The sequence below is a fragment of the Leuciscus leuciscus genome, assembly GCF_965113295.1.
Source record: "Leuciscus leuciscus genome assembly, chromosome: 5".
Taxonomy (NCBI): Eukaryota; Metazoa; Chordata; class Actinopteri; order Cypriniformes; family Leuciscidae; genus Leuciscus; species Leuciscus leuciscus.
In genome coordinates this window covers 24,908,099-25,022,250 of record NC_138729.1, presented here as the reverse complement: position 1 = coordinate 25,022,250, position 114,152 = coordinate 24,908,099, and the positions used below count along the sequence as shown (strand labels likewise).

Sequence of the window (114,152 nt, the reverse complement as noted above, 5' to 3'; positions counted from 1 at the left end):
ACACACTTTAAAAACTGTACTTTGCAAAAATGTCAAATAAAAAGTTGTTTTTAATCATTTGAAATCATTGTTTTTTAACGTTTTGTCATTCTTTAAAGAAGTGCACTTATTTTGCATTGACTAACGTACTGAAGTACACATAAAGTACTTGATTAGAACTGGAACTCTTATGTGTTATTGTCAGGAGTATGTTAGTTTCTTTGTATTTTGGTTTGGTTCTGTTCCTGATACTTTTTTGTTTCTATACACACAAAAAAAAAATGGTTCTTCAGCGGTTCTTTGCGGTGGTTAAGGTGCTATATAGCACCACTACCATTTAAAGAACCTGTTAAGCCCAGTTTGGTTCTTCAGCGGTTCTTTAGCGGTTCTTTGGGGTGGTTAAGGTGCTATATGGCACCTCTTATGTTTCTACATAGCACCATTTGACAAAGGTAGGTGCTATATGGCACTTAAAGTGGTTCCCCTATGATTACAAGCCAATGAACCACTTTTAGTGCTATTTAGCACCATTTTTGTTTAGAGTGTATGGTTACTGATAATGTTAAGCACCTGTCTCTAGTCCTTGTGTATTTAAGCCCATGATTTTCCTTAGTCCCTTGTTGAGTGTTAATGTCATTTTATAACATGTAGTGCTTTGTTTTTCTCAGTACCAATCATCAACCTGAATTCACCCAAATGGAATTAAAACATCAAGGAAACAAATGGCAAGTTACGAAAAATGTATATAAATATGTAAAGGGAAACCCGTTTAATTGGCTGTAAGTAAAATTAAACGGGTCATATGATGGTTCTAAAAAGAACATTATTTTGTGTATTTGTTTTAATGCAATGTGTTTACGTGGTTTTAGGTTAAAAAAATTAAATAATAATTTAACACATACCGTACATTATTGTTGCTCCTCTATGCCCTGCCTTTCTGAAACGTGTCGATTTTTACGAAGCTCATCGTTCTGAAAAGCGCATGTGCTCTGATCGGCCAGCGATCCAGTGCATTGTGATTGGAATCCTGCACCTGAAATCCGAATACCTTACGCGTGTGACGGAAATGTCACGCCCCTTACCAAATTTGGAACATCAGCTCCCAAAGCAAAAATGACAGGTGACTGTCGGTGCTACCTTACCAATTTCAGCCGGAAAATGCAATGACCAAGCTGATCGATTAAAGGTATAGTGGAGGATTTTCTTTTTCAGGGTGGATCATCAAGACTATTGGTTCTCCTAATTGTCAATCATTCTGGTGATATGTTTACGTAAGGCCGTCGTACGTGCTCGTCCTTTCTGCGCATGCGCACTTTCAGGTGTATATGTGTGGTGAGCTAGGGTTTCAGCCATTCATTGAAGCTCGCCGTTCTCACCGGGTTTTTTCAAAATGTCTGAGGGTCGCAAGAGAAAAAGTGTCTACGAATTGTATGACAAGAAGAGAAAGGCCTTTGAAGAAAGAAACAAGACCAGTGTTTTTGGGAGAATATTTCACACGCTGGCGTACGCTAAAAGCATTGGGCTTCCCACTGATGCCTCAGTCGCGAAGTTTCTACTCGACAGGTAAAGTTTGGCATGCTATTTGGAGAAATCCATTTAAAATCACTGCTAGTAAAAGTTAATGTAAGCTAGCGTTTAATAGGCGTTCCCTCTCGGGAGCAGGTAGAGTGTTGCGCATGTGCATTTTTTCAAAAAGTGGAGAGAGCGGTTCTTTTCTAAAATTCAGGAAAATCCTCCGCTATACCTTTAACTTTGCCAGCACAACTGGACCAGAACATATAAGATTGGTAAGGTTTTATTTCATTGGGGGACATAATTACTGATTATAATGACTTTTATACGCATCGCGCCGCGCTACGGAGGGGAGAACATATAAACATAAAACCATGTCTGCATTTGTGATCGTAGAAACAGCAAACAAGCGCTACACTATACTGCTCAAAACTCACATTTGAATAGTTAGAAGCAAATTCTTAAAATATGAAAACATACTTACTGTGTCTGTAAGAAGCGCCAGACTGTACAAGATGGAATTGCCCCACTTTTTAGAATCAGCCTTTGCGCACGGCCGGCCTTGTGCTCTCGCAGGTTCTGGAAACATTCCTCTGAAAAATGTGCAGCACACAGTCAAATATTTTGATTGTACTGTTCTGGAACAGTGTTGTAAATAAAGCTTAACTGCTGTTTTATAATTGTGTCCTCTTTTGGAAGGCCAAACAAAGTAGTCTGGCTTTCGCAACGCAAAACACAGCTTCTCCACGACATGGCGGCGCCGGCAGCAATAATAATACTACAGAGAGAATAAAAGGTACGCCTTCTTTCTTTGCGTATACACTTTATATACGTTTGGGCAGTGTTATGAAACTCTGCCCCCACACACTGATGTAGATTTGTGGGGGCGTGTTTAAATGAAGCCTTAACTTTTACAAAGAATATATCTTTGGGTTTGAGACTTTGAGCCTTGTAACTGTGCAGATTGTATACATGCACAAACAGCTACATAACACACACAAAAAAAGGAAAACAAGAAATCGCATCATATGACCCCTTTAAAACCAAATTGTCATTGACAGCTAAATTTATTTTAGTACATACATTTAGTACAATACATTTTTAATAGTTTTATAATAGTAATGCTCTGGCACCATCTAGCTGTCAGAAAAACTATAACACACAGCCGAATTGGCTTTCTACATGTGCGATTTACTAACGAAATTACAGCATAGCCCCTTTCACACAGCGCTTTGAACCCGGCAAATTGCCGGCAAATTGCCAGAGCGCCTTCTGTGTGAACGCAAACTCGACCCGGGATTTATGCCGGGATCGATGCCGGGTCGGGACCTAGTAACATTGCCGTGTTCAGTCCCGGAACGCGCGCTGTGTGAACAAAAGCCAGAAAAAAATGCACAAGCGTGGTTTCTCGAGAGAGAGATCGCAGCTCATAAGCAAACTTAAGACGCTGCTGAGATTACAAGTCACATCGATGTCACGTGTCTTTACGGCATTTTTACGGGTTGTGTGTGAACGCACTCTCTGATTCCGGAAAATCACTGGCAGTGTGAATGAACCAAAATCAAACGACCCCGGGTCAAATCCCGGGTCACTTTATCCGTGTTTTTTCCGGAATCTCTGTGTGAAAGGGGCTCATGATAAATAAAAAAAGGCATGGTTGTTTCAACCAAATATGTCAAATATGGTAAAAGGCAGCCCATTTTGACCCAAATCTGGGTTGAAAAAAAACAACAACCTTTTTCAGAGTTGACATCGTGGAGGCATTTAGCATGAGGTCAAGAATGTCTACAAGGATGGCTGCTCAGGTCAATGTGCAGCCTGTCAACCACTGGAAAGGCAGCTGCTGGAAGGCAGACACACAGAGAAAATGTACCTGCTGATACTGTGAAGGACTACTATCATTGCAACATGGCTATACCTTTCCTAGACCATGTCATCTTGGAGTTTGAATCCAGATTTAGTCCTCTATCTGTAACCGCATCCAGGCCATCTGATTTTGGGGCGAGAGGTAGGTGGCATTTCTGAGCTTTGGGCGTTCCATCAGCTTATCATGGTTTGCAAGTAGTTTAATCAGGGGCGAGAAGTTTTCAGGATTGCCAGCAGAATGCTGCTTTTTAGATGTACCTCTTAAGTGCAATGCACTGGCGACCACATAGTACACTCTCTGCTACAGACTGGGGTATGTGCCTGTTTTGTTTGATATTTGCTTACTGTCCATATAAGGACCGAGATTTGGGTCTGAGGTTTTTCAACTGACTGGAGAAACGACTCAGCATTTTCGACTGCAGCTAAGTGATATGCTCATGTTGAATAGCGGATTTTTACCATGTTTTTCTTGTGCCACTTTGTGAATGGAGCATTGACTAACACTCCTATCTGCTTTCTCTCTTTGGCATCGACAAACCGGGCACAGGCACAGCACACACAGAAGGCTTGGAACTGTACAGCAAGGAATTGTGTTGGAAAAATGAAGTGTTTAGAAGGCTTCTTGTGGTTCCTGAGTAAATGGTATTTCTGACCATCAGAAATCTTATGCACACACTCTGAGATTTCTTCAACTGATTTAGCGGCCTGAATGAAAAATCCTAGATCATTAAACATCTCTTTCTCCTGACCTTCCATGACAGGGTGTGGGTCCTCCTGATCTTCCCTGAGCTGTTGCATTTCACCTTGATCTTCCCTGAGCTGTTGTGAATCATCTGTAAATATATGCATTGGTCAGTGATGTTGTGTGGAGTGCATTCAACTATTTCATTATCTGAAATACGCTTGTATATTATTTGGCATGGATAACCAAAACTTCCCCACAAAAAGTTCCCCACAAAAAGTTCCCCACAAATTCACATGACAGACCTATTAAGCTAACATTTTTTTAAAAGTGTTTTTGTTTCATGTTGAGAAACTTGAGTTTTGAAGAAGTCAGCAATTTAAATTAACATTTGTAGGATCATTAACTTATAATTTGTCAGCTTTATTTTTTTGGCCTACACTACACACACACACACACACACACACACACACACACACACACACACACACACACACACACACACACACACACACACACACACACACAAGTGAATGGAGCGCCGACACAGGAGTACATGCATCACACATATGCAGGGTAAAAACCTTCTGAATCAGTCACTGTAGCTAGCTAGTTCCACTGGACGGATAATGGTCAGAATTTACTGTGTTCTTCCTTGACCCATGCTACACCCCTTTTGGGGAAAAAAATCTCGTCTTGAGAAAAGTCTTGTAGTTTTTGCGTAATCCTGACAGAGACAGACACACGCGAGTGAAAACATTAGCTACCTTCTGCTACTGTGGCGTTGACGACTGTTAGCTAGCACAAAGCCAGCGTTAGTTATCTCAACGGTTAGGTTAGGAAGTAAATATAACAACCTTAACCTGTTTTGCAGTTTTTTTGAACATATGTTCAACATTCTGCGGCAATGCCTGCTTTCTCTTCCGTCTCTCCTTTTTGCCCCATACTAACTATTTGGATGTACCGCCTGACATAAAAACAGTCAAAAATGTATTTAAATACTTTGAAATGTTATTTAACAACTGAAACGTGTTTAAACACATTGTTCATGACTTAAAAATATGCATTACATCAGTTTAGAAAAATATATTTTTTAAGCTTTATTTGTCAATGACCTAAACACTCCAATTTCATTCATGACATATGTACATCCAAGTTCACTCAACTGCAAACTCATGACATCATATACATCCTCACACTATCAGTGAATCGGCACATAATAAACTCATTGCACAGAATTAATAAATAAAGGATAACATGAAACGCTTAAAATAATACCACATATACTCTGTACTTCATCTCAGCATCACCAGCATCAACAGTCTTTCTTTTAACTCGATTAGAACAATGATGGTATGCACTTTGTACATTTCATACCTGTAAAGGATGATATAATGAATACACATTCCCAAGCAATACTTCTTCACCGTTGCCGTACCGTGGATGAAGCGTATTGCGAGAACTCTCTCTACAACGGCATGCAATCACTTGAACATGCATGTATAACCAATCTCTCTCTCTCACACACACACACCTCCAGCTACAATAATGTATCGTATTAATTTGAAACAATAACTTAGTATAGAACCCAAAATATTTGTAACAAGCATTTTGATTAAAACAATAATGATTATAATCACAGGTTTATTAAAAAACCTTGCCTTCACGGCTGCAGCAGTGTTATCTCCCCGCTCCCGCAGGAGCTCAGTTCCTCTGGATAACCTTCTCCACTGCCGCAGCAGTCCCTTCTGCTCCCATTTGCTCCCAGAGGAGTACAGTTTCTCTGGCTAACCTTGCCTTCACTGCCGCAGCAATGTTATATCCCTGCTCCCACAGGAGCTTAGTTCTCTAGCAAAATTTCCTCCACTGCCGCAGCAGTGATGTCCCCACTGCCCCCACAGGAGCTCAGTTTCTCTGGCAAATTTTCTCCATTGCCACAGCAGTGATATTCCCTCACGTTTGGTTCCCCTGCTGCAGCAGTCGTCTCCTCCACTCCCGTAGGAGCCTCGTTTCTCCTTTCAACATACATCTACTGCCGCAGCAGTGCTAACTCCTCCACTTCCGCAGGAGCTCAGTTTCTCTGTATAACCCTGACTTCACTGCCGCAGCAGCATTATCTCTCTTGCTCCGGCAAGAGCACACCTATGTGCAACCTTCCACAGCTGACTACCAGCGAGGCTCACCCTTCTGATGCCACAACAATCAAACTCTCATCTGATGACGCAAGAAGCCCTCCCGATCCAGTGACTAACCCCCTCCCTACGATTGGCACACCTTCAGCTTCATGATCTGCAAGTTTTTGGGGATTATCAACATCATTTTCTGACTGATGTCCCACATTAGTTTGCACCTTTTTGGGGGGAGTACTCTGGGTTTGGCCCTCTCCTCGGACAGCACGCCAGATACGCATACCATTTATTCTATCTGACTTATTTGTAAGTGTGAACTCGTGAAACTCAGGGCTGCAAAGAGGAAGTGGTGCGAACTGAAAGATCCCACTGACTGAGTTTGTATCAGTCACTGTCTGCAAATGTCTCCACTACTAAAGCAACATACCTTCCCTCTCTTCTTTGTCCTCATCCTCCCTCTCCTTCTTCAACTCTAACAGCTGATGACTTTGCAACATTCTTCATAAATAAAGCGACAACCATCAGCAGCCAATTCTTCACACCACAAACTGACAAACACATATTAACAGCAGGCACACACACTTCCCCTCCTTCTCTCTGCGCTTGGAGACAAATGTCTCTATAACTAGGTTAGGTCCTTCAGGGTGTCGTGGAGGGGTGAGGTCGCAACATCTAGCTATGGGGTGCCTCAGGGCTCAGAGCTTGAAAGAAAGACCATCACCTTCCACTCAACCTTGCCAAGACAGAAATGGCTTCTCCATTCAGCTAGGTTCGTCAACCATAACTCCTTCCAGGAAGCCAGGAACCTTGGATTTATGATTGATGATCAAGTCAAGTCACCTTTATTTATATAGCGCTTTTTACAATACAGATTGTATCAAAGCAGCTTCACATTGATAACATGAAAATAATACAGCAAAGTTTGTTTCTAGAAGAAAATTGCATCATCGTCCACCCATAATAAGGCAGATCAATAATATTGTTGAATATTAAATGTCCCCAACTAAGCAAGCCAAAAGCCAAGGCAACAGTGGCAAGGAACCAAAACTCCATCAGGTGACAGAATGGAGAAAAAAACCTTGGGAGAACCCAGGCTCAGTCGGGGGCCAGTTCTCCTCTGGCCAACGAGCGAACTGTGTATGATTATGATCCAGGCAGCGTTACAGGTCAGAAGTCAGATTGGTCGTGTTGATGAGGCCTTCACAGGGCTGATGAGGCTGGCACTTCAGGATGCGTCATGGTTAGGTCCAGGTGCAGATCCACCTTCTGATCTGGATACGGCCGAGGTCCACCTCACTTCAGGAAACGGAGAGTCTTGTTGACACTTCAGGACTGCATTGCCGTTGTGTCCAGGCGCTGGTCCTTCTTCAGATCTGGATACGGCCTGGATCCGACGGACTGCGGTAAACCTCGGTATAAACAGAGAGACTAATATTAGCGTAGACGCCATTCTTCTTATGATGTAACGAGTACATCAGGATTTATGGGAAGTGTTCCCGGTTCCGGCTGGCCTAATCTATGCAGCCTAATATGGAATTATAGAAGTCTATAATATGTGTATGCTAGGTCAAAAAGATGTGTTTTTAGTCTAGCTTTGAACTGACAGAGTGTGTCTGCTTCCCGGACAATGTTAGGAAGATTGTTCCAAAGTTTTGGTGCTAAATAGGAAAAGGATCTACCGCCAGCAGTCGATTTTGATATTCTAGGTATTATTAACTGGCCGGAATTTTGAGATCGCAATAGACGTGAAGGACTATAATTGTCACAGTGTCTGGTTTGTGTTTCCCCGGGTGTCCACTAGAGGTCTCTTTCCCTTCCTGTCACCATTCACTCTGGAACCGCAATTCCCATAATCCTTTGTCTGTTCTCATCACTCATCATTGCATGCAGCTGTTTCCCATTACATTGTTTGGTTTCTGTGTATAAATACCCGGTCTGTTTTAGTCCTTGTCACGGAGTCATTGTTAATAGTCACTACACCTCTGGTCTGTGTTCTTGCCTGTTTCTTGTTTTGTGTATTTGTATTTTGGATTGCTATCATGGATTTTGAACCTTGCCTGGATGACTACGAGATGGATTACACTTTATTAAACAACTACTGCCATACTGCATTTGGATCTACGTACTTTCCTGTGTGTCCCCGTGACAGAATGACTCCGTCACCATATAGATCCAGCAGTATGAGTTTTCGTGATTTTTCCTCAATCACAAAGAGGGAGAGGAAACAGCGGAATGGGAATCATCAAGCTGAAGAGGAGGAGCCACACATGACGTTAAATGAGTGTTATGCTTTGTGTGCTCATATCAGGGAGGAGAGTGCTGCGCTCCCGGTTAATTCCGGGGAGAGAACAGCACCCAGTCACTCGCGGACAAGGAGGAGGAAGAGGAAGACTTCCCGTCTCCCCCTAATGGCCCGGAGGCCGTCCCCTCCGAGCAGCCCGCAGTCGTCCCGGAGGCCGTCCCCTCCGAGCAGCCCGCAGTCGTCCCGGAGGCCGTCCCCTCCGAGCAGCCCGCTGTCGTCCCGGAGGCCGTCCCCTCCGAGCAGCCCGCTGTCGTCCCGGAGGCCGTCCCCTCCGAGCAGCCCGCTGTCATCCCTGAGATCGTCTCGGAGCCGCCCACCTTCAGTCCTGCCACGGCCAAGAGAGTGGTCTTCCTTTTTTAATGCAGTATGGCAGTAGTTGTTTAATAAAGTGTAATCCATCTCGTAGTCATCCAGGCAAGGTTCAAAATCCATGATAGCAATCCAAAATACAAATACAAGAAACAGGCAAGAACGCAGACCAGAGGTGTAGTGACTATTAACAATGACTCCGTGACAAGGACTAAAACAGACCGGGTATTTATACACAGAAACCAAACAATGTAATGGGAAACAGCTGCATGCAATGATGAGTGATGAGAACAGACAAAGGATTATGGGAATTGCGGTTCCAGAGTGAATGGTGACAGGAAGGGAAAGAGACCTCTAGTGGACACCCGGGGAAACACAAACCAGACACTGTGACAATAATGCGTTAAGAGCTCGCTCAAGTACTGCAGAGCTAAACCATTTAGTGCTTTGTAAGTAATCAGCAATATTTTAACATTTATACTATGTTTAATAGGGAGCCAGTGCAGTGTTGACAGAACTGGGCTAATATGGTCATTCTTCTTAGTTCTGGTAAGAACTCGAGCTGCTGCGTTTTGGACCAGCTGTAGTTTATTTATTAAGCGTGCAGGGCAATCACCCAGTAGAGTATTACAATAATCTAGCCTTGAGGTCATGAACGTATGAACTAACTGTTCCGCATTTGTCAATGAGAGCATATGACATAATTTAGATATATTTTTAAGATGGAAAAATGCGGTTTTACAGATACAAGACACGTGACTTTCAAATGAAAGATTGGTATCAAAGAGCACACCCAGGTTCCTAACCGACGACGAAGATTTAACAGAGCAACCATCAAGTGTTAGACAGTATTCTAGGTTATTACGTGAGGACGTTTTTTTTGTCCAATAATTAGAATCTCTGTTTTTTCAGAATTAAGTAGTAAGAAATTACTAGTCATCCAATTTTTTATATCAGCTATGCATTCCGTTAATTTTGTGAATTGGTAAGTTTCATCTGGGCGTGAAGAAATATAGAGCTGAGTATCATCAGCATAACAGTGAAAACTAATGCCATGCTTCCTAATGATATCTCCTAAGGGAAGCATGTACAGAGTAAACAGCAACGGTCCAAGTACTGAGCCTTGTGGTACGCCATACTGAACTTGTGAACGATAAGACATCTCTTTATTTACTGCTACAAACTGATAACGGTCAGATAAGTATGATTTAAACCATGCTAGTGCAATTCCACTAATGCCAACATAATTTTCGAGTCTATTTAAAAGAATGTTATGGTCGATAGTGTCAAATGTAGCACTAAGATCGAGTAACACTAATACTAGACACAACCACGATCGGATGATAAGAGCAAATCATTTGTAACTCTAATGAGAGCTGTCTCGGTACTATGGTACGGTCTAAATCCTGACGGGAAATCCTTGCAGATACCATTTCTTTCTAAAAAGAAGCATAGTTGTGAGGATACTGCCTTTTCTAGTATCTTTGACAGAAAAGCAGATTCGAGATCGGCCTATAATTAACTAATTCTGTAGGATCAAGTTGCGTTTTTTTAACAAGCGGTTTAATCATAGCCAGCTTAAAAGTTTTCGGTACATATCCTATTGACAAAGATGAATTAATGATATTAAGAAGAGGATCTGTGACCTCTGGAAGCATCTCTTTCAGTAGCTTAGTCGGTATAGGGTCTAACATACATGTTGTCGATTTAGATGATTTAACGAGTTTAGTAAATTCTTCCTCTCCTATAGCAACGAATGAATCAAATTTTTCACCAAGGACACTACAATTCACTGCCTGATGCGATACTGTAGTAGACGGTTGCATAGTTATAATTTTCTCCCTGATATTATCAGTCTTGTTAGTAAAGAAGTTCATAAAGTCATTACTGCTGTGTTGTTTAGAAACGTCTGGGGTTGGGGATTTATTTTTCGTTAATTTAGCCACTATTTCAAATAAACACCTAGGGTTTTGTTTATTTTCTTCTAATAGGTTTGAAAAATAAGCAGATCTAGCAGCTTTTAAAGCCTCTCTATATGCAACCGAGCTCTCTTTCCATGAAATGCAGTTAAACTTCATGGACCACATTGCTAGAAATGCCTGGCTCTGCAGATTTGCCTTTATGCAACATTAGGAAGATCAGGCCCTTCCAAAAGATGTTTAACTGTTAGTAAAAAACATTCCTAAAATAATGTTTCTGGAATGGTCTTATAATGTTTATATAGTTTATATGTATAAATACATTCTCATAACGTTGAGAAATGTTCTTAGAACAATTGATAATGTTGAGTGAAAATGTTCTAATAACAATGTTCATGGAACGTCCTTGTGATGTTTTTTGTACTTGACTGATGTTCTCATAATATTGAGGAAACGTTCTTAGAACAACATTCCCAGATAACAAAAATATGTTCTTAGAATGTTTTGCTAACATTCCCATTAATTTGTGAAAACGTTATTTCTGAATGTTTTCTGAACGTTCAAACATTTTTGTAAATTATTTTTTTTGTATATTAAGTATTAAGAACGTTTTTTTCTTTGTTTATGTGAAGTTAGAGGAACATTCAATTCTATCATTTTGGAAATGTTATGAAAATGTTATTTCTTAATGTTTTCTAGACGTTCACATCATGAACGGTTGGCCCATCCATCACCGGGGTCACACACAAACACTTGAGTATTGCTAATTTCAGAGGTGGGAGTAAGTCACTAAATGCAAGTCTCAAGTCAAGTCCAAGTCTTAACATTGCAAGTCAAAGTCAAGTCAAGTCATTCTGTTGTAAGGGTCAAGTCAAGTCAAGTCAAGTCAAGTCATACTCTTTGTCAAGTCAAGTCAAGTCAAGTCGCAACTTAGTCATCAAGTCAGTCCAAGTCACACACAGGCTCGTTTTACACATTTTTTAACTCTGGGACTTTTATTACTTATTTAGACACAGAGGGCTGATGGGTTACAAAAATAAATAAATTAACTTGTGTGTAATAAATAAAATATCGTTAAGCACTTTAAATGCTCTAAAATAAAAATAAATTAAATAAACACAAGTAAACAAGAATTAATAAAACTTTTCCCATCTTGTGCTAGCCCTACATATAGTTATTTTGCTGTGATGTCCCCTATGAAAGTGTAAACTAAACAAAAAAACATTCAAAATTTAAATTTAATCCAACAATTAGGCCAACTTGAACATGCTTAAAAAGAACTAAGAACATATATCTGGGAATTTCATATTATTGTAAGTTTTTCAGACAGTAGAATGTGCTGATGTTCCCTTCTCAGGAGGAGTCAGAACTACAGCTGTTAAACTGGATCATTTCTATCTATGAATACCCTGATGTATCTGTGTAAACATGGAGTGAACATTGTCACATGCCCCCATCTCAACATATAGTAATAATACCTATAAGTGTCCAGGGATGCAAACACATGTATGGTCAAAAAAGAAAGAGGTTATCGAAGCCCTCGCCCACGGCAAATTTCCAGATACTTACATAATTGTGATGAATTTAATCCTTTTTAAGTTATTATTTTGCAGTGTAAGATTACAGTTAACACCTTTAAATATTACATAAATGTATTATGTATTTTTATTAAACTTAATGAGTGTATAAATCAGCAGCAAAAAGTAATTCTTGAAAAAATCTGCACAGTAATTTTATAAAAACTAAACATGTTAATAAAAACAAATTACTATTAGTACTCTTATAAAATTCAATCAGGCAATCATACATTTCACAATTTTATATTTATATATTAATGTCAAGAATTCAGAAGTGTATATATATTTTTATAGCCTACACTACACAGAAATAATATACCATTAAATTATGCTTATTTTAAATGTATTGAGCAGGCTAGGTATAAAAAAAATATAGGCTTTTAATAATCTTTCAGTGCGCAAAACCATGATAATATGAAACGCTTCAAAACAGAGCGCACAAAGCATAGCGGGTGCAGAATGATGTGCTCAAAGCAACATGGAGTCTCAGTGTGCAGCGCTGCACTGCACAAGTGCGCATTTAAAAGTTCACGGCACAAAGCGAAGAAATGTCGAGCGCACAAATCCTAGTCTATATCTGTCCAACAGTTTATTGATCATTTGTTTCACAGTTTTAAATTCCAGTTATTGTGCGTTTGACGCCGATTCATAGTCCTTGTGATGTGTGTGATCTAACAAGCACACGGTAGTGAGTCGTTTAAAAACAGCAACAAACTCCAACAAAATAAAGTCATTTTATGCAAATCCACAGCCTTTTATCTACAGATCATGCATTATAATGTGAATATATCATATTGGAGAGAGTTTTACCGTGCATCCAACCGGAAGAGGTGCGCACGCTGTTCGAATACTGAATGGAGAATGATTGACAGCCGCAGAGGAGGGAAAACGAGTTTCCGAAAAAAAAAGAAAAAAAATCACAATAATTGAAAAAAATTTGTCCGAGTCAAGTCTAAAGTCACAAGGAGCAAGTCTAAAGTCAAGTCGAGTCTTTTCAGAGATCTAGTCAAGTAAGTCTCAAGTCCAGAAAATTGCGACTCGAGTCTGACTCGAGTCAAGTCATGTGACTCGAGTCTCCCACCTCTGGCTAATTTACCTTTGCTGCAGTGTTTGAACTGTGGTGGAAACTGTTGTACCTGGAGGAAATCACAGAGAACCTGCTAACTCATGGCTCAGCCGGGACTCGAACCTAAAGCAAAAAGAGCAAAGGACAGCCGCCAGACTAAAGACCACCCAAAACGCAGAGATTTGGCCGGCTGGCGTTTTGAGAATAATCCTGGAGAATAAACCCATTTGGTGAGGATTTCTAGCGTTATAGGTTGTCTGGTGTCAGGGCGGTAGGGCTGGGATCATTGGATCCCTTTGATCAGGAGGGAGGTTTGTAAATTATTTATCTCTGGGGAGGGGGCACTGTAAATCAAATTGTGGAAAAATTGGAGGCCGCTTAGGTAGCCTTTGATGGACCCGACTTGGAGGCCCTTAACGCTGTTGAGATGGGAGATGAACGAGGTGATTGAAAGAAGAGAAAAATCAGGGAACTGCATGTTATATGCAAAGTGGAATCCTTTGAAACATCTCCATGCGGTCACATAGGATTGGATGGTTCTGGGGGAATCTGCTTGGAGGATGGTGTCGAGCGATGTGTCGAGTAGGGGTTTTAACGGATGAGTTACGTGAATATTAATTCTGAATAGTGAGGTACTGGAGAGGAGACATCACTGCTGCGGCAGTAGAGAAAATTTGCCAGAGAATAGAGCTCTTGCGGGAGCAGAATGGACTGCTGTGACTGAAGAAGGTTAACCAGAGGAACGGAGCCTCCTGCGGGAGTGGGGAGATAACTCTGCTGTGGCTGTGAAGGCAAAGTTAGCCAGAGACGGAGCTCCTGTGGGAGCGGAGTAGTGTTGAGCTTGTAGGTTTGGAGGTTTAGAGTTTAGAGGGCGACCTTGCAGGATAATGCGCATCTGAAGTTTAAGTGGCCGAGCAAAGATAGCAGTTCACGTTTAGGACAGTTTAAAATGTCTGGGAAGGTGGGTGAGACCAGAAATATCCTTTGATTTCTCTTTATGCAGTGCGGCCTGAATATTAACTGTATCCAAGTTAATGCCCAGAATTGAATGGATGTGGCTATAACCATGGTTTATCCTGGGAGATTGGAATCCAAAGCTCAGCAGAAACCGTGCGGGGCTGAGAGATCGATTGATACATTTAAATTTTTTTATTTTGAGTGAGAAGCCCAAACAGTTTATAACCTGCATAATTATATTCACCTCTGACGCATCGATTTGATACTGTAGTTGTTGTTTGATTATCAATCAATGAATTCCCCCGATCAAATTGAGAGGCATGACTGTGCTCGTGATTCAATTACTGAAGCGATGCGAAGTTCAACCAGGGACAGAAAACGAGAAGGTTTTGAGCTGAGCACTCTCAGACTTGACCCGGCAGAGGTTGAGAGTGTGGGGTGGCCGGGACTGAATCTGTGGCGCGGCTCACTGAGGGCGGTGGCCTGACGCTGGAGGAAGGCCCGCTCCTTTGCGTGAAGTGGGCGGGATTGCCCGAGATGCGAGCATGGTGCTCGGGGCCTTATTGTCCATTTCCATAGACAGTATATAAACTGGACACAGCGACCCCATAGGTTTCAACGGAGAAAAGTGAAGTCAATTAGAAGCTCTCACTTCCTGATGGTCGAGCGTACTGCGCAGACTCAAACTGAGCTTGACGACGTAGTGACGTGAGCAACCCGTCTGTCTTCTAGTAGCTGTGCCCAGCGAAATCTGAATCATTCCCTTCCGAAACTTGCAGAGATGGAGAGTGTGAGTAGGAGGTGTCCATGAGCTAGGAGCAGGAGCAACTTTTGCTAAGTATTCTGATTAATTACTTTGTCATTTTGCCTCCACGTCCCCCCGATTGCGCGCGAGCTTCTCCTCCTGTCTATACTGTAATTTCTCTACTGTGCGACAGAGAGTCGCGTGGTTATGACGCAATTGTTAGCCTATTTTTACAAAAACTGCATCTACGGGGCCGTAACGTAAGCTACAAGGTAATGGAGCCTTTTATACATTTTCGTGTTTCTTTAGAAATAAATAATGGACAAATGGAGTCTTGAAACGCCTCAGATGTAAAGTTATTCGCTGTCAAAGTGACGCCAAAATGAATGGGAGTCAATGGCATGCTAACAGCAGGTGATGGTCCGTTAATCAATGGCGGCGCCCAGGGAAGCTTCAATATTTTATGAAACCCTGCCCCCCTGTCCATTTCTCTTTGGCAGGAATCATTGAAGGGTTCAATTATCTGAACGTGCTCCTCCCGAACTTTAATAAAACATAATTTAAAAATGTGCACTTTGCTAGACTAACTGGGACTTGCCACAGCACTTACTCTTTTACTCACTCTTTTGCTGATTTGATTGCTTCTATTGTTCTCGTTTGTAAGTCATGTAAGTTAAATGTAAAAATCTTTCTACCAGCCAGATCAATCAGCTTACTGAGGCAGGAACATTATTAAGTCCTGTCAATTTAGTCTAAACTATTCACTTAAAATGTATTTGTGAAACAATGTTTTCAATAGTAACAATCTTGAAAGCTTTATTGAGTTTTGTGATGTTTTAGTGATTCCTGTGGAACTATTGCTTATCATAAATGTAGCATCATATGCATTTTTATTCAGAATCTCAGAATACAAGAACTACTCTAAAAGAAGTCAGAAGATGTAATTCGTAGATAAAAAGCTTTATTTAACACTTCTTTGTGGACAATGAAAATAAAATCATACATTAAATTATAAAAAGACTGTACATATGACACATTGTTCAGTGGTCTTATGAAAATATTTTTGTGAAAAAACAACAACAATCTTTAAAGCTATTTACAACCAAGTGCTCAGATTAAAAATAATAATAATAATTTAATCATCTTAGGCATTAGGAAATGTTTGGAATATTTTGATATTTTAAGATCTATTTATTTTTTAAATTGATCTCCAGTGAAGTCTATGAAGTCATTTAAAGGATGTTGGTGCTGATGGTGTTGATGTCAGGATGTTCTTCAGTGGCACAGTGACAGTTGTAGTGTGTGGCACAGACTGTTGGCTCCTGTAAAACAGAAACAATTCATTTAGCTTAATTTACTTTTATTTTCTCATGAATTAATTCATTTAGTTAATTGCCATGTGTCTCCCTCTGCCAGAGGAATTTGTGTCTTTGTATTGAATATAAGAAGGATAAGTAAATAAACTTAAAGCAGATATTCTCACCTCTTTTCAAGAGCCTTTATGATATTTTTAGTAAATTTTGACTCCGGATTCATGCATTTCTGTCCTGCACCATTCTTCAGAGTGACACTGTGAAATGACAAAAGCGATGAGCTGAATCTTACTCAGGAGACTTTGTGGAGTTGATGAACATTTAAATAAATGAATGCATACAAATGTAGGCTATGCTTACATAATCTCATGTTTGCGACAAGATGGACTTGGAGGGATGATCTCAACCTTCTCGATGTTCTTCACTAAAACCATGTTTGCACCTTTGTCTGCACAGAAGCACCTGCCCTTTGAAGACCTTTCCTGCCCTGGAAAAGAAATTTCATTACAGTGTATTAGCTGCAGAACATCACCATAATCAAAGATACAAGATATGCTGAATGATTTTGATCTATAACTCTCAGAGATCAAACTCACCTTTCACTCCTACAGCAATCAGGCAGGCAAGAAGAACAAAAGCTGCAATAGTCTTCATTGTCTTGTTCTTGATGAACTGTGCTTGTCTGGGTCAGTGAGATTATGACTGAAGGCATTCAGAGCTCATTTAAATACTCTAGGACCAGGGGTTTCCCCTCAGTTTTTGTTCTCGTTTTTTTTTTTTTTCTTCTTTTTTTTCACTATTCAGCTTCCTCCCCTTTTTCTCTTTTTATTGTGATTTCTCGGAAGCACCTCCTAAACCATCTTGGGAAAAAAAAGAAGCTTTGATTTAAGGCACTTTTGAGCTTTCCATGAATGAGGAAGTAAATATTGCTTAGACTGAAATATTGATTTTAATTAATTTTGATGTTAATTATGTAATGGTGGGAGTACTATTAGACACTGAAAGTTAGGGCATGGTAATTGACTGATTTTGATGGCTTTTAAAGGTTGTTTTTAAGCACATCACAGTCTCTTATATTGTGTGCACAAATTAAGGTAACAATACAGAGAAAGATAGAAAATGCACAATTAAACTATTTATCAACACAATCTTTTGCAATATACAGTAACTTTTAATGAAGCAAAATATATAATGGAGCAGACTAATGACCCATTGTTTGAAAGAATAAAGGTAAAACACACAGTGGTAGGCAAGAAGCAACCAACATTTTCTATGGATTAAATCTGACTGAATCCTGGTAATCTGGTAGTTAATAACCCTAAGCTTTCTAAAATGTACAAATATTTACCCTCGATGAAAGTGCATCCTCTTTTTGTACAGTGAAATTAATAAATAAATCACAAATTGTGGTTAACACCCACTGGTTTTGCTGGTGTGCTTGTGGATGTTGGAGATATTTTATAAAGGCATTAAGTAACCACAAAATAGGATGTGGGACAAAACGCGTTTTCTGTGGAAGATGGTCAAACATTTTCACAACCTCTTTCAGAAAAGTCCTCGGTGTAAACAATATTTGTCAGACATGATTGTGAAAAGTTGAAGAACATAAATATTGAGGATAAATGTGTTGTTTGTCTGGTACAAGAGTGTTGAAGTAACCTATTTGCGAGGCTCTGAGCCTATTGAGGCGATACAGAGGGTTTGCAGCCCAGTCTCTCTGCAGGGCCTTTAAGATGCTGGGTTGCAATGGGGCCAGTACACCAAGGGGCATAAAGTCTGCCAAGGAGGCAGCTGGGTCACTTCGGTGAGAGTGTCTGACTGTAAAGATCCGAAACACCCGATGATGACCCCAGGAAACATCACTGATGACATCAGTCCAGGTGCAACACATTGTAATGTTTGATAAAAGTGTCCAGTAAAGCTTCTATATTTATTCTATAAGCACTCCTGGATTATTCAAATGACACATGCTTGGTGAGCCAAATATGTTTCAGGATAACTTTACATAAACCAAACCTTCAGCATTTAAGTTTAAAAATGTCTGGCTTATGCCATATACAGTTTAAATATATAGCAAATAACTTTTGTTTTCAGATTTTTTAATATTTGAATAATGAAAATGTTCTAATGATGAAATTAAGTGATTGATCAGAGTTAAAATGTAGAAATACCAAATAGTTTGAGACATAAACAAAATCAGGGCATTACACAAAATTTCTCATTTCACTGGAACATCATCAAGTGTTTTCACTACCTTTTTCTTTATATAGACATTGTGTTGAAGCCATGTTATGTCACAATCATGCTGATGAAAATGAAGGAGAAACTGAAAGTCTTGTGAAATCTGGAAATGGCACTTCGGCTGAATACTTATCTTTGTGAAAATAGAGTGATCATGCATGAACAGTATAATATACAGTTACTTTTTATTTTCATTATACGAGTTACTGTTTGCGCCATAAATACATTCAATGAACTGTATGCAGTTTCTATTAACTAAACCAAGATTTTAAGTAACCAGTCGTGGTCCATATTTTGTGTTGTTATGGAGTTAGTTCTCCTCAAACTCAATTAACACTTGTATTCCTGTCTTTTACTGTTGGAATTGTGGATGTCTGTTCAGAAAACAATCAGAATTTGACTCTCACACAATCAATTGAACTGTCAACCAAAGTTTGTGTTTTATTTGTGATTTATCCGTGCGTATCGTAATTTTCTTTTAAAATTCATGAACTCTTAATCTTTAATCAAAATAACTTCCCTCCCTCTTGCAGCGACATCTCTTCTCTTCTCTGATGATGTGTTTGGCACGAGGGCAGGATCAACCTGTCACTCACATGAGATCACAGCAATAACAATCCACAACCATCCAACCAATTCTTAATGGACAAAATCAAGTCCTGACCCTCCTTTTTTCTTTGTTCAATAAGCCATTTCACTTGGATATAGGTCACAATCTGCTTTTTAAGTCTGACGTCACTTCACTATTTCCATAGTCCAAACACTACCAGATGCCAAAAGCAAACAATGAATGGTGCTAACATTCACTCATGATATGATGTGATACTATCGAAAGATCATGACCCCAATGTTTTTCTCCATACAAAAATCTCTGATGGCCAGACAGATATTCATCTTTTATAAATTGTACACAAGCATCTTCATTATTCTTCATTGAGCAGAATCATTCAGTCTGAATTGGGGTTATTTTGACACCCCTAATAGTCCATAAAAAAATATAGCCATTTTTAAGATTCATAGAATTATAATGTAATTCAGAGGTGTCTCTTTGACTGGGATAATGCTATTTGATTTGTCTGTCAATTATTCAACAACTGTTCAACTCATTCACTAGCAAAATGCCGCTCTGAGAAGTGTCACATTTAATTCCGTGTGGCTTCGTTTTGAACTTTGTTCGAAAAGAAACTGAAAATATTGTGTCAAAAATGTACGTCACTCAATAATAACTCATTGTATATTGAACTACAGTGTGCTGTTGGTTTGAGTATCAGCTTGTGGCTTCATGCCGATAGCTGAATGTGATGTAAACCACAAACCACACAGATCCACCACTTCTTTTTCAATAGAGGTCGGTCACGGTCTCATTACCCCTTTACTTTACATTGCATGTTCTATTTGAAAAGTCTCTATACTGATGAAAACAGTGATTTATTGAAATTTGGAAAGGCTAACATGCACAAATTACATCAATGTGGGGAAAAACTGGTGTAAGACTGGTATAACTACTTGTATAATTTTATTTTAGTAATATATATAAATATTATAGCAATATATAAATATACTGTATAGCAATGCTGGTATGGGTCCTCATCGCCCGCTGTAATGATACACTGAAAATAACAACGAACACATACTTTGTTGTTTATTTGAACAGTACTCACTGTTCACTCTTTTCATCACATTCTGTTTGATGAAATATGAACCGTCGTCATAAATAAGCTATCAAAGAACTAATGATGATCTGTTTGAAGGATAGAGCAGATAATGAGTGACCACCTCCTCTACCGTTTTCAAGAGAGACAAATTGGTGAAATTTTTTTCTTCAATTCGTAATGAGGATTTGCAAAAAGCAACAACAGCCGGAGTGGAAGTTCCCATGTTTATGAGAGGAGCTTTTACAGCTTCCTTTGATCACTATTGGAAGTATCTTTATGTGTAGATTTGGTTTTAATGTGAGTAAAATGGGGAATGTGGCTTTTTCAGTTGATTTATCAAGTCAAGTCAAATTTATTTGTATAATGCTTCTTACATTGTTTCAAATCAGCTTTACAGAAAATCATGATATTAATGTTTATAATATCTTAATATCTTCATGACTTATAGTCGCAATAAGCAGATTAGAGCGAGTCGAAAAATATAGTTTAGTTTTTTTGTAATTGTACAAGCAATCAATCAGTTGAGATATATCATTCTACACAAGTATACACAAGTATGTATGAAAATTAAATTGGACATGCTTATGTCCAACTTAATATAAAGAAAAAAATGTGGCAGTTGACATATATGGTAGTTGAAATATATACAGTATATGTGTGTGTGTGTGTATATATATATATATATATATATATATATATACATATATATATACATATACAGTATATATATCACTTTACATATGTGTATGTGGCCTTGTAAACCCTACATTATAAAATGATACCTATACTGTACATAAACCTTGTAAACCCTATTATGTAGAATTATCTACATTTATTTATTCATGTCAAACTTTTGTTTAATATAACTAATAAATGTCCATTAGATTTCACTGACAAAAGTCTTTCTACCAGCAAGGGCTGGGTTTACCAATAGCATCGTAAGCCTAAATTGATCATAGAGACCATTGGTGGCAATTTGTTCTACGATCAACTAGGCTCACAATGCTTTTGGGAAACGCAGCCCTGATCAGTCATAAACTGCAGCTTATAACTGAGACAGGAACATTAAATCCAGTCAATTTAGCCTTAACTAAATGCACTAAAATGTATTTGTGAAACAATGTTTTCAATAGTAATCTTGAAAGCTTTATTGAATTGTGTGATGTTTTAGTGATTCCTTTGGAACTATTGTTTATCATAAAGCATCATATGCATTTTTATTCAGAATCTCAGAATGCAAGAGCTCTGAAAGAAGTCAGAAGATGTAATTCATAGATGAAAAGCTTTTATTTAACACTTCTTTGAGGACAGTGAAAATAAAATCATACATCAAATTTAAAAAAGGACTGTACATATGACACAGGTCTTATGAAAATATGTTTGTGAAAAAAAATAAAAATAATTAAGGCTTTTTACAACGCAGTGCTCACATAAAAATAATTTAATCAGCTTAGGCATTACTAAATATTTTAAGTTATTTTTTCTAAATTGAATTCCAACTTATTTAGGCAGTGTATGAATACACATGAAGTCTATGAAGTCATTTGAAGGATGTTGGTGCTGATGGTGTTAGGATGTTCTTCAGTGGCACAGACTGCTGGTTCCTGCAAAATCAGAAAAAAAGTTAATTTAATATAATTGTGTTAATTAATTTAGTTAATTGCTATGCGTCTCCCTCTGCCAGATGAGTTTATGTCTGTGTATTGAATATGTAAATGATAAGTAAATAAACTTAAAGCAGATATTCTTACCTCTTTTCAAGAGCCTTTATTATGACATTTTTAGTGAATTTTGACTCAGGATTCATACATTTCTGTCCTGCACCATTCTTCAGAGTGACACTGTGAAACGACAAAAGTGGTGAGCTGAATCTTACTCAGGAGAGTTTGTGGAGTTGATGAAAATTTAAATAAATGAATGCATACAAATGTAGGCTATGCTTACATAATCTCATGTTTGCGACAAGATGGACTTGGAGGGATGATCTCAACCTTCTCGATGTTCTTCACTAAAACCATGTTTGCACCTTTGTCTGCACAGAAGCACCTGCCCTTTGAAGACCTTTCCTGCCCTGGAAAAGAAATTTCATTACAGTGTATTAGCTGCAGAACATCACCATAATCAAAGATACAAGATATGCTGAATAATTTTGATCTATAACTCTCAGAGATCAAACTCACCTTTCACTCCTACAGCAATCAGGCAGGCAAGAAGAACAAAAGCTGCAATAGTCTTCATTGTCTTGTTCTTGATGAACTGTGCTTGTCTGGGTCAGTGAGATTATGACCGAAGGCATTCAGAGCTCATTTAAATACTCTAGGACCAGGGGTTTCCCCTCAGTTTTTGTTCTCGTTTTTTCCCCCACTACTCCAGCTTCCTCTCCTTTTTAGTTGTGATTTCTCAGAAGTGCGTGAAATTTACATAAATGAGGACGTAAATATTGCATAAACAGACTGAAATATTCATTTTAATTATGTTTTGGTGGGAGTAATATTAGACTATTAGAATATAAACACTGCAAGTTCAGGCATGTCAAACATGATAACTGATTTAATTTGATGGCTTTTATTAGCTGTTTTTAAGCACTTCACAATCTCTATATTTAGTGCACAAATTAAGGTATATCAAAACAGTGAAAGATAGAAAATACACTATCACACTAATAAACTATCAACGCAATCTCTTGCAATATAACTTTTAATGAATCAAAACTGTCATGTAATAGAGGGACAGAGAACAGGAATGCAGTCCTGTATGGCACAAAGTTGCTGGCAGGTAAAATGGCAGACTTAAAGGAATAGTTCACCCAAAAATTTTAATTACCCCATGATTTACTCACCTTCAAGTCATCCTAGGTGTATATGACATTCTTATTTCAGACGAATGCAATCAGAGTTCTCTTACGAGAGATACTCTCGTACTGCGTAGAATACGCTAGGGGAAAATCCTTTTCCACGAGAATACTGAAGCCAAAAAAATTATCCTTTAATTTTGTATTAATGTAAAACGCGTTGCGGCAGCATACAGACATAGGCGAGGCAGCTCGCGCGCCTATTGGCTGGTCTGCTGGCAACTGCTTAAGCCTATCGAGCGAGACCTAGAGTGACGTCAGACCCAATGAGGGCGCTTCGCGCCCTCTGCGTCACGTCCCGCCGAGACGGGCGTGGCTTAGGTCTATAAATACCGCTCGCAGGCATTATTTCTCTGATTTTTCATCCTTCAGCGAAGCAACTCACATCGCTGGATCCGAGAAGAAGCCGCGCTGTTGAAGAAGCACCTCAGCGGGACGAGTCGACGAAGCTGCTGGCCGCGCCGCCTTCATCGCCTTCCTGCTGCGCTATCCAGCGCCCATATCCTTTATTGCACTGTGTGTGTGTGTTCGCCGGCGCGACTCACACTGTCTAAAAGAGCTGCGTCTTTTTCAAGATGCCTGCTTGTGGCTCGTGCAAAGCCACACTCAGCGACGGGGACCGCCATGTCATCTGCGCTTCCTGCCTGGGTCAAGAACATGCAGCTCTCGTGCTCGCTGATGGCGGCTGCCATCACTGCGAGCTGTTGCCATTAGCGACTCTGAGGACTCGCTTGGCACTGTTCAACGAGACTGCGCCCACACCTGCTGTTGTGCCGCGCCGTAAAAAGCGCTGCGCTCAGCGAATCCCGGAGCCCTCTCTCAGCCGTCATAGCTCGCCGGTGCGCCCGCCTGCTTCTCCGGTTTCATCAGCTTCACTTCCGGACGGACAGCGGCCGCGGTCTGCCGCCGCTTCTGTCGATGACGCTGATGAGATCGACGCGCTGCTACGAGAGGGGGATTCCTGCTCTCTCATAGCATCAGGCAGTGAGGATTGGGCGAGCTCTGAGGATCCCGCCCCCCCTACCCGTGCTTCTACGGGAAAGAGAGCGAGCATTGAGGCGGAGCTCATGCGCGTGCTCACTCAGGCCACGGCGAGCCTCGGCCTCGAGTGGATTACGCCTGAGCAGCCTGCTCACAACCGGCTGGACGGCTACTTCCTGCCTGGGGAGCGCGTTTCACCTGCATCCAAGCCAGCGCCTTTTCTTCCTGAGCTTCATGAAGAAGTCGCTAAGTCTTGGGGCTCCCCTTTTTCGGCCAGGACACGATCCTCTGTCTCTTTGGCGTTCTCCGCTGTCGACGACGCAAAGAACAGAGGCTACCACTCCCTACCGCCGGTCGAAGAGGCTATTGCAGCGCACTTATGCCCGCCCTCTGCTGGACGGCGTGCTAAGATGGCGCTGCCCTCAAAAGCCTGCCGCACGACGTCAGCCCTGCTCCGCCGCGCTTTCTCCGCCGCCGGGCAGGCCGCGTCAGCGTTGCACACCATGGCCACGCTCCAGATATACCAGGCCGATCTCCTCCGCCAGCTGGACGAGAGAGGACCTGACGCAATCTGCGTGCCGGACTTGAGGAGCGCTACAGACTTCGCTCTTCGCGCCACCAAGTCAGCAGCACAGGCCATTGGACGGAGCATGGCCTCGCTCACCGTGTCTGAGAGACATCTGTGGCTTACGCTCTCTGACATGACTGAGTCAGAACGCACCGCGTTCCTCGACGCGCCGCTTTCCCCTGCCGGCCTCTTCGGAACCTCGGTCAAAGATTTCGCCGATAGGTTCGCTGAGGTGCAGAAAGCGACCCAGGCGACCTCATCCGGCCGCCGCCCCGCCCCGCGTGGCCCGCGGCAGAAGATTGCGTTGAAGCCAGAGGCCCCGAAATCGTCCTAGCACGCCTAGGAAAGCGACGGTGTCCAAGTCCCGCTGCGGCCGGACTTCCACCAAAGCTTGCCGCTCGTCCAGTTCCAGGAAATGTGACTGGTCCAGCGTATTTAGCAGCCAACAAGCCGGTTCCATTACCCGCTTGCCTGCACACAAAAGCCGTTTTTACGGCTACCCAGATAAATCCCTTAAAGAGTGTATTTTCTGGTGTCCCGGCCACGGCCGACGGTGTTTCATGTGTAGAAAAAATGCCCACTACTCAGTGCCCATTCCTACACACAAGCACAGCCCTTCACACAGGGCCCGCGCACATAAAATCGACTCAGATCGATTGCGCTTCAAATGTAGCAAAAGTGCCCACTACCCAGTGCCCACAAACGCTACTTCCCACATGTGTGGTGTATGTGCCCGCTGCTCTGCGCCCACGCCCACACACAGACATGAAACTAGCCCAGCCCTCCTCCTCTCAGCTAAACACTGCGGAGGAGTCGAGCGCGGGCATTCTGCCCGCTGTTATCAGCGCGCCCCCTGCCTCAGATGTCATGAGCGCGACGCTTATGTCACAGCACACAAAAGCCGCTGTATCGCGAGCCGATCAGAGCGTGCTTCGCATCCAGCCCCTAGCTACTCGCGCACCTGCGTGGGAAAAGCTTCCCGGGGTTTCGAGATGGGTGCTGAACATCATAAAAGAAGGCTATTCGCTGCAGTTTCGCCGACGCCCTCGCCGCTTCATGGCGCGCGTCGAGACCACGGTAGAATCGAAAGTAGCTCATCTACTTCGAGACGAGATTTTGAAACTGTTGAGCAAAGGGGCTATAGAACCCCTATCTCAAGCTCAAAGCGAAGGGGGGCTTTACAGCAGATACTTCCTGGTGCCCAAGAAAGACGGGGGTCTCAGACCCATACTAGATCTGCGGCAGCTGAACAGAGCGCTTATGAAGCGCCAGTTCAGGATGCTCACAACCAGAAAAATCCTCGCGCACGTCCGCCAGGGGGACTGGTTTGTGTCAATAGATCTAAAGGACGCGTATTTTCAAATACAGATAGCGTCACGTCACAGGCGATTTTTGAGATTCGCCTTCGAGTGCCAGGCATATCAGTACACAGTCCTGCCTTTCGGCTTGTCCCTGGCACCCCGTACATTTACGAAGTGCATGGACGCAGCGCTCGCACCCCTCAGATTACGGGGCATACGAGTGCTGAACTATCTGGACGACTGGCTGATTCTAGCCCAATCTCACTCAGAGCTCGTAGAGCGCAGGACCATTTTACTCTATCACCTCGAGAATCTCGGTCTCGCAGTGAACTGGGAAAAGAGCTCGCTTTTCCCCAGACAGATTATATCTTTTCTGGGAATAGAGCTGAACTCGCTGCTAATGACAGCACGCCTGTCATCTCAGCGCACACTGGACATTCGGCGCGCAGCCGGCTCGTTCCGCTGCGGCGCGATAGTCCCTCTCAAAGCCTTTCAAAGGATGCTCGGTCTGATGGCCTCAGCATCTTCAGTTCTCCAGTTGGGCCTTCTGCGCATGCGCCCACTGCAGTTCTGGCTCAGAAAGAGAGTACCACGCACAGCGTGGGCCTCCGGTCGGCTTCGCGTCAAGGTCAATCAAGCATGCATTGCAGCTTTGAAACCTTGGGAGGCAAAAGACTGGTACCAATCAGGTGTAAGCCTGGGGACTTCCTCGAGAGTGATGGTGGTGTCCACGGACGCATCCACCTCGGGATGGGGAGCGCTGCTCGAGGGCAGACCGCTTTTTGGCCAATGGTCAAAGCAGGAGAAGCTCTTACATATCAACTGCCTCGAAATGTTGGCAGTGAGCAAAGCGCTCACGCGCTTTTGTCCCCTCATAAAGGGACACCACGTGCTAATACGTTCAGACAACGTCTCAGTGGTGTCCTACATAAATCGCCAGGGCGGCCTCAGGTCCCTGACTCTGTACAGGCTAACCAGGTGCCTCCTGATATGGGCCCGCAGCAACCTGCTCTCGCTGAGAGCAGCGCACGTGCCAGGGCTCCTAAATATAGGACCAGACAGACTGTCCAGGAACCAGGTTCCGACAGGAGAATGGTCTTTGCACCCACAGACAGTCCAGCTGCTGTGGAAGAAATTCGGCAGAGCGGAAGTAGACCTGTTCGCGTCTCAAGAAAACGCTCACTGTCCTGAATTTTTCTCGAAGAGCAAGGACGCGCTGACCCACGAGTGGCCTCGCCGTCCTCTCTACGCTTTTCCCCCCGTCTCCCTCCTGACTCAGGTGGTAGAACGGGTCAGGGAAGAAGGATGCTCAGTGCTGCTTGTAGCCCCACTTTGGATGAGCCAACCTTGGTTCCCAATTGCGATGCAGTTAGCGAGCACCGCCCCGTGGCCAGTGCCTCTGAGGAGGGATCTCCTCTCTCAAGCCAACGGCTCGATTTGGCATCCTCACCCAGAGCTGTGGTCCCTCCATATGTGGGCCATCAACGGGTACCCGCTGACCTCCCACAGGGAGTGTTAAACACTATCACACAGGCCAGAGCTCCGTCTACGCGACGTCTCTATGCCTCAAAATGGTCAGTGTTCTCTAGCTGGTGCACAGCTCGTGGTGTGTCACCCCTGCATTGCGGAGTGACGGAGGTTCTCTCCTTCCTACAGGAGCTGTTGGATAAGGGCAGGTCCCCTTCCACGCTCAAAGTCTATGTAGCGGCCATAGCAGTGTTCTCTTCGACCACGCTCGGCCAGTCTATTGGAAGGAACGATTCAGTCATTCGCTTCCTTCGAGGAGCTAAGAGACTGAATCCTCCCAGACCTCCCACAGTCCCTATATGGGACCTTTCTACGGTACTGGAAGCCATGAAAGGTCATCCATTTGAGCCCTTGCAGGAGATTGATCTTAAACACCTGTCTTTCAAGACGGCGTTTCTTCTGGCTCTCGCTTCAGTGAAGCGCATAGGGGACTTACACGCGCTCTCAGTAAGCGCGACGTGCATGGAATTTGGGCCGAATGACTCTAGAGTTATACTCAAACCTAAGCACGGTTATGTTCCTAAATCCCTCAATACACCGTTCAGAGCACAGGTCATTTCCCTGTCTGCCCTGCCGGTCACTGAAGGAAATATGGACGAAAGCTCCCTTTGCCCAGTCAGGGCGTTAAGAGCTTATGTGTCTCGCTCGTCTGTTTTCAGACAGACGGAGCAGCTCTTTGTTTCGTTCAGCGGGCGTTCTAAGGGACTAGCCGCTTCGAAACAGACCCTATCCAGATGGGTAGTGGACGCAATAGCGCTAGCTTACACAACCAAGGGCATGCAGTGCCCGCTGGGTGTCAAAGCGCACTCCACGAGAAGCATGGCTTCATCGTGGGCATGGTCAAGTGGGATTGCCTTGCAAGATATTTGTATGGCGGCAGGCTGGGCCTCTCCGTCTACATTTATAAGGTTTTACAACCTAGAGGTTCCCGCACTACAGGCCAGACTACTGTCGGTCTAGTATGGCCAAAATCTCATAACTGGCGCTGTCAGTTATGCAGCTATTGAGTATTGCAATCCTTGCTCTATGCTGCTATAAGGAAGATAGTGGCTAACCCCCCTCTCTTCCAGGATTCCCTGTGAGTCCCCTGGGTGATTATGTACTGTATGAACTCCGGGCTGTCGCCCTTGAGTCTATGGTATCAGATCCCAGCACGCACAGCGTTTTACAGTAGGTTCCCCTAGCGTATTCTACGCAGTACGAGAGTATCTCTCGTAAGAGAACGTACTCGGTTACTAACGTAACCTCGGTTCTCTCTAGAGAGAGGAACGAGTACTGCGTATCCTGCCGTGCCTGCACGCGCTCTGGTTGCTTCGAAAAACTATGAAAAACCAGAGAAATAATGCCTGCGAGCGGTATTTATAGACCTAAGCGACGCCCGTCTCGGCGGGACGTGACGCAGAGGGCGCGAAGCGCCCTCATTGGGTCTGACGTCACTCTAGGTCTCGCTCGATAGGCTTAAGCAGTTGCCAGCAGACCAGCCAATAGGCGCGCGAGCTGCCTCGCCTATGTCTGTATGCTGCCGCAACGCGTTTTACATTAATACAAAATTAAAGGATAATTTTTTTGGCTTCAGTATTCTCGTGGAAAAGGATTTTCCCCTAGCGTATTCTACGCAGTACTCGTTCCTCTCTCTAGAGAGAACCGAGGTTACGTTAGTAACCGAGTACGTTTTATGAGTTATAAAAAATGTCCTGGCTCTTACAAGCTTTATAATGGCAGTGAATGGTTGTTCCTGTCCATAAAAGTGCATCAATCCATCATAAACGAACTCCACAAACCTCCAGGGGGTTAATAAAGGGCTTCTGAAGTGAAGCGATGCGTTTGTGTAAGAAAAATATCCATATTTAAAACTTTATAAAGTAAAATAACTAGTAAAACGAGTAAATCATTGGCTAATTTTCAGTTTTGGGTGAACTATCCCTTTAACTGAACAGAGCTCTTTGTATTTCAGATGCTCGATGACTGGAAGAGAGGATAGCATGATGATGGCAAGTAGGCACAAATGAAGAATGAGTCGGGTAAGTTCATACACATGTAGTGAACGACCATGACAAACTGAGGATAGCTCAGTTATAGCCTCTCTCTCTCTCTCTCTCTCTCTCTCTCTCTCTCTCTCTCTCTCTCTCTCTCTCTCTCTCTCTCTCTCTCTCTCTCTCTCTCTCTCTCTCTCTCTCTCTATATATATATATATACACTGAACAAAATTATAAATGCAACACTTTTGTTTTTGCCCCCATTTTTCATGAGCTGAGCTCAAAGATCTAAGACTTTTTCTATGTACACAAAAAGCCTATTTCTCTCAAATAGTGTTCACAAATCTGTCTAAATCTGAGCACTTTTCGTTTGCCGAGATAATCCATCCACCTCACAGGTATGGCATATCAAGATGCTGATTAGACAGCATGATTATTGCACAGGTGTGCCTTAGGCTGGCCACAATAAAAGGCCACTCTAAAATGTGCAGTTTTATCACACAGCACAATGCCACAGATGTCGCAAGTTTTGAGGGAGCGTGCAATTGGCATGCTGACTGCAGGAATGTTCACCAGAGCTGTTGCCGGTGAATTGAATGTTCATTTCTCTATAACATAAGCCATCTCCAAAGGCGTTTCAGAGAATTTGGCAGTATCCAACCGGCCTTGGATGTTCAAAAATTAAGTAAATTTTACTTATTGTTTTATTCAGTGTTGTTCATGTACTTTATTTTTTATTGACATGGCAGATTGTAGCAAAAATGACAGTGCTCTAATAACAGTTGTTAGCTGAATACATTAATAAATAACAATTGACATTGAACACGATGTAGATGTAATGAAGACCAAGTTCCAGTGAAATATCTTCACAATCCCCTATGATGACTTTACGTCCTTCATTATGTGTGTATTCTGAGTGGCAGTTTCTCTCTCCAGATGATGAGGTTATGATACATGACAGCATCTGAAATACACAATTGAGTTTAGAGTTGCATTGTGTCTCTTCCATTTGATTATGTAAAAACAATTATGTTCATGAAGGCCAAAATTAGCAAAAATGGATAGAATGAGCCCTTTACCATGTTAAAAGGAAAAATGTATATAAAGTCATGGTATAGCTTTAATGTTTTTATGTTTAGGCATAAAGTAATAATAAAAAAAATCAAACAATATGGATCATAAATTCCATTTCTCTGTTACTTAGCCTACTTTGTGGAGAAGAGAAGATGAGCATCCAAAACTGAACAGAGCTGCTCACACTATATGTTCTGTTAAACTAAAAGAGAAAAATACATGATTGTTACAATTTTTAAAGTTAAAATAGTCAAAATAACTTAAAAGTCAAATCACTAGCTTCCGGCAGACGGCCCTACGTGTCGACTTACACCAAAAGAGTAATACTTGAGGATGTATGACGTAGGAGTAGCGTAAGCTTCAACGCCTCTCGCGGATCAAACAATTTACTCGTTTTACTAGTTATTTTACTTTATAAAGTTTTAAATATGGATATTTTTCTTACACGAACGCATAGCTTCACTTCAGAAGGCCTTTATTAACCCCCCCACTCATGAGTAGTGACAGGTGTTGCAGGTAAGTATTCTGATGCGAATGAACGAGTGGGTGTCATAGGGTCTGGTGCAGTGTTGCATGAAGCCGGTTTCAGTTGCTACCCAGGTCATTTTGAACAAACTCTGTTTTTTCAGGCTCAAGAAGGTGGATTGGTTTTGAGCGGGTTTCTGGCCATGGCCCAGAGCAGGTTTTATTCTTGGTTAGAGATTGCAAACCAAAACTGGAACAATCAGCTGTGAGCAAAGTGACATTTATCTTATGCAATAAATCCACTCCCCTTATTATATATCACTCACTCATTCTAAATTAAAAGCAGTTTATAGTGGAAATTTTAGAGACAAAATTGCCTGTCTTTTGCTGCTAATTGTTTATCATTAAATGTGAGCTTCTCATCAAGAATCTATTTCAGATACAGGGGAAGTGAAAACTGATGATTGATTCTGTTCCTCTGAAAACAGAAGTTTAGTTCATTTCCTAGTTTGCTGTGATGTCACTAATTTTCATCATCACTGTATTGGTCATTTCATGATCCAAAATGTTAGTTTATTATTATTATTTTAAACATTTTAACAACGTGTGCACATGGTTTTGAACACATTTGTGGTAAATTTGATTGTTTGTTTACATTTGTTTGTACAAATGACATTATAATTATAGATGAATGTCAGTATTAAGGGTGGTTTAGTACTGTGCATGAATGTATTACATTTGGTCTCTAAATGTATATTTGGCTAAAAGAATTCACATCAGCTTTCAAAATTGTGATAAAACAAACTCTTCCTCATTGCCAAGAACAATCATGACACTAAATGACAAGAGATCAGCACATATCCAAAGCTTTGAGCAAAGGCATTTCAAAGAAATGGGAAATCGAAACAGCTGTGCTTGTGAAAGTGAAACTGGGAACTGTGCCCGTGCTATAAACCCCTGAACTTCTGATGGCTATATAAGCAGCTAATCGTCTTCAGTAATAACAGCCTTAGACAATCATCAAAACCTTAAACACAATGAAGACTGCTGCAGTTATTGTTTTTCTGTTCTGTCTGCTTGCTCCAGAAGTACACGGTGAGTGTTGCTTATTAAGACCTAATGGACTATTGATTCTGCAAGGGTATCTCTTCTAAATATTAGTTTGTTATTATGTTCTGCAGCTAAAAAATCCTTAAAAAATAAATAAATTCTCTTCCAGGGCAGAACAAGATTCACAAAGGCAGATGCTTCTGTGCTGGCAAAGGAGTGGATGTGGTTTTAAGGAAGAACATTGAGAAGTTTGAAATCATGCCTTCAAGTCCGTCTTGTGGAAAACAGGAGATTATGTAAGAACAAAAACAATGATTTTACTTTACACATTAATGATCATACTGCTATCTCAAGATTGCATTCAGCTCATCTTTCCTTTTTTTATTTCCAGTGTCACTTTGAAGAGTGCAGAGCGGAAATGCTTAAATCCAGAGTCTAAATTCACCCAGAATTTAATCAGGAGGGTTCTTGAAAAGATGTAAGTGTAAATTTATTTGCTGTGTTGAACAAAAAATGTGCACCAAATTTCTACTTATTAAATTCATAAATTATATAAAAATGTATATAAACATTTCTAAAATAATATATGATGAACTGTTTCTGATCTTTACAGGGCCCAGCAGTCAGAGACGCTCAGTGTGAATCTGGATTAGCTGCTGTTTTACGCCACTGAAGAACATCCTGATACCCATGAAATGCTGTATAACCTCTAGTTGACAGTTACTGCATTTGAGAACATACATCTGTATAAACATAGTGAAGTATAAAGTAGTGTAAATATTTGCTTGTTAATTTATGCAACTGAGTGTGTAGTAATTTACTAAAAGGTTTTAATTCTTATCCAAGTTAATTTTTTTATGTCATTGTTTCATGTTCATCTTTTGTGCAGTGCTATACAATCCACTTGTTTAATTATCTTATTTTCCCTCTGTGTTCACTGTTACCAAATAAAATAAAAAGATCCCTAAATGATTGGGCTCTGTTAATTCAAAAACTGAATTACACACTGTGCAGGTCAATATAGGGTCAAATTATTTAGCATATTTTGCATACAGAACAATGATGCATTTTCCAATATATTATCAAGGGAAGAAAGTATTCGCTAATTTAGTTTTTAAAGCACAAATTTGAACATAAAAGGAGATTATACTGCCCCACTAGGGTATGATGAACCTGGCTGGGCCAAGAAGCCTCCTGAGTGGAAGCCTCTGTCATAACTGTCAGTTTTTATAGAATATGCAAGACATTTTTTTTATCATATGTAACAAAGGTTTAAGGCTCAAGGAAGAAGAAGGTGGGAACCGGCGAACAATAAACATGACTTTAATAAAAAAAATAAACACAATTAACAAAACGAAAGTAAATCGGCAGTCGTCCGTGAAGTCACGGACGACTGCCTCACAAACATAAACAAAACACAACGTAAGGTGCAGGCCTGGTCCTCTTCCGTCTTGCAGTGTTGTCATTCCTCCTTTTATCCTTCCGGTTCTCCTTCCGTGAGACTCATTCCCACAACACTCTGCCCCGCTCTGCTTGCCACATACCCCCATCACCCCTCCAAGGCTGGTGGTACGCCAGCACCACCAGCACCAGAGTGAAAGTCCCATTGTGGGACCTGGCCTTAGTTCTTGAGTTCTTGACAGGCCCTTAAGAACTAAGGCCAGGTCCCACTAGAGCCACTAGAGTCAGCGCCTGTTGTGTGCCGGAGAAAGCATGCGGAAGCGAGGATCTATTAGCAGGGTTTTAATGAAGAAACACGTAGTACAAATAAAAAAGAACACGAAGGACAAAGAAACAAAACCACGAGAAGGACCGAACTAGAAGCACCCCTACATGTACAACAACTGACAAGGTAACCAGTGAAACACAAGGGCTATAAATACACAGAGACAAACAAGCTTAACTAAGTAACAAGGGGGCGTGGTTAATAAGAAACACCTGGGGAGACTAATAAACAAGAAAGACTACAAAGGACTACAAAACATGGCACAGAACAGGAAATAACAAAAGTGCACACCAGACAAGGGAAACACAGGACAGGAATCATGACAGCGCCTGTCAAGCTTATGACTCTAAAGATGTTTTTTTACTCATGGTTATTACTTTTCTAAAGATAATTGGGGATTTGCAGGCTCTATCGGTCTCGCCATCCTGCTTAAACTTTGCATCCTCCAAGGCTTTGGCAAGGGGCACCCCCTTGTAACATGTATGTGATGCGGCAGGCTTGTCCTCTCCACACATATTTAACAGATTTATAGTTTGGATGTTCATGCTACTCCGGGTTTGCATGTCCTTGAGTCAACATACCAAGGTAATGTCTGAGACCTATACAACATTTGTGCGGACACACTACACAACCTCGAGGGGTCCAGACACTTTCTAGTGCGGTGGCGTTCATATTCTCATTCTCATTAGCGTATGATACGCAGCATCGAGTGTAGCTTTTGATAGGGAACATCTTGGGTTACTTGACTCTAACCCTGTTCCCTGAAAAAGCAGGAATGAGATGCTGCTTCCCATTGCCACACTGGTGGGCATGTCTAGAGTCTCTTCAGACAAAGTTGTAACCTGGAAGCGTGTCCGTTTCATGCTATTTATATCCACTCACGAGCTTGCATTCCAATGACGTCATCGTTAGAGGTTACTTAAGCCAAGTTAAAGTTGTGAAGCATGTGTGGCAAACACACCAAGAACTTGGCTTAAGTAACCTCTAACGATGACGTCATTGGAATGCAAGCTCGTGAGAGGATATAAATAGTATGAAACGGACACACTTCCAGGTTACAACTTTGTCTGAAGAGACTCTAGACATGCCCACCAGTGTGGTTATGGTCACATGGTGTGTGCCATGGCCCTATACCCATCTCAGGACTCCGCTGTGACTCCACTGTGCTCCATATGCCCCAGGAGCCTACGGAGAAAAGAGATGTTATGCACAGGGGAGAGGCTGGGAATGAGGAAGCATAGCATCACTCACTGCAAAACTGTACCCAGTATGCTCCAGAGATTGAAATAGGGTACCGCTGCCAGTTGAGCCAGCTGTGGAATAGAAAAGGCTGTTTTCGAAACGAAAACAAAAGATTCTCCACCTGGCCACTATGCGTCGAGTAAGTGCACTTTGTTGGCATCCCACATCTCTGCAAGGTTTAGCCTGAGATGGTGTTCCTGGACCACCAAGTTGGACATTGTCTGGCCGGGGGCCCGCACTATGACTTTTGTCGCCCGGAGGCGAGGTCAGTCGTGCGCAGTTCCTGCATCAACCCTGGCTCAGAACTACCCTTGTGCGGCTCTTTTATGGCTCGTTTCCACTGAGCGGTACGGTATGGTACAGTACGCAATTATTTCCGTTTCCACTGTCAAAAGTTGTGAATGGTACCAAAATGCCGATCCGTACCGTACCACTTTTTAGTACCCTTCCGTTGGGGTACCTAGCACAGTGGTACGGTACTAAAGGTTGGAGCTAGACTCACTGCAGAACGTTGATTGGTTTACAGAGTATCGTCACTTGCGGGGGAATGACAACACAAGAAGCGCAATTTTTTATATACAGTTGAAATATAATACTACTGTTTTTGTGTCACGAAATGTAGTTTTAACAGTTTTTCAGGCGAGAATGTAGTTGTTTAATGCTCAAATCTGTGGTTTATTTATAAAGATTTATGAAAATTTTATCCAGGTTGTGAAATCCAGGCGATCACCGGGCGCTCTGCGCTCATGTACCCTGTCTGGAACAGCCTTTCCTCGGCTAGTTGTTCTCTGACGTTTGCCGCTGACTCTGATGTCTCTGTGGTTGTTAAACATGAGATATAATTCGTGTTGAGTATATCTAACGGGTGATATTTGGTCTCGTGAATCTATAATTTGTTCCCTGGCCAATCGTTTTGGCTGAGGGCTAAGTGAAGTTTCATGACTTTATATATTTAAGCTTTATTTCTTATTGTATAGCTTCTTTTACTTATACTTTTATAATGGCTAATATTGATAAAACTGAAATTTAACAAAAAGAGACTGGGTTGAGTTTTGTCATTTTAAATTTTAATACAGTGAAGATTATCACTGTAATGTTGTTTACTGCAACATCTGTTGTTTAGTACAAATGCACATATTGCCTGGACAATATTAAAATGTTTAATATTTTTTATATTATATTTAAACGAAAAGAGGCAGGGTTGTGTTTTATATTTCGTTTTGTTATAAAGGCTAACGTTACATGCAGTGAATATAATCAATACGCGTTGCCTGAACCACATTTGTGTGGCTGTAATGTTTAAGATTTCTTTAAATGAAAACGAAAAGAGGCAGTGTGGTGTTCTAAAACATATATCGTTTTATTGTTGCCTCATCCCAAGGCGTCATATACTGACGCTTTTGACATTTCGTCTACATCGAACGCACATGGCACCCTTTAGCGTCAATATGAGACGCAGATATGGGCCAGAAGGCCCCTCCTAGCGGTCTAACCCTAACCCTACCCCAGACCTAAACCTACCCATAACCGAACAAAGCTCTGTGCGTGTCATATTGACGCTAAAGGGTGCCATGTGCGTTCGATGTAGATGAAATGTCAAAAGCGTCAGTATATGACGCCCTAGGATGAGAATGCGTTGAAAATATACATACAGAGATAGCCGGAGTAGCAGAGCGAGTTGAGTGACGCTTTGAAGAACGCGCTGTTCCATTTGCAGAATTACGGGACTCGCGTCCTCATGAGTCATTCTCCTGAGTCGGACTTGGCAAGTCCGAACTTTGCGTACTTGCTATTGAGAAACGCCTTATGTCGGCGCTTGGCTTTGTTGTGGCAAAAATAATCATTAAACAATCATCATCACTGCATAAGAGACACCAAGAATCAAATAGTATTTTAAAAGATATTTATTCTCTTGCAAGAGGCTTAGTCACAAAATCACAGCAGCTACCCCGTGACGTGAGCAAGACCTGACACCCAGCCCAGGAAAATCCCTTCTTATAACTTTCCTCTGTAGTTTTCAACTCACCCAGCATGGCCAAATCTAGCTGAACCATTTGTCTTACTGTGTGTGTCTTGCTTACGCCAGGTGCACAAACATACATATATCCTGTTCACATTTCACAATATAGACATGTGACACATTACTTTGCAATATATGTTGAAGATCAATGGAAATCAAATTTTTCCATTACAGCTTCTTGTGACAAACACGACGAGAAGCAAGAACAAGATCTGCTGTATGTCATCCATTGTTGTTTATGTCGCTTTCTTCTTCGCGCGAAAATGACGTCGATCGCTTCTTTCCAGCAGAGGCTACACCACGCCTATCAAGTAAGGGTACTGTTGGCAGTGGAGACGCTAGCCGATTCATGGTTTACCGACCTGAACTGTACCATACTGTACTGTACAGTACCGTACCGCTCAGTGGAAACGAGCCATTAGTGCTTTGGCCTGGTGGACTTGCAGGGTGCCAATGGCATGTAAGGCAAAGGCAGCCTGTTCAGCGGCACTGTAAGCCTTAGCAGCCAGGCCTGCCGTCGTCTTACAGGCCTTGGACGGGAGCTGCGGACGGTTCCTCCAGGTGGTGGATAGTGACCTCTGACCCAGTGCATGCATACCTGTCAACATTTGGGTACCAAAATACGGGAGACCTGTTTTTTTTGTGGGGGTATGGGGGATTATGGGATGTGCTGGATGGCAGAGGCTGGCTAAATACACATAAATGGCGCAGATATTAACATAAATAAATACATAATATTCAATAAAACTACAAAGAAACAAGAATAAGACTTATTCCTGTTTCTTCTTTATTCATTTTTATCGATTGCAATAATTAACTAGATTAATCACAAAAAAAAATCTGATTAATCACGATGAATCGCCATTAAAAACGTTTTTTAATATATTTGTATATAATGTAATAATTTCACAGAATCTCCAAATTAATGCAGAAACAACATAAAGACAGTATATTTTAAATATTTGTCTAATAGGTAGGAAATATACAGAAATTGAATAAAGTTATCTAACAGTTTGCACAGCATACATTTTTTTATTATATATAGTTCTTTAGTCAAGAGCATTGAGTGTTTTTCTCTGTTCCCTTTGTTCTTGTGTAACTTAACTGACAGAAAGCTTTAGTGGCTGCTGTCTCTTTAAAACCTGCCACTGCTGAGAGGATGACGGATCTCACACGCGCCTCATTCTCTCACAACTCTTCACATTCAGTTAAGACTGCTCTGTCTGCTCTTATAAGGATACTCGACAAAACAGACATTTTGGCATAATTGCGTGTGTTAGTGTACGTTCAACTTCAAGCCGAAAGATAACTCGATTCTGGCGCTCAATTTGTCTTGGCTTGAATTGTTTAAAAGCATTTGCATGAATAAGAGCACATCATATAATGTAACGCCAGGCAAAGGATGGCAGAAAAACGTCTCGGTTACTAACGTAACCTTGGTTCCCTGAGATGAGGGAACAAGTATTGCGCAAGTTAGCTTAAGCTATGGGAAAACTCATTTTCTCGAGAATATTGAAGCCAAATCTTTAAAACGCAGTGCAGCTGCACAGCATACACAGATGAACGGCGAGAGCGGTCATTGGCTGTGCTGTGGCAACTGCACGAACCTATGGCGAGGCGGCTCAGACGCGCAAACCAATCAGGGCACTTCGCGCCCTGGCACGTCAGAGCCCGCCAGAATGGGCGTGGCCTACGGCTGCAAAAGCGCCCATTCTCCGCCTAGGACCTCAGGTTTAATCGACTGAAGCGATCCCCTGATCAAAGCACAAAAGCACGGTGGGTTACGCAATAGGCCTACTCGTTCCCTCATCTCAGGGAACCGAGGTTACGTTAGTAACCAAGACGTTCCCTTTCGAGAGGTCTCTCGTATTGCATAAGTTAGCTTACGCTATGGGAACCCCCTTCAAAACGCTGTGCGTGCTTAACTACGCTCCATACGGTAACCCGGGGCAAGATGCCTGAGGCTGTGAAAGAGTAAAGTATGAACCCAATAAGCCAGTCAGTGACGGGCTTCATATAGGGAAAAACAAGGAATGGGCCTAATGAGGGCCAAACTCTTATAATGTATACAATATATATATATATATATATATATATATATATGAGAACCGTAGTTCGAGTTAAAACATGACCGGATATGTATCGGGCCCAAGTTTTAGGGGGTTTGTGCTTACACATTTTATATTGAAAGTACCCTTGACTGAAAAGCGGGAACTTGCAGGTTACAAAACCTGATAAATGTGGACGGCGAGGCCCAGCCGGCCGCCGCACAGATATCTTCAATGGGTATTCCACTTGACCAAGCCCAAGACGAGGCCATGCCTCTCGTGGAATGAGCTCTGATGCCTAAGACTCATAAGCCAGCGCTATTAAGGGTGTAACGATACACGTATTCGTATTGAACCGATTTGTTGGACCATTTTTCCTGCCGGGGCGACCAAAATTTTGTTAGCAGTCTCGCTGGCACGACCGACACGACGCTGCCCAACATCAAATGGCAAACGTATTAACGTAATGAAAGCAGAACGAAACTGCGCTACTCATTATTTTGTGCTTCACGGACCGTTTATCAGTTTGGACCAATGCAGCGTGAGCCGATCTTGATCAAGCGACACTGTTAATACACAGCGCTACGAGAACCAGTAAAGAAAGCATTTTTAATTCGCCATTGAAGTAATAACATCGCTGCGAGATCTAGTAAGAAATATTCAAATTTCTCCGTTATTAAAGGATCAAACAGCGCTGACGTGGAAACCTGGAGAAACACTGTGCCATGAATAAACTAGTTATAGGCTTTAAGTCCACAGATCAGCAACATTCACCATGGATTTACTGTAGCAACACTAACTGTAGGCCTAACTATGGAAGTTTGGCAGGAATATTACAATGCTTTCAAGGGATACTTTACCGTTTTTTCATATTAAACTATGTTATTCCCTTAACTAAGACGAGTTGATACATACCTCTCACGTCTCAGTGCGTGCACTAAATCCCTCTGTCTTGCGGCGAAACTTTGTTAGCCCAGTTCATTTAATATGGGCCAAGCAGAGAAGCTACCAAACACCTCCACGTTTTCCCTATTTAAATACAGTTACTCGCGAAGTGTAACTCGACCTAGAACGGTGACACAAAACAAAACGTTGCGCTTTTCTAAGCGTGTAAAATGGATAACTATTTTGTATGGCGGAATACCATAGCAAGTGCTTGTAAGCACTTCGACTTGGCGCAGTAATATCTTCACTCGTGGAAAAATCCTCTCACCGGCCCCCGCTCCCTCTAGTGAAGATATTACTGCGCCAAGTCGAAGTGCTTACAAGCACTTGCTATGGTATTCCGCCATACAAAATAGTTATCCATTTTACACGCTTAGAAAAGCGCAACGTTTTGTTTTGTGTCACCGTCCTAGGTCGAGTTACACTTCGCGAGTAACTGTATTTAAATAGGGAAAACGTGGAGGTGTTTGGTAGCTTCTCTGCTTGGCCCATATTAAATGAACTGGGCTAACAAAGTTTCGCCGCAAGACAGAGGGATTTAGTGCACGCACTGAGACGAGAGAGGTATGTATCAACTCGTCTTAGTTAAGGGAATAACATAGTTTAATATGAAAAAACGGTAAAGTATCCCTTTCAAGTACGTCGGTTTTATTTCGACATTATGAATAAAATTGCTGCCCTCAAATGTTAATCTGAAATAAAATAAACCTTTGTTTATAACTACTACAATGTTAGGCTACATTTCCTTTTTTATAGGGAGCTGTTTTTGTTTTATATGCTCCTAAGAAGAGTCAAGTATAGCTCCATCATTGCTCAAAGTAAAAAATTATCATACTTTATGATGTTAGTTTTAATAAATAACTAAACAAAACAAAAAAATCAAGGAAATTTCTGGCATTTCTTTCTTTTTGCAGTATCGAAAACGTACCGAACCGTGACATCAGTGTATCGTATTGAACCGAACCGTGAATTTTGTGAACCGTTACACCCCTAAGCGCTATAGCATCAACTATCCAGTGCGATAATCTCTGCTTTGAGACGGCGAGCCCCTTGGTGCGACCGCCAAAGCACACGAAAAGCTGTTCTGACTGTCTGAATGAGGCAGAACGCTCTAGATAAACTCTGAGAGCCCTGACGGGACAGAGTAAATTCGCGTCTCTTTCGTCTTCTGGTGAGGAAAGAGCTGCTAGGGAAATAACCTGTGCTCTGAATGGAGTCGATAGCACTTTAGGAATATAACCATGCCTTGGCTTAAGGACGGCTCTGGAGTCGTTAGGCCCAAACTCAAGGCAGGACGCGCTCGCTGACAGCGCGTGTAATGGCCCACTCTTTTTACTGAAGCTAGCGCCAGTAAAGAGCGGTTTTGAGCGAGAGGTGATTCAGGTCTGCAGACTGAAGCGGCTCAAACGGGGCTCCCTTCAATGCTTCCAGGACCATGGAGAGGTCCCAGATAGGCACAGAGGGGGGTTGCAGAGGGTTCAGCCTCCTTGCCCCTTTAAGGAAGCGGACGACGAGGTTGTTTCTTCCTAGTGATTGTCCGCGTCCATGAGCTCTTGTAAAAAGGCTTCGCAAGAGTAGGGGTCCAGGCTCCGTGCTGCGCACCAGTCAGAGAACACCCCCCATTTCTGAGCATAGAGGTGCCTAGTTGAGGGCGCTCTTGCTTCAGTGATGGTTTTCAGCATCATATCCGGGAGACACCCGAGTACCCGTAGAGGGGCCTTACATGAAGGGCCCACAAGTCGGGACGGGGATGCCAGATTTTCCCGTTTAACTGCGTGAGGAGATCTCTCCTCAGCGGAATTGGCAATGGGGCTGTTTTCAGCAGTTGTGTCAACTCGGAGAACCATAACTGGGTCTTCCAGAGAGGGGCTATTAGTAGCACTGCACACTTGCTTTCCCTGATCCGTTCGATGACCTGTGGTAGCATCTTGACAGGAGGAAATGCATATAGCGGATGGCTCGGCCATTCGTGGGCAAGTGCGTCCCTGTTCTTTGAGAAAAATGTTCGGCAATGAGCGTTGAGGCGAAGAGGTCGAACTCTGCCTTGCCGAAGATGCTCCATATTAGCTGAACCGTCTGAGGGTGGAGAGACCATTCCCCTGGGGGAACCTTGTCTCTGGACAGCATATCCGCACCCTCGTTCAGAATGCCTGGCACATGCGCTGGATATATAGCGCAGGATATACAGCGCGCCGGATGGCACAGCAGAACAGCGAGCTGAAGGCGGCGTCCAGTTGAAAAACCAGGAAAGCCGCCGTCCTCAGAACTGCAAGGCAGGTGGCTTGTTCCGCTGAAGGCTTTTCGACAGCAGCGAGAAGACTTCTTATCCAGAGATCAGCGGAGTGGTGAGTTTGCTGAAGGAGATCAAATCTGAGGTCCTAGGCGGAGAATGGTCGCTTTTGTAGCCGTAGGCCACGCCCATTCTGGGGGGGGTCTGACGTGCCAGGGCGCGAAGTGCCCTGATTGGTTCGCCATAGGTTCGTGCAGTTGCCGCAGCACAGCCAATGACCGCTCTCGCCGTTCATCTGTGTATGCTGTGCAGCTGCACTGCGTTTTAAAGATTTGGCTTCAATATTCTCGAGATTTCCCATAGCGTAAGCTAACTTACTCAATACGAGAGACCTATCGAAAGGGAAACAGATGCTGCATTTATTGCGTTAAATATTTACCACTCAGTATTCTCTTTCCATTTCTACCAGTGCATCTTATTCAACTTCTCGCGTCTACTACCTGCGCAGATATCGGCGGCGCAACTGGCTTGTAGGTTGCCAGGTTAAGCTCACAAATGGCTTGAAATTTGTATGATTTGTTGATTGTGTGCATGAGTAGGATGCGTTTCATACAAGATCTGGCAACTGGACAACTTTGGAATAATATATTGATGTGATTATTCATATAACAAGGTTTGGGCCATACAAATTACGGGAGTTTCACGGGAGAAATAACTAAACGGGAGGGGGGCGGAGATGGGTGTGAAATACTCCCAGGGAAAACGGGAGTGTTGACAGGTATGAATGCATGACGTATAGACAAATGTGGAAGCGCAGAGGATAGAGCAAAACAAAACACTAGTCACGAATTAGAAGTCTAAAAGGAGAATTTTAAAAAAGAAATAAAGAAGAAGAGAAGAGGAGCTTGAGTTTGTTGAACCTACCTATTTGTTTGAACCGCAAGAGGTGTCTGCTCTCACCTAAGCTTATGCTACTCCTACAACTATGTCATATGTCGGGTCAGAGGTCACTCTTTAGCCGGAAACATACTTGTCCATTACCGGAAGCCAGTGGTTATAGTTTATAAAGTTATAAATATTGATATTTTTCTTACAAAAATGCATCGCTTCGCTTCAGAAGGCCTTTATTAACTCTCTGGAGCTGTATAGATTACTTTTATGACAGATGGATGCACTTTTTCAAAATCTCAGGTACTATTCACTTCATTATAAAGCTTGGAAGAGCCAGAATATTTTTTTTTTCTATAACTCCGACTGTGTTTGGCTGAACATACACACTTAGGTTGGCTTAAGGGTGAGTACATTTTTGGGTGATCTAACCCTTTAATCTTCAGCAGGGAAGTGAATCCACCATCTCTCACGAGAAGTGAATTCCTTGTGATTGGCTGTTTGCCGCACGTGTCACACTTTCAGGTGCACATACTTCAAATTTAATCGTAATCTTTGGATTAAACCTGAGTTGACAGAGAATGCTTATACCAAGCGTTGTGAGCCTGTGGAACCTGATTAAAACTAGGCTGGAGTAGGAGTGTTATTACTCCTACACACACAGAGACAGAGGCCATGCACAGTATATAACATATGGCATAACTAATATTTGTCCAGGAACCACAAACAAAGATCATTAACTCAGACAAAAATGATGAAACCTTGATAAGATTTTATTTGAACATTTTCTCTTGACAATAAACAGAAACAGAAGAACATGTGATAACATTTTTTTAATAAATTAAACTACTCATAACTTATTGTATACAAATAAAATATATATAAAATATTGTATAAAATATTTTAATGTAAAAATAATCAATACAGCTTTTTAATGACTGTTTAATAAAAATCCACACTGGCCACAACCTTCACACATGAAAATGCAGTTGAACCACTTCACACTTTTTGCTGAGGACTCCTAAAAAGAATAAACATAAATAAACATTATTCCATATTATATCATCATATTTAACACACACACACACACACACACACACACACACACACACACACACACACACACACACACACACACACACACACACACACACACACACACACACACACACACACACACACACACACACACACAGACACACACACACACACACACACACACACACACACACACACACACACACACACACACACACACACACACACACACACACACACACACACACACACACACACATATATATATATATATATATATATATCCTTTTTTCATTTTTAACATATGAAAGATGTTTAGCTCAAATTTTCAGTATCAATTGTAATGTCACTGATAAGACTCACCTGGTCTTATTTGCAATCCTCTCAATGATATTCTTGGTAAACAATGACCCTGGGTTTAAGCATCTTCGCCCTGCACCGTTCTTCAGCAAGACACTGTTTAGACACAGTCAAGTTATTTTAAGTGAATATTGATAAAGCTATATTCAATTATGATAAAAAAAAAAAATCGCCTATATATATCTTATGAACAGATAGATGAATAATCTATAGATAGATAAATAATCAATATACTTACACAACTTCCAGATGTCCACAAGATGGACTAACAGGGTGAATTTCCACCTTCTCTATCAGCTTTGGCTTCACCATTTTTACACCAGGACCCCGACATAAACATCTTTGGATTCCAAGCCCAGGCTGCCCTAGAGGATGATAGAAATAAATGATGAAAATTATTAGTCTGAAACAACAAAGTAACAGATTGTGTTGAGTTAGTAAAATATTAAAATAAGCAAAAATAATATTACCTTCGATAGCAACAATAGCCAAACTGATAAAAAAAAGTAGAGCGGCCACAGTCTTCATTGTTCAGTCTCTTGATGGTCTTCACCTTAAACCGCTTAGCTGACCAAATGTTAGTAAATGAGTTGACTTGCTTCATTTTATACAAGTCTAAGACATTCTGGGATTTCCCTTTTTGATGCTTTAGCACATGGAATCTTACTGAGTTCCAGTTACACTTCCTGTATCTCATAAGATAGGATCTTATTAGAAAGGATGTACCCAGTTTCTGGGAAATTAACAGTAACAACATTGCAGATGATATTGCAGATGATGTTAATTGCACTATGATGATATTGCACTTAAGTGTTTTAAGTGTTGTGTCATCATGTTTACATATATCACAGTTCAGTTTCATCAGATATAAGATATAATAGTAGGTGGAGGGGGGGGAAGTAAAACAGTTTTGTGATTTAAAAGTCATTCTTTAAACTCATATTGTGCATCATTGCTTTGTCTTCACTCTGTGTGTGTGTGTGTGTGTGTGTGTGTGTGTGTGTGTGTGTGTGTGTGTGTGTGTGTGTGTGTGTGTGTGTGTGTGTGTGTGTGTGTGTGTGTGTGTGTGTGTGTGTGTGTGTGTGTGTGTGTGTGTGTGTGTGTGTGTGTGTTTATGCACACACACACACACATTAGAAATATTGTAAAGACAAACCAATAATGCACAATATGAGTTTATCAAAGAATGACTTTGTTTATCTTATTATAAGTGAAATATTTCAGTTTATGTCTAAATCACACAACTGTCTTACTTGCTTTACTATTTTTAAATCTTACATCTGATAACTGCTCAACATATTTTATTTATATATGAACTATTCTTATAATACAAAACTGTAACATCTGATATAAACATGTAATCGGTTTGGTCCTCCTTATTCAATACAACTTCTGTTTTCTCCCCAGTCTAAAATGACACTCTATTAGTACATGACTGGAGTGTCCTTTTGTGCTTTCACTTTCTGATAATAGGTTATTTTCTTATAAACTGCACACTTGAGATTTTCCACGGTCTTTTCTGCAGAGGCTAAATTAAATGTACAGCACTTCACCCATTAAATATATTATATTATTCTGCAGTCAAGTCAAGTCACATTTATTTTGATAGCACTTTATACAATAAAGTATAATATATTTATATATATATATATAAACAGTAAAGTAACAGAATTAATGATGCAAATTCAAATTCTGCTGTAAAGCTGCTGTAACAAGATAATTATTCAGCTCAATTCAGTTCATTTCAATAACTGTCTTCAATAAAACAAGTTCAATTCTGCTATAATCAGCTCCACAAATGACAAATGAAATATTTCATTCTATAGTAGTTACTGAGAGACTGAACAGTCAAAATCCACTGTGATTCATCCTTATCATCAAAACATATAAATTGTTTCATAGTAACACTCTTAAGTAAACATAACATCAAATTATCATTAGAATATTTTTTTTAATGGTTATATCACACACAGGTCTCCTCTGGATTAGAAAGATTTGTAATTAATTAATAAAAAGTTGAAGTTGAAGTGAATAGAGTAATAATTATGGACACAAGCTATATCCAACACTTTATCAAAAAGACACCATGAGTTTTTAAAAGCTTTTAAATCTGTGATATGTTAGTATTCTCAATGGAAACGAGTAGAGGCCTGGACCCAGAAACAGTATTCGTTACACCATGACTTAACAGAATGGGAAGTAAAGACCATTGGAAGAAAAGACTATCACAACTTCCGTTTCATTTAGACTTTAAAACTAAACTGGCTGTCTAATTTGGAACAGCTATAGACAGTCTTTAAGAAAGGGTAAGATTTTGGGCAGAAGCCCTATTATTTTCATTCATCTTCATTATACTTCACTGAGCAGAATCATTCAATCTGAATTCAGTTTTTTGCTATCATGACATTCCTTCAGTCCATTAAAAATTCTGGGCCTGTTTATGATTCATAGAACAATAATGTAATTCAGATGTATCTTTTTGACAGGGATGATGTTATTGGATTTGTCTCTCTGTCACGATTAACAGCTGAAGTGCCCTTGAAACTGACCCCAGGCCACACCATCTCGGCTTACATTACCCATAACCCACTGCTCAGACTAATCATCAGCTGTTCCTCATAGCCTTGTTAACTCTGTGTATATAAGCCTGGTTCACTCTGCCATTAACTGTGTGGTTTTGTTAGCTGTTTACACTGCATCTCTGAGCATTCTCCCTAGTTTAATTGTCTCTTGGTTCTTGCCTGTTTCTTGGATTCTCTTTTTGCCTTTGACCCCTGTTTGTTTGTTTGTTTGTTTGGACTGCTTTCTGTGCTTGCTTGTGTTTAGATTATACGATACTGGATTACTCAAATTAAGCTGCATTTGGATCTCAACCTTTGTGTCTTGGAGCAGTTCGTAACACTCTCAATTGTTCAACTAACTTGTCAAAATGCATAAATCAAATGTAATGATTTTTATTTTTTTATTTTTTTTAGGGCACTTCCTCACAGGAGCCTTCTTGTACAAGGTCATCTTACCCTATTATGATCAGATTATGTTTCTGATGTTCAAATTTGTGCTTTAAAAACTAAATTAAAAACTTCCCTTGATAATATATTGGAAGATGCATCATTGTCCTGTACACTAAAAATGTTATATAATTTTGGCCTGCACAGTGGGAAATACAGTTTTTCCCCTAAGAATTAACAGAGTCCATTCATTTAAGAAAATATTTTTTTATTTGGACACAGATGGACAATAAAATAATTAAACGCCATAAGTGGATTATAACAGATGCACTGCACAGAAAATGTACATAAAACAAGAATATACATAAAATAAAATTTGAAAAGAAATAAAACATTTTATAATTACTACATAGTCAGTTGCATAAATTAACAAGCAAATATTTACACTAAACAGCTTATACAGATGTTCTCCAGTCTAATGTCAACTATAGATGTTATACAGCATTTCATGGGTATCAGGATGTTCTTCAGTGCGTAAAACAGCAGCTAATCCAGATTCACACTGAGCGTCTCTGACTGCTGGGCCCTGTAAAGATCAGACACTTTTTATTGAATTTTTATAAAATTAATAATTTCAAAAACTGTTTTTCATTTTTAGTTGAACATACAGCAAAAATAAAAATAAAAATAATTACACTTACATCTTTTCAAGAACCCTCCTGATTAACTTCTGGGTGAATTTAGACTCTGGATTCAAGCATTTCCGCTCTGCACTCTTCAAAGTGACACTGGAAATAAAAAAAAAAAGGAAAGATGAGCTGAATGTGTTTAAGAATGTGTGAATATCCATGCAAAATCATTGTTTTTTGTCCTTACATAATCTCTTGTTTTCCACAAGACGGACTTGGAGGCATGATTTCAAACTTCTCAATGTTCTTCTGTAAAACCACATCCACTCCTTTGCCAGCACAGAAGCATCTGCCTTTGTGAATCTTGTTCTGCCCTGGAAGAGAATTTTTTTTTTTTTTTTTGATTTTTTAGCTGCAGAACATAACAACAAACTAATATTTAGAAGAGATACCCTTGCAGAATCAATAGTACATTAGGTCTTAATAAGCAACACTCACCGTGTACTTCTGGAGCAAGTAGACAGACCAGCAAAACAATAACTGCAGCAGTCTTCATTGTGTTTAAGGTTTTGATGATTGTCTAAGGCTGTTATTACTGAAGACGATTAGCTGCTTATATAGCCATCATAAGTTCAGGGGTTTATAGCACGGGCACAGTTCCCAGTTTCACTTTCACAAGCACAGCTGTTTCGATTTCCCATTTCTTTGAAATGCCTTTGCTCAAAGCTTTTGATATGTGCTGGTCTCTTGTCAATTTAGTGTCATGGTTGTTCTTGGCAATGAGGAAGAGTTTGTTTTATCACAATTTTGAAAGCTGATGTGAATTCTTTCAAATGCTCTTTCAGCACAAGATAAATTTAGAAACCAAATGTAATACATTTCTGTACAAGTACTAAATTCAACCAAAATTATAATACTATTTGTTCAAACAAATGTCAACAATCACATGTGCCACTCCATGTGCATACATTATTCAAATATTTAAAGTGCAATGATAAACAAAGGAACAATGTTGTGATGATGCAAATCAGTTACATCACATCAAACTATAGGACAAGGACCAAACTTATTTTTTCAGAGGACCTCTATACTCACTGCATCTGTATCTGAAATAGAGTCTTAATGAGAAGCTTACACACAAATAAAGATGTTTTGTGAACATGTCAAAACACAAGTTGAATGCTGAATATATAATTAAGACATATGAACCCATTCTGGTCCATATATTTATATGGGTCCTTGATTATTTGTATTCATGATGCATACAAAGCATCACCAATCAACTTATACTGATATATAGGCTACTCCATAAGCCTCGTTGGTTACTAGAAACTTATCACATAAATAGTCTTTTTTGCTCACTGCTGCTCTGCTTTTTAATGGGTTTTCTAAACATGCACTGCAATTATCATGGCAGTTTGAACCTATTTTTTGTTTAAGCTATTTGGTGTGAATTTGTAATAATTTATATCTCATTTGTACTTGATCTCATTTGTAGATCTGCTTTAGGTTTAGGGATGGGGTTTAGGGGTGCATCTTCATGCTTACTATGTTTTCTCATAAGTCAGATATTTTCATATTTATCAATTTGTACATATACATACAAATATAAACATAAACATAGCCATCATGTTAAGACTGTATCTTAAAGTCGGCATGAAACGAAAATTGTGATTGCAAATCCATATTATAAGTTGGCAGTTGGCCAAGTGGTAATCAGCCTCACTTTTCGGAGTCAAATTAGACCAATATAAATTTTTATGTAACACAGTTATTTATTGAACAGATGGAATGCACAGATGAAACAGGTGAGTAATAGTGAAGTCATTTGTGTGTGTGTGTGTGTGTGTGTGTGTGTGTGTGTGTGTGTGTGTGTGTGTTGTTTCTGACTGTGTCTGTTGCAGGAGAAGGTGTGGCCTGCATTCAAGCCAGCAGAGATCCTGATTGGTCTTGTCCTGATTGGTCTAGTCCTGATTGGTCTAGTCTTGGTTCTGGAGAAAAGGACCACCCCAAACACATGGAGGCCGAATGCGTGCCATTTGTTTTGCTCTGTCTTGGATTCCTCTGTGATTGTGTGCACTTTGTAAAACTAGTTTTTGTTCATTCGATTTATAATTATTAGTTTGCTGTTTTGAATTACTTTGGCCTTCAGTTATATTGTGTAAATATTATTTGTAAAAACTCAGTTTAAGGGAAGTAGGGAGTGTGAATCCATTTCTTTTGCATATATTGTTTTGAAGGGAGTGGATTCTGGAATAATCACTTAATGAGTGATTATAGTCAATGTATTAATCAATATTTTTCCTTCTAAATAAATTAGAATGACTTCTCGGCTTATGAGATTTTACTTTGTTATAAAAGTTACCAGTGTGAATACTGAAATGTTGTTTTCATGCATTCTCTAATGTCTGTATTTGATATCTGAATGCAGTAACAGAGCTTGCTTATTTAGCCCAGCTTCCAGAAATGAAATATGAACTTGTTTTGTTTGAGAAAGGTCTCCAACATGTGTTAACATATAATATAGTTATTGGAACCATTAGTTTGAGTGACCGTTGCGTAGCTAAAGTCTTTACTTTACTGTGTTATACTAAACTGTCCTCTCCTTGATAGAAGGAATGTATTATATTGATGTTTTGAGAAAACTCTCCTGTTTATAGTTAGAGCCTGGCCAAATCCAACCTTGAAAAAGCTGTGTCGGTGTGTGTGTTAGTCTTTTTGGTTACAGGTTAAGGAACCACTGGCATTATTGGAGATTGACTGACTGAGTTGGACAGGCTGCCCAGGAACCCGAATCTGCGACCTGGAAGGTCACGACATGCCTAACTTCAGGGTCAAAGGGTCAGCTGCATATATGAGTGCTAATCACTCATATAATCTATGGATATATGCTTCAGTCTATCTGTTTATGTGTGGAAAATTACTGTTTATCTATTTCTTAGCCAATGAGAAACATTCAACCTGAAGCAAGGAAGTAGCTTAGACATTGGTGTTGGGTATAACTGCTGTGATCTTTGTAACTGTAAACAGGGGTCTTGAAGCTGACTTCTGCTGATGAAACTGCAAACTATCTTTATTAAAACTTTTCTTCAATTTATTATAATTCTGACTCCGGGTCTTCATTTATCATACCTGTTTCTGGGTCTTTGAGTGTAAATCCCCTTACAGTTTGTTCTATGTTTTGGGTTAAGGGAGTTAAGGAAGTTGCCTTGTTTTTTTCTTTTGATGTGTTTTCTTTCTTTTAAGGAATTTAGATGGTACTAAATCTAGTTATATTTGTTTGTTATTTTGGCCTTGTCCACTCCTAAATTTAATCTCTTTGTTTCAGGTTTTCACTTTATTAATTTTTTAATACATTTTTTATTTATTTGTTACTTTTTTTTGTGAGTGAGCGCACATTCATTTATGTTACGTCTGGCCCTAGACGGTTGTAACACAAGTGAATAATAAAGTCATTTCGATTAACCAGGTAGCTTGGGATTAAACAATGACCAGTGAATGGAGGAGAATGTACTTTTTGGATGGTCGGAACAGGTAGGTAATTGGAGAGTCTTAGGAAAATATATATAATACAAGGAGATCTCAGGAGTTTAACTGGGAATCCACAGGAGACAACTTCAGGTTAGTAGAGCGGCAAAGTAGATATGGGGTGCGTTTCCAGAAAGCATCTTTAACCAACAATAGTCACAAGTTCCGTCATTATCAGCATAGTTCAACAAGTCTGTGTTTCCCCGAAAACATCATTCCAACGAACATTCGCAAACAGCATCGCAAAGTTGTGTGGTTGGAACGACAGCTCTCGACCTGTGGTTGGAAGCATAGTTTCTTTTTTGCATGACATGGACTCAATAAATCCTTATCTTGAGCCAAATATGCAAGCTGACATTCAGTGCAATCTATAATTTATTTAGAATACATACAAATGTAATTTACGTCTTTTAGTTTGTCAAGAGATTTAAAGTGTCATTTTTGAAGAGTGCGCATGTGCGAACGTGCTCTACTACGCAAGAACGAGCCTATGATTGAATCTGGAAATAAAGCAAAATTGCGAAAAACGAGAAATAGTCCGCAGATGCCATGTCCGTAATTTATAGCAAAACATCTATCGTTAATTCGATCTCAAACAATTTAATTAAAATAAGTTATTACTCCACCACGTGCGTGACGTCATAACCCAACGTGATTGAACGACCACTTTGCGACAATATGGTTTCGGTAAACAGTTGTGACTAGCTAGTTGATTTCTTCAACGATGCATCATACTATGTTAGTGAAGCAGCGAGTTAAGTCGTTTTACGGGAAACACACCCCTGGTAAGTAGTTTGTAATCCACATTGGAGACCAGATGATAAGTGATTGAGAAGTGTGTGCTCTTTACTGTGGTTGATGAGTGAGCTGATGAGGGACAGATGCAGATGATTACAATTCTGGTGAGAGTGATCACTGGGTGTGTGTAAAAGATGAGCCTGGTGACACCGTGACAGTGCGTCCACCTCCACTACAAAAGGTTTGTATGCGGTCTTCCACTTGTCCAGATGAGGTTAAAGGTGCTTCAGAGGTCCAGCTTTGTGAAGACTGTTCGCACCTTGGAGATGTTCTGAAGCAGCTGGGTCGAGGGGAAGGGGAGACCGGAACTTTACCAATCTTGTTGAGAACTGGGTAATCAATGCAAGGCTGCAAGCCTCTATGGTTCTTGGCCACAGATAAAAAATTGGAAGCAGCAGGGGAAGTCAAAGGTTGGAAATAGTCTTGTTGAAGAGCCTCTTCTGTATACACATCCATGGCCTTCTGTTCAGGAATGGAGAGAGGATCAATTTTGCCACCGGGCACTGGTTAACCTGGAATCAGATCGATGGCACAGCCCCATGGTTGGTGAGGTGGTAGTTATGAGGCTTGTTTAGGGTAAGAAACGTCACCAAGAGGGGCATAACAGGATGGTGTATACACTAGGACTTTCGATGGAGGTGGAATTAAGTGAGAGAATTCTGGACAGCCATGAAAATGTTCTCTGTATGTTTCTGATGGATCGATCTCCCACACAGTAACAAACAAGCCTTTGCCGAGCGGCTTTCCGGTCACAAATTTAACCTTGTACTTGATGGTGCTGGGCCTTTTTTGGAGCTTGAGTTAGTAGCAGAGTTCCTCGGAAATTAAATTGCCAGCTGACCCAGAGTTGAGGAGGGTGAAAACTGAAACAAAAATATCAGCAGCAGTGTTACCATGGTGGGACTGGAAACAAATGGTGTTGAATAGGTTCTGTGTGAGCGGCCCTGTAGTTTCCGTAGAGCTTAATATTACCAGTGTTTGAATTGTCTTCTGAGTGGTAGGTCATTTTTGCAGTTTCCTCACGACTGTTGAATATTCCCACATAGTTCCCACAGACTCATTCACAGTGCTGTTATTGTCCTCTTCCTTACAATGGCTTTTGTTGTACCATTGTAATCTTAGTAGTTAGACATTTCTGTTCAACCTTGTTTTGTGCTCTGACAAATTCCCTTACATTGATATATGGACTTAGTTCAATTTGTTCCTTTTTATTGTTCATTTTGTTTGTCTTTTGTTTTTGTTTGGTACAGCAAACCTCAGTTTTGGGATGATGTTACAACCCTAAGTCCAGAAATGTTGGGACATTTTGTAGAATGCAATAAAATCAAGAATCTGTGATTTCTTAATTCTTATTTAACTGACAAGAGTACAAAGATTACAAATTTCAATGTTTTCACTGGCATTTTATGAATTTAGATTTTGATGGCACACTCAAAAGTTGGAACAGAGGCAAAATAAAAGTGAAAAGATTACAGAAATTCCAAGTTAGACTGTTTTGGAAACCGTCCACAATTTGCAGGTGAATTGACTGTTCGCAAAGACCGTCCCTTTAGTCACCGTTGCTATGTCCGACAAGCCATGCCGCTCTCACGCCACACCATGTTCTCACGCAGTGAAAAATGCATCGCGGAGCAAAGAGGACACTGACAACGCGCTGACAGAAAGGACAGACCAGGTTACTTTTGATATAAAACAAAGTCTCAACTTTCAAATTTGGTCATTTTTTTTAAAGAAATTGAAACCATAAATACCGTTTTATGGCTCTTTAATCTGACAGATCGCTGTGGCGCCTCAGTTAAAGCTTCTCGTGAACTGATCATCTTTTCCTTCTAGTTAATTTATAGCATCAAATAAATATGAATGAACATCAGAAGCAATGTTGTTTTAACCACGGAAAGACGTCAGTGCACTCCGTTTTTCAAGTTCAAATCCTCCAACGTTAATCTACTAACTCTCCTGACTGATTTGTCGGACAAAAATGAGGGAAGGCGGATTTTGATTGGTCCGATCGCCTGTCAAGCAAACTCCCTGCGAAGGGTCAATTGGTAATAGGTGAGGGTCTTGTGTTTGGGTATAAAATGAGCATCCAGCAAAGGCTCAGTCTTTGCAAGAAAACGGGTCATGGCTCACCAATTTGTGCCAAATTCGATTCAAAAATTACATTTCTCAATACAAGATTGCAAAGTATTTAGGTCACCATCTACCAAACATAATATTGTTAAAAGATTGAGGGAATCCAGATAAATCTCAGTACATATAGGGCAATGGTAAGACAGGAAACCCCTTTTGAATGTGTGTGACCTTCGAGCCCTCACGCTGCCTGAAAAACCATCATGCTATTGTGTTAGCCACATGTGCTTGAGTACTTTGCATCAAGAAATGCAACTTGAATCTCTGTTACGCAAGGAGAAAGCTATACATCTGTTCAATGCAGAGATGCCGGCGAGTTCTCTGGGCCCGAGCTCATCTCAGATGCTCCAGAACACAGTGGAAATGTGTGCTGTGGTCATAAGTCCACGTTAAAGCATGCTTTTGGGAAAAACGGACAATGAGTTCTCAGTCCCAAAGATGAAAGTGACCATCCAGGCAAGGGTGACACACAATAGCCGCGTTTCCACTGTCGGGCCAGGGCCGGGCCGTGCTAGTGCGTGCCAGGGCCAGTCGCGTTTCCACTGTCACTTCCGGGGCTTGATCGGGGCTTACTCTGGGCCAACGGCCAGGATTTCTGGCCCGTCGAATACCTTGGGCCAGAGCGAGCCAGCTCGGGCTAGAGGAGTGGTTACGAACAGAGGCGGAGTTCACCTGAGTCGGGAGACGGCAGCGCCGGATGATTCTGTCAGCATTAAAGACTTTTAAAATAATTTAACTCGCGTTCCTGTTTGAATGCCTTGTGTTTGTGATGCAAAAGACTATGCGCGCTAACCATTACCATAGTAAACATGGTAAACGCTTGAAGATACGCATAGTAAAAAAACATAGTGAACGCTTGAAGAAATCAGACCAATCATAAAGGCTACCACAATCATGTTTTTATTTTATCTGTCAGTAGCCTCGTCTCTTTATACCGGACTATCATACAATAAAGCAACTTTTTTTTCGGGAGCTTCCTCTGTTTCTCTGACGGAAAATATCTGTATGTGAGTCGAGAGAGTGCTGCTAAAGCTCCTCAGGTCGTATTTTTGGTGGCATATATTTGTAGAAATTATCATTCTTTCTAAATGTGATGTAACTATGTCCTGTAACTACCAGATAAACAGTAACAGACGCGACTGAAGAAGTAAGTGTGTCCTCTTTCTTTTGTGAAATAGACCTAACAGTAATTTATTTCTGAGTGACTAATGTGCAATTTTGACATAAATTAATTCATTATGATCAATGTATCACTTTTTATTGTAAACCTGTGGTAAAACATCGATGCTTGGGTTTTAAATATTCAAGTAAACAACAAAAATGCCAGCAAACGGCCGCTTTTATCATGTTTGTTTTCAACGCTGTTTCAACGCTGTTTCCAGTGATTTCTGATTAGTTTTCTGATAAAACTTCCATTTGTTGGTGAATGGGTTAGTGTGACGTTGTTCCAGAGAGGCGTGTTACGGGCGTGTTTTAGTGAAGCGCTGTGGAGCTTCTGGCCCGGCAGTGGAAACGCAGGCCCGGTGCTATTAGCCCGAGGCTATTAGCCCGGCACGGCCCGTTTAAAGCCCTGGCCCGGCCCTGGCCCGACAGTGGAAACGCGGCTATTGATGTGGAGGCGTATATTGGGATTGTACAGGGACATACTGCCATCAAGATAACATCTTTCCTGGGAAGCAAGACAATGCAAGGCTTCATTCTGCACATGCAACAGCAGAGCATTCTTAGATGCTCTCTACACCGTAGAAGGGATGTGCTTGACTGTCTTGCCTGCAGTCCAGATCTGTCTCTTTTTGAAAATGTATGGGCCATCATGAAAAGGAGAATCAGACAACGACAACCACAGACTGTTGAGTAGCTGTCTTGTATCAGGTGAGATTGAGCAAAAATTCCACTTGCAAAACTGCAACAATTATTATCCCCAATTCCCAAATTATATAAAAAAGGAAAGGTGATGTGATACAGTGGTAAACATGCCTCTATCCCAACTTTTTTGGAGTGTGCTGCAGCCATCAAAATCAAAATAAAGTTTAAAAATGGTTAAATCACAAATTTCTTGATTTTATTGCCTTTTATTAAATGTCCCAACTTATCTGTAAATGGGGTTGTGTATAAATACGACTTTTTATTGTACTTTTACTTATTATTACTACTTTTTTAATAAATCTAAATAAAAAAAAATTTGGAAAATTACTTAATTTTTCTAAATGTTAAAGTAAACAAATATTTGCAAGCAGGGCCGTCTCAAGCATGGGGTGGGGCCAAGTGCTAGTTAGAGAAAGCAGGGTCCCCTTCTGTCTGTTTGCCGAGAGGCCCCCTAAAGCGCGGGGCCCGGTGCGGTCGCACCAGTTGCACCGTCCTAAGGATGGCCCTGTTTCCAAGTATTAAATGATGTGAAAAAAAATGTATTTGCTGCTTTCCTGATCTCCTGTTTACATTTTGCCATTGCGGTCCAAACACATACTATACAAACTGCCTATTCTATCCCTTAACCCTAGCCCTAACCATACCCATCACAGAAAACTTTTAGCATTTTTACATTTTCAAAAAATATCACTCAATATGATTTACAAGCTGTTTTTCTCATGGGGATAAAATGTAAAAAAAATAGAAAAACAAAAAAGCTCACAGGAAAAAGAAAAGATTGACAACATAATCAGTTATTAATATTTCACTGGTTCATGTTTTTGTGCATGAGTTCATAATTTATTTAGCATGATTTGGTTAACCATACGGCAAAAGCAAGCCACTTTTATGAGGATTACAAGCTTTGGAGTTGTTGGAGCCATTGATGTAACTCATGTTCACATCATTGCTCCAACTATAAATGAGGAGACCTGTATCAATAGAAAGGATTCCGTAGCATCAAAACTAATTTGAGATAATCTTGCAAAATGCAAATTCTTCTTCTTTTTTTTTTTAAGTAAATGTTTCAGTGTCTTGATTAAATGATTTTATTATAATTACACACTACATAATTGGTGTCATGCTGCTGTGACTTCACCCTTGTAGGCTCACTCTTAATTGATTCAGAGGTTAAGGCCGGCCATTATGGGTTGACATCATTGTAGTCCTTAGTTTAAAACACTTAAAGGGATAGTTCACTTTGAAATACATTTTTGGTATGTTTTAGCTTACCTCAAGGGCATCCAAGATGTAGGTGTCTTTTTTTCCGCAGTAGTTTCAATTTTGATATTTTTAGGTCAAACCGTTCTTGTCTGTCAGTCATATAATGCAGGTCTATGGTCACTGTCTCAAAGAGCAAGCACAGAGTCCAAATTAAAACAATTCACCGTCGTCCAAATTAAACAATTCCCCATCGTAAGTACACATTGATGGCCTAAGACACGAAACGAGCGGTTTGTGTGAGAAAACGAACAGTATTTATATCGTTTTTACCACTTATACACAGCCATGTCCAAGTGATCTGATCTTACGTGTACGCAGACTGGTGCATAGATACATCTGAAATCATTCAGATGTAACATTTATTTGTCAGGTAAAAAAGTGTCATGCCAATTACACAAGTAAATGATTAAAAGCCAATTCAGAAATAATAAATACATGACATCATTTACTCAAAGATGACTCTAAAAGTAAGCAATGCATTCATGAAAGAGACATACAGTGGTGTGTGAGTGTTTTCCAATGGGAAAACACTCACACAGCACTGTATGGGGGTCGTTCCTGGTAAAGGGTCCCCTCAGACTGCTCTGTCACCTACCCTTAAATACCCAGACCAGAACAAAAGGGTTATACAAATATTGTTTAGAGTTGTTTTGGGTCAATTCATGTACCCCAGGGGGTAACACCTGGTTTCGGGAGATATCTTGAAGAGACATCATCCAAAGAGGAGAACAGGATTCTCCTAAGTTCTCAATCTTTCTCATTAAACCAATAACTGCAATGAAATTAAGACAATTTTACCAATCGCACTGAGACACTTAAAATGATACCAAACATGAAAAGGAAAAACAATAGATTCACAAGATACATCATATGTGATATATAGACATTCTTAGTGAACTTTTGGTGACTTGACTCGCGAGAAGAAGAAGGGAGGAGGGAGAGGGGCATGCAGAGATAAGGAAGGAGAAAAGTTTGGTCTGTCTTTGCTATCTTCTGTCCAGGGAGTGTTTTATGGCTTTATTGAAGGGTGTGTTTTGTCTTAGCAGGAAAATCAGTCCTTACAAATGTCATCTTAAAATAAAGGGTAACACTTTATTTTACAGTGTCCTTGTTACAGATGTTACATGTACTTACCATAGTAATAACAGTAATAAGTAATGAGTAATTGCTTAATATTACTCAGTGAAATATATAATTACGCTGTAACAATGACACCTTAAAATAAAGTGTAACCAAATAAGGTGTAACCAAAATCACCTAATGTATGTCTTAGAAATTGATGAATAATCTATAGATAGATAAATAATCAATATACTTACACAACTTCCAGATGTCCACAAGATGGACTAACAGGGTGAACTTCCACCTTCTCTATCAGCTTTGGCTTCACCATTTTTACACCAGGACCCCGACATAAACATCTTTGGATTCCAGGCCCAGGCTGCCCTAGAGGATGATAGAAATAAATGATGAAAATTATTAGTCTGAAACAACAAAGCAACAGATTGTGTTGAGCAAGTAAAATATTAAAATAAGCAAAAATAATATTACCTTCGATAGCAACAATAGCCAAATTGATAAAAACAAGTAGAGCGGCCACAGTCTTCATTGTTCAGTCTCTTGATGGTCTTCACCTTAAACCACTTAGCTGACCAAATGTTAGTAAATTAGTTGACTTGCTTCATTTGATATTATTCTTAAACATTCTGGGATTTCTCTATTTGATGCTTTAGTGCATGGTATTTAACTGATTTCCAGCTACTTTTCCCATATCTTACCCAGTTTCTGGCAAATTAACAAAAGTGTAGATGATATCTGAATATATGAAAGTTTTCATTGTTTTTTAAAAGTGTTTTAAGTGTTGTGTCATCATGTTTACATATTTCACAAATCATACAATTATCTATGTCAAAGTATACAACAGAAAAGGAAGTAAAACAGTTTTGTGATAAACTTTTTGATAAACTCATATTGTGCATTATTGCTTTGTCTTTACAATTTGGCTTTGTTTCTGTTACAGTTTTTGCCCGTTGCTTGAACACGATTTGCAAAACTTGGCTCATTGTGTCAAAACTCTACACACAAGCAAATAAGACACAACACTGGGAAATATACCATTCACATCTATGTCAAATTGAAACTCTGCTATCAAAACCTAACAATCCTTTGTCAAAATGTCACTCTGATGACAAAATGATACTCACTTGCATCATATGAATACACTTTCAGATCAGCAGCAACACACTAGTCTACTTTATATAAAAAACTGCAGTATTTTGTTTTCAATGTTTTTATTCAGTTCCACAAAGGGCATGTTTTCACAACAACCAAAAAATTAAATACTGAATTCAAAATAATTACATTACAGTAGTATATTTTACAGTACAGTAAATTCAGTTAAATCAAAAATAAAACAAACAATACACTACTGTAAACACAGAAAAACACAATTGTGCGCAAGTGGGCTTTTGGATCCTGCCGTCTGTTGGGGTCTGGCCACAGGATCTCATCAACATCACAAGCAATGTCTTCTCTCGCTAAGCATCGGGGAAAATATCCCCTTGTGAGCCGAATCCATCCCTGGATTGACTTCACCTCAATGTCTCTGCAGGCCTGTTCCATTGCCTGCAGAAGAGGCATACGGGCATGTGGTTGGCGGTCATATACACGCCATCTCCAAGCGGAAAAAAATTCCTCTATAGGATTTAGAAATGGCGAGTAAGGGGGCAAGTACACAACTTCAAATTGATCATGGTTGGTGAACCAGTTCTGGACCAGAGCAGCCTGATGGAAACTAACATTATCCCAGACAACAACAAACCTGGGCTGCTCTGGTCCATCCTGTACAACTGCATCATGAAGTGCATCTAGAAATGTGATTATGTGTTGCGCATGATAGGGACCCAGTTTGGCATGATATTGCAGTAGCCCTCGAAGACTTATGGCAGCACACAATGTGATATTTCCCCCGCGCTGCCCCGGGACGTGCACAATTGCCCTTTGGCCAATTATATTATGTCCCCGTCGTCTGTTTTAGCTAAGGTTGAATCCAGCCTCGTCAATGTAAATACATTCATGCGGCTGGGCAGCTCCATCCATGTCCAAGATTCTCTGTAACAAAAAATACATATTGTGGATGGCTTTACTCAAAGCACACACCTACACTACTACACATACAGAACCGACCCACCCCACCCCACCACACAGGTACCTTTGTAGCTTTCTGAATGTATCTATGTGGTACTAATCCAGTGGTACATATTCATCTGTTACTGGACTGCCCCCATTCTTTATTGTAAATGTAAAGGACTGAAACACTTACCTGTACATATTCATGTCGAAGTTCTTTGACCCTGACACTGTTCCCCTGTACAATTGCTTCATGGTCATATTGTGCTTTACCAAGATGCATCTGATAGTTGTAATGCTTACTCGATTTATGTTGTTGAATACTTGCCTATCTGCAAGTATTTGTTGCTGTAGCTGGTGGAGACGGATTGCATTGTTTGCTCTGACTAGGTTCACTTTGGCAAGTTCCTGCTGTTGGGTGAACAGGCGTTGGCGTCCACCCCCAGTAGGTCTTCTAGCCATTCTGTAGAAAAATGCAACCACAAATTGTTCTCGTTTGCTTCTTTTTTAAAGTACTGTGTATACTGAGCTTTACTGTATTTACCATAAACAGTACTGAAACATGTCAACACGTTATCACGGTATGTTTCACAAAACTACCACTTTTGTTGGAAAAGGAGCATTAGCCACCCTGGAATACAATACTGCCCTACAAAGCAAAAAGGCAGTAACTACGCAGAGTGCAGAACTGAGAAAAATTACTTTAAAGTTATCCTGTCATCCAGCCTAAGTAGTTGTAGGTAGATTATTGGACATGTGGCTGTTTTGTTACTTTATATTAGCTTATTCTTTGTACATATCAATCCTCATATTTAATTTGATATTTTACCCCTATTTTGCAGTTACTGTATTCTTGCTTTGTAAACTTGCTTTGTATTACTTACCAAAAACGTGGCACCATACCAAGGAAAAAGGCAGTAACTACAGATTCTCCAAAAACTATTACCATTTTTCTCCAAAACGACACACATTTGAGATAAGATGTTTTGTCACATAACAAAGGATGCCTTGAATGTCATGAAAATTATAATAACTAATTTTTGACCAAAAATGCAGTTACTGCCTTTTTGTTTTGTAGGGCAGAATACATGTGATACAGTAACGTGATATGGTACAGTACTGTAAATACTCTAGATACAGTCTGAGTAGAGTAGAGAGTTGAAGATATACCCGTTTTCCAGTCGGAATGTCCTTATTATAGATGAAACTGTGAAACGGCTTAGATTAGGATGGACTCTCTGCCCAGCTTCCCTCATAGTCAGGCCATGGTTTATGACATGGTCCACCAAAGTTGCTCTTATGTCATCCGAAATAATGGTCCTGCATGGCCTCTTCGACCACGTCCTCCTCTCTCTCTCTGTCCTCCTCTCTCTCTCTGTCTTCCTCTTCCTCTGCCTCTAGCTCTCCCTGCCTCCATGCTTTCAAAGTTCTCAAAATGGCTTAACTGAGGCCTTTTTGTAGCTGGCTGATTGGTGTTCAGTTTTGTAAGTAAGTATTTTCAGGTGTGTGTCTAAGTCTTTTCAATTAACCAATGTGTGTTGTATTTTGAATAGATGTGTTTTCCCAATGGTACCCTGAGATTTCATTTTTGAACTAAGTGTCTTATGTATGAAATAGTGTGTAGTGTCTAGGAGCAAGTGTGCTTCAGAAAGGAGCAAGTGTGTTACAGAATTGCAACTAAAGTGCAAAGCAGCGCTTTTGTTTAAGGTATGGTTACACTTTGTTTAAGGTATAATAACAACAACTTCAAGTTATGTTACTTTGGTTTAAGCATGTGTCTATAGTGTTCAAGCAATGGGCAAAAACTGTATCATAAGTGGAATATTTATTTGCTTCTGTTTTAAGCATAAATCACATAACTGTCTTATTTCTTTACTATTTTTACATGTTACATCTGATATATATTGTAAATCAAATTGTTTATGTTTAACATTATTTTATTTATATATTAACTACGTCATCTGTTTGGTCCTCATTCATTACAACTTCTTCCTCCTCAGTCTAAAATGACAGTCTAAAATGACATACTCAGTGTCCTTGTATTTGTGTGTGTGCGTGTGTGTGTGTGTGTGTGTGTGTGTGTGTGTGTGTGTGTGTGTGTGTGTGTGTGTGTGTGTGTGTGTGTGTGTGTGTGTGCGTGTGTGTGTGTGTGTGTGTGTGTGTGTGTGTACAGCAGGACAAGATCTTTTCTGCAGAGGTTGCGTTGAATGTACTATTCAGCCATTAAATATTCAGCAGTCAAGTCACATTTATTTTTATAGCGCTTTATACAATAGAAGCAGCAGGGCCGGACTGGGACACAATTTCAGGCCGGGAAATCCGACACCCAGGCCATCCCATGGACCCAAATAAAATTTAGAAACACGGACAACCCTATTTTTTCCTAAATTACATTTATTGGTCTAAATCCTTAGGCTGGCCTGGGGCCGTGTAAAATAATTAAAGGCTTTCTCTTGAACAGTATCCTCGGCTTCCCTTTTCCTTCTCTTCATTTTCCCTAATATCTGTCTGTCTCTCCCTTCCACCAGTATCATCAGCCTCATACACTAAGTAAAGTGGAGTACTAGTGTTATATATGAAGAGTTCAGATGCAAAAGCCTCTAAGTGCCATCTGAAATTTTCTTCTAGAATGATCATTTTTATCAAGCTCGTATATTTAAGTTCAATAATTTCACTTAAATGGCAATGCAAATTACCTATTAATTGTCATTTAAGTGAAATTACTGAACTTAAATATACAAGCTTGATAAAAATGATCATTCTAGAAGAAAATTTCAGATGGCACTAAGAGGCTTTTGCATCGGAACTCTTCATATATATATATATATATGTGTGTGTGTGTGTGTGTGTGTGTGTGTGTGTGTGTGTGTGTGTGTGTGTGTGTGTGTGTGTGTGTGTATGTATGCATGTATAAAGTGTGCGTATTTTTCTTGTACCTGTCTCTTCTTCACCTGTCACTTGTTCTGGCCTCATGTTACAAACAGAACTGGCTCCACCTTGGTGTAAAACAACCACCTTATTGTAATTTGTTTGCCCAGAATCTACATTTATTTTAGTAAAAAATCTAAGTATTATATTTATGACAAAATGTTGTTGTTTTCATCTTAAAATTACTTAAATATCCAACATTTAGCAACACTAGGCTATATTTCATACAATATGTTAAAAATATATATATATTATTTTGCTTCTACATGTCATCTCACTCCCTGGCTGAATGTGTGATCATTGCACCACAGCTAGTGCTAGGTTTACTGTCTCCACCTTCATTTGATAAAAAATAAAAAATAAAAAAAGGAAGGAAAAACGTTTTAAACCTCACAAATGGGCAGACATAATTTTCTAAATTGTCTAATAAAATGTTATTGCATTATTTTTTGTTGATGTCTGCACTATCACTCCAGTCTCCCTGCTCCCAGTAGGCTACCACATAAATGTTAATATTTGTCAGCTAAATTACTAATGTAACTTTACACTAAATAATATTAATCTCCTTTAGCATACAGTATTTTGAGTGACGATAGTAGCCTAATAGGGCCGCTACCGCTTACATTTGCTAGAATTTCAATACTACAGTTTTTGCCCATTGCTTGAACACTATAGACCCATGCTTAGACTAAAGTAACACAACTTGAAGCTTTTGTTTACCATACCTCAAACACATGTAACCATACCTTAAACAAAAGCGCTGCTTTGCACTCTAGTTGCAATTCTGCAACACACTTACTCCTTTATACAACACACTTGGTCCTGCATACTAAATTGTCTCTGATACTACACTCTATTTCATACATAAGACACTTTGTTCAAAAATGAAATCTCAGGATGCCATTTGGAAAACACATGTATACAAAACACATCGGGTTATTGCAACCACTCAAATACACACCTGAAGGCACTTACTTGCAAAACTGAACACCAATCAGCCAGCTACAAAAAGTTAGTTTTTTTGTTACAGAGAATCTTGGCCATGGATGGAGCTGCACAGCCTCATGAATTCATTTTCATTGATGAAGCTGGATTCGACCTGAGCAAAACAAGACGACGGGGTCATAATGTAATTGGCCAAAGGGCAATTGTGCACGTCCCGGGGCAGCGCGGGGGAAATATCACATTGTGTGCCGCCATAAGCCTTCGAGGGCTTCTGCATCATCATGCAAAACTAGGTCCATACAATAGCCAACATATACTCACATTTCTAGATGCTCTCCATAATATAGTTGTACAGAACAGATCAGCCCAGGTTTGTAGTGGTATGGGATAAGGTCAGTTTTGATACCAGATGTCATGTGTCGATGCTTTAAATGAAAGAGGAACCAAGTCGTCTTGCTGGGAATGAACTGTTTTATTAACTGACCTTTTATTGCTACAGCTAAGCTACTCGAGCATAACACAGTCACATGCCTTTTAGCGCTCTCCCAGGCGACCCCATGACGTCACCGTTGCGCGACTCCCACAACCCGTAGCCACACATCACAACATCTCCCCCTTTTCAAAGGTTAAAGCTCCAACAGTTAAACAAGATGTACTCATTGTACTGCACATCAAATAAAGATAAACATGAACATAACAGTCTCTGAGTGGTTGATGTTATACATCAGCATTGCTTATTGTGATCTCAGGCACTTAATTCCTATTTATCCTGTCAATTATCGGATCTTTCCCAAACATAACAATCTATTCCTATGGAACATAACTTAACTTGGGAACATAATGTAGCTTTATTAACTGTCCTTATCACTCAAAACAGAATTACTGAGGAGACAGTGTGAAGATAAGTATCAATAAGTGTTCAAGTGTCTCTATATCTGAGAGGTACTCTGACCTCCCGACCTCTGGATGTCACTTGAACAGTCCTCTGAGGGGACGGCTGGTGTGGTGAACACACCACAGGTGAATCCTTCAGTCTCTGGACAGAAGAAGGGTCACCATGACCAGAAGGAGGGCTGCTGGGCAGCTGCAGCGGAGATCTCTCAGACTGCTGCTGCTGGTCTGGAGGGTCAGCAAGCTCAGGGACTGCCTGCAGATGTCTTCTATTGCGTCGCAGCACTGCACCGTTGTCCGTCTTCACGATGTAAGACCGGGGCTCATTGCACTTGCCAATGACTTTAGCAGACGTTTTCCACCCCTTTTCTCCATCCAGTTTCACTCTAACGGCCTGCCCAGATTGGAGTTCAGGAAGCGGCAGAGCAGAGTGACGGCGGTCATGGAAGAACCGGTAGGCTGATTTAGTCTGAGCATCCTTCTGCTGGATTTGATGTCTGTCCACAGGAGAAGCTTGAAGTTTTCCTTCCAACATAGGAAGTGTAGTCCTAATGTCTCTTCCAGCCATAAGTAAAGCTGGGCTCACCCCCGTAACAGCACTAGGGATGGCTCTGTAGCACATTAGAGCAAGATATGGATCAGGCTGCTTTAGGATGCGCTTAGCCGTCTGCACAGCTCTCTCGACAGCACCATTTGCTTGGGGGTAATGAGGGCTGGTAGTCGTATGCGCAAACCCATAGCTTTGGCAGAAGTCTTGAAACTCACCCGAGGTGAATTGTGTGGCATTGTCGCTCACCAGCTCCAGCGGTATCCCCCATCTTGCAAACATGCCTTTGAGCCTGGTGATGACCTGGTGGCTGGATGTTGAAGACAGGTGGGCAATTTCAATGTCCCTGGAATAATAATCAGTCACAATGAGATAATTCTGTCTTTCTAGCTCGCACAAATCAGCAGCAATGCGCTGCCAGGGTCCCCCAGGTAAAGGTGTGGTGAGGAGCGGTTCACGTTTTCAATGCAGAACTTACATGTTGACACTGCCGTTGTGATCTCTGCACTGATACGAGGCCACCCTACTGACATCCTAGCTCGAACACGACACCTTGTTAGACCTTGGTGTCCCTCGTGTAACTGTTTGAGCACTTCTGATCTAAGTGCAGTTGGGATAACCAGTCTATCTTGATACAACACTAGTCCATCAGTCTCAGAGAGGTAGGCTCTGGCAGAATAATATCCATGCAGGGATGGAAACAGCGATGTCTTTGGTGGCCATCCGTTCCTAATGAACTGCACAATCTTTTGCAGCTCTTCATCCTCTAGTGTAGCGGAGCGGATTTTGCCAAGTTTTTGCGATGAAACAGGCGCATTTGCTACCACTGACTCCACATATGCTTGTACGTCCTGGTCAGTGTGTTCATCACCACTGTCAGTCAGTGGGCTCCTAGAGAGAGCATCGGCTATGATAAGCTGCTTCCCCGGGACGTGCTCAGCCACAACCTCAGTAGGCGCATTAGGAGTCTTTGGCACCTTGGAGGGACTTTGTCCAGGTCGTATGTATTTATGAGGGGTACCAGTGGTTTGTGGTCTGTTTGTAGAAGGAAGCTTTCCATGCCTTGCACATAGCGAGCGAAGCGCTCGCATGCCCACACCCCTGCAAGACACTCCTTTTCAATTTGGGAGTATCTCTTCTCTGCATCTGACAATGTGCGGGAGCAGAATGCAACTGGCTTTAACACACCCTCCTGTTCCTGCAATAATGCTGCTCCTAATCCGTAGCTGCTCGCATCGGCGCTGATGACAGTCTTGCAGTTGACATCATAAAATGCAAGTGCTGGTGCTGACACAAGCATAGCTTTCACTTTCTCAAACGCCGCTTCTTGTACATCACTCCACGCCCACTCACTTTGCTTCCTGAGCAGAGCAGTGATGGGATGCAGCTCTGAGGAGAGGCCAGGCAGGAACTTTCCAACATAGTTGACCAGACCCAGAACCTGTTTAAGCTCCGTAACATTGGTTGGGCTTGGCATCCGTGTGATGGCTTTAACTTTGTCAGTGTCAGGTCCCATGCCTTCTGCACTTATGAGGTGGCCAAAGTACTTTATTTCTGTTTTGCCAAAATGACACTTGGCCTTGTTCAACTTTAAACCACTGTCCTTTATGGTCTTCAGCACCGCATCAAGACGGGTGTCGTGTTCTTTCCTTGTTACTCCATAAACAAGTATGTCGTCCATTACTACGACAACTCCATCATGACCCTTTAACAGTGTCGACATCTGTCTTTGGAAGATTTCTGGAGCCGAAGTGATACCGAATGGCAGCCGTCGGAAACAGAATCTCCCCATCGGGGTGATGAAGGTTGTAAGCTTTTGGCTTGCAGCATCCAAAGGGATCTGCCAAAATACGCAGGAGGCGTCAAGGGTAGAGAACACTTTAGCTCCGGCTAGCTTGGGAGCAATATCCTCCAATGTTGGCATGATGTACCTCTCTCGCTTAACCGCCTTGTTTAAGCGTTTTAGATCGACACACACTCGCACTTGCTCCTTGTTCTTCTTCACTACTGGAAACCATCGGGGCACACCAGTCAGAAGGCACTGTAACCTCCTCAATTATGCCCAGGGCCAGCATGCGTTTAAGTTCAGCCTCTACTTTAGCCAGGAGGGGGAACGGGATGCGACGTGGCGTCGTCAGTGAGTAGGGCTCACAGTCAGCTTTAAGTTCGATTTTTACGGGGTCGCACTTGAGCAAACCAATATCCCCAAACACATGACTTAACATTACTGTGTCCATCCCGTCAACTCTCATTACCAGTCCCATTCTTGTGGCAACACTCCGTCCCAGGAGGTTATGGGAGTATGGCCCTTTAATTACAGTTATCCAGAATCTGTACTTTTTCCCTTTGTACTCACTTGTTGCCAGGAACTTGCCAATACTCTTTACTTCGCCGCCGGGGCTGATGATGGGTCCTTTCTTTGCAGTGACCAGGCGGAAGCGCTGTGGCAGTCTCTTGAATGCAGCCTGTGACATTACACAGATGTCTGCCCCAGTGTCTATTTTGAATTTCACAGTGCTGCCATTAACAGGTAAGTCAACGAGCCACTTATTTTCTGAATCAGGTTGATCCATTATGTCTGACACATGTTCAGTAACTTCTCCAAGGAAAAACATCTCATCTGTGTTAGTGGTGCTGCTAGGCATTGTAGCCACCTCTTTCAGCATCTTCGTCTGACACGCTGCCTCAAAATGTCCAATTTTGTTGCACCTTCTGCACTTTTTATTCTTGGCTGGGCAAGGATGTGTTTTACCATGTTGTCTGTTACAGCGGGGACAGGTAGGATGCTGTTTTGACTCACTGAGTTCCTGTTTTTTCTGCCATTGTCCATCGTTGCTGCTCCTTCTGCCATGGAACTGCCGCCTCCCCTGTCTTATGGTGTCCACTGCACACTCCGAGCGCAGGCTCACATTCTGTTGCTTTATCTGTTCGCTCTGGCGCGCTATTTGAATAGCTCTTTCAAGAGAGAGTTCCGGCTCGAGCTGTAGCTTCTGTGATACATCGTTGTCAGATATACCAATAACTATTCTGTCCCTGATTTGCTCATCTTTAGTGGGCCCAAACTCACAGTACTGTGCCAGTTCGTATAAACTTCTCACAAAAGCCTCTACTGACTCACCGGGCTTTTGTGCTCTCTTGTGAAAACATGCTCTTTCATGGATCACGTTTCTCTTGGGCACAAAATGGTCGGAGAATTTGGCTATCACCGTGCCATAGTCCAACTCCGGTCTACCTCTCTCCTCTTCCTCGTCAACGTCTCCGCTGTCATCGTACACAAAGGAATCATAAATCGCTTCCGCCTCTCTCCCCATGGCGTAGAGAAGCGTGTTTACCTGCACTTCACCGCTATCTTTGTCCAACTTTGACGCCACCCGAAAGCGGTCGAAACGTCGGCGCCACATCGGCCATTCCGCCGGGCGCGTGAAGTCGAAAGATTCCGGGGGTCCGAGCTTCGCCATGTCTTATTTTCAGAGCGTGAAGTCGGCCACTTCTGACACCATGTCATGTGTCGATGCTTTAAATGAAAGAGGAACCAAGTCGTCTTGCTGGGAATGAACTGTTTTATTAACTGACCTTTTATTGCTACAGCTAAGCTACTCGAGCATAACACAGTCACATGCCTTTTAGCGCTCTCCCAGGCGACCCCATGACGTCACCGTTGCGCGACTCCCACAACCCGTAGCCACACATCACAACACCAGAGTTTAGGTTTTGATAGTAGAGTTTCAATTTGACACAGATGTGAATGGTATATTTCCCAGTGTTGTGTCATGTTTACTTGTGTGTAGAGTTTTGTCACAATGAGCGAAGTTTTGCAAAATGTGTTCAAGCAACGGGCAAAAACTGTAAGTTAACGAAGAAAAAAGTACAGTATTTACAGATGAAACTGACCTGTACTTGAAGCCCTGAACAGGTCATTCATTTTGCAACATTTTGATGCTTGTTCTCTGAGTGCTTTCTTTTTTTCGTTGTCCTTTCCCTCTCTGCTCCACCTGGCCGTTTTCTCTCCATCATCGGATGATGCTCGCATTTTCTGTTTAACCGTTTGGCCGAGGCTTAAGTCGAATCGTAGGCTTGCCAGTCAAGACTAACAGATTCATGATTTCATTTTATAATAATAATTTTATTGAATGACGAATTCGAAAATGATCACTGGTAAAGGTAGTAGTATATATTTTTTTATTATAATACATTTTAATTTTTTTTTTTAAAAACGCTGGCTGGCAGCAGGCCAAATTAGTCACCAGGCCACCGGGAATTCTTCCGGTGCTCCCGATGGCCAATCCGGGCTTGAGAAACAGTTTCTTGTTTTGCTGTAAAGCAGCAAGATAATAGTCATTTTCAGTTCAATTCAGCTCAGTTCAATAAGTCTGTAAATTCATTCATTATGAAACAAGTTCAATTCAGCTAAGCAGCTCTACAGAAAACAAAAGTGTTGTTATGCAGCTTAAATCAGTTCAAGTTTTGTTCTCATCCGATTGTGCCAGTGCAGTTAAATCAGTAATGTTGCTGTATATTAAGTGTCCTAGAGTAAACAAACCAAAGGCAAGGAACCCAAACTCTATAAAGTGACAGAAATAGAAAAAAAAGAAGAAAAAAAAAAACTTGTGAGAAACCAGGCTCAGTCAAAGTGTTCAATTCACAAATTCTTTATTTTTCATTATGAAGTGTGATTCATTATAGAGCACGAGCATGACAAAATCTGCACTGCAATGTTGTAATGAATATAGTCAGTTAATTGAAATCTGTATTAATAGTGACATTAGTGAGCGACAGAGTAGATTGCAAAACACTTTATAATGTAGACAAATATTTCATATAGTTACTGAGAGACTGAACAATCAAAGTCCACTGTGATTCATCCTTATTTCATCAAAACATATGAATTGTTTCATAGTAATACTCTTAAGTAAACATAACATCAAATTAGCATTAGAATTATTTTTATTTCATGGTTATATCACACACATTGGAATTATTTTATTTCATGGTTATATCACACCTCTGGATCAGAAAGGTTTGTATAAAATGTATTAATAAAACAAGTGAATAGAGTAATAATTTTGGACACGAGCTATCCAATACTTTATCCAAAACAGTGTTGGTGGTCATAATTTCTTAGAGATCAAAACATTTACTGCCATCAATCAAAATTAGCCTGTATCATTATAGTTTCATCACAGAAATATTGTAAATCACAAAACAGAAAGAAAAATAATTCCACTAGTCATCCTTGTTATCAGGCTTATAATTCTTCCCCTTTCTTCCTCTGTTCTTTTGCTTTTTGTTTTGTATCCTAGGAATGATAGCACAATGACACAAAATTTAGTACATAATACAAAACATAACTTGGTTGTTATGCAGAAAGTGGTAGCATAACAGTGGTGTATCTCTTACCCTTTGCCCTCCAGTAATCTCCGTCCCTGCTTCTCATATGGATGCAAACACACCTTTAATCGATCTTCCTTCCCTTTTCCTTTTCCTTTTCCTTTACCTTTACCTTTTCCTTTTCCAGTGAGAGTCAGTCTAAGTTAAGCAGCAGGAGGAAAAATCAGAAACAAATCATTTTAGAGGACATGCATTGCAATGTTCATTACTTATATTGCAAAAATGAATCTAGGAGAAATAATGATTTATAAACATTACAGGAGTCAAAGCATACTTACATAATCTCGGTCTTTGAGCAGGAGGGACTTGGTAGGAACAATGCAACTGCATGAATGTATTTAGGCTTCACTGATTTCAGCAGTCTGCCTCTGCATAAACACCGCTGTGAAAGCCCCGCTGCATGTCCTATATATTTAACAACAGTAATGCTAAGTTTAAGGGTTAATGAACACATTGATGCAGAAGACAATTGTTCTCACTGTAGCCACTAGAAAATCAACCTCATGCCAAAACACACACACACACACACACACGTACGCACGTACGCACGCACGCACGCACGCACGCACATTAAGAGACATTTATTATGATGCATATTGCATATGCTTGACAGAAACTTTTTACAATAACTTACTTTCATCAATAACATCAACAAATATGATTATGTTTTTATTTCCATTGCTTTAATACTTAATTCTGATTGCAAAATCACTGCATTCTGCAAAATATTTTTGTATAATGACTGATAAACTGATCACACTGCAGGGTTTATTACTATTACTACAGTAGATTATCCATTACAGTACATTTAATGCATTAGAAATGTCATACTTTGATTCATACATGGTCATATACTTTCAATAATGAAACACGAACTCCTGATCTTTTAATTTTTTTATATTTTATAATATTAATAATTTGGGTTTTAACTGTGAGTCATATTGACCTCAAACTGAAATTTTAGTTTTTGGAACAATTATTAGCTTTTTAAAAAAGATTACTAAATATAATGGAAAACTCTAAAGGCATTTTTATTGTAAATAATTATTTTTTACACTTGTTAACAATATAAAGGGTTAAAGGGTAAAGTAAACGGCTTTACTAATTGATCTGTGTGTATGTGATGCAAGTGGAATAAAAGACAGAAATCAGCTTACCTGCGGAGTGTGTAAGACTCACTCCAAACAGCAGAGCGCACAGCAGTGTGAGAACAACCTGATTCATGATTCACTTCAGGCAGCTGCAGAGAAATGTTTCTTTCTTATACGGACCTTCCCTTGTAAAGCACAGACTTGCTTTCATTTTCCAATCTTCCAATGAAATGCTCTCAACAACACAACCTTCATGCTTAGGGATAAAGTTGCCTGGACAGAGAAGAATAGCCCCTTGTTTTGACATTTGAAAATCTGTGGTTTCTGCATTTTTGAGTCTCTGAAGACTCAAATATTATAATAATACATTTTTATCTCTTCTTGTTTAAGAATAAGGAATTTTTCCTTTTCATTTCTTTAAAAAAAAAAATCATTCTATTTATTATTGAGTGTTTTATTAACAAGGTCTTCTTGGTACTAGTCAAACATTAATGTTCACAGTCCTCAAATGAATGACAAAAAATTTAACTTGGCATATGTTTGGTCACGTATTTTGTAATGTTTGCCTTTTGGGAAGAGGCTGTATTTCCTTTCTTTAAATACAGGAAATAAAAAACTATGTTGAATTAAACTTGAATATGGAGGAAATATGTAATGTTTAAGATTGGATCAAATATACTGAAGATTTAAGATGACAGTGTGATATTATTAATGGTGTTTACAGACAAATGATCAAATCATGTGGAATGTTATGGAAAGATTTGATATTATTTTTCTAAGCAATAAGACTTTTCACCAGGTAGATGCTACAAAAAAAAAAAAAAACCAATGAACTCCCAAACACTATCAGTACTTGCAAATGAGTAACAAAATGTTATTAGAAACGTTTCGGTCTCACGACCTTCATCAGGCATCACCAGATAGATAATAAAACAAGCATTTTTTGCAGCTGAAATTACTATAAATGGAACGTAAAAGGTGTCCTTTCTTTTCATCCGATTTTTGGATGTCATTTATTCAGCATTATTAAATTAGTTTAAACACTGTGACTGTGTATCTAATATACTTCAGCCAGACTGTTATTACATCCAGAGATATTACATACTTTATGTGTGTCACAGACAGACCAGGCTCTCCCTCCATTCACACTCATGCTCTCCCCAGACTACTGATCACCTGCACATCTTGCCATAACTTCTCTGAAAAAGACTACGTGTCGTACATCTACTCATGTGTTTACCATCCGTAATACTTACCTGTTGCCTGTTGTTCTCAATGCTGTGCTGTTCATCCAAATAACATCTTGTTCAATAAACTGTTTTGGGTTCACTAACATACTCCTGTCTAAGTCTCTGTAAAAATGTTATGTTTAGTTTAGTATAACAAGGTCCTGTGTTTGGACCAGAGGAATTATTGGTAACCAATAACAGAATACATTTGTCCTAATTGTACAGTAAAATGATACTTTATTTTCTGTATTCATTAAGTCTCTGAAAGCTAATGGAATAGCAAAATCTGATCAATGCGAAACAAATCGTAAAGAACAACAAACAAAAACAAAACAAATCCTAGTTTCAGAGATTTGAGGAAGTCAAAGGTTTCCTACATCTCAAAAGAACGTCACAGTCAAGATATGCTGCTGATTTCAATGTGGCCTCCTTGTTTTCGTTTCTGTTTTTGACTTCATGGAGAAGATAAGAGCAAATTCAGCTCAGTCCTCCCTGTGCCAAGGTCATTGAGAGGCTAAAAACTGAACTGAACTTGCATTGGTCAGAGTTCTTCTGAGGTCGCTTACCATCAGGCAGTGTCATTGAACTAACAAGCCAACAAACATAACCCAGGAATCAAAGACAAGGGAACAAAACATATGAGCATATATAGGATCACAGTGCAGGTAGGCTAATACAGGATTGCAGTAATGATGTTGCAGTCTATGGGGGTCAGAAAGCCCTTGGATTTCATCACAAATATTTTAATTTGTGTTCTGAAGACGAATTAAGGGTCTTACGGATTTGGAACGGCATGAGAGTGAGTAATTAATGACAGAATTTTCATTTTTGGGTGAACTAACCCTTTAAGTTTACATGAAGACTTGTAAGTTTATAAAGAGTGTTAGCAGAACGGAGAAAACGTGATGGAGTAGACTAATGAAATCACAAAGATAAGATGGTCTCATATAATTCTTTGTATGTTAAATGAGAATTTAAAAATAAATTCTAGCATTCTAGAATTCTAGTGCAACTTCATGTGAATGTGTTCATGTGGAGAGGTAAGGGTGAGCACACGAGCACACAGAGTTTTGAATATACTGAAGCCTATTTAAAGTTATGTAATAATGTATTTGAAGGCCTAGTTATTGAAGGAATAACTGCAATAAAAAGCATCTTTAAAGGCAACACAGATCTTAAATTTTCTCTAAACTGACAACCAAGCAACATTTAAGCAGGGACTTTAATGCAAATGCAACACAAATGCAACAAAATGCAAATCCAAAGATTATGGAGAAAAATAAAAAACCCAAATGAACAAATTTTATTTTTTCATTCATTTGTTCTATTTTTTCTTTACTACATGGGCAGATGTACAATCATGAATTCCTTGAAAATATATGTATAGCCTCATAAAAAACTGTTACGGTTTGTGTCTCGTGTAGCAAGCAATGTTCTATTACACGAAGGATGTAGCAAATATTGAGATCTATTTAGAAGTTACTATAGAAGACTTTAGCGAACGAACCTGACAGGATAAGAAACCAAAACACTGCTGATGGCGCTCTCTAGTGGTGCATTTACACATTTGTAAACATTACAGTTTTTTTCCAATTGCTAACACACAATTTTGCAAACTAGGCTGGTTTTATCAAAATACTTAACACAATTCACAAAACCACACACCCAAACTGCAAAAATACCTAATATATCATGCAAAATGAAGCACTGCAACCACAAATAGCATTATCAAAATCAAACTTTTGCATGAAATGGCACACACTTCATTTATATTACCATTTTTGTCTAACCAACACTGTTGGGCATAATGAAAAGCACTCTCATCTTTAGTATGCTTTGCCATACTACTAAAAGAGTTCAAATTGTAGAAAATTCTTCAGATTGTTCACATGCACAGAAATATTTGCAGATACACACACATGCTGTTGAAACATTTTTTTTTCTTCACCAAACAAGTCAGTGCAACATATGCACAGCAGATATATTTACATTGGACTGAACAAAAATATGCAAAAATAGAAAGGAGGAGGGACAATATTGCTTGTGATGTCGACGAAGTGCTCTGGCCTGGCCTGACCCAGCCCAAAGACAAGAAGAAGCACACTGATCACATCTTTACTCCTTTGATTTTTGTCCCTTTTAGTATTGTATACTGTAGTACAGTGCATTGTAGGCTGTATACTGTACAATGAACAAATTGTATGGCCTGAACATACATTTGTTAACAGCACTGACAAAACAACAAAGAACAAGAATTACAGTATCACAAAGGACAAGTTTGTGAGATGCAGGGTACAGTACTGTAAAAATAGGGGTACAAGGAGGAGGAAGAACAAAAAATTACAGTTTTTTTGGATTGCTTAAGCACAATTTTCAAAACAGGGCCCGTGTTTTCAAAACACTACACACAATTAGCACAACCACACACCCAATTAGCAAAACACTACAGATCCTTTGCATAATTAAACACTCTTGTAAAAACTATACACTTCTGTTTAAAAACCACACTTTGTTACCATATGAAACACACACGTTTCACATTACTATACTCTGTTTGCACGAGTTACACTCTGCTGTGATAAACCTAAAACACTTTTAGCACTTCTACTTCCCTATGATTAGAGTAGGCTACCATCAACAAAGTACAAATATAATGTAAATTCACCAAACACTACACAAGACCAATGTTGCAGACTGAAGAAACTCATTTATTTCTCAACACGCCCCAAAATGTTGACATGGAGATTCATAATACTGTAACAAAATGTCACTTTACGTATTGTACTGTATTGGCTGCACAGAGTGTTATATTACCCCCACGTTGCCCTGGGACATTGACTATAGCCCTGTGGCCAATGATGTTTCTTCCCCTCCTTCGTGTTCTCGTCAGGTTGAACCCAGCCTCATCTACGTAAATGAACTCATGCTGGATCTCTTCTCCATCCATTCGTAAAACTCTCTGAGGAACAGTGTCAGGCAAAATTGTGTAGTTCAGTGTAGATCTAGTATACATATTACAGTACAGTAAAAGATTATGAGACAGTATGCAAGATCACACTGCTAAAGTGAATACATACCTCTGCATAATCATGCCGCAGTCGTTTCACCCTTTCAGAATTGCGCTCGAAAGGCACTCGATAAATTTGCTTCATTTGAATATGTTTTTTTTTTAGGATGCGTGCCAGTGTTGATGTTGAGACCTGATGGATATCGTTGAAACTGGCGTGGTTATTGACAATGTTAGCTTGGAGCTGATTGAGTGTTATAGCATTGTTGGCCAAAACCATGTTTACTATCTCCCTCTCTTGCTGTTCTGTGAACATAGGAGGCCTTCCCCCTTGTCGTTCCTGACCCTCAATCCTATGTAGAAAAAAAAAAAAAACAGTATACAATAGTACAGTAATTTCACAGGAAAAGGTAACAGAAGTGCTGAGTGCATAGAATACAGTACTGTAAGCAGTTACTGAAACCGTGCAGATGTTTTTGATATGATGATATTTTTACAATACCTATTTTCCAGTCGAAATGTTCTTATCACACTTGCCACTGTGTATCGGCTTAGATTTACTGTAACTGTACTCGCAGTCCAGCCTCCCTCAGCGTCAGGCCGTGGTTGACAACGTGGTCAACCAGTGTTGCGCGGATCTCATTTGTCAGATTCTGTCCTCTTTGAGCACCTTCTTCTCTTCCTCTTCCTCTTCCTCCAGCATGGCCTCCATCTCTTCCTCTGTTGATTCCTCCTCTGTTGATTCCTCTTCCTCCCCTTCCTCGTCCTCCTCCTCCTCGTTCTCCTCCTCCTCGTTCTCCTCCTCCTCCTCCTCCTCCTCCTCCTCCTCCTCCTCCTCCTCCTCCTCCTCCTCCTCGTTCTCCTCCTCGTTCTCCTCCTCGTTCTCCTCCTCGTCTTACTCTTTCTCTGACTCTTTCCATTGTGCTTGAAGACAGATGAACTCACCTGCTGCTTTTTATAGTGCTTATACACCTGATTGGTGTGTCTACAATTAAGCAAACAAGTGTTTGCACACCTGATGACTGTGTTGAACCAGTTGGTTGGACGGTGCGGTAATTTGACAGTCAGTGCTTTGGTATTGCAAGGAAGTGACTTCATGATAGATTTTTGTGTGTAATGTATGTTAAGTGTGTTTAGTGTTTTGCAAATCACTGTGTGTAGAGTTTTGCAACAAGTGTGAGGTTGACAATGTGCTTGTAGTTGTGCAAATATGGGCTGATCTTTTGCCTCTTGAGTGTAAGGTTTTGCTAATAGTGTACTACTTTTAATTTTAGTGTGTAAGCAATCCAAAAAAACTGTAATTTGCAAAGAGCAAAGCAGAGAAGTAATGTCTGATAATTTTTGAGCTACTATGATAGAACATGTTTTCGTTCATCAAAAGACAATAACGGAAAAATATGAAATTTGTTTTGAGATTAAAAATGTACTTCTCCCCGAGAACTATATATATTTATTTTTTTTACTTTTGTTTTTATTTCCTTTTATCAAGTGCAGTCATACAGTATGTCACAAATGAACTTTTTGATGGTACAGTAAGGTGTCACGGGTAAGTCTACAAACAGAATAGCAGTCCATAGATATCTTTCGAGAACTATATGTTTTGAACAATGTGTTTTCTATTTTTTGGTGTATTGTTTACTGACTGCTTGATAGTGTATATCATTTTGATCACTTTGTTTATGATTTGAGAGCAGTGTTTGATTTTGAACACAGGTAAAACTGTTTTGAGGCGAAAGTTTTATTTTGCAAGAGGAGTCAGAGGTTTGTAAATAGTGCTTGAAGATGATTTTTTGTGCTTAATGTTTTCAGAAAATTGTGATTTAGCAATTGAGAAAAACTGTAACAATGAACCATTGAGGTGTTTGGTCAGGTGCACATTGTATCGGCCAATTAGCTCATGTAGTGTCATTTTGAATGGCAGTGTTTTGAAAAGGAAAACATGTGACTTTATGTCAGATTGTTGTGTCTTATGCAGAGAACCGTGTACAGTGCATTTAAAAAGTGCCATTTTGAATGGCAAAATGTGTGTAAAGCAGAAAATGTGTTTAGACTTTTGGAGACTTGAGAAGAGGTTTTGCTCTCTGTGTGTCAGTTTTAATAATTGTGCTGTGCATGCCATATTAGTGTGTTAGCAATTGGAAAAAACTGTAACTATGAGGTTATAGTTTAGTCCTTGTAATCATTATTTTAACGTTAATGGGAAGTATTTTCCTCCAATTTATTCCTTACTACTTTTCTGCATGTTTTCATCATGTTTTTTTCTTTCTTGTTTTTTTTCAGGGTTTCCAAGACTAGGGTTCCTGATGGAACTGCATGGGGTTCATGAGTTTAATGAAAATCATAAACATGATTTTTTTTTTATATATATATATTTTTTTTAATAAAAAGAATCAAAAATAAAACTCTTAATAATTTATTTATCTGCATGCTATGTGACCATTAACTGACATCATACAACAGTGAACTTAATTTTATTAGTAGTTATTATTATTATTATTATTATTGACTTAATTTTATTATTGACCTAACTTACTTCAAGTAAATATATTAGGTCAAAGAGGTTCATACAAAAAAAAGTTCATCTCTGCATTGCATGTAAATATTAGATGATGTGAATTTGTACATTTTAATGTGTAAAAAGACTAAATACTTCCAAAGAAGAAGTAATACATGGTTAAATGACCCACTGAATGATAATTAAATAATACTAATTAATGTGTTTGTCAGGAGTTGATTAGATATGCAATGTTGAGAAAACCTTTCTTAAAAGTGAAATGATTTTTGTAAAAACCAGTGATCAAATGCTGCGTGGGTCTCAGTTTTCAGTAGACCTACTCATGACTAGTGGCTGGTCTGTGTTTGCAATTCCACAAACCTGGAATAATATACAAACATCGTATAGCCTAGCATTGTTATTTTTGCTTATAGGATAAGGTAAAAATTTAAAAAGAAGTAGTAGGGAGAATAAATGTATTATGAATGATGTACATGTGAGGATTACATGTAATCAATAAAAAAGTAACCTAACTAGTCTGATTACCAGTATTTTAAAATGTAATCTAATCTAATTACATGTATTTTTGGAATCAGATTATGTAATCCAGATTACATGATGTAACCAATTACTACCCAGCACTCCACACATGCTCATAGGTCTACAGTATACTGTTGTGAAGTGGTTGTGAAGTTATTTATCGTCCCGCTATATTGAGGTCAAAGTGTACTGATGCTGCTGCTGCTGTTCCTTTAAATGCTCTCGCCCAGCTGATCTTCTACGTCATGCTGTATGACCAACATTTTTTATTTCTTTTTTGTTTGGCTGAACATTTTGAAACAATACGGCTAAAAGTTGCCGAGTCGTAATATATAACTATCCTAAAACAGTCTTGGATAAACACGAGTTTGCTTCACACGAGAGCTGAATGGGATGACGCATAGTGGTCACATGAATTTTGAACTGAAGATGGCGGACCAAAGCTCAGGAGCATCGGAGCAGCACAGCGCGGAAGTTTCCGAAACTTTAGTGTCATCTAATGAATTTCTCAAACCCCACATGAAGGACACCGATGGACATGCAGTCAACAGTCCAGAGGAGTCGCTTTCTCCGGCCTCGGTGATTTACTTTAAGGAAGCGCTAACTTATAACTCAAGTAACGTTAGCACTATACAGTTTACACAGACGAGCACTTCTCTTCCTTCACCAGTGCGATATGAATTCCAGATTGAGAAGACTAACAAGAAAACAAGAAGTGAGTATATGATATGATCGTCTGCATTATGGGTTTATTTAATAGAATGTGATGGTGTCTGCTTCACTTGAACATCCAGCAATATTTGACAGCCTAAGCCTTATGTTTCAATGTCAACAACACCGTACAATGACAGTCACTGCAGCGTTTATGCAAGCTTGCATTTTTGCTGTTCAGTTTCAGACTGTGTCTTTCTTAGAATGGTCGTTTTTCTTTAATTTCTGACTTCTAATTCATCAGCAATAAATAATACACCCATGGCACAAACTGTCATCAGCTCGCATGGAAACAACAGCTGTTTTATGGATGAAGATGACTATCATCTGTGCTGTAACAGTCTTAAAGGGATAGTTCACACAAAAATGTAATGTAGCTCTCAAGTTATTCCAAACCTGGATGAATTTCTTTCTTCTGCTGAACACAAAAGAAGATATTTTGAAGAATGCTGTTAACCAAAAAGTTGATTAGACCACTTTGACTTCCATAGTGTTTTTTTGTTTTTCATAGTATGGAAGTCAATGGGGTCCATCAACTGTTTGGTTACTGACATTCTTCAAAATATCTTCTTTTGTGTTCAGCAGAAGAAAGAAATTCATACAGGTTTGGAGCAACTTGTGAGTTAATGATGAGAGAATTTTCATTTTTGGGTGAACTCTCCCTTTATTGTCCACAAATAATACACAGTTCAGATAAACTCTTAATCTTTGAGGTCATGTTCATGATGAGAACTGCATGTTTAGGTTTAGTCTGGCGGTTGTAATTGTCAGATAGTTGTTTATCAATTGCTAGTGATCAGCATTTTGGGGTTTCACGCTGGAAACGGTTGGAATGCGCATGTGATGCTCAAAACTGTTGTCTGCGTAATTCGTCACTTGGTTTTCTGAGTTTTTAAATTAGGCTATGCTTCTGCAGTAAAACATAGATTTTTTTAATCCTCTGTGGTATAGTGGCCATTACACTGGACCGGTCTTTTAAATGCCATTTTTAATAATTAATGGTGTGTGATGTTACATCCAATCACCAATAATTCTGTTCTTTTTATATCATTGCCCACATCTAAATATGCATGCTGCAAAAAGCAACATGAGTATGTCAACAGAGGGTATCTGAATACATATAATTCATGAAACCATATGCAAACAGTTCTTGGAGGACATAGCCTAATGCATCTGCTGAGATTTTGTGTGCAACCAGTTAACAGTTCGCTGTCCTATAAATCTACTATAGCTGACATATTTGAGAAGCTGAAAAATAGTAAATGCTAGGGTATTGTGAGCCAAGAAGTTGTTGTTGGTTTTATGGTTAAATTGTACTTAAATGAAAACTAAATATATATAATTTTTCTTAAATCAGACCAATGTAGCCCATTGTCTCTTTTTTGTTTTTTGCAATTTGTGAATTAATGCAATGCAGTATTATGGTTCATTTTCTGTAATGATTTATCTCACTAAGATTGAGATAAACTGATTCAGTATTGCATCACTGAATGATGACATTACTCTCAGGTGAAAATGAATTTGGTATTTTCATTTACATGCCTAGTTTTAGAGATACAACACTATGATACACATGTTTGGGGTCGGTAAGGTAAAAAAATAAAATAAAATTGTAAGAATTCTCTTATGCTCACCAAGGCTGCATGGATAAAATCATATTATAAAGTCATATTGTGTTATCATTACAATTTAAAGTAGGTCTAACTGATTTGTGAATATATTTCGAAAAAGTCCTTTTTGCTCCTCCTGTGATGGCAAAGTCGAATTTTCAGCATCATTACTCCAGTCTTCAGTGTCACATGATCCTTCAGAAATCATTCTAATGTGCTGATTTGTTGCTGAAGAAACATTTCCTATTATTATCAATGTTGAAAACCGTTCTGCTGCTTAATATTTTTGTGGAAACCATGATACAGTTTTTCTGTATCATGTATAGATAGTCTTTTCATATATAGATTAGAAAGTTCAAAGCAACCATATAATCTTCTGTAACACTGTTACTTCTGATTCATTTTTGCGTCCTTGCTGAATAAATGTATTCATTTCTTTAAAATAATTAAAATAGTTCAAATTGAACCGTAGTGTATTTCCGTACCCAACATGTGTTACACAATATGTGTTATAAATGGATCGGTTTCCTGCATGAGTGCTTTTCTTTTGTAAATAATTAATGAGGTTAATAGATTAGGCTACTTCTAATATTCAAACCCCATTTTTTTTAAGGCCTACCGTGTCATATCTACATCACCATCCCAAATGTTCAGCAAAAATAGTCACACATATCACGTGTTGTGTCTGTAGAATTTTAGCTACTTGTTTGTTTCATACACAGTTTAATTTTACACTAAGTGCCATCTTGCTCCTCCTAAAGATGTTGTTCAGTAAACCGCAGCTTTATCAGCAGTGTTCTGGTTCTCAATCAGTAGGGCTTCCATACTTCTCTTGTTCAGCATTTGGATCATTGGCAACAGCTCCTCCCCCCCCATCTAGGCCTCTCGGGAACTTTGCCCCCTCCACCATCTGCTCACGTGACTCCCACAATTCTCCTCAGCATCACGGCGGCCATATTGGTTAACACCCTCCCATTTGCAGCACGTGCAGCCAATCCGGTGAATGCAAGCAGCTGGGCTGTAAGGGAGAGAGAGAGAGAGAGAGAGAGAGAGAGAGAGAGATATCTCTGATTGTAGCTCCACTGAGGCTCATACAGCATCTCAATCCCCTGGCTGTGCTGAGCCAGAGAGCACTGAAGCCTTTATTCACACGGAGGATTTTAGCAGTCGCTGCTCATTCGCAAGACGAGGCCGTTGAGCCCCAGAAGAATAGCATCCTTTCGGTCAGGTTTGGCGTGGACTGCTGGTTGATTTTTTTTCTCTTCCCCCTTTGTTTTCCTTGTCTCTTTTTCCCATCCTCCTTTGTCCTGGAGAAGACTCTTACTTGGACTGGATTTTTAAAAAGAAGTCATTATTTCTATTCCCCTGCACCTGACTCTTTGCTGACGGCCGCCATCGTAAGTGTTGTTGTCGTCGCAGCAGCGATCAGCTGAGTCACCATGTCTGATCTGACTCCCCAGAGCGATGCCCCCACCCCCACTACTGACAAGATCACACAGGCTGCCCGAGAGACCATCTACCTATGCAACTTCCGCGTGTCGGTGGATGGGGAATGGCTGTGCCTGCGTGAGCTCAACGACATCTCGCTCACGCCTGATCCCGAGCCTGCTCATGAAGGTAGGCGCGCACAGCATCACTAGGCCTCCGTTGCTCTTATCGTACTGGGCGGTGCTGGCCCAACCTTCCACCATCATGCTCTCAGCGTTCCCGCAGGCCTGCCTGGAAATGTAGTTTTTAAGGAGCACAAGTGGTTGTGAAGGTTTGTTTCCCACTGAATGATTTGAATGATGCTATTCATATGCTGTTTTATAGTTAAGTTGTCCAGTTAAATTGTCATGTCGAACAAATTAAGCATGTGCATCACACTGTTGGGAAAATCCACCAGAATGAAAGTCCCTCCAATGAAATAATAAAAATAAATCAGTTTTTGACAAACTGTAACTCCATTTAGACTATTATTAAGATATTTGGATTCTTGATCATATATTTTTAAATGACTATAAAGGCCTGTTCACACCAAAAATGATGACTATAAAGATAACTTTAAGGCTAATTATATTAGCATACATGCATATGAACTGTAACATTCTGTTCTTAGAGTTCTTCTTTAAAGTCAGGATTCTGATTGGCTGTCCATGTTTTTTATTGTTCATCAGCTGGAAAAAATAGTTCTGAAAGTGATTCTAATGATGTTGTGGTTATCAATAAAGCTGTGCTATGGACTTCCCTATTCTCAGAATTAGAACAATTATTAAAATGTTATAGTCATAGTTATCGTCCTTGGTGTGAATGGGCTTAACAAATGACTTAATATAGTTTGATATCCCCCCCCCCCCACATTTTTGTTGTTTTTAATAAAAATAAAAGGCATTTTACAAAATTGCTTACAATTTGTTTTTTATTTATTCACTTTTGTAAAGAAAAATATATATTTTTCACTATATATATATATATATTTTTTTTTTTTGGAATAGTGTTGAATAGTGTGTCAGAGCTCACAATTGTTTTGCTAATCCAGTGCATTGCTGGAGAGTCACGGCTTACTGTGCCAAAGGTTAAAAGAGGACATCAGGAAACACAGTCATGTGGACACAATTTTGTTGCCTTGGAAACGTGCCCGAGATTCCTACTCAATCAAATGTCTTATAGGGATTAGGGCAGTAGAGACCAGAATCTACATGCTAATAGCAACAGTTATCTCAGTCTAATGTGTTTTCTGTGCATTGAGTGAGGAGGAAGCAGGCATGTAGCAAGACAAGGATAAGTCTGTTTATAGATTTGTCTAGTAGTAGTTGTTTATTGGTCATACGTTTCCAAGAATTGCATCACCTTTGCACTGTGTGACTTATTTGTCTCCTCACTATCTCATTGTAATAAACATATGGCATAAAACATTTTATTTTGACTTTGACTTTAGGTCAGTTTCCAGAGCCAGATGAAGTCAAGACAGTAACTTTTCTTCATAGATGTTTTATAACAAATGTTCTCTTCAATTAATCCATTGTGCAAATCAGTAAACATTAGTTACCGGTAGTTGCCATTTTCCCCTTGGTCTGTTTCCCTGCTTGCAGACATTCTTTGTAATGCACTGCTCTTCCTCATTAAGTGTCATTTGATTTTTTTTTTTCTTTTTTTTTTCCTACAGCTAAGTGACAAAGAAGATCTTAAAGGGATAGTTCATCCAAAATGAAATTTCTGTCATCATTTACTCAACCTCATGTTGTTCCTTATCTGTATGACTTACTTTTTTCTTTGAAACATAAAAGTAAAAAAAAAAATTTGTAACGAGATAGTTTTGTTTACAATTAACTTAGATTTTATGGAGAGAAAAAAAAGACAATTTCTCCAAATATCTTGTATTATGTTTCAAAAAAGAAAGAAAGTCACACAGGTTGGGAGTGACATGAAGGTGAATAAATGAATGACATATTTTTTTCCTTTTTTTATGAACTATCCATTTAAAGCCATAATGAAACCTTAAGGATATGATTTCTAGTGCTGTGGATAAAGATTAAATATTACATTATTTCCTCTGAGGCCTTCTGACAAACAAATGGATTTAGATAAGATGCAATGAGTCTTCCAGGGCAAGAACCCCTTTGTCTAGTGTAGTCAAACGACTTCATAGTAACTGTCTTCCAATCCAGAATTGCTGACATATTATAGTGGCTCTTAATGACCATCAACACTCTGCTTGCTATTATTAGTCTCTGTTATAGTGTTTCTGAAGTTATTCACTAGGAATATATTTGCTCTAATGTATGACAGTGAGAATAGAGAGAGAGAGAGCTTGGCTCTGTTGATAAGACTCTACAACCAAACATCCTACAACATGATGTGTCTCTTGTTGTTGCTTTGTTTTACTCCCATGATGTGCATGACCCAATCCTTTTCTGCTTTTTTTCTGTTTTCCATTGCCTTTTGCAAAGACTCATGGGAGGATTTCACAGATTTGGTGGAGCAAATGCAAATGCTTGATGAGTTTAAAGGTGCGTATGGTGGCATCACTTTCCCCAGTCCACCTCATCCCTGCCTCGGGCACCATCCTAAAACCACAGCAGGCGTGGCCGCGCCGCCCTGTCTTTACCGAACCAGCCTCCCTGAACAGCACATTCGCACCACAGCTTCCGAAGCTTTACCTTCATGTTCTTTTGTTGTTTTCTTTGTCTGTATCTTTTTCAATGTCTTATCTCCCTTCCTGTTTTTTGGTTTGATGTTTCCGTCAATAGCTTTGTGTCTGTGACTTTTTTATTGCTAGCTATCTTTGTAGCTAGCAGAATATCTGGCTACCCATTTGGCTGGAATACTCTCGTCTGGCCTGTTTTTTTTTGGCTGTCTCACTGCCCCACCCCATTCTCTGGCTGATTTGACTTTTTTATCGCATGGTTTTGCCAGCATTCATGCTAAACTTCTGGCTCTTCGGATTTTCTAAGCTCTTCAAAGCTTCTAAAAGACATTAAATGTTTATGATTCAGAGACTTCTTATATATCGATAAGAAAATCTCTGTGTTTACAGACAGACTTTTTTTTTTTTTTTTGTAGTTTGTATAACCTTTGTTTGTATAACTCACTCTTTCCTGTGTGACTGTGTGAAGCTACACCAAGAAGGTCTTTCATTCGTACCTGTTGAAAGCTATCTGTTGGCTTTCCTGTTAATTTCATGGCCTTTGAATGTCTTCGTTTTTGTCTTTGCATTAGCGATTCTATACAAAAATATCAAGGTCTTTGAACGTCTTCATTTTTAACTTTGCATTAGGGAGTCAGTGTGCTGTGAAAAATGACCCAATGAAAAGTAATGAGATTTTTTTTTATTGTTTTGAGCTATGTAAATGCACTGAGATAATGAGAAATTTGACTAAATGCCAAATTAGCTCATCTTGGCCCATTTATAAAGTCAACCCAAGCAATCTTAAAGGGAAACTCCTCTTTTTGTTTTATCAGTCTTTCTCTTTCCCATTGCTGTGCTCATAAAAAGGTCACTGCTATTTGCTAACAGACATAGATTGAGAGTCTTGATGATGAAATGATTGCATTACTGTGGGTGTGTTTTGGATCAGACAGGGTGAGGCTTGAGAACTGAAAATTGGTTAACTATAGTTAATGTAAGTTGTGATGCATTGTAAGGTTGGATGGATATTACATTTGAAAACAACTGCAAACAAAACGATAATTTGTTGTATCAAGACGCTCTTTAATCTGAACATTTTATTGCATGTTGGAATGCAATCAGTCCGCATCTGATGCATTTCACATGGCATCAACCAGATTATTATTTTTTTGTTGTTGCCAGGTTTAGAGGAAACCATGTAGTCGTAGTCAATGGACAGTTCTCTAGTCCAAACTCTCATATACTGCTCTCATATCATGTTAAATACTGTGTGTAGGAGAAGTCACAGTGAGAGAATTGTATCATATCTAACATAATGTTTGAATTTCTGTTTTCCTCCAGATCCCAAAGATCCCATTGCCATCGAGAGGCTTAACCTGATGAACATGGCCAAGCTGAGCATCAAGGGCTTGATCGAGTCCGCACTGAACCTGGGCCGCACGCTTGACTCGGACTATGCCCCGTTGCAGCAGTTTTTTGTCGTCATGGAGCACTGCCTGAAACATGGACTGAAAAGTAAGCAGAAAAAATCCCAACCATAATTCCACTGTCCGCAGCAGAGTAATCTCTGGTCATCATTTATGTCCTTTACGTAATAATGACATGATCATTTGTTCATTCATTTTGACAGTTACTGATTGCACAGTACTTTGGTGTGTTGTGTATACCATTTATAATCCCGTAAGTACAGTGTACCAGTGGGTTTTGTTTTGTAATGCTTAACCTTGACAGTTATTGTGCAACTACACCATGGTTGGGACATTTAATGTACAGTACAGTGAAACCAAGTCTTTAACAGGTTTATTTCTTTGTCTCAGTCTGTCTCCAGGTTTTCTTTTTCTAAAGGTCTCCTGTTTTTTAGGTAAGAAGACGTTCCTTGGTCAAAATAAGTCTTTTTGGGGTCCTTTGGAGCTTGTAGAAAAGTTGACTCCAGAAGCTGGTGAGATCACGGCCAGTGTCAAAGACCTTCCTGGGCTCAAGTAAGAAAACATCTTCAACTTGAACGTGGTATTTTATTTTGTTTCTCGAAATCTGAAGTTGTTTTTTTTATCTCAGAACCCCGCTAGGAAGAGGCAGAGCATGGCTTCGCCTGGCCTTGATGCAGAAGAAGCTCTCAGATTACATGAAGACCATCATCAACCGAAAAGACCTGCTCAGGTACAGTTCCTGCCTTTGGTCTTTAATATAAAAGCTGTAATTGTGGTCTTGCAATCCATTTTTTTTTCAACGTCTTATATTTGCTGTTGTTGCTTTCCTCAGTGAATTCTATGAGCCCAACGCTCTTATGATGGAGGAGGAAGGAGCCGTGATCGCTGGGCTGTTGGTGGGCCTGAATGTCATTGATGCTAACTTGTGTATGAAGGGAGAAGATTTAGACTCACAGGTTAGTTACTTTTTACTGAACACAAGCAATGGAGGACAACAGATGATAGAACAACTTCGCTGTCAATGTTATTTTCTAAAGTGTGCTTGCCAAAAAGTTAATTTATTTGTGTTTACAGGGTAATTAGATCTCTTTTACTCTGTTTATAGGTTGGAGTCATAGACTTTTCCATGTATCTGAAAGATGGTGCGCACAGTAGCAAAAGCACAGAGGGGTAAGTCTAAGTTCAACTTCCTCAATGGAAGCTAGTTGTTTTAGTCTGACAGCTTTTGGACTCGTTGTGAAAAGTCTAAAGCTGCTCTTTGCTTGCAGCGATGGACAGATTACAGCTATTCTTGACCAGAAGAATTACGTGGAGGAACTGAACAGACATTTAAGGTGCAGTTGCTTTACCCAACATCAGCCTTGTGGGTTGTGATTGTAAGTAGCTGCTCATTTGGAAACCATTAGCAATCTCACATTGTCACTTTTAATTCCCCTTTCCCAGTGCGTCAGTGAATAATCTGCAAGCCAAAGTGGATGCGCTGGAAAAGTCCAACACAAAACTTACAGAGGAGGTGGGGTTATAATTATAACTTAATGGATTACTGAAGTTTATGGGAAATACATGACCGATAAATGATTTAAATGAAATAGAATTGAATTCACACTACCGTTCAACAGTTTCTTATGCTCACCAAGGTTGCATTTATTTGATCAAAACAGTAAATAGTAAAAACAGTTAAATTGTGAAATATTATTACAATTTAAAATTACTGTTTTAAAATGTATTTTATTCTTGTGATGGCAAGGCTGAATTCAGTTATTCCTCCTGTCTTCAGTGTACCATGATCCTTCAGAAATCATTCTAATACGCTGATTTGCTGCTCAAGAATTTTTCTTTAAAAAAATTTCTCATTATTATCAATTGTTGAAAACATTTGTGCTACTTAATAGTTTTGTGGAAACTTTGGTACATCGTTCAGGATTCTTTGATGAATAGAAAGTTCAAAAGAACTGTATTTGTTTGACATCTTTTGTGAAATTATAAATGTTTTACTGTCACTTTTGATCAATTTAATGTGTCCTTGCTGAATAAATGTATTACTTTCTTTAAAAATAAATAAATAAAATAGAATGTTCTTGTTACTTAGCTTGCTGTCGCAAACAACAGGATCATCACTCTGCAGGAGGACCTGGAAAGAGTGAAGGAGGAAAGTTCTTACTTTGTGGAGTCTAGTCGCAAGGTGAACAACATTGTGTTGAACCCACAGTAATATCACTGAAGGACTGACTGTTAACAATCATTCAATCAAACAACAATGATTGACTGCATGTTACTCATTATTTAAAGGAACCGTATGTAAGATTGTGGCCAAAACTGCTACTGCAATCACTTTCAAATTACTGTAGAGCGGTGTATCCCCTCCCCCCTGACTAGAGGTTGCCAGATATGCTGGCATTTTTTATCCGACACGTTTGTAGCTGCAGCTGTGGTAACTAGAGCAGAGCTGGCAACCCGGATGCCGAAACACTACTGACTTCGTGATTGGTAGATAGGTGGAGGGTGGAGCTTCAGGCCAAAACACAACATGACAACATCAACATCAGTTGAGGCCTACAACTTCACTTTTAAATGACAATATCCTGGTTGGACTACTGTTGTCAGTGATATAAGTGTTTGAAATGAACATGAATTCTTAATGTCTAGTGACATATCAGGGCCATTTTATGATTAATTGAAATACATTTCTTACATACGGTTTCTTTAAAAGTAAACCACAAGCTTACTTTTGTAAGCACACACTGAGTTCACAGTCATAACACACTGTTTTGGTTTCGTTTCGCTTTGCTCTGTTGTCTGATATTCGACCTGTGTTCCTCCTGAAGGCATCAAGGGCAGATGGTACTGCAAACGGTCAAGTGCTCGGAGAAACTCGCAAACAGCTCAAAGAGGAAACTCAGCTCAGACTGGTGAGTAAAACATTAATGCCTGTGTGTGAATTGCTCATCTTCAAATTCATCTCTGATGTGGGTTTTTCAAAGAATAGAGTCAGAGTTCTTTCGAGAAGTCTTAAGAGCCTGTGTGTGTGTAGGATGTGGAGAAGGAGCTTGAGGTACAAATAGGGATGAAGCAAGAGATGGAGTTGTCCATGAAGATGCTAGAGAAGGACATCTGTGAAAAACATGACGCTTTGGTGGAGCTCAGACAGCAGTTAGATGAACTGCGTACACTCAACCATGAGCTCTCCGTTAAGTCACAGGTATGAGAGAAAAAACAAACAATTTACAGGTTTATCATGGGAGCACACTCTTAATTATTTATTTATATAGACAAACAAAAGCATTGTGTAAGCACCCATATTAACAGGTTAACCTATGGTGGAGTGACAACGAAGTGATTTGATTGGACACTGCCAATTTAAAGAAGAAAGTAGACGTACAGTGCCAAATCACATAGTGTGTTGAACTTGGCAGAAAACTTACAAATTTACTAGTATAATCTAAATATTTTTTTGGGATATATACTTTTTATGAAGCAACATAAAATAATAGGGTAACTAACCATCAATTGTTTAAAAATGTTCTGAACATTTGTCTGAAATCCTTCTGCTGCTTCACATGGCTTTTATGTGAGGAATTGTTAGTAAGATTAAGAACATTACAACTGCATTAGTACTGCTCAAATCTAGTGTTGCAAAACTGCATTTATTTTTGATGTAGCTTGTTATTGGTGTGTGTCTGGCCTGTAGAGCTCAGAGACCGGTGCAAAACAGAAGAGTGACATCATCAGCCGCTTGGAGGAGAAAACAAACCAGATGGGGAGCATTATTAAACAGCTGGAGAGCAGGTGAGAGAGTATAAATACATCAGCACAGCATTTACACATGACATGGATACTGTAAAGTCTAAGAGCACTAGTGAAAAGGCCTCTTGTTTCTAAAATCTGATTTAATACACCCTTTTTCATTAAAAATGATATTAATAGTATCATAATTGTAGTTCTATGTAAAAATGCAAAGGAAGAACATCTGACTGTCTGTACAAAGTCAAATGATCAATGCCACCATTTTTAGAATTTGATCTATGACCTAAAAATAGTCTTGAATTGATTTAAAAGAAATTCGATTTTGAATCCCAGATGTTATGCAGATAGAATACAGAATAATATGATTCAGTGATAATGCTTAATTGCTTTTACATTTGATTTATTGTTAATATATTATGACTGAACATTAACTAAAGAACAATTTATATATTTAATTTTTATGTACTGTATATATTTATAAATTAACATTAAAGGTGCCGTATGTAATATTGACTGCTAGCGGTTGAAATGGATACTACAGTCCAAATTCAAAATATTGGAGAGGGTTATTTCTCCCGCCCGCTCCTCCTCAGACTTGACGCTCACGCGGGTTGCCAGTTTAAGGACATGCAACAGGAACGAGTGCAATTGACAATGGAAGGCAATGAGCCTAACACTGTAAGTTTATGAGTTGATTTATCCGCGTTTTAATATGCCTTTTTTCATAGAGCTTTTTAGATGGATGGTGAGGCTTTTTAGTCTAGTATAATCTGCGATCTCTGACCCAGTTAGTTTGCTGGCTTCCATGGCTACAGTACTGGCAACCTGGGGTGACGAAATACTATTGGGTAATTGGCAGTGGGCGGAATCACACAGACCAAAACAAAAACAGACATTCCGACATTTCAAAGTAGAATAATTGGCTGCAGCATTGTTTTTCTTAGACACTTGAATGTGAACTTGGCATGTTTCCTAAATATCTGCTAACATATGGTATTTTTATGCTATAGTGCAGTAAAACAAAATTACATATACGGCACCTTTAATCTAAAGTATGCTTTAAAATGATTTGTAGTTAAAGTCCCCCTGTAATCTATAATTTTATCCCTTAAAACTCATCTTGATCACCAAAATGACATATTTAAACGTTTTTTTCCTTGAAAAAAAATCTCTTCATGCCTTAAAATAGCTTGAATGTAACTCCTACACCCTTGCTTCATTTAGTATACGCCTCCATTCACTTGTACCAGCTCAGAGATCCACTCGTTGACGATCACACATTGACGTGATTGGTTACAAGGTAGTTTGTGACGTAAGAAACGCCAGCGATTTCAAACTGCGTTTATGAGACCGTCTTTGGTTCGCTGCAGTTTTGAGGAGAAAATACTCCGCAATGGTGTTGACAATGACTTATGAATTTGCACATGGTTTGTCTTAAAGCATAATAAAAACACTTCATATACATATAAACAACATTAAAATCTTGATTTTCATCACAGGGGGACTTTAACAATATTAATCTAAAGTCAACACATTGAACCTTATTGTAAAGTGTTACAGTTTTTTATAGCAAATGAGAAATTAGATTTTGATCATAGACTTTCAATGTGGATTTTTGAATCCCACTGTTTATAACAATAATTTTCCAAGCATGAATTGTTCAGGGTGGGCCGATTTCAGATCGGTAATCAAGAATTGTTATAATTTTTTGAGAAACATTGCTGCCTCCCACAGGTCGTCAACAGTCTGTTTCTAAAAATAACTTCTGCTCTCTGTCTCTGTCTTCTCTTAATCCCTTCTTCGCTTTTACCTGTTCATTTGACATTTGTCGCATGCTCATTCTCTTGTGTTTCTACTCATTTTTCCTGAGCAGTGAGAACGACATGGCTAAACAGGCACGAAGCTTGAACACAGCTGCTGGAAAACTCCTTCAGAGGCAGCAATAAAACACCGGATAGTTTCCAAAAAAAGCCTAAATTAAAGAAGAAAAAAAAAATCTGATCTTCAGTTTGATTTCGCATAACATAGATGACTAGGGTATTTATTTTATTACTGGGTGTCAGATCCATTGCCGTTATTTTGTCTTGGAACCGGACCGAAAACTACAGATCTTGCTTCTGCGTCAACCCTCATTTTTCAATATTGTATGCCTGATCCAGTGCTCCTGTCTTTAGTCTCCCTCTGTATGTTTTAACCGAAGTAAAATGCAGCTGTTTTGGCCAATCTTACAACAAAGATGGCAGACGTTAATTTTAAGCAATGGAAATGCATCTCTCTTATATCTCTACTTCTCAATACTGAAAAAAAGAGGATAGCAGGACATTCTCAAAGTTGGTGCATTATAAAAACCATAAAACACTTCAGTCCAGCACGGGGGAAACATTCCTAACAAAAACGTACAATCGTTTTCTACTCTATAGTCTATAGTATGCAACACCATATTATTCGGTTAATTTTGGTTGATCTCTCAAAAATCTTGGACCTGAATATTTGACCCTACTTGCTTAAGTTTGATGATGTTGAGTGCTTTGGATGCCCAAGCTAAACAAATGAACTGAATATGTTTCTTTCAGGCATATTCAGGAGGTTATGTTAGCTCTTTTTTTGCAAGAAATGATGTTGAGTGCAAGATTGCGTGCCTGAATTATTTTACAGCTTATTGTAAACTTAATTGAAATCTGAATTTGATGCAGTGGTAGTTGATGCCAAATGTCGAAGCTTTGGAAAGATATTTGTGACACCAAGCTTTACAGATTCTGCAAAAAGTCTGGATGATGAAATCCACTAATTTGTGAACGGACTGAAGTGTATGTAGACATAATATAGATGTGAACTGTAGTACAAATATAGCTTAATAAAAAAAAATCAGACACTTGTCAGACTGCTTTGTCTTCTTGAGTATTTACAGTTTCTGCTCTAGTCACATGTTTCCTCCTGTCCTCTCTAGCTGTCTTTTAAGTTCCTCCCTCAGTTCTTTTTTATCCTTTTATCATCTTCATTTTTCCATGGCTTTTTAGTTCAGTTAAGTTTTCATTTCACCTCATTAAGTTAATGTGGCCCAACTTCAGATGTAAAAAGGCAGAAAGAGAGCGGGACCTGGCGGATGAGGCCAATCGACTGTTCAAGCAGGAGTTTGGGGACAAGATTGCGAGTCTGCAGCAAGAGGTTGAGCAGTTACGACGGCAGAGGTACTGAGAATATGTTTTGTTTCAGTGGCTAATATCTAGAAAGTAAAAGATCTGGTTCGTTGTTAATTGATTCATTACGCATCATGAACTAATATTGAATAATAATGGTAATTTCTACATTTACAGTACTGTTCAAGAGTTTTGTGTTAGTCAGGTTCAAAAATATTAAGCAGCACAATTTTTTCAACACTGATAATAAAAATATATGTTTCTTGAGCAGCAAATCAGCATATTAGAATGATTTCTGAAGGATCATGTGACAGTATGTGGAGTAATGATGCTGAATATTCAGCTTTGCCATCACAGGGATACATTACATTTTACAATATATTCAAATAGAAAAGTATGTATTACAATATTACAGTTTTTACTGTATTTTGATAAAAAAAATATGAATTTATTGTTAAACCAAATATAAATTTAATTATAAATATACATTGTATTATCATTATATACTGACTGAAGTACATAAGTTAGTTGTCGTTATGATTGTATCAGATGCCATGGCTAATGTTGTGGAAATTATAATCATCATCTCACAAAAGAGTTATGTTAACAATACCTTGTCTTTCTTGGTGTGATAGATGGATTTTGGAACAAGAGCTCAAGAAATGGAGAGAGCATCCTGGAGGCCAAACTTCTGAAGCTCTGTTAGGAAAAACGCCTCCGCAGAGAGACATGAGGCAGCACGTGGATGACATCAGAAAGGCGAGACCTGCTTTCCACCTATCGTGCCATTCAGTTGCTTTCACTATATGTAGTGTGCTGTTCCCTGAAATTCAGAGTCTTTTTGTTTTTATATAGGAGTTAGAGTCTGTCAAAAAAGAAAATTATACATTGCGTACTGCACTTGAGGACAAGTCAAGTCTAAGTTCCAGTTTGTAAGTCTATCTTAAATGCAGAACCAGTTGCATAAAACTGAAATTATTTACTTCAATGTTATCAAAATTAAACTAAAACTGTCTTTCTCTCAGGACACTGTCACATGAAGATGAACAGGTACATTTGATCAGTAATTCTTCTATTATTATCTTTTTTTTTTAAGTTCCCTGCAAAGATTTCTTATTTTAACATTCACGAATTTCTCTTATTTGATAGGACCAGCCTCTTTGTAAAGATGTTGACCCTTCCATCTGCCCGATGTGTGAAAATCAAGACTCTCTGACTACACCTAAGGTACCAAAGCAATCCAACGCTAAATTCCTCATTAAACATCATTGAACTACACTTCCATTCAAACGTTTGGGGTCAGTACATTTTGTTTTAAAGAAATTAGTACTTTTATTCAGCAAGGACACATAAAATTGATCAAAAGTGACAGAAAAGACATTTGACATGGTACAAAATAATTGTGTTTAAAATAAATGCTGTTCTTTTGAACTAATTAATCAAAGTTAATTTTGATTTTAATAAAAAATATCAGTTTTCACAAAAATATTAAGACGCACAACTGTTTTTAATATAGATTATTAGAATGATTTCTGAAGGATCATGTGAAACACTGAAGATTGGAGTAACGGCTTCTGAAAATTCAGCTTTACCATCACATGAATAAATCACATTTTAAAATAGAAAAGTTGTTTTAATAGTAATTCACAGTATTAGTTTTAACTGTATTAATTAAATACATTTAAAATGTATTACTTAAATTACACATACTTTTGTTCTATCTATATTCCCGTTTTTTTTTCCCCTCCATGACTAAAGCACAATATAATACATGTTAAGCACCGTTTTGCGATCGTCAGTATTAGAACTATGGAATATAACTGTTTTACAAGTGGTGTATCTTTTGAACTATTTCAGAGGCAATGCAAGAACTGCAGTGGCGTGTTCTGTGAGAACTGCATGGCTAATGAACTCCCTCTGCCCTCCTCCATCAACCCTGAGCACGTGTGTGACGTCTGCTACTCACAGTTACTGCTTCAGTACGGGTCCTCCCCATCCTGAGGTCGAGCACAGACTGTCCTGTCAGTAGCTTTAACGGTTTATCAACGTAAATGGTGCTGTACATAAATTGCACATCACATTCTGGATCATCTATCAGTTTCGGGCATCTCAATTATACAACATATCCATGATTTTTTTTTTTTTTTTTTGCACACATTTGCCAAAAAGGGATGATTTTTACCAGCTCTTTGTTGGAAATGCTTTAAGAACGTATAATTCTTGCAGGTGAGTGAAGCTGTCCACCAAGTGGATTTATGCAGTTCTTGTACTTGAATTGTTTTTCCATCAATTAATATTGCAAGTAAGATGATACAATAACATAATATTGATGTCTTAATAAAAAAAAACCTGAATTAAGATGATCGACTGTAGACAGGATAGTATTTTCAGCTTTTTGAAAACTATGCACTGAAGAAGGCACATACATTAACATTTTAAACTCTTCGAGTCCAACGTTCATAAATTGTGGGAAAAGATACAGTTCAGACAAAACAGCATATTATGGAACACTACATTAAAATGTTATGAAATAATGAGATAAAAGGTAGTTTTATGCCTGACATGTAATGTATTTTATTCTTATTAGCTATGCAATAAAATGTTATTATAATGTGGATTCTTCAGTCTAAGCCAATTTTATACATGACCAATATATAAATGCATGAACAAACATTTATGGCAGAATTAAATGTTGGTGGACTGGCTTGGTAAGCCTGGGATAAACAACATACTTATATCTATATTTGAAGTGCATGAAAGATTTCACAAAGTTACAAGTACAACAACAGTTACAGAACAGTTTATTTTTAAACATGGGACACTTCCACTACACATGACACATTTTGTTAACATTGTTTCGATCTGAATCAGAAATGAATGTCTGAAAAGAAATAACAGAACAGGAAATATCTGTAAAGTTCTCTTTTAATGTTGGTTCTATGTATTCTTGTAATATACTCATACATTGAATAACTTAAATACATTGGGATGCATTTAAATACAGTTTACTTTCGTCCTATTGTTCCTCCCTTGATGCGGATGAATTGAGGAACAACTCAATATATCGCTCGTCTGGATGACAGAAAAACACACACAAACAAAAAAACATGTTAATCACTTCATGTTTACATTAAACATTTTGGGCCATATTTGGGTTATTTCAGAAGATCACACATATTCATTGCTTACTTATATACTCTCTGTCTTTGGTCATGGCTGACACAGCATCCTGATGTGTTCTGAAGTAGGCTTCTGCCTCACCGGTGGGCCGTCCGTTAGGACTGTACTCTACAAGAACCTTCACCAGTCTGATGGGAGCGAAAAACTGAAACACAAATTACACCTCGGTCCTTCAGTACTGAGATACTGTGCAAGGTCAAATAAGCTTTTAATAATTACAAACTATTAAAATCTGTAATTAATATTACACTCCTCTTGACCACCTTACTGACATTAAAGCATATGAAGAGCAAAAAAATAAATACAATCATGCTAATATATTCAATATAACACTTTACCTTTACAATGTCCTCTGCTGTGGCTTCATATGGCAGACCTCTCATTTGAACAAGGTTCCCTGTTGCTGATGTAGGGCTGACATTTGCTGTGAACAAAACTAAAGTCAGGGTATCTGCTGGGTTTTTACAATCAAATTTAAACTTAAGATAAAATTTATACTGTATGTGCAGGGTAGGGCAATGTCTATGGTAACATACTAAATTTTACAACTTTACTACACAAACACACTTTTATGATGTTTTATAAAATGATAAACCTCACTTTTAAACCATTTTTTAAGAATAGGTCAAAATTATATTACATTTTTAATATATAATATATTCCTAATTGTTTATATTTTTAGAATCCACATTAGCTTCCTTTTAGCATTTAGGACACTGTGTCTGCTGTGTAAAATTTTGATTTTCGTATTGGTCTAGACCAGGGTTATTCAATTAAAGTTCACGGAGGTCCGGACAATACTATTTTGGGACAGTTATACACATTTCCATCGGGGCAGCCGTAGTACTATGTGAAAAGAAAAAAATCCTAAACACTCAAAATAGTCATCAAAGATGAGAATCTTGTGCCCTGAGAGCTAAAGCAACGATGTATTTTACTAATATTTACCAAAAAAAGTCATATCCCCACTGGATATGAATATATAAAAAGGTTAGATCAGATGTTTTATCAGGCTTTTTGTATTGTTATTTTACATTTAGACACTTATGTGTATTATGGCACATAGAAGGTCATGGGACTGATAAAACATACTGGTGTAGGGTTTACCTCTCAAGAAGAGTATGGACCATTTTTATATTTTGCTCAAAGTAATAAACTACTAAAAACAAACAACTTGCATAACATAATCATCAAAACTCTCATGAACAAAAACAAAGTTAACTAGTAATTGTTTTGTATTTCCTTGCCATCTCTAAATAATTTCCTAAATTTTAGCATTGTTTATTATGAAATGTTTTATATGCTGATTAATAACGCTAAATGTATGGGGAAAACAACAAAACGTTTAAAGGTGCCACAAGTTAACTTGTCAAAAACCTGGTTTAGTGGAACGGTCATAGTCATCTGTATGACAGATACAAATAATTGTATTTTCTGGCTGCATTCTCGTTTTCTGCAGCGTTTTAGCAAAAGTATCTATTTTGCTGCTCACCGTGTTTCTGCTTCTGTGGTTAAAATAACCGCATCATCTGCTGCTCTTAATGTGGCAAAGGGCTTGAATGAAGTGCATTTGGCTCTAGATAAAAATATTAGAGGATCTAGCGCTGAAAGATCATTACTATAACCCTTAGCACTTGTGGTGTGAACCACTCTGTTGTTTTGACACGCTGCTGACTTTAAACTGTAGAAATAATCAAATGATGTCCCGCAGTCTGCATGCAACCAAGCCATGGTCCGCCATTTGAATACCACTGGTCTAGACTAAATTAAAACAGGATACAGGCTGAATGATAATGCAAATTGATTAATAAAATGCATTCAAACTTTTTATGGCCTTAAATTTGATAAAACTTAATTTAAGACTTTTAAAGGACACACATTAACACCCTGAAAGATGCATGGGAGTGCACACAGTATACAAGATATGTAATCATTTTTAAAGTCTGGATGTTAAGGGATACTGAATTAAACATCTTACCTGTTTTTATTCTGCGGGGCGTGTCCTCAGCTCCTGGTGTGGAAGATGAAGCCTCATTTCGCCTAGTTCCATACTGGACTTGGATCTCAGTTTTCCTGCTGGGAAAAATCTCAACATACCTGCATACGAGGAAAAAAAAACCTTTATAAATGCAGATCCAAAACATTTTAGTACATCTTAAATATTTTGGCATCAAATAGCTAAAAATTGGTTGTTTATTACCAAAAGTGTCACCTGAAGATGATAACATACTCAAAAAAACATCATACTTCAATGTGAAATTATACATATAGCCTTGAGTGGGAAAATGTCTTTACTCGGGGTCATAAAGGACTTAGGGGCTGTTTACACGACACTGTTTTTTAACTAAAAATGGAAAACTTTTTATGTTTTGGCCATTCATTTACACTTAACACATAAACTTTTGAAAACGGGTATCAAAGTACAAATTTTTTGAAAACGATGCCATTGTCTTCTGTGTAGACTAAACACAAATTTGTGAAAACTGTGACATCATGTACATGTGTATTACATGTTCAGTCTATGGGTGTGTAGTTTTTCTTTACAAAGTGACATCAACATGGCATGCAAAATAGAGCGTTTTTAGTCGTTTCCACGGATCGGTGTGAACGGGGATCGTTTTGACTATGGTGTACACGAAAACTTTTCACTTTTAAGTAGGATCGTTGTCGTGTAAACGTACCCTTAAAAGACTCATTCAAAGACAGCTGTGCAAACATATTTAACAGTTTCAAAGGAAAAACACATACATATTTCTGAAAAACAATTTGCATTCTTTTGCGTCAAGTATTACTTGATATACCAACCTGTTTCCAATGACATCTCTGTCTCTCTTTAATGCCTTTTCAGCCATTTCCTTTGTGACAAACTGCACAAAAGCATCGCCTGAGTTTCTTCCTTTCCTGTTCAGGACTATTGTAACTCCATCTTCGACAATATCCAACCCTGTTTTGAGAACATCAAAACAGACAAATGAAGCATAAGGCTTTTATCAGTGCAATGATGTTCAAATGTCACATTATCTCTCACCAGAGAAAAACTGAATGATGTCTTTCTCGGTACAGCTGAAGGGAAGCCCTCTGAGTCGCACCACTCCATCTGACTCCGTAATCGGCTGAGTAGCCTTTAATATGGCTTCAGCTTCTTTGTTTGTTATCTCATACACTGAAACACATGACACCAGTGTTCACTATTTATCAACTCTATGTACAATTAAAAACATGATAAACGCACACACAAAAAAGAAAACAAGCATAGGGTATTTATTCAAAATCAGCTTACCCTCAACATAGCGCTGTCCCAGGTAATGCTTGTGCAGATCCAATGCTTTGCAAACGTCCTCTTCGTGCTCCAGCTCAATGAACGCCTGTCCTGTCGGCTTGCCGTTCCTGTTGTGAATTATATGGATTCCCTGAACTCCAGCTCGAATCCTACAATCTGCAAAATCAAAATCAAACAATAAATAAATAAATAAAGTGGAAAGTGTACTTCACATGATGAGAAGATTATATCAGAACATCTTCAGGACAGCGACATCCATACAATGAGGGAATATGTTGACTTCATTTCTGAATTACTTGAATTTGTAAGGCCTCTGAATTATAATAATGATAGTTCATACTTTTTAAGCAGGTAAAAGGCCTTTTAGGATAATTTTGATGACGTCCACATTCAGCTTGCATTCATGTCTTTTTGCTGTGAAATCTAATGATTTTTATAAATTAAACCTAAGAAAAACTTTTATATTGCTATTAATATTTCAAGTAGAACATTTACTGGACTGAAGCAATGTGATTGTCCATACTATGGTCCATACATACAAATAATGTGAAAAATAAAAGTTTGAAATATGTTATAACAGATTTCTGAAGAAAGTTTATTTGTACACCTCACACTGTATCACATAAAACACATATTTTGCAACATTTTTAAAAGATTTCATTTATATATTTTGTCTAAAAGTTCAATAAACGGTTTCATTTAAAATGATATTTCTGACTTGTTTCATGCAAGGCTTTTCAAGGTTAACACACCTTCAGTTGGCCAAATCAAATAGAGGAAAAACAGCATGTCTCCAAAATAATTTCTGAGACTGTAAAATATCAAAACAAGTAACGTTACCAGAAAAGAAGTTTATTAAGTCCTCTGCAGTAGATGACCAGGGAAGCCCCCTGACCTGTACGATGAACACTTCCTTTGCTTGGATCTCCGGCTTAGGGGTGTATTCGGGTAGAGGTGGGTACTCATCGTCTTTAGATGGTGCCTAAAACATTAAAGGAATAGTGTCACGAGAAAACAGTAAATTGTGTCTGGGACAGTATTGAAATGTTTGTACATAAATTAATTAGGTACCTCAATGGACAGGCTTCTTTGATATAGTGTCCATGGATGCTTGAACTCGCGGTCAGCTAAATATCTCGCTGAACATGAATGAACATACCGACCTCGTGCTGCTGTAGACAACGCAGTTTTGATATGAGTCTCCAGGCATGGAAACTGCTGCTGTCTCCTGATAGAGCGAACAAGAGAGAACAACAGTGCGCTCCTACTGAATGCAGACATCTTGTACTGTACAAAACTTCAACTTAAAACATGCATGAAACCTAAAGTAAACAGACTCGGTTAACACACAGCTCATTTGCCCCACAAATCACGTTGACCTACTGCGTCAGAGGACAACATGACGCAATTAAAACGCGCCACTGGACTTTACAGTCCTTTCAAAATAATAGTTCTCTGGGATTATAGTTCAAAACAGCAAAATACGGGTTGGATTTAGATTTCTTTCTTTATTTTTATTTTATTGTGATAAAGCCAAAACAAATTATTACAACATTTTATGGAAATTACATACTTTTTATTAAGATGCAGTTTATCAGTTTACCTAACCTGAACAAAAGAGTTTTCATTCAAAATTCGAAATTATTTGTACAGACCTTTTCACAATAAATAATCATGAATAACGAATAAATAGAACGAACAATGAAACAATTGTAAAAAGTAATAATTTCTAATTATGTTAATTCATTAATTGCATTCATTTTCTAAACGACCACAATTTAAACCCACAATTTTTTTTCTCCCAAATTTTATGTAGAATTGATCAATTACAGTTATCCATATGTTGAGTTTGTGGAGAATATATAATAGCATACGTGTGCATATGCTGACGTTACTATAATATAATATAATATAATATAATATAATATAATATAATATAATATAATATAATATAATATAATATAATATAATATAATATAATATAATATAATATAATATAATATAATATAATATAAACGCTAACGTGACTCTTAATGGAGAAGAAAGGAGGCGTAGTGAATATACTGTCGTGATCTCGCGGGATTTTTCGGCTCTGGAGAGACTTTGGATGGGAAGGAGAACTTTTGCACGGGCAGGATCAGTGTTGGTGGAGTGTTAAGGACATTAAGGCTCAAATTACTTGATTTTCCACCCTTCAACAGTCAAAATAACGGAGTAGTGTCTTTTCCTCATCTGCAGCGCATTTTCCTCAAGGAGCGATGAGCTTTTTATTGTAAGTATGTGTGGGTTCTTTAAATGGGAACACTGATGGCTAGTTAGCAAGCGTAGAAATACTGCTTTTGTCCCGAAGCTGCCTGTACATGAGCAATCCTGACTCACAGCAGACCCGACACTTATTAGAAGTGAACAGTTATTACATAATAAAGCTGATAGAAGCGTAGTTTGATCGTATCTCAGCCGTTTAGTGCGTGACCATCATAACACAAAACTGTAGTCTGGCTAATGAAGAATACTAAGCCAGTACATGAGGTCATCAGCATTAAATTGGATTTTAATACTCGTCCTTTATTACTATCCTTGGGTTTATACTACAGTAATCGTGAACAGAGCCTTATTTTCCAACATCATGTCATTTATGTAAAAGGGATATAGTCGTGTTTTGTGGATCGACACAAGTAGATTTTTCCTCAAATGTGTCCATCCAGGAAAACGCAAAAAGTCACCAATAATGGCTAACGTTACCTAATAAGTGTTCTGTCGCTTTCTCGATATGTACCTTAATGATTTGACATCAGAGTGCAAACTGAAATCCAGACATGATCAGTCTGGATTATCCCACTATAATCCCAGTATACTGTATACAGTACAGTAACCCAGTGTAGTAAGTCCCAGTGCAGTTCATTTTGTTTTTAAATGTTGATTTGTGCTCATGTGCAAGCTGTGTTGATTTTCACATTTATGTTTTTTAATTATTTTTCAGTTTCTCCTAGGGCTGGGCGATCATAAAAAAAAATAAAAAATAAATCGTTTTCTTTTTTGCTGAATCGCGATATACATACATCTCACTATTTTATACTTTTTTCTATTTGGATAAAAAAAAAATCTGTATTTGTTTTAGAATTTTTATTTTTTATTTTATTTCACATCCTTCCCAATGTTGTCTTACAAACAATGTTCATAAATAGCTTTATAAAACTGGCAAAATTGGCTCTGAAAGCAAAAAAAGGGAATGTAACCAACGTAGGCTATGCTACAGTAGGCCTATATATTATTTGCAAAAAGGGGGTTAAAAATTACATTACACTCTAACATTGTAGCAACAACATTACAGTCTAAAAACTAAAATAATAGAGAAGTAGAAGTTAAATTCAAACAAACAAAAGCACAGACTAAATGTTAACAGTTTGGCGCTTATGAGCCTGGCAGCACTCGTTCACTGAAGTCTGTGAAGTTTAGCATAGACTCGATTACATAAGGCTTGTGCAGCACTGACAGTGGAGCTGCACTATTAATCGTTAAAAGATCATGATCTCGATTCAAACACCCTCACTATAATAGCCTGTCTATTATACATCTGACTGAATCACACTGGAACATTCAAATCTGTGTTTGCACTGCAGCTGAGCCAGAGAGAGCAAATGTGATGTTAGAAACAGCTTCACAGACAAGCCACACAATATAGTTATTTCTGTCACAAATATTTATATTATCACAGAAAAACTAGGATTAAAGCTTATAGTTTGGATATAACACTGAAAAAAATCAGTGTTATAAAATCGTGATTCTCAGTTTATCCAGAATCGTGCAGCAAAATGGAAATATTTGCATGACCTTCTAACATTTACTGATGGAGAATATAGCAGTGAAATGTGGTGTTTTCCTTAGTGCATAGCTTTAAACTATACGTGTTAACTATATCTTACGAGTTATTTTGAAAACCCTTAATATAAATCATTTCTCATGTTTAGGACAAATTGGATTATGCACTTTTCCATGCTATTTTTCAGATGTGCTAAAATAATATCATAATACCAAACTACTGTATGTCGATATAAACTGTATTGCATCATCATATATCATTTATAAAAAGATATCGATAAATCATACAAACTCGATATACTGCCCGTGCCCAGCCCTAGTTTCTCCCTAGATGTGTATCTTTTTCCATGGAGACACTACTTTACAACGGATTTAATTGTGTTGTGTAAGAGCTAAATCATAGAAACAAGTATTATGTTTTGCTTGAGTATCTCTAGAAGAACAAATATAATGTGTCAACAATGTAGAGTAGTGCATTTCTCTCTTCTTCTGCTTTCCTTTGAAAATGGGAAGTACTTGTGCTGCAATTTAGGCTGTACGATTCAGTTGAGTATGAAGAAAAGAAAAGCCTTGCATTAAACCTTCCACCAACTTACGACTAGAAATTAAATTAATATGAGAGATGAAAATTCATGTGCCCACTGCCCTCATTATCTTAATCAAAATAAGCTAACTTCCTGTCTTCCTGGTAAAACAGCCTGTCTCTCACATGACTTTAAAGTAATCTGCAAAGAGTTGTTTCATCATTGTTTTGTTGCTAAAACATCATAATTATGCCCTCAAACAGTTTGTGCTCTTAGTCTTGGCCACATGTTTTTTGTTTTGTGAAGACAGGAATTTCCCATCTGACTTCTGCTTGATGCTCTGATGCTGTCACCTGACTCAGGGAAATGTCATTAGGGGTAAAAGATAATGTCATTTGGGAGTGCCACGGCCTGAAAATGGGTCGCAGGTCTGTTCTGATCCCCTTTATTGTTGGCTTGACACATGCTGGTCATTCAAGTGAGTTTTTCAGAAGGTTTGTCTGTATTTGTTGATCACTTCCAGTTTCCTTTCGTTCTTTTCTGTGCAAACCCTGTCCTGTTTGTGTCTAAACAGAGCAACTGTTGAGTTGGTGAAGACAGGCTGGCTTTGAGGTGTTGATGGATCATGGACCAGTAAAGGCACATACTGTATGCTTGAATGTTTAACTCAGAGGAGTGGCCCAGCTTGGATGTCAGGCTTGGGAAGTTTTACCTGTATATGAAGTCTTTAGGATGTGTTGAACATCTCCATAAGCGCTCTACTAGGGGTGTAACGGTTCTCTGTAAAATAAAAAACTTTGGGTTCGGGCCGAATACCGAGCCCGGAGCCTCTCCTCAAACAGCACGCCAAATATGCATTTATTCTATCTGACTTATTTGTAAGTGTGAACTCGTGAAATAACAATTCTCCAGCGGCAGTCATGTGTTGTAAACGAATTCAACCCAAGCGCTCATTGGTGACGTGGATGATTACGTTACGTTGCTCATCTGTCCATCATCGTATAAAGCCCGCCCTGACAATTTGATTGGTCCGAACAATTTTTGTTCGGGCATAATAGCTCCTCAACGGAACGAGTCCAGACCGAACTTCCCGACCTAAAAATGTTGTGGGCGGGGCTAAGTTCGGCTGGCATCCAGGCTAGGAAGCCTCAGGACACGCAGAGCTGACGTTGTTATGGCAATGGAGGTTTTTGTTTTCGACATGAGCGCTGTACACGGTAGACCAATTTACAACAGACTGAGCTGTCTGGCCAATCAGAGCAGAGTAGCTCGCGGAAAGGAGGGATTTAGAGAGATTGATTCATCTGACGAGTCGTTTGAGGGTCAATAAAAATGTGGTGATGTTCAAATGTATATTATGATCAAATTAAACAGTTTTTTTTACCTTTGATGCATGTAAACCTGTTGTAGGAGACTCCAAAACAACATTAGGAAACTTTAAAATAGCATAATAGGGGCATTTTAACAAATAATCGTGCAGCTCTACTTATTATGCCAGATTATTATGGTACTCTACTATATAAATGTGACTTTTCCTAACCAACACCTTCTTCTGTTCTTTCTTACCTCATTACTTTACTGTTTAATCCCACACAAACAGGTTTCATAACTAAATATAAAAAAAAAATTGTCATGTTCAGTGATATAATTTTGCTTGACGAAGTATTTTTTGATTCAGTGCAAGTGTGCTGCAAATCATTAAAGTGTGAACATCCTGCATTCTTACTCTTCTGTTATTCCACAGTGGAAGCCGCTCGTCAAAGACATTTAAACCGAAGAAGAACATTCCCGAGGGCTCGCACCAGTACGAGCTCCTGAAGCATGCAGAGGCCACTCTGGGCAGCGGGAACCTGCGCATGGCCGTCATGCTGCCCGATGGAGAAGATCTCAATGAATGGGTGGCAGTCAACAGTAAGCATGTGACTTTAATCTAGGGATTTCTCCCTTTTTTTTTGCATCCTCAGTGTGTGTGTAAAAAAACTGCTGTGATTATAAAAGTTTTTTATGTTTGTCCCATGTAGTTCTTAATTGTAAGTAGGTCTATAGAATTAAAAATAAATGTAATTTAAGAACTACATAACTATAAAAGTATTGTATGTATACATGTCATTATTATTGTTCTTCTCTCTAATGAATAATGTGAATAGCCTAATGATGTAGACATGTCATCATGCATCATTCCTTCTAATAGCTTCTCAGACTAATGTGTCTGTCACATTCAGTATTGTGGCTTCAAAGAAGTGGCTCCTAAATATATATATTTTTTTTCCCCTTAAAGGTTTAGTTCACCCAAAAATGAAAATTATCCCATAATTTCCTCTGCTGTTTGTCAATACGTCATGCGTCGGGTCAGAGTTCACTCTCACTCTTCGGCCAGAACTCGTTACCGGAAGCCAGTGATTATAGTTTATAAAGTTATAAATATGGATTTTTTTTTTTTTTTTACAAAAACACGTCGCTTTACTTCAGAAGGCCTTTATTAACCCTCTGGAGCCATATGGATTACATTTATGATGGATGGATGCTCTGTTCGGGCTCCCATTCACTCCTATTATAAAGCTTGGAAGAGCCAGGATATATATAGGCTATATATTTTAAAATAATTCCGATTGTGTTTGGCTGAAAGAAGAAAGTCATATACACCTAGGATGGCTTGAAGTTGAGTAAATTATGGGATAATTGTCATTTCTAACCCTCTAATATTAAAAATGTTGTTTAATATTGATGTTTTCACAAATATTCTATGTGTACATGTTAAAATCTCGGATTTCAAAACCCTTTAAAATAGGTACAGTGACAGTCAAAATACTGTATATTCATGCTGACACTCGTGTGTTTAAATGGATCTTCCCAGTTATCATACATTTTATAAGGCCTGTTTGTAGGTCAGTTTTGCAACATTTCAGAGGCAGTTTCTTGGATTCGTTCATAGCCTCTGGCCTTCTTCTATTTTTAGCAATAAAGGCAGTGGAGTTTTCTTAGGTTGTCAGCCTCAGGGACAGAGGGCTGAATACAGACTCTGGCAGCGCTGATGTTGCTGGGTTTAAGGTTTCATCTAATTACTGCAGCTCATGAAATATTGGGTGTACCGAACTTCTGTTATATAATTACAGCAGGGTTTCCAAAACCACTTGAGGTTTGTGATGGAACTGTATAGGGTAGATATTTATTTTGTTATTGTTTAGAACAAAATATGATTCATTTCAGACCGTAGGATTTTAAATGTTTTAAGATGCTGGCATGAGTTTGTACTATAATGCTGTTTCATGTGCTTGTAGCTGTGGACTTCTTTAACCAGATCAACATGTTGTATGGGACCATCACAGACTTCTGCACTGAGGAAAGCTGCCCACTAATGTCTGCTGGGCCTAAGTAAGTATTAACAGGGATTTATTATGTGAAATATTTTGAGCATTACACAACTGTTCAAAAGGTTTTTTTTTTTTTATGTTTACGTTTTTGAATGAAGTCTCTTGTGCTCATCATGGTTGTGAGCATAAGATAATTCACTTTTGAATGGTAATTACAGATTAAAGTACAGAAGTGTTGCATTAAAAAAAAAATATATTTTTGGTAACGTATTTACACGTTACTACATGTACTTACTATAGTAATAACAGTAACTAACCCTAAACCAAACCCTAATCGTAACTATGATAAGTACATGTAGTTTACTAAAATCCCTCAGTACTTATTGGAGTAATTACAATGTAACTACGTCACCTTAAAATAAAGTGTAACCATATTTCTTTTAATAATTTTTTTGTGTGTTGTCTGCAGGTATGAATATCACTGGGCTGATGGAACCAACATAAAAAAACCAATAAAATGTTCAGCTCCAAAGTACATTGATTACCTGATGACTTGGGTCCAAGATCAACTTGATGATGAGACACTTTTCCCTTCAAAAATAGGTTTGCTACTCCTTTAATTTATTGTGCATGATATAGAATTTTAGCATGCTTTTTTTCTTTGTATAGCTCCTCATGATCATGGAGGGAACTGTCCACACGGTGGCGCTTTTAAAACATCATCAAAACAATTCAGTCTTCTCAAGGAACCTAGTTACCACATCCACAACATAATTATATTCTGCTGGTCATTTTTTCGACTATTTCCTTTTGCTTGTATTCTAAATTGCCCCATTATGCTCTTTTAAAGATTCCTAATTTAGTTTTGAAGGTCTCCTACAATAGGTTTACTTGCATCGAAGGTCAAAAAGCGCTTTAATTCTCTCATAATATACATTGCAGCATCACCTCTTTTCTCACAGTGTCTGAGACAGTTTGATAAAATGAAACGACCACTTCCATATTTGAATTTCAGCTCTGGAGGCTTGTAGTGATACGAACAGTAATGATGGCGTCAGTTTTACCGTATTAATTCAAGCCCGAGTCCTCATCCTTTGGAAGTGCATGCAAGATGGTCTTGCTTTCGCAGCACAGCAAATGGCGTCTTCTTGACAAGTGACAACACAAACCAAACTTTTCCATGCCTCAGCTACAACTACAGAGCAGGTCAAAGTAAACGTTGTTCGCAGGCAGCCAATGAAGACCATAGGCTGCCGCTGGCATTATGCAAATTTGTTACAAACCTACGTAGGTTTGTGCAGAAAGTAAGGACTTTTTTCATTCACAAACAACTTATTTTACACACTACATGTAAGGTAATATCAGAAAAAAATGCTTAATATGGTCATTTTAAAGTTGTTTTACGTTTATAGGGGTCCCTTTCCCAAAGAACTTCATGTCGGTGGCCAAGACCATTTTGAAGAGACTCTTCCGTGTTTACGCTCACATCTACCACCAGCACTTTGACTCTGTTATCCAGCTGCAGGAGGAGGCGCACCTCAACACCTCTTTCAAGCACTTTATCTTCTTTGTTCAGGTGTGTACTTGTCATTGAGGTGTGCGAGTTAGTGTTTGTCGGGGGTGGTTTGGCTTACCATAAGTAGATGAATATGATGTTTTATTGGGCCAACTTAAATAAAAACATCTCTCTCTCTCTCTACTACTACTTTTTTTTTTTTTCAGGAGTTTAATTTGATTGATCGTAAAGAACTAGCACCCCTTCAGGAGCTGATTGAGAAGCTCACATCCAAGGACAGATAAATCTGCTCTTCCTATCAGCATCTTCTCTAGTTTCTGTGTACAGGCAAGCCTGGCTTTGTTCTCTCTGTGTTTGACAGGTGTGTGGGAATGTTTTCCTTTGAGAGTTAGGAAAAGGCGGACTCCAAAAAAGCCCTTGATAAGCCACAGCTCAACTATAGGTCAAGGTTATAGTGGAATTATACTGCAGTCCTTTCGACGTCGTCTCAAACACGATCTAAGTGCCTGATACGTCCACTTTCAAAATTGTTTGTATAAAAAGCACTACCATTGCTATAAAACTTGCTTTCGACTTTATTTTAGGAGTACATGATAATTAGGTTTGTTAGTTGTTGTTGTTTTTCCTCTTAATGGATTTATTTAGAAGTTCATAGATTTAAAAATACTGAATGAAGCATTCATAGATTTTTCACGGAGATGAAGATAAATATTTAAGTCTTAGCTTCTCTTAAGTGCTCATTTTAACTGCTCCCTGTGTCTCATGACGTGTTTGGGATTTCCGTTAGCAGTTTCCGTAGTAGTTGAATTGAGATTTTATCCAGCCCTCAATGAATCTTTCCTTAATGTTACACATTTCACTCATTAACGAAGAACACTGGGCCCTCAGTTGGCCTGCCAATGCTTTTATACCACTACATTACTTTTGAATAAGTACTTGTTGTTGAGCCAGTTTTACAGATTCACTCCCAGAGGTCAGGGGTTTGTCTGTTGGAAGCTGGGATGAATGAGCTGACTATGCAAGATCAGTATGTACTATTTAATCTAATGTTCTCATACCCTATGAAATACACCTTTTACATTCTTTTACAGATTCTGTTCACAGATGTGGACACTATGGACACCTTAAAAAAAAAAAAAAAGTATCTTTTTTAATGTGAAGGATACATTTTTCAATCTTAATTTTAACTCCCCCAGTCTGTATTAGTGTTTCAAAGAATTAAAATAAGATAAATTATGAGGTGGTTTGCAAAATTTGAATAAAATCTATGACAGATTGATTCAAACTTGATGCTAGTTTAATAACGCACAACAATAATAGTGCTGACAAGATAGTTGGTGGTCCTTACTATAATTTAAGCAGTGCATACGTTTGTTCTTAATGAAGTTTCACCCCATGAATGTTTATTTTTCTGAATGTTACAGAAAATGTGTTGCTCTGAATAACACACAGCTAAAATGTTTCTCAGAGATTTTCACATCACTTCATTTTAGAACAGTATGAGATTGATTATAGACAAATGTGATAAACATTTTGATGGCAAGTTGTAAATACTGTAAACAGAAAAGGTATGCAATTGGAATAACATGAGATGTCACTTGCTGAACTTTTGTGGTACAATGCTGAATACTGTTTATAGGAAAATAAACCTGTTTGAACAAAATTTGGATTTGTGTTTTTGTTAATAGTTTGAGCATCAGTATGTATTTGTTTTTTCATTAATTAATTATACTTGCTATCACTATTACTAAACACATCAAGTTATAAAAAAAAAGAATATATATATATATATAGGTTATGCATAATTATACATAATTTTTTTTTTTTTTTTTTGCCACTTCATACATATATGCAGGGACTTGATAGATCCAGTTCCTTCAAATCAAAATTCTTCACATAAAGTGTACTCATTATTTAAGTATGGCCTTTCCCATAACCCCTCCTTTAATCAAATAATTTTTTTTAAAAGGAAGGAGCACATTGCACAATGTGTTTGGGTGTGACATAATCTGCTGTCTGGAGATATCAATTTTAACTTGTCAGTCAACTTAGTCATATGTGATCATGATTTGGTTCATCCCTCAGGTCTGTGCTGTTGGTATTAATTTTCTTGTCCTGAATGATGTTTGTTGAAATGAGACAAACACAATCATCAATCACAAACCCTATGAGCCAATACCAACCAATTACAATTAGAAAATTACTTCAGGTGTGTATCTGAGGATTTAAAGACATTTGCAGTCATTTTTTCCCCCTCAGTTTCTATTGAGTTCTTTCAGCTTTTGAGCACTTTTTGAGAGGACTGTGAGCTCCCTGCACTCAAAAATAGAGGTTCTACATTGCATCAATCTATAGTTCCATGAAAAACATTTAACTGGGAAATACTGAGTAAAAAAATTAGGGAGATAATTCAAATGTTCCTCACACACTAAGTGACAAAAGGTTCCTGCAAGAACTGTGCACTGAAAGGTTCTTTGGGGAACACAAAATAGTTCTTCTATGGCATCGCTGTGAAAACCCTGTTTTGGAAACTTTATTTTTAAGATTGTGTCAGTAGGCCTACTTCATTTCTAAAACCAGGGGACATCGGCACTCAGATTCAGGAAAGTCAAGGTTGTTTTAAACCGGAACCTGCTTTAAAGATGTCCAGCCAGTAGTTCTTGGCATTTGAAATGAGTATTAGGGATCTCCTGATCATGTTCTTCCTCCATTTAAATCCTCTTGAGCCTCACTCTCTATGGGCACTTTATCTTATCCAGCCTTCTGTTTTAAAACGAAACGACTGTGGCTTGAGCACTATGGATATGGGCATCTACTTCTAAAAACAGTTATAAAAATTAACATGACCTTTTGAACGATTAGCGACAGCAAACGCACACCATGGGTATCATCTCAGAAAGCCATAACACCAGACAATTTTTGATCATCCATGAAAGTAAACCCTTGTATTCTGGATTTTGGACGCAAACCTACAGCTGCAGACATAAAAGCTCACAGAAGAGGGAGACAAAACATCTGTGACTGAAAGCTGAATCGCTGAACTGCATCTCCTGACTGGCCTCACGCTGACGATGAATTCACACAAGGTTCTGTAAAAAGACAGAAGTAGCTATGAGAACAAAAAAAGAGTTGCTTTTGTTTATAAAGGTCAGAGATTTCAATGGACCTGATTGTTAGAGTTTGGATTTATTAATAAGAATAATCTGATTCTTTCACTTTCTAAAAGTTTTGTTTGAAAAGAATGGGTTAGTCTTAGTATCACCTGATATATATGACAAGCTCTGTAATATCATCAAGAATTAATGAAATCATATGTTGTTCTGACATGTGAGTTGTATTAGGTGGAACCAATTATAGGCCTAGCCCAGAGCTTGTCTTGTTTGCAGTTGAAAATCAAGACTGAATTTCCATTTTCATTTAGTCCAGGCCCTCCTCGCTTGGTAATTGTATTGTGCAAATGTCCCCATTGCTAAATACTGTGATTTCTCAAATGTCATATGTCTGCAGTATTACTGGAAGTAAGTGTTTGTCATCCATATCTCATATGCTCTGCGTTGATTAAAATAGCTTGCACTTGTCTCCTGAGTTTTTGATTTATTATTCACCTCTGAGCGACTTCATCTCAGCGTTCTTATATTCAGTTCCTTTCATTTATTCCCTGAAGGTTTGATTCCATGCCAACTTGCTGCCTTATTTAAAAAGGGATATTGCAGAGCCTTATAATAATAATAATAATAATTTGTAATCTTTTTTATGCCCAACTGATGTGCAGCTTGTGTAAGGATGCCGTTATTTAATCCCCAGGGCTCCCATTGTTCGCAGCAGTTTAATGCATTCAGTTTATTATAAAGACAACTAAAAATATTTTGGTTGTTCTACATATCTTCATTGA

At 39.1% G+C, this 114,152-nt stretch overlaps 9 protein-coding genes and 1 long non-coding RNA gene across 15 annotated transcripts; 3 read left to right on the top strand and 7 right to left on the bottom strand.

Moving 5' to 3' along the window:
• Positions 1 to 15,987: 15,987 nt before the first annotated feature.
• On the bottom strand, positions 15,988 to 17,096 carry LOC309498753 (C-X-C motif chemokine 11-6-like). Its single transcript, XM_082169660.1, has 4 exons — positions 16,953 to 17,096; positions 16,717 to 16,843; positions 16,527 to 16,613; positions 15,988 to 16,365 (listed from the first exon to the last, which is right to left on the bottom strand). The coding sequence occupies exons 1-4, from the start codon at positions 17,008 to 17,010 to the stop codon at positions 16,272 to 16,274; spliced, it is 366 nt and encodes a 121-aa protein (XP_082025786.1). The 5' UTR covers positions 17,011 to 17,096; the 3' UTR covers positions 15,988 to 16,271.
• A 4,424-nt stretch (positions 17,097 to 21,520) lies between these two features.
• On the bottom strand, positions 21,521 to 22,565 carry LOC309498383 (C-X-C motif chemokine 11-6-like). The gene is made up of 4 exons (XM_082169090.1): positions 22,433 to 22,565; positions 22,197 to 22,323; positions 22,004 to 22,093; positions 21,521 to 21,856 (listed from the first exon to the last, which is right to left on the bottom strand). Exons 1-4 carry the CDS (start codon positions 22,488 to 22,490, stop codon positions 21,793 to 21,795), a joined length of 339 nt encoding a protein of 112 aa, XP_082025216.1. The 5' UTR covers positions 22,491 to 22,565; the 3' UTR covers positions 21,521 to 21,792.
• Positions 22,566 to 31,938: 9,373 nt separating this feature from the next.
• On the top strand, positions 31,939 to 33,017 carry LOC309498179 (C-X-C motif chemokine 11-6-like). Its single transcript, XM_082168730.1, has 4 exons — positions 31,939 to 32,090; positions 32,215 to 32,341; positions 32,437 to 32,523; positions 32,659 to 33,017. Exons 1-4 carry the CDS (start codon positions 32,033 to 32,035, stop codon positions 32,696 to 32,698), a joined length of 312 nt encoding a protein of 103 aa, XP_082024856.1. The 5' UTR covers positions 31,939 to 32,032; the 3' UTR covers positions 32,699 to 33,017.
• A 10,879-nt stretch (positions 33,018 to 43,896) lies between these two features.
• cxcl11.1 (chemokine (C-X-C motif) ligand 11, duplicate 1) lies at positions 43,897 to 45,149 on the bottom strand. Its single transcript, XM_082169659.1, has 4 exons — positions 45,013 to 45,149; positions 44,781 to 44,907; positions 44,546 to 44,638; positions 43,897 to 44,165 (listed from the first exon to the last, which is right to left on the bottom strand). The coding sequence occupies exons 1-4, from the start codon at positions 45,068 to 45,070 to the stop codon at positions 44,144 to 44,146; spliced, it is 300 nt and encodes a 99-aa protein (XP_082025785.1). The 5' UTR covers positions 45,071 to 45,149; the 3' UTR covers positions 43,897 to 44,143.
• A 2,592-nt stretch (positions 45,150 to 47,741) lies between these two features.
• Positions 47,742 to 48,752, bottom strand: LOC309498751 (C-X-C motif chemokine 11-6-like). The gene is made up of 4 exons (XM_082169658.1): positions 48,618 to 48,752; positions 48,367 to 48,493; positions 48,192 to 48,278; positions 47,742 to 48,076 (listed from the first exon to the last, which is right to left on the bottom strand). Exons 1-4 carry the CDS (start codon positions 48,673 to 48,675, stop codon positions 48,037 to 48,039), a joined length of 312 nt encoding a protein of 103 aa, XP_082025784.1. The 5' UTR covers positions 48,676 to 48,752; the 3' UTR covers positions 47,742 to 48,036.
• An 11,232-nt stretch (positions 48,753 to 59,984) lies between these two features.
• Positions 59,985 to 65,247, bottom strand: LOC309498572. 3 transcript variants are annotated; one of them, XR_014205987.1, is made up of 3 exons: positions 62,004 to 65,247; positions 61,027 to 61,296; positions 59,985 to 60,815 (listed from the first exon to the last, which is right to left on the bottom strand). It is a non-coding gene; the product is annotated as an uncharacterized lncRNA (long non-coding RNA). The 3 variants fall into 3 exon arrangements; XR_014205988.1 differs by having other exon boundaries at positions 61,137 to 61,296; XR_014205989.1 differs by having other exon boundaries at positions 61,162 to 61,296.
• Positions 65,248 to 70,777: 5,530 nt separating this feature from the next.
• On the bottom strand, positions 70,778 to 72,847 carry cxcl20 (chemokine (C-X-C motif) ligand 20). The gene is made up of 4 exons (XM_082170428.1): positions 72,690 to 72,847; positions 71,811 to 71,937; positions 71,542 to 71,670; positions 70,778 to 71,440 (listed from the first exon to the last, which is right to left on the bottom strand). Exons 1-4 carry the CDS (start codon positions 72,754 to 72,756, stop codon positions 71,368 to 71,370), a joined length of 396 nt encoding a protein of 131 aa, XP_082026554.1. The 5' UTR covers positions 72,757 to 72,847; the 3' UTR covers positions 70,778 to 71,367.
• A 7,297-nt stretch (positions 72,848 to 80,144) lies between these two features.
• Positions 80,145 to 97,247, top strand: rufy3 (RUN and FYVE domain containing 3). Of its 4 annotated transcripts, XM_082169340.1 has the most exons (19): positions 80,145 to 80,608; positions 83,675 to 83,831; positions 87,664 to 87,837; positions 88,184 to 88,301; positions 88,378 to 88,479; positions 88,582 to 88,705; positions 88,855 to 88,919; positions 89,018 to 89,083; positions 89,193 to 89,262; positions 89,839 to 89,931; positions 90,575 to 90,658; positions 90,781 to 90,948; positions 91,438 to 91,535; positions 94,562 to 94,681; positions 95,266 to 95,389; positions 95,486 to 95,562; positions 95,656 to 95,680; positions 95,780 to 95,857; positions 96,488 to 97,247. In XM_082169340.1, the coding sequence occupies exons 1-19, from the start codon at positions 80,570 to 80,572 to the stop codon at positions 96,629 to 96,631; spliced, it is 1,926 nt and encodes a 641-aa protein (XP_082025466.1). In that variant the 5' UTR covers positions 80,145 to 80,569; the 3' UTR covers positions 96,632 to 97,247. The 4 variants fall into 4 exon arrangements, with proteins under 4 accessions (XP_082025466.1, XP_082025465.1, XP_082025467.1 ...); XM_082169339.1 differs by lacking the exon at positions 83,675 to 83,831 and having other exon boundaries at positions 80,148 to 80,608; XM_082169341.1 differs by lacking the exons at positions 83,675 to 83,831; positions 94,562 to 94,681; positions 95,266 to 95,389; ... (2 more) ...; positions 95,780 to 95,857; positions 96,488 to 97,247 and adding an exon at positions 93,367 to 94,368 and having other exon boundaries at positions 80,148 to 80,608.
• A 183-nt stretch (positions 97,248 to 97,430) lies between these two features.
• Positions 97,431 to 102,484, bottom strand: grsf1 (G-rich RNA sequence binding factor 1). Its single transcript, XM_082169349.1, has 9 exons — positions 102,162 to 102,484; positions 101,931 to 102,072; positions 101,091 to 101,246; positions 100,839 to 100,973; positions 100,616 to 100,754; positions 99,789 to 99,907; positions 98,149 to 98,234; positions 97,820 to 97,955; positions 97,431 to 97,702 (listed from the first exon to the last, which is right to left on the bottom strand). Exons 1-9 carry the CDS (start codon positions 102,369 to 102,371, stop codon positions 97,647 to 97,649), a joined length of 1,179 nt encoding a protein of 392 aa, XP_082025475.1. The 5' UTR covers positions 102,372 to 102,484; the 3' UTR covers positions 97,431 to 97,646.
• Positions 102,485 to 103,189: 705 nt separating this feature from the next.
• Positions 103,190 to 111,923, top strand: mob1ba (MOB kinase activator 1Ba). Its single transcript, XM_082169493.1, has 6 exons — positions 103,190 to 103,362; positions 107,178 to 107,344; positions 108,712 to 108,805; positions 109,214 to 109,347; positions 110,157 to 110,320; positions 110,467 to 111,923. Exons 1-6 carry the CDS (start codon positions 103,349 to 103,351, stop codon positions 110,542 to 110,544), a joined length of 651 nt encoding a protein of 216 aa, XP_082025619.1. The 5' UTR covers positions 103,190 to 103,348; the 3' UTR covers positions 110,545 to 111,923.
• The last annotated feature ends 2,229 nt before the right edge of the window (positions 111,924 to 114,152 follow it).

Bases quoted from the DNA above. Each gene is read 5' to 3' on its own strand.
- LOC309498753 (XM_082169660.1), bottom strand. From the start codon at position 17,010: ATGAAGACTATTGCAGCTTTTGTTCTTCTTGCCTGCCTGATTGCTGTA. The intron at 16,614-16,716 runs GTAAGCATAGCC...GTCATTTCACAG, and splicing joins TGTCGCAAACATGAGATTAT to TGTCACTCTGAAGAATGGTG. The intron at 16,366-16,526 runs GTGAGAATATCT...TCTGTTTTACAG, and splicing joins ATAAAGGCTCTTGAAAAGAG to GAGCCAACAGTCTGTGCCAC.
- LOC309498383 (XM_082169090.1), bottom strand. From the start codon at position 22,490: ATGAAGACTATTGCAGCTTTTGTTCTTCTTGCCTGCCTGATTGCTGTA. The intron at 22,324-22,432 runs GTGAGTTTGATC...TTTCTTTTCCAG, and splicing joins GATTGCTGTAGGAGTGAAAG to GGCAGGAAAGGTCTTCAAAG. The intron at 21,857-22,003 runs GTAAGAATATCT...CTGATTTTGCAG, and splicing joins ATAAAGGCTCTTGAAAAGAG to GAACCAGCAGTCTGTGCCAC.
- LOC309498179 (XM_082168730.1), top strand. From the start codon at position 32,033: ATGAAGACTGCTGCAGTTATTGTTTTTCTGTTCTGTCTGCTTGCTCCA. The intron at 32,091-32,214 runs GTGAGTGTTGCT...ATTCTCTTCCAG, and splicing joins GCTTGCTCCAGAAGTACACG to GGCAGAACAAGATTCACAAA. The intron at 32,342-32,436 runs GTAAGAACAAAA...TTTTATTTCCAG, and splicing joins TGTGGAAAACAGGAGATTAT to TGTCACTTTGAAGAGTGCAG.
- cxcl11.1 (XM_082169659.1), bottom strand. From the start codon at position 45,070: ATGAAGACTGTGGCCGCTCTACTTTTTTTTATCAGTTTGGCTATTGTT. The intron at 44,908-45,012 runs GTAATATTATTT...ATCATCCTCTAG, and splicing joins GGCTATTGTTGCTATCGAAG to GGCAGCCTGGGCTTGGAATC. The intron at 44,639-44,780 runs GTAAGTATATTG...GTGTCTAAACAG, and splicing joins TGTGGACATCTGGAAGTTGT to TGTCTTGCTGAAGAACGGTG.
- LOC309498751 (XM_082169658.1), bottom strand. From the start codon at position 48,675: ATGAAGACTGCTGCAGTTATTGTTTTGCTGGTCTGTCTACTTGCTCCA. The intron at 48,279-48,366 runs GTAAGGACAAAA...TTTTATTTCCAG, and splicing joins TGTGGAAAACAAGAGATTAT to TGTCACTTTGAAGAGTGCAG. The intron at 48,077-48,191 runs GTAAGTGTAATT...TGATCTTTACAG, and splicing joins AGGAGGGTTCTTGAAAAGAT to GGCCCAGCAGTCAGAGACGC.
- cxcl20 (XM_082170428.1), bottom strand. From the start codon at position 72,756: ATGAATCAGGTTGTTCTCACACTGCTGTGCGCTCTGCTGTTTGGAGTG. The intron at 71,938-72,689 runs GTAAGCTGATTT...TTAAATATATAG, and splicing joins GAGTCTTACACACTCCGCAG to GACATGCAGCGGGGCTTTCA. The intron at 71,441-71,541 runs GTAAGAGATACA...TATCATTCCTAG, and splicing joins AGATTACTGGAGGGCAAAGG to GATACAAAACAAAAAGCAAA.
- rufy3 (XM_082169339.1), top strand. From the start codon at position 80,287: ATGACGCATAGTGGTCACATGAATTTTGAACTGAAGATGGCGGACCAA. The intron at 95,563-95,655 runs GTAAGTCTATCT...TCTTTCTCTCAG, and splicing joins TCAAGTCTAAGTTCCAGTTT to GACACTGTCACATGAAGATG. The intron at 95,681-95,779 runs GTACATTTGATC...CTTATTTGATAG, and splicing joins TGTCACATGAAGATGAACAG to GACCAGCCTCTTTGTAAAGA.
- grsf1 (XM_082169349.1), bottom strand. From the start codon at position 102,371: ATGTCTGCATTCAGTAGGAGCGCACTGTTGTTCTCTCTTGTTCGCTCT. The intron at 102,073-102,161 runs GTACCTAATTAA...TTAATGTTTTAG, and splicing joins AAAGAAGCCTGTCCATTGAG to GCACCATCTAAAGACGATGA. The intron at 100,755-100,838 runs GTGAGAGATAAT...TTCTCAAAACAG, and splicing joins CATCATTCAGTTTTTCTCTG to GGTTGGATATTGTCGAAGAT.
- mob1ba (XM_082169493.1), top strand. The intron at 108,806-109,213 runs GTAAGTATTAAC...TGTTGTCTGCAG, and splicing joins CTAATGTCTGCTGGGCCTAA to GTATGAATATCACTGGGCTG. The intron at 110,321-110,466 runs GTGTGTACTTGT...TTTTTTTTTCAG, and splicing joins ACTTTATCTTCTTTGTTCAG to GAGTTTAATTTGATTGATCG.